The following is a 144,179-nucleotide window of genomic DNA, read 5'->3' on the forward strand; positions in this document are numbered from 1 at the left end:
CCAATTGTCAGGAATTTGGAGTGAGACTTGCGACCGCTGTGTTTAGCGCTTAGTGACGCACATATCCATCGCAAAGACCGAAGTGGGAAAATTTATTAGGGGTTGGATTTCAATTAGGCACAGTCTGGCAGTTTCTTTTTATTTTACGTTTATTTCTTCATAACTCAGCGTCATCTCATCAGTGTGCTTTCATACTTGGCTAGAAAATAGCCAAAGGAGAATCCAAACGGCTTACTTACGCCTACAATAGCGTTATATATATTTTATTTCTGGTTGATCTGCTGGTGGCTGTCCTTGCTGCAGTGCATATACTAGCCAATTGTCAGGAATTTGGAGTGAGACTTGCGACCGCTGTGTTCAGCGCTTAGTGACGCACATATCCATCGCAAACACTGAAGTGGGAAAATTTATTAGGGGTTGCATTTCAATTAGGCACAGTCTGGCAGTTTCTTTTTATTTTACGTTTATTTTTTCATAACTCAGCGTCATCTCATCAGTGTGCTTTCATACTTGGCTAGAAAATAGCCGAAGGAGAATCCAAACGGCTTACTTACGCCTACAATAGCGTTATATATTTTATTTCTGGTTGATCTGCTGGTGGCTGTCCTTGCTGCAGTGCATCTACTAGCCAATTGTCAGGAATTTGGAGTGAGACTTGCGACCGCTGTGTTTAGCTCTTAGTGACACACATATCCACCTCAAACACCAAAGTGGGAAAATTTATTAGGGGTTGGATTTCAATTAGGCACAGTCTGGCAGTTTCTTTTTATTTTACGTTTATTTTTTCATAACTCAGCGTCATCTCATCAGTGTGCTTTCATACTTGGCTAGAAAATAGCCAAAGGAGAATCCAAACGGCTTACTTACGCCTACAATAGCGTTATATATATTTTATTTCTGGTTGATCTGCTGGTGGCTGTCCTTGCTGCAGTGCATATACTAGCCAATTGTCAGGAATTTGGAGTGAGACTTGCGACCGCTGTGTTTAGCGCTTAGTGACGCACATATCCATCGCAAAGACTGAAGTGGGAAAATTTATTAGGGGTTGGATTTCAATTAGGCACAGTCTGGCAGTTTCTTTTTATTTAACGTTTATTTTTTCATAACTCAGCGTCATCTCATCAGTGTGCTTTCATACTTGGCTAGAAAATAGCCAAAGGAGAATCCAAACGGCTTACTTACGCCTACAATAGCGTTATATATATTTTATTTCTGGTTGATCTGCTGGTTGCTGTCCTTGCTGCAATGCATATACTAGCCAATTGTCAGGAATTTGGAGTGAGACTTGCGACCGCTGTGTTTAGCGCTTAGTGACGCACATATCCATCGCAAAGACTGAAGTGGGAAAATTTATTAGGGGTTGGATTTCAATTAGGCACAGTCTGGCAGTTTCTTTTTATTTTACGTTTATTTTTTCATAACTCAGCGTCATCTCATCAGTGTGCTTTCATACTTGGCTAGAAAATAGCCAAGGGAGAATCCAAACGGCTTACTTACGCCTACAATAGCGTTATATATATTTTATTTCTGGTTGATCTGCTGGTGGCTGTCCTTGCTGCAGTGCATCTACTAGCCAATTGTCAGAAATTTGGAGTGAGACTTGCGATCGCTGTGTTTAGCGCTTAGTGACGCACATATCCATCGCAAAGACCGAAGTGGGAAAATTTATTAGGGGTTGGATTTCAATTAGGCACAGTCTGGCAGTTTCTTTTTATTTTACGTTTATTTTTTCATAACTCAGCGTCATCTCATCAGTGTGCTTTCATACTTGGCTAGAAAATAGCCAAAGGAGAATCCAAACGGCTTACTTACGCCTACAATAGCGTTATATATATTTTATTTCTGGTTGATCTGCTGGTGGCTGTCCTTGCTGCAGTGCATATACTAGCCAATTGTCAGGAATTTGGAGTGAGACTTGCGACCGCTGTGTTTAGCGCTTAGTGACGCACATATCCATCGCAAAGACTGAAGTGGGAAAATTTATTAGGGGTTGGATTTCAATTAGGCACAGTCTGGCAGTTTCTTTTTATTTTACGTTTATTTTTTCATAACTCAGCGTCATCTCATCAGTGTGCTTTCATACTTGGCTAGAAAATAGCCAAGGGAGAATCCAAACGGCTTACTTACGCCTACAATAGCGTTATATATATTTTATTTCTGGTTGATCTGCTGGTTGCTGTCCTTGCTGCAATGCATATACTAGCCAATTGTCAGGAATTTGGAGTGAGACTTGCGACCGCTGTGTTTAGCGCTTAGTGACGCACATATCCATCGCAAAGACTGAAGTGGGAAAATTTATTAGGGGTTGGATTTCAATTAGGCACAGTCTGGCAGTTTCTTTTTATTTTACGTTTATTTTTTCATAACTCAGCGTCATCTCATCAGTGTGCTTTCATACTTGGCTAGAAAATAGCCAAGGGAGAATCCAAACGGCTTACTTACGCCTACAATAGCGTTATATATATTTTATTTCTGGTTGATCTGCTGGTGGCTGTCCTTGCTGCAGTGCATCTACTAGCCAATTGTCAGAAATTTGGAGTGAGACTTGCGATCGCTGTGTTTAGCGCTTAGTGACGCACATATCCATCGCAAAGACCGAAGTGGGAAAATTTATTAGGGGTTGGATTTCAATTAGGCACAGTCTGGCAGTTTCTTTTTATTTTACGTTTATTTTTTCATAACTCAGCGTCATCTCATCAGTGTGCTTTCATACTTGGCTAGAAAATAGCCAAAGGAGAATCCAAACGGCTTACTTACGCCTACAATAGCGTTATATATATTTTATTTCTGGTTGATCTGCTGGTGGCTGTCCTTGCTGCAGTGCATATACTAGCCAATTGTCAGGAATTTGGAGTGAGACTTGCGACCGCTGTGTTTAGCGCTTAGTGACGCACATATCCATCGCAAAGACTGAAGTGGGAAAATTTATTAGGGGTTGGATTTCAATTAGGCACAGTCTGGCAGTTTCTTTTTATTTTACGTTTATTTTTTCATAACTCAGCGTCATCTCATCAGTGTGCTTTCATACTTGGCTAGAAAATAGCCAAGGGAGAATCCAAACGGCTTACTTACGCCTACAATAGCGTTATATATATTTTATTTCTGGTTGATCTGCTGGTGGCTGTCCTTGCTGCAGTGCATCTACTAGCCAATTGTCAGAAATTTGGAGTGAGACTTGCGACCGCTGTGTTTAGCGCTTAGTGACGCACATATCCATCGCAAAGACCGAAGTGGGAAAATTTATTAGGGGTTGGATTTCAATTAGGCACAGTCTGGCAGTTTCTTTTTATTTTACGTTTATTTTTTCATAACTCAGCGTCATCTCATCAGTGTACTTTCATACTTGGCTAGAAAATAGCCAAAGGAGAATCCAAACGGCTTACTTACGCCTACAATAGCGTTATATATATTTTATTTCTGGTTGATCTGCTGGTGGCTGTCCTTGCTGCAGTGCATATACTAGCCAATTGTCAGGAATTTGGAGTGAGACTTGCGACCGCTGTGTTTAGCGCTTAGTGACGCACATATCCATCGCAAAGACCAAAGTGGGAAAATTTATTAGGGGTTGGATTTCAATTAGGCACAGTCTGCCATTTCCTTTTTATTTTACGTTTATTTTTTCATAACTCAGCGTCATCTCATCTGGCATAGCAGTGTGCTTTCATACTTGGCTAGAAAATAGCCATAGCAATAGGATAGCATTGTTTGGTTTTAAAAACTAAAAAACACAAAAAAAAACTAAAAAACACAAAAAAACACAAAAAAAAGTTAAAAAAAAATTAAAGTTATAACTTTTATTTTCAAAATGTTAACCCGAGGGCTAGGGGTAGAGGACGAGGGCGGGCACATGGGTGTCCAACTACTGCAGGGGTCAGAGGCCGTGGTCCTTAGCGGGGTGAGACACCACCTGCTGATGAGGGAGCAGGGGAACGCCACAGAGCTACACTCCCTAGGTTCATGTCTCAAGTTACTGGGACTCGTGGTAGAGCACAGTTGAGGCCAGAACAGTGCAAACAGGTGATGTCGTGGATTGCCGACAATGCTTCGAGCAATTTGTCCACCAGTCAGTCTTCCACGCAGTCCACCCATGTCACCGAAATCGGCACTCCTCCAGCTCCTGCACCTCAGCCTCCTCCCCCCCAGTCTGCCCCCTCCCAGGAAAATTTGGCATTTGAACTGGCATACTCTGAGGAACTGTTTTCTGGACCCTTCCCACAGTCACAAACCACTTGTCCGGTTGCTGCTGAGCAATTTTCCGATGCCCAGGTTTTCCACCAGTCGCAGTCTGTGGGTGATGATGACCTTCTTGACGTAGTGGAAGAAGTGTGTAAAGAGGTGTCCGACGATGAGGAGACACGGTTGTCAGACAGTGGTGAAGTTGTTGTCAGGGCAGGAAGTCCGAGGGGGGTGAGGGATCGGAGGATGATGAGGTGACAGACCCAAGCTGGGTTGAGAGGCCGGGTGAACACAGTGCTTCTGAGACGGAGGAGAGTCCTCGACCAGAACAGGTTGGAAGAGGCAGTGGTGGGGCCAGACGGAGAGGCAGGGCCAGAGAAGGTGCATCAGCGCCAAATGTGTCACGTAGTGAAGCTCCCGTGGCGAGGGCTCCCCCGTGAGGGCTAGATTTTCAGAAGTCTGGAGGTTCTTTAAGGAAACACCGGATGACCGACGGACTGTGGTGTGCAACCTTTGCCAAACCAGGATCAGCAGGGGTTCCACCACTACTAGCTTAACTACCACCAGTATGCGCAGGCATATGAATGCTAAACACCCCACTCAGTGGCACCAAGCCCGTTCACCTCCGGCCGTGCACACCACTGCTCCTTCCCCTGTGTCAGCTGATAGTCAGCCCCCTGCCCAGGACCCTGGCACAAAAACCCCATCGTCGCCTCCACGATCCTCCACAGCATCCACCAGCGTTCAGCTCTCCATACCCCAGACGCTGGAGCGGAAACGGAAATATAGTGCAACCCACCCGCACGCCCAAGCCCTTAATGTCCACATCTCCAGATTGCTTAGCCTGGAGATGCTGCCCTATAGGCTAGTAGAGACCGAGGCCTTTCGCAACCTCATGGCGGCGGCCGCCCCTCGGTATTCAGTCCCCAGCCGCCACTACTTTTCCCGATGTGCCGTCCCAGCCCTGCACCAGCACGTGTCAGACAACATCATCCGTGCCCTGACCAACGCCGTTTCTGACAAGGTCCACCTGACCACGGACACGTGGACGAGTGCTGCCAGGCAGGGCCACTATATATCTCTGACGGCACATTGGGTTAACTTGGTGGAGGCTGGGACCGAGTCTGACCCTGCGGCTGGTCATATACTGCCGACGCCGAGGATTGCGGGGCCTACCTCGGTCCAGGTCTTTCAGGCCTACTATGCCTCCTCCTCCTCTTACCCCTCCTCCACCTCCTCCTCCGAACTACCATCCGTGGGCATGCCGCCATCAGTCGGTAGCTCTAGGCACAGCAGCAGTGCCGTCGCTAAGCGACAGCAGGCGGTGCTCAAACTGCTGAGCCTAGGCGATAAAAGGCACACCGCCCAAGAGCTATTACAGGGCATCACGGCGCAGACTGATCTGTGGCTGGCACCGCTGAACCTGAAGCCAGGCATGGTTGTGTGTGACAACGGCCGTAACCTGGTGGCGGCTCTGCAACTCGGCAGACTGACACATGTGCCATGCCTGGCCCATGTGTTAAATCTGATAGTTCAGCGTTTCCTCAAGACATACCCCAATCTGTCTGATTTGCTCACGAAGGTGCGCCGCATCTGTGCGCATTTCAGGAAGTCCAGCACAGATGCTGCCACTCTCAGGGCAGCGCAGCGCCGCCTCCAACTGCCCGCTCACCGACTGTTGTGCGACGTGCCCACAAGGTGGAATTCAACATTAACCATGTTATCCAGAGTTTACCAGCAGCGCAGAGCGATTGTAGACTGCCAGATGTCAACTTCCACCAGAACTGGTAGTCAGGTCAGTCAGCTTCCTCAAGTCTACAATGAGGAGTGGACGTGGATGTCTGATATCTGTCAGGTGCTGAGTAACTTTGAGGAGTCAACACAGATGGTCAGTGGCGATGCCGCCATCATCAGCCTCACCATCCCGCTGCTTGGCCTGTTGAAAAACTCTCTGATCAGCATGAAGTCGGAAGCTTTGCGCTCGTCACAAGAGACGGGGGAAGAAGATTCCCTTGTTGATAGCCAAAGCACCCTTAGGTCTGTTTCTCAACGCATATCGGAGGAGGTGGAGGTGGAGGAGGATGAGGAGGAAGAGGAGGAGAATGTTGGTGAGACACAAGAGGGGACCATTGTTGAGTCCTTCACTGTTCAGCGTGTATGGGCAGAAGAAGAGGAGTTGGAGGAGGAGGAAATGGACAGTCAGGCCAGTGAGGGGAGTGAATTCTTACGTGTTGGTACTCTGGCGCATATGGCAGATTTCATGCTAGGCTGCCTATCCCGTGACCCTCGCGTTCAAAGAATTTATTCCAGCACCGATTACTGGGTATTCACTCTCCTGGACCCACGGTACAAGCAAAATCTTTCCACTCTCATCCCTGGAGAGGAAAGGAGTGTGAGAATGCATGAATACCAGCAGGCCCTGGTGCACAAGCTGAAACACTATTTCCCTTCTGACAGCGCTAGCGGCAGAGTGCGTAGTTCTGCGGAACAAGTAGCGAGGGAGAGTAGGCGAGCAGGCAGCTTGTCCAGCACTGGCAAGGGTACGCTTTACAAGGCTTTTGCCAGCTTTATGTCACCCCAGCAAGACACTGTCACCTGTCCCCAGTCTCGGCAGAGTAGGGCTGATCTTTACAGAAAGATGGTGAGGGAATACGTAGCTGACCATACCATCGTCCTAAATGATCACACAGCTCCCTACAACTACTGGGTTTCAAAGCTGGACATGTGGCACGAACTGGCGCTGTACGCCTTGGAGGTTCTTGCCTGCCCTGCCGCTAGCGTGTTGTCCGAGCGGGTTTTCAGTGCAGCTGGTGGCATCATCACCGATAAGCGTACACGCCTGTCGACTGACAGCGCTGACAGGCTGACGCTTATTAAGATGAATAAAGCCTGGATTTCTCATAATTTCCAATCTCCACCAGGTGAAGGAAGCTCAACCTGAATAATTTATGCACTCCTCCTCCTCCTCATTTTCCTCCTTCTCCTCCTCTTTGTACACTAAAGCAGAGGAAACTGGCTATTTTTTGACAGGGCCCACTGGCTCTAGCTATAGTACTTTATGCATTTAATTTTTCTGGAGGGCCACCTACCCGGTCCTCTGTTTTAAACAATTTTTGGGAGTGCCACATACAGGCACTCAATCTATTCCATTTTTCTGGAGGGCCACCTACCTGCTCCTCTGGTTTGAAAACTTTTTTGGACTGCCACATACAGGCACTCAATCTATTCCATTTTACTGGAGGGCCACCTACCTGCTCCTCTGGTTTGAAAACTTTTTTGGACTGCCACATACAGGCACTCAATCTATTCAATTTTTCTGGAGGGCCACCTACCTGCTCCTCTGGTTTGAAAACTTTTTTGGACTGCCACATACAGGCACTCAATCTATTCAATTTTTCTGGAGGGCCACCTACCTGCTCCTCTGGTTTGAAAACTTTTTTGGACTGCCACATACAGGCACTCAATCTATTTCATTTTTCTGGAGGGCCACCTACCTGCTCCTCTGGTTTGAAAACTTTTTTGGACTGCCACATACAGGCACTCAATCTATTTCATTTTTCTGGAGGGCCACCTACCTGCTCCTCTGGTTTGAAAACTTTTTTGGACTGCCACATACAGGCACTATCCAAATTAAATTGTCTCCATAGCAGCCTCCACACGTTGTCTCCATTGCTACCTCCAAAAGTCGTCCATATAGCTGCCTCCATACATCGTCCCCTTATCAAACGAGGTGTGTCAGGCAGAAATTTGGGTTGTTTTCATGGATTCCACATCAAAGTAGTTAACTTTGTCGCCACCCTGCTGTGTTATCCACAAAATATACTGGCAAACTTTTATCATTTACCAATATTATTTCAGCGCTTCTTGCGCATCTGTTTACATTCCCCTCACCCGCCATATCCTAAACTTATCAGAACGCTACTACACTTGATCTTATACAAAAGGTTCTTAGAAGTGCTGTTTGGGGAGTAGCCTAGAGACAGGGGCTTGGATTGGCGAAAGCTCGCCTGGCAGCGCAGCGCCAGCTCCATGCGCATCATGCGCTTCTTGCGCATCTGTTTACATTCCCCTCACCCGCCATATCCCAAACTTATAAGAACGCTACTACACTTAACTTGGTGCAGGCTGGGACCGAGTCTGACCCTGGGGCTGGTCATATACTGCCGACGCAGAGAATTGCGGGGCCTACCTCGGTCCAGGTCTCAAAGGCCTAGTATACCTCCTCCTCCCACCCCTCCTCCACCTCCTCCTCCGAATTACCATCCGTGGCCATGGCGCCATCAGTCGGTAGCTCTAGGCACAGCAGCAGTGCCGTCGCTAAGCGACAGCAGGCGGTGCTCAAACTGCTGAGCCTAGGCGATAAAAGGCACACCGCCCAAGAGCTATTACAGGGCATTCCACATCAAACTTGTTAACTTTGTCGCCACCCTGCTGTGTAATCCACAAAATATACTGGCAAACTTTTATCATTTACCGATATTATTTCAGCGCTTCTTGCGCATCTGTTTACATTCCCCTCACCCGCCATATCCCAAACTTATAAGAACGCTACTACACTTGATCTTATACAAAAGGTTCTTAGAAGTGCTGTTTGGGGAGTAGCCTAGAGACAGGGGCTTGGATTGGCGAAAGCTCGCCTGGCAGCGGAGCGCCAGCTCCATGCCAAGATCCAACTAACATAGTTTTAACTGCAGCACCTTTAATCTACTACTAGTTCACTGCCTCCATACATGGTCCCCTTATCAAACGAGCTGTGTCAGGCAGAATTTTGGGTTGTTTTCATGGCTTCCATGTTAACTTTGTCGCCACCCTGCTGTGTAATCCACAAAATATACTGGCAAACTTTTATCATGTACCGATATTATTTGAGCGCTTCTTGCTCACCTCCTTTGGTTCCTCTCTGCCACCCATTGGTTTGAAGCCTGAGTCCATTTAGGGTATGTCGCCATGCCACTCTCTAGCCTGCCGCTGCTGCCGCTGCCTCTGCATGCCGTCCCCTATAGTGTCAGGGTCAATTATTGGATGTTTTAGATGCTATCTAGCTTCATTCTGTCACTCTGTCATGGCCATGCTGTTGCCCATAATTTTGGCATAATGGTGCGATTAAGCAGCCTCAGAGGCATCCATGCATGCTGCCCCTGCTGTTTCCTGTCCATTTCCATGGTGTTTCCATCCTTTTCTGAGGTTCCCAGGTGTTTGGTCAAGCTTCCCTGTGCAGAGCCTTGGTCCCCTTGAAAAATGCTCGAGTCTCCCATTGACTTCAATGGGGCTCGTTATTCGAGACGAGCACTCGAGCATCGGGAAAAGTTCGTCTCGAATAACGAGTACCCGAGCATTTTAGTGCTCGCTCATCTCTAATTCTCTATGAACTATTCCCACCATGGGATTTGCCAACAGAAGCCTCCAGAGAATACAACTATATGTACTTATAGTAGCAAAGGTTCCTGTATATCTCCTGTATAGGTTGTTTAATGGTTGCTTCTTTATGGAACAGATAAATGAAGTCTGTCCAATATGTAATGTCCTCCAGGGCGTCCATCATGTGACAGATCTGGAAGAGCCATTATTGTCATACCTGAAAGAACAGAAACATTGAAACGTCATTGTAAACCAAGCGGAAATTGTATCCATAATGCCATAGAGCAGCCCCTGCTACATCTGTCATATGACGTTTAATAACTGTGTGTTGCCTAATGCTTATTTTGGAATAATTCTATGGTATAAAACTATCAGTTATAGATGGAATAAGAAAGACAGAGATGGGAAATAATCCTTGGTTCAGCAGACAGTCCAGCGTAATATATGGATGGTTGTGACTGCAGATAACGCTCACTGCCAGATAACGGGTCTGTGATCCTCTGGGTGTGCCATGAGGATAAAGTAACATGACAGCTTCCTATCTGCTTACTATTATCATAGCCAGAGCAAGTAAATACAAGATATATGTGAAACACACAAACATTCCTGCTCTGGTCGAAAATATCAAGTCACATAATCAGTATACTTGTCCCAGTGCACCCATTGTTCTTATATTGGTAACTGGTTGATATATGGATGTGCACTGAATATTTGATACTGTGAGAATTTTCCATGAAATAAGTGTGACTTTCCTTTAAACAGTGACTTTAGGGTTTATCAGAAATAACAAGACCTATCCTTGTTTCTACCAAGGAATCAATTATCATCAGCTTTAACTAAATGTAGTGTATACGGGTCACACGTCACGCATTAACCGGAGAAATGATTAGAATAAAGGCAGTGTACTGTAGAAGATCGGCTAAGCATAGACGCCATGCAAGATCAGAGTCAGCTGATACAGAGCCCATCTATATACACTATACACATGTTAACTTTTTATCCTATTCTTTGTTCTTTTTGTACACAAAGGACACAGCAATAAGTTATGTGTGGCTCTTAACATAAGAAATTAACCCTGATGGCAAGTGAATGGCTCCTGTAAGAAGTTGCTGAGTGTTTGGTTATGTTGGGGCAGAATTAGGTTGCTATTACCTAGTGATCTGAAGCAGTGAAATAGTTGTGATGACTCGATAATTGATTCTAATAATAGTTTGCTGGATTTTTTTCTGTTTTTCTTCATGAATTGCTGACTGTGTAATATTCTAGTAATTTATGGTTCACAATGTGAATACGCTTACTATCATTAGTTGTATTACGCCGTTGTGCGGCCAGAAATTGCTGTGAAGTCCTTGTGTAACCAGTCTCAGTGGCCCACATTAATTAAAGCTTTTGCACCAGTTTTCTGTCTGACTGACTTTGCACTGAACATGGAAACTGTTTGTACATGTATGCACTGTGTCTGCTGTGACACAAAATTCGGGGCGTCCTGGTGCAGAGTTGGACTGTGCGCCACATTTATTACTTCGATTCAACAGAATTGTGTTGCAAAAGTGCAGGGAACACAAGATTCATGAAGAATGTGTGCTTGATAAATCTGGGTCAAAGGCCACATTTATCAGAACTAGTGCAGTCTGTACTATGTGAAGTTTGCCTGTGGAGTCTACAGGGGGCGCCAGATTCATCAAAACTGGTACACGGTCTTCATGAATCCGGTGCCCCTGCACTGGTCTGGAAGTGTTCACCATTTGTGTTTTGGTGCATTTTGTTCATGCTGCAGAATTATGGGGCAAGTCAGTAATAAATGAGGCGCAAACCACGACTAAGCAGTAACAGCCCCTTTAGGTGCATATTTTTTCTGTCTTGTCGGACACAGTGCAGCCGCGACACAAAACTGGCCAAAACTACAAACTACACCAAAAGAGTGGACAAATGTTTGACTTGGTCCATATGTCAACAATTTATTTACAAGAAAGGTCTATTTGACCTCACTGAGACCCAATGGTCCAAAACTGGCGCAGACACTTCATAAATACATGTACAAACAGTTTGCACGTTATGTTCAGTGCAAGGTCAGACAGAAAACTGGAGCAAACACTTTCATAAATGTGGACCAAAGTGTCCACATTCTACAACAAATTCTTGTAATGTGTAGCATTTACGGGGAATGGGTGCATGTATATAATAAGATTTAGTTAGACTTTAATGTGGAGGGTTCACACTTTACTAAATACAGTTGACACACCATGTGATACAGTCATGTCACCATGTGATTCAGTCACATTCTATAGCCGAGCCCCAAAACAATATTGTTCCAAATGATTGATGAGTAATGATTTAAAAAAAAAACAGGTCATATCAGACCTCCTTGTCTTTAACAGAGCCCCTCCATGCTGCAGATTCACAGGCTGTTACAGTGTGCTGAGACTTCTTCTGCTGCACTGAGATTACATCAGGCAGAGGGAGGGGGAAGTGCTGAGGGAACAGAAGGGGAGAGGGAAACAGTGAAACAACCAGTTAAACTGCAGCACAGAGGGGCTCTGGGAACCGCGCTAGGAGACCTTCTGGCTCATTAGAACAGGTGTTAACACTTAGCAAGGCAAGGTTTTTTTCATCTGTAATAAAGGAGCAATGTCATTTGGACCACACAATGAAAGTCGTAAAAATAAAATGTTAAAGGACATCTACCATCAGGATCAAAGATTGTAAACCAAGCACACTGACATACTGTTGCACCTCTGGCAGGATCTGCTTTTTCTTTTAGCTTCTTATGTCATGGTTTAAAATAAAAAGAGTCACAGCAAAGTTATGCAAATGAGCCTGAGGGGCTCTGAGCCACATAGGTGTTAATAGAGCCTGGAGCCTCTTTGGCTCATTTGCATACTTTTTAATGCCGCTTCTTCGAAACCTCTGATAACGCTAGCAGACACTGCTGCGCTGTACACTAGAAACACAGGACCAATCTCAAAGCCCCCCTTTAGTAAGCAGCTCCTAGTACCGTTTTTCAGGGTGACAGGTCCTCTTTGAAGATGATCAGTTCCTGCCATAGGGGACACACACCAGTATGTCAGTGTGTTTGGTTTACAATCCTTCATCCTGGTGGGAGATGTTAAAGTGTAAAAATAAACAGTTTTACTCCTTTTTTCCACTTTCCTAGTAAATGACACAGAATATTAAATTGGGACATTAGAAAGTATAATTTGTCTTGCTGATAACAACCTCTCATACATCTTTGTAAACAGAAAAATCGTAAGAATATGGCTTGTGGAAGGAGCAGGGGGGCAAATGGAGGTGCAAAAACCTGAAAAAGCCTGGTCCTGAAGGGGTTAGTGAGATGCTATATCATGTATGATGCCAGTAGCAGTCAGAGCTGTGTGGACTCCTGTCACCCCTGTCTTGGAGCCTGCAGCAGAGCACCACTTCCACTTTCAGCCAGCTGGTGGGCTCCTTTCATTGTGCGCTGCGATGCCTGGAGAAGAGGAGGCAGAGTATGGGCGTCTCCATCTGCTCCTCATTCCCCCGCCATTGGATTAGTGAGTTGTAAGTGATGAGATCAGCAGGGATCAGCTTTCAGGATGGGGCATTGCTTCAGCAGCAGCAACAGCAGCAGCAGCAGGCTCTTCCCATCTGGGCTGTCTCCCTCCTATGCAGGGGGTGGGGGTAACAAAGGTAATCTTTAAACACAAAGCAAAACTGCCCCCATAGGGAAAAAAACAGGGATCTGCAGAGGGAAACGGCTTCTATGACTGATGGCTGGACTGGTGCTGCCCTGTGATATGCCAGGGAGAACAGGGGTGCCAGTCAGCTGTGCCTTCAACTACATGTGTGGATCCAAAAGGGGTGCAGCTGTGCCCTGTGCCTAATATGGGAGTATCATTCCTGCAGTAACTTTACCAGGATACCCAGTCTGCTGGCAGGCACCTCACCCTGTGCCATTACGCATTGCACATCTGGAGACTGGGAGCATTGAGGAATTGTAACGTTTTCCAAGGATCCTTTGTACAATTTTTGTCCTTCCTTCTGGTTTATGCTGGGTCTTAGGGCTTTAAATGACAAGTAGTGGATCTATCTGCTCGGTGTAAGGTAAGTGCTTTGTGTCTCCTCCAAGTATGAATGTTCTGGTACAGCACAGCTCCACCTTTATTTGATCTTTTCTGTATAAAATAGTATTTACAACTACCGTATACTGTGCCCACCCTGTGCAAGATGTCTTCTGTGCCACCCTGGTTCATTGTGTTAATATTAAACCTGTGGACCTTTGTTGTAGGCTTTTACCATCTTGCGAATTCTATTTCTTGTGGATACAATGTTTACAAATAAACTTTGCAACATTGTAACGTTGTACATAATGTGGAGGTCTGTGCCTGGCATATTATGTGTCATGGGCAGCTGCTGCCATGTTTAGGATTACGCTTGTAAGTTTGCTTTGTGTTTTTATGTGTTTGGATGATAATGTTCCTGTTTTTGCACATGGTCTGCTGTGTGCTCCTCATATCTCAGGACCCACCTAGGAACATGTAGGGAGTTTCTAGAGGCTGTTATATCCATTGTTGTTAATGCTTGCCCTCACTTGAATGATGTATTGTTACCCTATTGATGTGAGGGCACACAGTAGGTGGCATATTAACAGTTCTTTCAGGCAATTCGGAATTGGGCCCAGAGCAATACATGTGGCAATTGTGTGCTGCCTATTGAGGTAGAATGTGCAATTATCTATGATGACTACAACCTAGCAGGGTGTTGTTATACATGGACCTGCATAATGTGGTTTGTGGAGGGTAGCCTGGATTATGTAGCTGTCTCTTCCTGGGTTTGAAGCAGCAAGAGGTCATGCAGCTAGACAAGTTTCCTTGAGGTCTAGGCCAGGGGGACTATGGCTGCGGATTATATTTAGAGTGGATATTGTGCAATGTTGACAGTTCTATGTTTGGACTATGGCAATAATAAGGTCAGAAACTACTACTACCCAGTGAAGGGATTACTTATTACTGTAAGTATGGAAGGGTTGTATGCAGCAGTTGTGGGAAACAATACGGGAAACTTTTCTGCTGTTAAAACATATACTAGCATGTATGCATTCGTGTATTTCCATTGACGGCAAGGCTTTCCTGCTGTCTGAATCTGTGGAATATCAAAGGGTCAACTCCCATAGGTTATAATGTAGGGGATATTTAGATGACATGTCATAAAAATGTAGCATTGGAAGAATAATAGGTGAAGGAAACTATAACATTGTTATATGGAGTTGGCACATCATGCATCAGCACTGTTATACAAATAGGTAAAGGTTTAAAAATATGTGATCTTGACCCATAAACCATCAGTGATATAAAGTGAGACTCTTAGATTCGACATAAAAACTGGATGAGACTTGAAGATGTTCTATAGCAGATCACTGGAGTTGGAGCCTAAGTTAGTTTTTTAATATTTTCTTCCTTTTCTAAGTGTCATTTATTGTCATTTTGCTTTTTTCACTTACTATAATGTATCAGGTTAAGTCTCTCTTAACTAATAGGTTTAGCAGGTCCTCCCTCTTAGAATTGGTATTGTCTATGTAGATGGAATTTATTTCATATAGTTTAGATATTTTATCAGTCTTACTTGTGTTAGAAGTGTTTAAATTTAACAGTGTCATAGTGCCCCCATAGTCAGTGCTGTTGTACCTCCACAAACATTTCTGTGTAAGATTGCCTTAACTAGGCCAGAGAACCTCCATACAAAATGTGAGAGGGCCTGCACAAGCAGTACCAGAGGGCCTCCATAAGAAGTGCCTATACAATCAGTGGCAGAGTACCTCCATAGGCATTGCCTATACAAGCAGTGGCAGAGTGCCTCCATAGGGATTGCCTATACAAGCAGTGGCAGAGTACCTCCATAGCAGTTCCTATACAAGCTGTGCCAGAGTACCTCCATAAGCAGTGCCTATACAAGCAGTGGTAGAGTACCTCCATAAGCAGTGCCTATACAAGCTGTGCCAGAGTACCTCCACAACAGTGCCTATTCAAGCTGTGCCAGAGTGCCTCCATAAGCAGTGCCTATACAAGCTGTGCCAGAGTGCCTCCATAAGCAGTGCCTATACAAGCTGTGCCAGAGTACCTCCGTAAACAGTGGCTATACAAGCAGTGGTAGAGTACCTCCATAAGCGGTGCATATACAAGCAGTGGTAGAGTACCTCCATAACAGTGCCTATACAAGCTGTGCCAGAGTACCTCCACAACAGTGCCTATACAAGCTGTGCCAGAGTACCTCCACAACAGTGCCTATACAAGCTGTGCCAGAGTACCTCCATAAGCAGTGCCTATACAAGCTGTGCCAGAGTACCTCCAAAGCAGTTCCTATACAAGCTGTGCCAGAGTACCTCCATAAGCAGTGCCTATACAAGCAGTGGTAGAGTACTTCCATAAGCAGTGCCTATACAAGCAGTGGTAGAGTACCTCCATAAGCAGTGCCTATACAAGCAGTGGCAGAGTACCTCCACAACAGTGCCTATACAAGCTGTGCCAGAGTACCTCCATAAGCAGTGCCTATACAAGCTGTGCCAGAGTACCTCCAAAGCAGTTCCTATACAAGCTGTGCCAGAGTACCTCCATAAGCAGTGCCTATACAAGCAGTGGTAGAGTACTTCCATAAGCAGTGCCTATACAAGCAGTGGTAGAGTACCTCCATAAGCAGTGCCTATACAAGCAGTGGCAGAGTACCTCCATAGCAGTTCCTATACAAGCGGTCCCAGAGTACCTCCACAGGCAGTGCCTATACAAGCAGTGCCAGTGTATCTCTGGTACCTCTGCTGGTCTACCTCCATAAGCAGTGCCTCCACAACCAGGGCTAGAAAGCTTTTTTAACAGTGTCAATCTACACAGTTAATAAAAAAGAAACCCCCTTCCTGCCTGCTGTACCTTATGTCCTCTATCTCATGTCTTTATGTTCTAGTAGGGAGGAACACCCCATCTCCGGCTTTATAGAAAGTCTTGAAGCGCTCCCCCATTTTTAGGAAAACTTCTGTTGGACTAGGGTGTAACTTTACATTGTACACATTATATAAACCACCACAACATCTCTGCAGAGAGACCTGTAGCTTCCACATTTGGTTGCGGCAGGGGCACGTACTTGCACGTTCCGGGCCTCAAGATGTAATTCTCATCAGTGTAATGGATATTGAAGCTGGAGAGTAAGTCAGCTGCATTAATCGCATAGAGAGAATCCTCCGTGGTAAGATTGAATTTGTGATAGCGTTTTCTTCTTGAAGAACACATGCAGCACTCTTTTTGCCTTGCAATATAATGTAGCACTGTGCTCTTGTTGACAAAGCAGAGCCTCTTCTAAATTGTCAATTCACTTAGACTTGGCAGCATTGTTAATGCCTCTGCTGCTTGCCAGGGCGGTTACAGTGTATTGCAGGGTTTTCCGATAGCAGTGGCCATGGCTGAATGGAGACAATACAATAGGTTCTGTAGATGCATGGTTGTCACCGCAAATGACCTCAACGGTTTTCGGGAACTGAGATATACAGTATGTCCCCACATTACTCCATCACATTATACATGGGCCTACCTGGAAACGCACAAAGTGTTACTCATTGTACATATTATCACCCAGGAAATGAAACCTTCTGCCATGTGAGTAGTATACAGATCAGATCTATGGTTGAACCTCATAAATTGTTACTTGTAGGTAGTTTGGTTTGTAATGGTAATGATAAATCATCTTAATGTGCAATGCTTTCTTGATAATCTTGTTCTTGGTTTGTGCACGCAGTACTGCAGTGTAAAGTATGGTGGATAGACAAATAGGGTGTCTATACTACGATTTATTCAAAATGTAGCCGCTGTATACGAACAGAATATATATTGTTGTATGTATGAAGATATTGGTGCAGATTTACTTACCCGGTCCTGTCGCGATCCCGTGGTGCATTGTCCGACAAGGATTTGGGTCTGCCGCGATTCACTAAGATCGTGCGCCCGATATCCTACATCTGTCGCTTCAGCGCTGAGGTCCGCCGGAGTTCACCTTCTTCTTCCTGGTGCATGTAAGTGCTTGATGTTGCATCACAATTCCTTTTAAATTCCACGGTTTGTCCGAATCCGTTGGGTTGTCCGACGGCCACGCCCCCCGCCCCATTTCTGTCACGTGCAAGCTGGCACAATGCACCAAAATCTGATCGGTTGTGCCAAAATCCCGGGGCAATTTGGCGCAAAACGGAAATCGTCGGGTACATCCCTATGATGTACATAACAAAGCCGAAAGATGGCTATGTGGGAGTTTTAGTAATAGCACCCAAACAGAAGAAATTAAAAAAAAAAATAACTAATTAACCATAAATCACCCAATAAATCTTCTGCCAGTGGAGCACCACTTCTCAGTTGATGATTTACTTGTCTTGAATTGATGATGTCATGTCCATCCATGTGATCGCTGCAGCCAATCACTAACAGCGTGCTATCACTACTGGGCACAGTCATTGGCTTGCAGTGGTCACATGGATGTACAGCATGTCATTGATGCAGGACAATAGCACAAGACTGGCAGCGCCACAAGTGTGGGGATCCGGAATGGAGGGGGATATAAAAGGTGAGTTACGGTTAATAATAATTTCTTTATTTATATAGCAGTGCTGCACATAACAATCAGTCCGTGTCCCCATGGGGCGCACAATCTTAACCTACCAATAGACAGAATCTACAAACTCTTTGCAGATGGTGACCTGGATGCGAGTTGAAACCAGGACCCCAGCGCTGTAAGGCTGTAGTGCTAACCACTGATCACACTGAGTGCTGTTATTTTAAGCATCTTTTTAAGGAGGTTAGCTTTCTTTTAGAAACAAAATTGTATGTGCTATATTAGGGCAATTCCAGCAAGTAAAGGGGGATCCCCAGGTCCTGCTTTCCCTTACCTGCACATTAATGTGTTTGGCTGCTGCAAACAACAGATCAATGGAATTTATGTGGTCCATATGTTATTGCTTTGTAATCCATTGCCAAGCCACATGTGCTCAAAAACGGTTGTCTGTATGTCAGCCTGTTTTTGGAAGGGTGGCACATGATGTCACTAGCTAAGCCGAACCTCTTGAAGGGTCACATGATCATGTTACTTACAAATTGATCTGCAAAAAATGGATGGCACAAAGACGACACTGGCATGGTTTCTGTAATTTTTAATTTCCCGTACAATTCTATGCCTGCAAATATAGGCTGGAATTAATAATAATAATTCTTTTATTTACGCAGCGCTACACAGAGCTTGCCAGTTCAGCCCTGTCCCCATGGGGCTCACAATCTAATCAACCTATCAGTATGTTTTGGAGGAAACCCACACAAACACAGAGAGAACTTACAAACTAATTGCATTTGTTGCCTGGGGGGCAACTTGAACCCAGGATCCTAGCACTGCAAGGTTGTAATGTTAACCACTGAGCCACCATGCTGGACCTGCTCTATGTTTTCTACAGCTTCCACTTGAAAATGTTCATGCACATGGGTCCATTGAAACGAATGTGTCAGTGTGAATGGATAGCACTAGGTGAACACAACATTAGTGTGCGTGTAGCCTTACTCAGCCTAAAGCTGCTCCCAGCTGTGCACTTTTCCATGAACAGACGCTATCGCTGCTCCTCAGAAAAGCTTTCAACAACAGAACCATTACAAAAAGAAAAACCTGTAACAGTAATACTCTTTTGCATTTTAGCCGGTGTCCCTTCCATTGTGTGGAGACATCCTCTCTCAGCAGTCAGTTGTCACGCGAGGGTTTAGGAAGTGCCTTTGTATTTGCAAATGTAGGTAAATAATTAACGTGTCAATGGCAGATGCAATCTGTTGTGTAAGGATTTGGCCAGCTCTAAGAATTCTGAGATGAGTATTTTGTTACTTTAGCATCATACTGGTTACATTCTGACATTGTAGTCCCACAATAAGCAGGTATGTGTATTATCTATATTCTATAGCAGCATATTCATTCACATTGATAAATGTATACAACATACAGATGCTCTATAGCTATGAATTACACATTGGATGTTTATTGACCTAATATGCCAATTTTGATGGGTTTGGGCAACAAGCTGATGTGTATGGGGTGTGTATGGGGGCCTTCCAGCACTTCCCCAAAGTCGATTTCAGCTGCTTGATCCTTTTGTTCTGTAGAAGATAAGCCACCACTAGACTTCCTCCCCTCACCCATGTACTACATATGACCTGCTTGGCCGAGCATGTATGTATATTGGCCAAGACAGCTGGTATGGCTTACAGCTATCTGAAATGTATGGCCAGCTTAAAGGGGCACGGCCAGGACTATGTGGGACATTAAATCACCCACAGATCTATATAGATCAGAGGTTTAGTGTCCCAAATAGTCTTATATCAAGCAAATGTTTATTACTCACATCCTCTACTGCTAAGTCACTGATCCACAAAGACCTATGGCTTGTTCAGTGTCCCAAATAGCCATGACAATTTCCCCTTAAGACTCTGATCAGGGGTATAACTTGATGGGGTGCAGGGGTTGCTGCTGCAACCGTGCCCAAGATCAAAAACACTTTGGCAGTGTATGCTATGCACTGTGGGGACTGGAGGAGTGCTAAAATGGGTCTCCTGGTGACGGGTTCCCTTTAAATATGCATTAGTCAGGTCCTTCTAAGCGTAACTGTAAAGTTACTGACAAAAAACAGGTTTTAGCACAGCTGGAGAGAGACTTTGATAACAATTCCATTGATACCTGTATCATGCTGCTGATACATCTGGTATATATAACATTGTGACATCACTGAAGGTCCTTTACATCACACTAAGTATTTCAAATGATGCAGGACATCTTGTTTGTAAATAGTCGACCTGAAGCATGTGATGCGTCACATGTTTGTGACATCACTACAACCCATACAGCCCCTCTCAACAAGCCTCCTGTCGTCTTTAGCTGAACTATACGGTTTCCCAAAGCAACCAGAAAGCATGGCAAATAGAGCTGAAGATAGCTAATTATCATAAAATAGAGAATTGCTTATTTTTGCTTAGTGCAGAGTTAGGCAAAAGTTTTTAGACTTTACAGTTGTACTTTAATATTTCTGAAGACAAGTATAGTGTACTTGTACCTCTATTACCTTCCGAAATATCATATCCCATCTTAGCCAACTGGATCTCTTTAGATTGTTTAGGGACTGTACAAATCATTGGATCAAAATGAATGAGCAGAAGGAGAGCGGCACCAGAACTGGAGTAGCACTTTTATACCAGTGGCTAAGCCCCTTTAAATGGACAACCCCTTTAAGCAAGTAGACTTAAGGGCTGCTTAAATACAGATGAGCAGCAGTTTTATCTGTCTCCGTAGTTTCATCATTGACATTATTACATCATTACTTTATTGGATCCATATTCTTATTCCTTTTTATTTTAAACATAATTGGAAATTCTCAACCAGATTAGCGTCTTCCTGTTTGGCAAAAAAAGAGTATTGGCTCGTCTTTATTAGAGACCCGTGGAGCTTGTGAGGAAGCGACAGTAGTGTAAGCAGTCATGCTGAATGGGGTCAGTGCAGGAGGAAGGTTTAGTCTCATCAGGATGAGATGGAGCCAGTTTGTCAGCGCTGTCTTAGGGCCAGCTTTCGTTGAATTGCTCGGTATGTGTTAATTGCTGTACTGGCAGAAATGCCGCGTTATGATGGCGAGTAAAATAGAAGTGGGCGTCACTAAACCATAATTAACTGCTCATATGAATCATGTTTTAGACTTTTTTTGGTTTCCTGTAATAATTGATGAGATCATGAAAAGGAATCGGCCTTGCGTTTGTGGTATGTTAATAAATGAGTGTGCTGTCAGCTGCTCATCATGGTGTAGAGGCCCAGGCATTGCATCATGGGGCACAAGCCAACTATGTAATGGGCACATGCATAGCGTCATATTTATTTAGGGCAATGGATGTGTCCTATAAGTAATAATAATTTATAAGCATTAAATAATATCAAGCACCGATATCTTCATAGAACAATGGGTTATCGCTCCTATTGTTATTCTCTGCCTATGTACATATTGTTTTTTTGTACGGAGCATTGTAGCCTTCAGGATGATGACTGCACTGTTTAAAGCTCTGTTCACACTTGCGTCATGACTTGCATTGTGTTAAGAAATCTAATATATATGACAATAAAATAAAGGTAAATGCTGTTTGTGTCATTGGAATCATGGTGAGAGAGCTAAAAGGATATGAACACTTATTGTCTATCTAAAGGATTGGTGAAAATACCCACACACAGTACCTGCTTAACCAATGCTTTCTCAACTATCACATCCACCAAAAGGGGCACCTACATTCTAATGATTAGTGGGGGACACAGTGCTGGGACACTTATCACCTATATAGGCAAAGTCTATGGGATTGATGGAAATAGTCATGCAAAGTACTCGCTCAACCACTGCTTTCTAAACATTTATATCCACCAAATAATGCACCTACATTCTTATGATTAGTGGGGGTCACAGTGGTGGGGGTTCCACTAACCAAATACTAATCACCTATATACACAAAGTCTATGGGATTGATTGAAAAAGCCATTGAAAGTACTTAATGAGCAACCACATCCACCAAATGATGGACCTTCTTTCTCTTGACTACTAGGGTGACAGTGGTGGGACCCTCATTAACCAGACACTTAATACTATCTGCAGCATAAGTGTTAAGTGTCTGGTGCACTGATCGTAGGACTTCGGTATGGGATAATCGAACAGTGCAGTCTGTACTATGTGCAGTTTGTCTGTGTAGTGTGCAGGGGACGCCAGATTCAGGATTCTCCATGAATCTCTCGCCCACTGCACTGCCCCGCCCCGATAGAGTGCTCCAACTTTTTGCTGCACATTTAAAGGGAAATTGTCACCAGGAGACCCATTTTAGCACTCCCCCAGTGCCCACAAAGCATAGTACATATACTGCCAAAGAGTTTTTGTATAAAAAATAGGTTCCCCCTTGGGAAACCGCTCCTCCATGTGTCCTTTTCAAATATATGAAAACGCCCATCACTTGTCCTAGCAACGCCCCCTGCTCCTCTACAGCCAATCCCGAGTAATGGGAGTTTCATTCATTTCATTTATTTGAAAAGGAGGAGGAGTGGTTTTCCAAGGGTGGGGAGGTGGGGTGGAACTGCTCCTCTATAGCCACTCCCAGGTGACACAGCACATGGCATTGAAAGGTACTATATAACATATCTTTTTTTCTGTAAACCTATTTTTTATACAAAAACTCTTTGACGGTGTATGTACTATGCTCTGTGGGGACTGGGGGAGAGCTAAAAATGGGTCTCCTGGTGACAGGTTCCTTTTTTTACCATAACGCCCCCTTCAGTGCATATATTTGTGTAACATTAAGCATAATGCAGTTGTGCTACAAAACGGTTGCACGCAACACATTTGCGGTGCGGACACTTCTTAAATACCTGTGCAAGCAGTTTGCACTAGAAAGAACATGCAAAGTCCGCCAGAAAACTGGTGAATGGACCTCAGTGGGCACATTTACTTACCCGATCCCGCAGAGTTCACGAAAGTGCATTGTCCGACGAACATGTACTGTGCTGCGATTCACTAAAATCGTGCACCCGATATGCTGCATGTGTCGCTTCCCCGCTCAGGTCCGACAGAGTTCATCTTCTTCTTCCTGGTGCATGTATGTGCTTGATCTTGCAACAATTTGAAAGTTGAAATCGAATCAGTCAGATCGTCCAACGGGACGCCCCCAGATTTCTGTCGCATGAAAGCTGGCGCAGCTGCACCAAAATCCAATCGTGTGCAACACAATCCCCAGTTAAATACCTGCCCCAACCGTGCAAAACCCGAAAACGTCAGAAAATCCAAAGAAAGTGCGGCCGCGGACTCTCAGTAAATAAGCCCCAATGTGTCAATTCTGGGAAAATACCCATAAATTCTTAAATTCTAAGTTTTCTGTTATTAATGAATATAATGGAAACCAAATACTGATGGTATACGGGAAAGATTCTGTTTCCATTAGTTCACATAGACTCTTATAGAAAGGAGGGTCCCTTCCGTAATACTTGGGGTGTTTTGTGCATGCAAGTCTTTGATAACTGATAAAACCCATCAATTTTTAGTTTCTTTTATTCTCTACCAGGATAAGAGTAAAACAGAATCCCAAAATGGAAGTGTGAACTGGGCCTAAGACCGTACTATGTAAATAAATGTAGAATTTGTCAGTAAATTCTTTATATATTGAATATTTCTAATTTTATGCATTATTTTCCAGATAGTAAGAACATGTATTTTTGTAGAAATGTTCCGCTGTTTGCTCGCTAGCCGACATGAGTTCATGGCTGGTCAGAGCATGGTCTTTGTTGTTAGATCTCAAGCACCAGACTTTTTTAATTAACAGAGTGCAAACAACTGAGAGAATACCTTTCAGTAGTTTCTGAACACACCAATGACTTGTGTCTATAGGCCCTTTTACTCCACGTCATCCCCAATAAGCGAAGGCACAGCGGAGCTATTGTTCTGCCGAATGTGCACAATTCTGTTTACATTGAACAAGCCGCACACGCATGCATAGGAAATTGTTCACATATTTATGTATAGACGGCCAATTCCAGCAGTGATGTATTATGTTTTCATTGTTCAGTGCTGCTCATTTGTTAAAGCAGAGTTGGGCTTACACAGACTGAATATTGCAGGATTACCAAGACCCGACTTTAATGTATCCCTATAGGGAAAAAGTCACAAGCAGTCGTAAAATTTTGCCTATGTCAACAAGGAGATCTGGCCTAAAGTGGTTATAAGTGGAAAGATTTCACATTCAGAAAGATTTTCTGGTCAATAAGGAATAAAAGCATTTGCATATTGATGAATTAATGTCCTTCCACTCCCATTACTCCTGAAGGATTTTGATTTATTTTCTGACTTTATATGCGGAAAATGTACCTAAAAATACATCCAGTAATTTATATCCTTCTTTAATTTGGTCTTCAATTACAATTAACATTAAAATGTACATACATAACTTGGTGATGTCTCCGATTCCTCCTGTTCATGGCTTTCTATCTGAATGTAAGACAACTGGATGGAGCAGGATTCTTTCTGAAGCTCCACCCACTATGCTAAGCCCTGCCCCATCTAGCCAAACATTAGCAAGAAACAGGGGAGATCACCAGAAGATAAACCTCTGTGTCCTCTTCAGAATTTCATTTTGTTAAGGATTTTAGCTTCCCCAGATTTATGCCATACTACACTTTTATATAGGGCTATAGACCCTAGACCCAATAATTGTGTGTAAGGTTGTCCAACCATCCATCTTGTATGGACTTTACCCTCCTACAGCAGATATTACAGGAAGGATCTGAACATATTCCAAATGGAGAGCTACTGGGCAGTAATGTAATCCTATCATTCCCGTCAAATACTCGACCCGAGAGGTATCGCTTAGACTACATTGCTAATCTACTGCTATAAAATGCAGTACTGTCTCTTAAAATAGTCATAAAACAACCCCATCAAGATATCTAGAATTGCTGGAGAAATCCTGGCAACAAATCTTCCCCATATATGCATAATCTTGATGACTACTATTTGGTTCCGTTTCATCCTTTATCGTGTGACTTGTAGTAGACCGTATATAATGAGTCATCATTTCCCACTCGTCTTTCATATCATCCCACTGCCGGTTGATATCTTAATTGGTAAAGTCAGATAACCAAGAAAGATACATATTAATAATGTAATAATACTAGTGTAATAATAGACTCTTTCAGAGGGCTGTAAAGAAATTCTGTACATTATTATAAAAGCCTAAGTAACAATAAAGCAGTAAAAACAATGACTTCTGGGAATGTATGTGACCCGGTAGACATGTGCAGGTTTAACCCTTCTCTCTTGGGGCCGGCTAGATGGGTTAATGAGCTCTGGGATGAGCCTGTTTGATGCTGCTGTGACACAAATTGCATGCCAATTTCTCATGCCAACTCCAGGCAAATGAGACAGATGCAGTGAGGAATAGTAATGGTTTCAGGGCTGGGGAAAGTCTCCTTTTGCATTATGTAAGCCAAGAAATAAACCTTGACGTGTGCCCACTGAGGCGCAAAGAACTCAATCTCTGCAAAAGACACTTTTGATTCATTTGCAGAGCTAATTTATTTCCATTGTCTTGAGAACACAAAGGCAAGTTATTGGAAAGGAGGATCGGCACTTCACAAATTGTCTTTATTTTTCAGTGCATGACTGCACCGGGGGCCTTTATAACACTGATAACGGCACCTTATAAGGTAGATAGCTGCATTCTTCTATGTAAATGAGCTAGTAAGTCACTGAGCTAGTAAGCCTTCTTTAGAAAATTATTTGCTAACAAAAAAATTTGCAGAATTTGGCTGTAGAATATAAGAACCACTAGTAACCCATCTCGATAAGCCTTTGTCTGTGTAGCATTGTGACTGAAAGGCAAACTTTTGCTATGTTGAAAAAGGGCTATTAATAACCTAAAACATTCTGAAATAAGAGATCATAATAACTCGCCAAAGAGTTCAAATGTACTGTATATGAATGAAAGATTTAGGGCATCACAATATCCATAGCCAATGAGTGGTTCCTTAGACTATGAGACGTCACTTCCAATTACGATTGGAAGTCGCTTCCTTTATTGTCCACAGGTCTGAGGATGCCACTTATTGGCTACCGTGGGCCCTGTGACCCCTTTAGAAATTTGGGTTGGGCACAGGAGCGTTGTATGACACGGGAGCCAGAACAAACCACCCCCTCAGCCCTCAAGGGTTTTCCAGATTTTTTCTGGAAAAACTCCCTTTAAATGTTTTTTTTTCAGATTTTGTGTCTTGAAGTCCTATCCAATGCATATGTTATCAATTATAAATGGCTCAGGATCTGAAACTTTGGACCCACATCAAATAAGTTAGCTGCAGCACCAAAAACAATCCCAAAAATATGGACAGCTTTGTCCCTTCTTCCAGTTGCTATAGTGGGTCACCAATGCTGCCATTTATTGCCTATTCTTAGACACTTCCTATTAAACATAAGTGCTGACCTTGGCATTGCAGAACTGGAGCTGTGTGTATTGGTTAGCGGTGGCTATCTTTATTAGAGATCTGTGTTAAGCTGCTTGAAAAATATTTATTTTCTTGTAGCCCCTTAATTGTTGAGTAAGAAAGATTAATGCAAATTTCTAATTTGCTGTGTTCTGCAGTCTCTATTCCCCATTCTCAAGGTGTTAGTTAATGTTTGGGAACTGAGATTCTTGAAAACACATGGATACTATAAATGCTCTGGTCGTGTCCAGAAGACACAGATGTATGGATTATTATCATTTATTCATGTTGCTTATATAGCACCAACATGTTCTGCAGTGGTGTGCAGACATTGCACCAACATCAGCCACTATCTCTGATGTGACATAAAATGTGATCAGTTACATAGGAGCCGTCATAGGAGTATATTTAGGTTTTAAGTTTAGGATTAAACCAGAGAACATACAAAACCAATGCAGGTCTTGCCCAGAATCAAATATGAAAGCCAGCACCGCAATGCTAAGACAAAACAATGACAACCGCCATTATTGTCATACTAGGACTACATGGTTACTTGTGACTGCACCACCTTACTACTCACAATAGTGAATGTGAACTTCAGAAACTAGAGAAGAGATAAATTTCTGTCTAACTGGGCACAGTTGCAACTACCGAATTGTTGCCATGAGACTAAATCTCTTACTATAAGTCACATTCTAGTTGCTGTGTGCACCAGGCATATGTCATTACTCAGTAAGATGGGAAAATGGTTTTCATGTAGTTAATAATTAGGGTGAGGCCTTTTGGCTGGAGCTTGAGGTGACCATACACATGACATTTAACATTTATGAAAATGGATGATGCCAACCATAACAACCATATATGTCTGGTGATTGAAAAACCAATTGGCACAACCTACGACCCACTGTCAATGTCTAGAAAGAAGGTGGCCATGTTTGTAATTTTCATCTAAAAGTTGTACTAAATATTTGTTTCATCTGTTAATGATCTGAAAATTCCCTGAACATGGATCACTTGCCCTTCAGTGGTGCGAGTAAAAATGTATCGGCCACTATGGACTAAGGTTTTCATGGCGGCATCTACACAATAATTGTTCACCAGACAGTCATTTATTATACGGTAGCTTAGCCTTCAGCCTATTTCATTCTAATGTGTTTGTATCTTTAGACAAGGGCTTTAGGGTGTCTCAAATGAGTCATGGTAAAAAGAAAATTGCTTTACTAAAATGATATTTGCTACTATACTACAACATTGAACTTTGCCTAACCCTGGCACACCATTATACACAACTATTAGCTCTGAGTCTCTAGTGTCTTTTCACTATGTTCAAGTGTTTGTCTGAAATTGTTGCTCTTAGATAAGGTCCTTAGACTACTTCCTGAACAAGCCTATACATAGCTGTGAGATCTTATGTAGCACAAGTGACACTTTATGGACACTTCTTCCTTTGATCCTCGGCCTGTAGAGAATAATTACTATGTACGTTTTAGAAGAAACTTAAAGTTAAATTGTATTGTTAGTAAGCGGAATTGTTTTTTATTCTAATATTTTATAGATTTTTTTTTTTTTTACAGGGCTATACACTTTATATAACATAAGCATTTTACAGCCAACCTTTCAGGGCTTTAAGTACAGAGATCCACATAAATAATTCATGTCCAATAGCTGAAGATGCCTTAGTCCTAATGTTCACGCTTAAAGGGGCTTTCCAACAGAACAAAGATTTTATACGGTACAAGGCACCGGGGGATATTTATCTTCGAATTTTCTCCTTTATTTCTTTTATTTTTGCGACTTTTTTGGGAACATTTGATATATTTGCGCCTAAATTTGCAACTTTTCCACTCGCCTGGCAAAAACAGAAGATTTTTTCATTGGTGCGCCTGATTTATCTTTAAAATCCAGATGATAACGTTTGAAAAAGTTGCAATTTTGGCTCAGCAAGGTTAAAAAGTTGCAAATAGACCCCAGTTCGGGGAATGCGTAGGAAGCTCTTTAAAAGAAGCTGAAGAAGAGTCAGAAACTTTTGTGCGACAAAACCCTGTGGACACAGCTGCCTGGTATATCAACCTCTAAGATAAATAAAACAAGTCCAAAAGTCACAAAAAAAAACCAAGAAAAGACATACACAAATGTCCCGATTAAATATAAATGACCCCCACAAAGTTTCAAAGATGAAAGCAATTATTTTCCGTAATATAGGTTCATAATATTGGTGGCTCTGTGGCTCCTAATACAGCCTAATTATATTACTTTCCATGTAACCGGCTGGTATGGATATATCCGACTATACTGAATATATCATTCCACACCAGACGCTCACTACCGTTCTGCAATGGTTTTTATTGGAATACTGCATGATGGGCTGTATAAGCTGGGGTAAGGGTTAGGTGAGCTAAGCAGCAGCCTCGGGCTCTGTTAATATAAGTCACACTTGTATCATGGCTTATGATAATTATTCGCTGCCTGAAGGCAGCTTTTATGGTGGCTGCTTCTGTGCGGCAGAGACAGTTACCGTGATCTTTGTGAAGAACTGATAAGTGTGGTACATGGGGTGTGGGTTAGAAAATTGATCTTTAAATACCCTACTTTGAAATTCAAGATGAGGTTCTTCACAAATTCAAGAATTCAGTTCAAAGACGAGATATTACACCCAGAGTCCCAATCTATTAACTGGAACGCAGACGTGCCTTCTACAACATCTCTTACTCAGGAGGACCAGCATATTTGGCCATTGCAAAGACAACAGCTCATTGATTTCATTAGGCTTCGTTCAATATTCCATTTCTCTTGAGATGACGCTGAAGCTAAATTAAAGCGGTTCTCCACTTCACATTAAAAATACGTGGGACCCTCCTTCTTTAATGTTATGTTCTGGTTACCGCACTTTCCAGATCCTTCTTCATTTTTTGGTAAATGTCCACCAGCTTCTTGGACTACTCCATGCACACAGGGCGTTGTTAGTCTAAGAACCTCCCTATACTCTTATATGGTCCAGCTGAGAGTAGGGGCAAATGCATCATACTACTGTGTAGTAGTAAGGAGAGGACTGGGGAATCAAGAAGCAATGTCAGAATGATCGAAAGAGGAGTATTTAAACCATACATTCTGTTTCCGAATTTTTTGTGATTTTGTATATATTGTAAACTGAAAGATAACTTGAAGGCTTGTCCCACCCAAAATTTTGTGACCAGGTGAAAAGAATGATAGCATGCAGCCTTTATAGAAGTAGTCATTTTAAAGGATGATTTTAGAAGCATGGAGCAGATAATTGTAATCATTGTATCCACAATTGGCTGTGGGGGCATAAGATTTTCATGGACCCGGGTCTAAATTTTTTGATGGGATGATATTTTGCCTAAACACAATACCAAGCTTCTTCGAAAGGAGATTATTTTTTCTCTTGTCTATCAGTTCTGCAGTTTAAGGATCTTTAGAGGACCTTCAAAGGTCCTGAAAGGCCTCTTGTATACAAGTGTGTCAAGATCTATCACACTTGTATCATAATTTGTATCAGGGATGGGGGTCCTGCTCAAACTTGGTGGGTAGTCATAGGACTCCTAGATGCTTCCCAATCCATCCATATTATAATCCTCTTCTGTCCATTATGTATCTTCCCAAAGATGTTAGATATATGTGTACAGTAATTTATTATGTGGCCATTACCTTGTGTGGTTTCATAAGTTCTTCATTGTACAAATGTCAGGAACAGGATGCAGATGGTACATTTAAAAGATCCGTTCATGCTAGATTTCAACACTGCTTAATTGAAGAGAAGCAGATCAGCAAGATCCCAAGAGCTGTTATAATGTTAGGAGGCCATTTGTACTTTATCTACAAACCTATGTACAATCTTAAATAATGTTAATTATAAGTATTTACATCAGTCGTGGTCAATCACTAAAGCAGTTCTAAGCAATTATGAATCCGACACACTAATGTGCATTTCTTATAGTTTCATAATCTATGTACTGTGTATGTGTTAAAGGGAACCTATGAACCAAGGTCTCTGTAATTCGTTATATTGGTTTTATGCTGATATGACCTCTTCAGTATTGTCATGCTCTTTTACGTTGATGTTTTCCATGTCTATATATCTGTGCTGTGGTGAAAGCAATTTCCTATTTGTGGGATTATTAAAGTTTTATCGTATTGTATCCTCACCAGATTATACCCCATTATGGTACTAGTCCCCTTTGGTAGGGTATGTAATGTCCCTTGCAGAATTCCCTCTTTTGTGTGAAATCTCACCCCTATACAAAATCTCCTCCAAAGTCATGTGAAAATGAGCAGAGAAGAGTCATATATGTTTGAGATGAGTCAAGTTTAGATACCCCAATGTTTGGTGTCTCTTTTGGTGTCACATTAAAGATAAGAATATGCAAATATGATAATAACAGAAGACTTTAATCGTCATTATTATCTTTCTAGTGAAAACTGAAAATGAAACAATTCTTTAAAAATCGATGAGGACCTTTTTACCCTGTGTTCTGGGGGAGGAGTGGGAGGTTATGTACCAATTTCCAGGACAATTCTAACAGCATCAGTTATTACCAATTCGTATCTTACAGAAATGTCTGAGAAGCTTGAATAATTTGCTAATCTTTAAATTGTACCACCCATTTCTGCTGACTTCGTTTACTTTCGCTCAGCTCGTCACATGCTTAGATGGCATATCATTACAACAATCAATCATGATATTACAAGATATTACAACAATCAATCATGATATAAGTGTACACTTATCCCTATATCAGCTGAGAAAGAGGCACGATTAGCCTCAAAACACAAAGCTAAAGGATTTCTTATTTTACTTGATTTTATTATTGTACTTATTGTACAAATGTTATCAAATAAAACAAAAATAGCTTTCCAAGATTTCAGATTGCTGACTCTTAAAGGAAATCTAACACCAGGATGAAGAATTGTAAACCAAGCACAGTGACATACTGGTGTGTGCCTCCTCTGGCAGGATCTGCTCTTCTTTTAGCTTCTCATGCCCCCATTTTTAAGAAATAAATGGATGAAAAAGTATGCAAATGAGCCTGAGGGGCTCCATTAACACCTATGAAGCTGGAGCCCCTCAGGCTCATTTTGCATGATTTTTAAAGCTTTTTTTTCCTTAAGGGAAAGGGCATAAGAATCTAAAAGAAGAGCAGATCCTGCCAGAGGCGGCACACACAAGTATGTCAGTGTGTTTGGTTTACAATCCTTGATGTCCTTTAAGATCCTTCAAGATGAGGGGCGCTCAAATCTCCACTTTTTTCTACAGTCACCTTATACAAAATGGGCCTGATTGAGGATCCAAGGTTAACTTTCCCTTTTACATACCTACAAAGTAGTTATTCGCTCAGCACAACTACACCATGTGATCGGTTACACATTGAATTCATAGCTGCTTTTCTCTCTTTTATCTTTAGCTAATCTATGTACCATCAAATCACATGGCTGCCTTAACCTCTCAATGGGATAAATGACATCATTGTGGAGGCCAGTGATTGGCTACATTGGTCAATTGTCTGCTAAATATGTGACCAGTTTCTTGAACATAGATAGTGATTGGGCAGTCTGTAATGGAACAGCTCTACAGGCGGTCCCCTACTTAAGAACACCCGACTTACAGACGACCCCTAGTTACAACGGACCTCTGAATGTTGATAATGTACTGTGCTTTAGCCCTAGGCTACAATAAACAGCTGTAACAGTTATCACAGGTGTCTGCAATTCTTTTGACAATCCAGCATTTATAAAATCCAGTTGTCACAGTGACCAAAAAATTTGGCTGGGTTTACAATTGTAAAATATACAGTTTCAACTTTCATACAAATTCAACTTAAGAACAAACCTACGGAACCTATCTTGTACGTAACCCGGGGACTGCCTGAATTTCACAGCTGAAGAGAGCGATTGGTCACCATCATCATATGACATCTAACTATATAGAAAAAGGGTATTGGCTAACTTTTTCAGTTTTTATTCAATAACATTCTCTAAATTTTTATGTGAATGTTTCATCAATAAGCATTTTATGGGCTTTATGTAGCAGAATTAGGAAACCCATATAAGAGATTAAAGGAAACCTACCACTTGTAGTGGCAGGTTTCTGAAGGAAATATCGGGCACCAGCGCAGGGTGAGGTCAGGGTGAGCTGGTGCCGGAGCTTATTTTGGTTAGTGTTTTAAACCGCGGTATCGCGGTTTAAAACACTTTTTAAACTTTATAGCCGGAGCAGGCAGGTACGCGTTCGGCGCTTACCGTGCGCGCGGCTACATAGGAAGTGAATGAGAGCCGCGCGCATGGTAAGCGCCGACCGCGTATCTGCCTGCGCCGGCTATAAAGTTTAAAAAGTGTTTTAAACCGCGATACCGCGGTTTAAAACACTAACGAAAATAAGCTCCGGCACCAGCTCACCCTGAGCTGGTGCCCGGTATTTCCATCAGAAACCTGCCACTACAAGTGGTAGGTTTCCTTTAAGGGCTTATTGTACTTTGGTATATCCCACGTTTCACAATGAGGTTTTTCACATGCCACTCTCTCCATTAAAGGTGTTGTACACTTTTCAATAATTCTGTTCCATTAGACATGTCTCTGCATGTATATGTACCTTCCCCTTTGCCTCCTTTGAGAACTTCAGCCTTTCCCTGTTCTCACCATGATTCTCCCTGCATATATACACAACTTCTTGTCCTTTAGTTCACATTCCTTTAGTCCGTCCCACTGGTGTCACCCAATGTGTGTCTTTCTCCTACAGTCCATCTCAGTGACAGGGAGGGGGGAGCAGGATAATCTCCTTCTACAGGTCCCTCCTTTTTATCAGCACAGACATGTAAACAAAGATCCAGGGAGAGCTTGCAGACAGCAATTAAGTAAATATCAGGAATGCTGATTCACTTAATGAACATTCATATTAAGGCAGTAAGCGCACACGGGCAACTTGTGCCCAACCCCTTTAAGGAGTCTTCAAAGTACAGCACTCAAAGGATGAAGTGGGATTCTCCTGTGTATTAGTATCATCATATATTTGGCTCAATATGGTATAGCATTAATGGAAGATTTGTGTAACAATAATTACCTGAAGGTGGTCATACAGCAGTACTGGGATGTGGGTCACACCCATGTAATCTGCAGATCATCTCTATGGAATGTGGACTGTTATTTCGCTATAATTTCAAATTAAAACACAGCAGAGATGGAATTTCAGTGGAAGCGATCCCCTCCCCGGTATACAGCCGTACTACAAGGGTTCCCACTCATTACGTCTGAACAGCTGTATTTTATTAACTGACGTACTGTGTAATTATAACTATGCAGCTTGCACATTTTGCATGACACAACTAAGAATTATGATTTGTTAGTTCTGGCAACTGATAAGCATGAAGAATTCCCCTAAAATTGCCTGTTGACAAGTCTCTATTAAAGGTATAATATGTAATGGATGCTTTTGTGTTTTATACTTGTCAGAGCAAAGGAAGACAATTTAATGACACTGATGGAATCAGTTTGTCGTCACTTAGACCCCATTTATAGGACTCACTTCTCATTCTCAATGATCTTCTCTGAATTTTTCCTACTTTGAAACGTAATTTTGGATTAAAATATTGAGGATCCATATAGAATAGGTCCTGAGTATTCGATTGGTTGGGGTCCCACTTGTGTTATCTATAAAAGTAGCAGCATCACTTCCATTTCCTAGGCCTGTCATGTCATGGCCATCGCAATTCAAAGTCACTAGGGTTTAGCTGTAATACCAAACAAAGCTTCCATACAATTGACAGTGCTTGGTAAGCAACGTGGAGATGGCAACACTCGTCTCAATGTTGACCGGTAGGTTTTCTAGTGGTTGGACCCTCACTGTTTTGATATGGAGGACCTTTCCTAAATGTAAGCCCTAAATCACCAACATTGACCCACCAACCAAATGTGTAGGACTATCTAGCAAATAGTGGTACAACAGGTTAAATGGGTGTATGTTCAAAAATTGTTGTTCAAATTATGTTCAAATTTTATCCAGCAAACAACGCCACAAGGTGGGTTAAATATCTCTTCTATGAAGATATGCAAGCCATCATACAAATAGTAGACAAGTAAAAAGTTATTAGATGAGGATTTGCCATTCAAACTATATGTGCAATATAAACCTGTTCACACACTGAATCACCTGACCCATGTTTCGCTATGGCGCTACTTCTAGGGCAGTGATGGCGAACTTATGGCACGGGTGCCAGAGGTGGCACTCGGAGCCCTCTCTATGGGCACCTGTGCCATTACCTCAACGCAGAGTTTGCCTGACAGGACTTAAGGCCTTTTGCAGCCCCAGGTAGCCCAGAACCCTAGAAGGAAGCTACAATGATAATCCGAAACTTCTTCTCCTTATTTCTACTGTATTGGTGTCTATACAGGTGTCTATACAGTTTAAACATGTAACAGAGTAGGGAGTAATAAGTTACTGTTTAAATAGTTGAATTGGCACTTTGCAAAAAATATTTGGGTTTCGTTCGTAGTTTGGGCACTCGGCATCTAAAAGGTTTGCCATCACTGTTCTAGGGGAAGTATTATAGGGGGGAGTATTATAGAAACAAAAAGTTGCTGCAACTTTACACTTTACATTAACTTACTGTACGTTTGCATACATCTGTGTTTACTGAACGTCCTTACTCTGTTCTTGTGTGAGGTTTTCCCCTGCCGGGATGCTGGTGACACTGTGTGTACTAAACTGGCAGGTCTTCCTAGCGGAGTCATGTCACCTGCTGGGATACTGGTGACATTAGTCGTATTACCGTTCTGTGATCCTGCAGACATCTCCATTACATCCTGCTGTTTGACGGAAGCAAACTCTAGTGTTAAAGTCAATGTCGGGAATGTAAAGCTGAACTTCAGAAGACAATGCTGTGTCATCCATCCAGGAAATGGGCTGAAATATATTTCATAAATAAAATAAAAATCTGAAAAGCCAGAGCTGACGTCATTAATAACAGGCCAGGCCCAAGTAAAGTATTAGTCATTGAGTTGTTATTCGAACAAATTGTTAAAAATTCTGCACACAAGTCCAGAATGTCAGATCTATCTGACCAAATATGGTAGGCAAACTTACACCCCTTCAAAAAGACAAAAAATGTCACATGCCGTAAGTCAATGTCCAAGCTATAAGAGAGTCATAATAGATGATCAGCCAAACCAGACACCCATCTGTGCACCATAAGAACGGAATGGAGGTGCGCATTTGTGACCATAGCTTTAAGGGATTTCAATTTTCAAGACACTGTCCCGCAGAGCTTACACTCTGATGACGGATATACTTGGATAAGTTCACATAAGGTTACAATGATCTCTTCAGCAAATTCCTAATAGAATGGGTAAATATTTGTACATATAAATTTGTTGTTTTGTCACATACCACATTGATTTAATCATATTTAATGTGTGCCAGTTCATGTGTTTTCCATCTCTATAAAATTAGAAGTCAAATTGTTTGGTTCCACAGTGCATTGAAATATTTGGTTGTCGTCTTCTGGAAACTTGTTCACTCATTAAGAAAACCACATATGAACAGTGTCTATGTATTCACTGTATAGTGTGAGCTCACGGCTGGGGGGGAGAAAATCTACAATGCTGGATAGTATATTGTGCCTCCACTAGCCTTCAAGCCTAGCTAGCCTTTCAAAAATCTTTGCATATTACTTGACTAATATTATATAACGTTTAGGCTTCATGCACTTGAACATGATTCCATCACATCCCCATAAAGTTATAAACTTGCCTGGTATTTAGAGATCTATAGAGCGAGTCGAGGGGCATGGCTCTAATGTCATGTGACCAGGGTGATATCATCACAGGTCCTTTAGCCTTTTAACATTAGCAATCCGTACCCCATGTACATATCTGACCACATACATAACAACATAACTCACTTCTACTCTTCTCCATGCAGGTTGCTGTGATTTCATGTGATATGATATGCTGTGATTTAATGAGATATATGCCTGTTGTATAGTTTGCATATATTAGAAGGCTAAAGGACCTGGTCACACGACATTACTGCTGCATGCAGAGAAAGGATTGCAAACGTCCACCTTGACTCGCTATACATATCTTTGGATACTAGGTAAAATTATAAAGTTGAATATATGGGAATTTGAGGGAAACAATTTTTAGCTAAAAGAAGGGTGTCGTTTAGTAATAAGGGCTCTATGGGAATCTGCCACTAGCTGTATTTGTGAAAAATGTGGCGATAGGTTCCCTTTTATGGAGTATAAAGAAAGAAAGAACTTGCAATCCTATAGAGTAGTAAATTAATCAGAAAAATATGAAAATGACCCTAGGTGTCCCGGTTCCCAAAGAGTTGGATGTTACCTGGTGCAGGCTAGAGAATAGGCCTGTAATGGTAATGGCTGCACACGGCCCAGTTACCCAAATATTGATACCCAGTGGAGCTTCATAGGATACAAAAAAAGGACTCTTAGGAGTTGAAAGGAGCAAGTAGACTTGTTTTTTTTTATCAGTTTGATTATATGGCAAAAAAAGTGTTGAAAAACTAGAAGAACAGGAAAGTGTTGGGATTCAGGGGGGACCGATAAAAAAAGTGTCGGACTGCAAACAGATATCAAATCCTCATTTTTTGTGGACACGTCCATCTGAATGAACCCTTAAAGTGATAAAAATGTAATATATTTTTCTCCATTAATCCTTAGGCTATTTGCACCTAGCATTTTGTGAAAATATTGATACTACACTTATCCCATTATTCTGGGATTTACAAGACTAATGCTACATTCACATTGCGTACATGTCAGGAAAGTTCCGGCATATACACTGAGCATATCCATAGGCAAATACTGGTAGACGTCACATACTGTGAGTTACATGGGATGGAAAGACACAGCAAACTGTGTGTTTCTATCCTGCTTCCTCCTATTCAGCTATATATATGCTCAGCAGAGGCTTATGGCCTCCTCTGAGGGTACACTTTGGCCTCCACTGAGGGTACACTATGGCCTCCTCTGAGGGTACACTATGGCCTCCTCTGATGGTACATTATGGCCTCCTCTGAGGGTACACTTTGGCCTCCACTGAGGGTACACTGTGGCCTTCTCTGAGGGTAAACTGTGGCCTTCTCTGAGGGTACACTATGGCCTTCTCTGAGGGTACACTATGACCTCCTCTGAGGCTACTCTATGACCTCCTCTGAGGCTACACTATGGCCTCCTCTGAGGGTACACTATGGCCTTCTCTGAGGGTACACTATGGCCTTCACTGAGGGTACACTATGACCTCCTCTGAGGCTACGATATGGCCTCCTCTGAGGGTACACTATGGCCTCCTCTGAGGGTACACTATGGCCTCCTCTGAGGGTACACTTTGGCCTCCACTGAGGGTACACTATGGCCTCCTCTGAGGGTACACTATGGCCTCCTCTGAGGTTACACTATGGCCTCCTCTGAGGGTACACTATGGCCTCCATTGAGGGTCTGTTAAGGGAGGTCCCTAGAGATGTAACTGTCCATATAAGGACAACCACATCACTGGGGAAACACCCTGAACACCAGGACGATGTATCCCACTGTACGTGCTGTGGAATACGTCCTAACCCTTCAATGTAAAGATACGCCTCAAATCTTCCCAACGTATCCTTAAAACGGAGGGAAATATAAGTGATGTGAACCAAGCATGAAGACAAATGACGTGTATCTCAGCATTGGGTCAATAAGTATGAAGCTTTTAATAAATTAGTTGAATGCTAAAAAAATAGACTTCAAAGAAGTAAAGACAGAATTCGTAGGCGCATATAAATCACCAAATCCAGAAACAAAAACAGCAATGTAGTGTAAATTGAAGATGTCACATTGATATGCTGAAATGATTCCTCTGCAGATCACATGAGATTTGTTCTAGAGAAGCGCAACTGTTACCTTTGTGTTTGTTGCAAACAGAACATATGCTGATGTGGGCATTGGAATTAGAGCTGTTATTATCAGAGGAATTATCAAAAAAACTGTAATGTAAATAGAAACATAAAAATGTTCATTATTACATTGTATTCTCTAAACCAGTGATGGCAAAACTTTTAGACACCGAGTGCCAATGCGACAATTTAAGCAGAAACTTATTACTCCCTGCTCTGTCACAGGTTTAAATTGTATAGGCACCTGAGGACACCAATACGGTAGAAAGGAGGAGAAGAAGTTTGGATTATCACTGTAGCTTCCTTCTAGGGTTCTGGGCTGCCTGGGACTGCAAGAGGCCTTAAGTCTTGTCTGGCGAATTCTGCCAGATGGCGCAGGTGCCCATAGAGAGGGCTGTTTTTAGCTACAACAAAATAGAATGGGTTAACAAAAAATATTTTATATGTATCTATAGACTGTCTCAGACTGTCTCTTTCAGTGACTATCTGCTTGTCGGTGGCAGTCTCTTTGAGTGACTGTCTCCCTGTCGGTGGCACTCTCTTTCAGTGACTGTCTGTCTGTCGGCGGCAGTCTCTTTCAGTGACTTTCTGCCTGTCTCTTTGGGTGACTGTCTGCTGTCGGCGGCAGTCTCTTTCAGTGACTGTCTGTCTGTGGGCGGCAGTCTCTTTCAGTGACTGTCTGCCTGTCGGCGGCAGTTTCTTTCAGTGACTGTCCCAGAGCTTAAGTTTCATTTTTGCACAGCTGTGTAAAAAATTACAGCTGATCTCTGCTTGGTTTCTATTGGCAATTGGAACAGGTTTACCTCAGACATTTCTGATATATCTCCCCCTATCTCTTTATCCTCTATCCAGCTTACCTCACTTAAAAGTGTCTTATACTCAATGCCCATAGTAACCAATCAGAGCTCAGAACTCATATTAATGACCTGTGGTAGAACAGCAACCAATCACGGCTCAGCTTACAACTGCCGCAGGAGCAGTCAATGGTAATAAGTGGATTTTGGAAAGCGTGGGGTGAAAATTTCATCTCAAAACCTTGCACAACAACTGTGCAAAATTTGGTGATTGTAAATGCGACGGTGTAGATCCCTTTAGCGGACATACACACACATATATACACACACACATACATATATACACACACACATACATACATAGACACACACATACATCCAGCTTTATATATTAGATAATTGTGGCTGTCTCATACATAAATTTGACTAGCAACTATTTAGCATATACTTAGTTCTGGAGATTCTTGTCATATAACTTCATTGTTACTGTCTTGCTCCTGGTGGTGGAACAATTTTTTTTATTCTTTATATTACATCCTGTTCTCATATTCCCTAAAAGCTCAGTATGTTATAGATTGATTCCCAAGCAAAAGGTCAAAGTTCAAAGATCAAAAGAAACAGCCTCATCCAGCTCATCGATAGGGGTCTCACAGTCAAGAAAATTGGCAAGGTGCATCATGTGAGAGCCATGACATTTGTTAGAAAATGAAATTCAGTCCATCCATCCTATACCCTAGAGGTGGACGTCCAGGCAATATTGGCGTCAGCTCTTCACATGGTGTATCAGTTATAGTGAGGCAAACACGGCACTGGAGAAACTCGTTTGTTTCATAATAGTGAGACCATGAAAGAGCCGTGTGATGTGGAAGCCTAGAATGGTCGTCCAGAAAAAGGTGAGGAAGCCTCAACTTCAATATATGTACATCAAGCTTCAGGCTGAGTTTCTACAAAGTATGAAACATGGACAGAAGATTGAGAACAGATGATTGGAGCGATGAGATGAAAGACACTAATTTGGGCTTTAATGGATACAAATTGGTTTGGAAAGATGAAGGGAGAAGGGGGGTAATGGATTGAGAAATTTAAGCAATCGTCAAGTTTAGTGTAAGATGTCGGATAATATGGGATTGTTTCACAAGCAAAAGTGTCGGATAATTGACCAGAAACAATGGTGGTCTCAAAGTCTTCTATATCTGAGTATCCCACAAGATGAAGTACTATAGGTATCAAAGGAGGGCACAGTGTTCCAGTAGGACAACAATCTTAATCATAGATTGCCCAACAATGGAATGGGTGTTAAAAACCAAAGTAAATAAAATTTTGATTTTTAGGACAAAAACAGTAACACTGCAGCCTAAAATAATAATCTGTATAATTAAACATATGCAAAATAGTTGCAGGTCAAATTTATATATGAAATGTATATTTATTATTGTCTGTAAAATGATAGTAGTCTCACATTTAGGTTTCTTACACATGAACCTGGTACTTGCCCAGGTGTAGCACATGTTTGGCTGGAGAGGTAATGCAGCTGGGACAAGCTCTATCTTTTTTCTGGTACCGGACAGTGGACAATACAGTCATTCAAATTGATGGCCGTATTGCCCATTGAATTGAATGAGCTTGTGTGCTACCTGTACTAAAACGGTATGCTACAAGCAGCACACAGCTGGAAATTTGTGTGCATGAGACCTTAAAGCTGTAATAGATGATGAGACATGGAGCTTCAAAGTCGAAAGTGGAAAACATTGTTACCATTTTGCTTATCAAAATACAGTGGGGGAGATTCATTATGCCTTCACCATTTTTTGGGCGCATAACGCACATACATCTCCTTCTCCCTGCCACTTTGGGCATGTTTCGGCACAGACTAGTGCAGACGGTGGTGGGCAGGGGCATGAACACCTGGCTCACTGGATTTACTATAGTCTCTGCCAGAAAACCGGTGTAGAATATAACACAAAACTGCCAAGTCAGACCTGATCTAAACAGGTCCAGAACCTCTTAGGCTGGAGCCTCTTAGTAGATACTGACACTAAAATTCCCTCCACTGTATCTAAATGCTTAATCTTTTGCCATGGTCACTTGCTCCCTGTCAGTGTTTGTTTTCTCAACTGCAGTGGTGACATCTGATCCACAACATGTCACACGTGTAGCCTGTCACTGGCCTCAGTGGTGTTCAGTTGAGGCCAGTGATTCGCAATAGCCTCACATACAGTAGGCTGAACATCGTCATTGCAGTCAAGAAAAAGTGGGTTCCATTACATGAATATAAGCTGGTAAATCCATCCATACCCAACTCCTGGACACCTGGTGCACGGAGAGTGATCCATCCATAGCCATCTGGTAATAATACCAAATAAGGTAGGGACCGGCACAACATGAAGGAGATCCACGGATAGTCTATGCCAAAACTTTATTGTATAAGATGCATCATCCAACACGAGGAGACAAATGGGTTAACGTGTTCCGACACCAAGTGCTTTACTCATAACCATTTGTTATTTTATTCCATCTCCCTATTAGGAGAAACTGACAACCCTTTAATCAATGTGGCGCTTTCTGGCACATTTTAATTAGTATATCTCCCATTATGCCCATATAACGCTACCACTTGATACTCAACTATTGTTGTCTCCATATAGGATGTATAGAGTGCCCACATAACTGTGTCTCCTGAATCTGTCTGTGATACAGATGCTGGAGTACTGAAGGTACGGCCCTGACCGCAGTGGGTGGTTAATGAAGAACCTGGCTGCATTCATTTTTCTTCATCACACAGCGAATATGAATTTGCATGAGATAATGTTAAACGCTTTTGAAAGTGTTCAAGATGTTCTGTAAAAACTATTAATGACTTTTAAATAGCAGCGGTTAATATAATAAATTGTGCATTATATGCGCCTGTTTTCTTCTCGCTGTGTATTACAGGGATAGTGAACTCAGCTTGCTGCTTCCACTCCTCTACACATTAGTTCAGGTTTACATCGCCTGAGGCTGTTGTTAAATTCAAAGTCCCAGCATGCATCACTATTCATGGCAGGAATCTGCGTCTAGAATATATATTCTGGAGACTTTGTGGCTAAGTATGGAATTTCGTATTTGCTTGGTGCCCTTGTTTTGTATGGTCATGTGTCTGCAGCTATAAACTATATGAAGATTTAGCAGATTGTGTTCTCTGCAGCTATTTACCTTCTCTGTGCTGGGGGTCTGGAGGGTCATGGGGTCTCGGCACTAATTTATCTTGTTTTTTATCATGGAAGTTCTTGACCTTTTCAAGCTTGAGCAACATATTTATAACAATAAGGTTAAAGGTGCAAATGTGATGAGGCGCAGACTCAGGACTCAGGAGATGAAAGACCCTATTCACAGTGTCTACATTTACTAGTAAAGTTCTGTGGGCCATAGATCTAACTGTGTATCAGCTGAACCCACCAATCAACCCTCTGATATGTATGGGCCCACCCAACAAGATGACAAAGAATTGGGCGACATTCATTAGAAGATAAACTGTTACTAAAGGTTCTTGTCCTTTATGTCTCCACATGCCTTACAAGGTAGCCAAGAGACAAAGTTTTCATTATCCCATCCTGGAAAACTTATTTGAATATTTATTTCCCAAAATCTTCCAGTTGATCATTAATGGTTGTAAGTCTCCACATGCCTCAAGAATTGTAGAAGTACCGTGTTAATATTTACATCAGATTTTTGATCATGCCTCCAGAGGTAGCCTAAATGGAAAAGCCTCTATAAGGAATCTGAATCCCCTGACCTAGTATACAGCCTTTCAGTTACCCAATTCAGTTCCCTACACTGTACTGATGAGATGCAATCACATTGAAACAGTGCTCTGGATATACTGATTGGACTATTATCCCGCATCATGTCATTAGGCTTCCTAAAAGTCATGCTTGACGTGAGGCTGCACAAAAGTAGTGCACTAGTTGCGGTTTGCCTGTGGGGCATGCAGATTAATCAAAAGTGGTGCATAGTCTTTATTAATATGGTGCAATCTGCACTGCACTGGAAGTCTGCACCAACTTTTTTTTTTGGTGTAGCCCTTTTTTTGGTGTGCGACACAATTCTGTTGAGTCGCAATAATAAATGTGGCGCAGGGTCCCGCTCTACAGTTTACCCCTTTATTTATAGAATTTTGTTTCACAAAACTGGCGAAAACACTTCATAAAATCAAGTGTAAGCAGTTTGTACATTCTTAACAGTGCAAAGAATTATGCAAACAAGGGCCAAGGTTTTTATTATCCCATTCTTGAAAATGTATTTGCATATTCTCTTCCCAAAAACACATGCACACACAGTTGTGCTGTGAGAAATATCTGCTTGACCAAAAAATAGCCTACTAATTTAAAAATGAGGCTATGCAGTCTATATCATCACTATATATTATATATATTATATAGCAGCATATATAGACACCTTGTAGCAGCACAAGTATATGTGGTACCTGCATTTCCAGATTCGTAATGTTATAAATCTGAATAATAATTCTTTATTTATATAGCGCCTACAGATTATGCAGTGCTGCACAAAGCATGACAAATGGGGCTCACAATCTAAACAACCTAAAAGTATATTTTGGAGTGTGGGAGGAAACCGGAGGACCCGGAGGAAACCCACGCAAACATGGAGAGAACATACAAACTCTTTGAGGATGTTGACCCTGGGTGGGATTAGAACTCAGGACACCAGCGCTGCAAGGCAGAAGTGCTACCCACTCAGACCGAATAACGAACCCCTTGAATATTATTAAACTTTCCCCCCAAAAAAGATGCAAAAACTGACATGTTACAAGCTAAGCAGTGAACACATTAACAAGGCTATTAATAAGAATATTATTTTAACCAGGCGGGTGGGAACACAGAGCCCATGTAGACGAGATATGGTGACATGGTGTCTAGACAGAGTTTTGCTTTAGTACATGGGAGCTCAGTGCGTTAAACTCACAAAGGAACTTTTAATATTTTGCTTCTAGCGACCAAAACACTAATTTGTGTTCATTGTAGAGGTAATGGGCACAGCGATCTGTGAATAACTGGCTTTTAGTGTAAATGAAGCTTGTTTTATAATACAGTACAGCAGATTATAATGATAGCCTGCTTATTTTATTAGCATATTTACTCATGTCATTCGTCTCTTTTATTAATCATTTTCTCCTTTCCCAGTGTAATTATGGGTGGAAGCTTAATATTAAATTATTTGCAAAGCATTCAGACTGAATAATTAGTATTGCTCCCCTGTGAAATGTTCTTCCAAAATAACAAAGTGTTGCTGCAAGCGCATTACAGTTTCTGAATATCACATACATAGAATACGATCACTCTGCATTGCTAAAATTCATGCCATGCACTTTTAGACACGGCTGTCTACAAATTCCCCCTGTTTATCAGTGGCTCAATTACACTATTCATTTTTTTTTACAAAATGTATGCAAAACTTTTGCATACATTGGCAAGCTTTAAAGGAAATCTACCATTTGATTTCATGCATTATGAACCAAATATACCTGGAACATGCTGTAGCTACACTAATGCAGGCACATATCTTGTTTAATCCCTGAGCTGAGTGGTTCTGCTGAAAAAACAATTATAACATTCAGGACCTTGGAAAAGCTGTGTTGCGTTCATAAACACATTACACAGAGCTTCCTGAACTGTCCAGACAGGACTAAAAAACCTGAGCTGGATGACTCATACACAGCAGCTGGGGGATGGTGCAACGATTGATTACTTCTGCCTGTCAGGCACAAAACAGTAATAAAATCATTCTCTAAAGCAGCTCATACTTAATGTAAGAGGAGAAGCACTAGATTAAACAAGGTATGTTCCTGCATTAGTGTAGCTACAGCATTCTCAAGGTATGTTTGCTTCATAATGCATAACATAAAATGATAGATTTCCTTTTAGCCACACTTTAAGCCTTTTTATTTTCAAACCCTTTTTTGTTAAGCTGCACCCAGTTTTTTTTTAAAGCCATTTTTACTCTAAAAACCATAAAAACTCTTTTTGCAATGTGCATTCTATTCTCTATGGGGATATGAGGGAGACAGAAAAGGGGCTCCTGATGACAGGTTCCCTTTAATAAATGTTGTCCAATATATTTTGAGACACAGAACTTATCCATTGTTTTCCCAAACTCTTCTGAAATAAACATCGGAGGACACACAACAATTAATGGTTTCAGTCTGTGGAGCCGCTATAGGAAATTACATACATAATTTGAGAGCAGAACATTTTCTATCAGGTGAAGTGAGTCATCTCAGAGGATGAGTGCACAAACATCTGTTCTTATTAAACAGCTCTGTTCTCATTGAGAAGTCAGCTATGGGGCTGGATTGCACTCGCTGCTTGGCGAGTATTATATTTTAATAATTCAGTCTCCAAATCCTCTCGCTACTCTGGGTACAACAGGCACAAACTGTCTGGAGCTTGAAGATAGTTTTAGAACATTGCATTGAAGTGAATATATTCATGAAAATATTGGGAGGTAATGGTCCCACTGATGGGCCCCTCAACATAGTACAGTATGTGCTGTATATACATGAGGTCTTAGTATTGATATAGACAAATAGATCTATAGATTCAAACAGAAGCTACTGCTGCATGGAGGAAGGACATGTGCTGTGTTCAGGGAAATGATCTCACAGACCAGTGCACCCAATCCAGCTACAACAATATTAATTAATTTTTCACCAACACTCACAATGGAATTGTTACACAGCCCTCCAGGGCCAATGCTACAGCCAACACTGGATGAAAACATGGCAACAGATGCCTTAGTAGAATAAAGCATCATATTTTTGATTTGGGCCATTCAAGGGGTAAAAAAACGCAGATTATTATTGTAACTTTCCTCCAGGGAACCCTAAACAGGAAGAATTGCAGGGCCAGGAGCAGGCGCTCCTATGAACATTCATCATATCATCCGCTCCAGCTCAGGATGCTTTGCTGTAAAATGTCAGCGATCACGTCCTGGGTGGTTTAGGATTGCAGGAGGAAGCCTTGACTCCTGCTTGGTAAACTCTGTGCTGGGGTAGCGGCCTTGGTGCCCTCGACGAGGGCTCTGAGTGACACCTCTGACACCCGTGCCATAGGTTCAGCACCACTGGGATGGGTGTAAACAGTTTTGGGATCTAAACACAATTAAAGAACCCTATCTAGGGCTAAACACATGCAGAACAACCCGTATAATGAAGAAGAAGCATGTGTCATATAGCCAAAAAAAACACAATTTAATTTTATTTAAGTAGCCAACAAATACATAGAACAAAAACATCCAAAGAGCAAGAAATAAAAGCAATTAAAAAGGATGCCCACAAATGCACCCATAGGTGAAAAATCACCTGGAGCCTGACACCTGGTAATGTAAGGTTCTCCAGACCCGAGCCCCCCACAATAACATCCCACAAACACACTGGCTAGAGTGGATGTGTGCACGGTGGCTTGATGTGTCTATGTGTGAACTGCAGTGGGATATCCACAAGCAGCAGGCTCAGCAGAGAATGAAAATGAACTATGCACGGAAAGTGCAAGAATCCTGCTGAAATAAAATGAAAAAGTTACCCAAAAGTCACGTGCCACTCAAAATGAACCGATGTCAAAATACTACCAGAGAGTGTGGGATGAGAGTGACGGCTCGGGAGAAGTCGCCCCACGCGTTCTGCCGCTACCGCAGCTTCCTCAGGGTTTCCCCTTAGGATTGCAGGAGGAAGCCTTGACTCCTGCTTGGTAAACTCTGTGCTGGGGTAGCGGCCTTGGTGCCCTCGACGAGGGCTCTGAGTGACACCTCTGACACCCGTGCCATAGGTTCAGCACCACTGGGATGGGACATAACTAGTGGTTTAATGGATGGGAACCTCAGTGATCACATGAACAGGGTACTGTCAGTGCCCCTAATGGCCTATGCTAAACTAGCGCTCCATTCTCTATGGGTCTTGTAAGACATCCCCTGCAGTCTGATAGGGGTGAATAGCACAAGCTCAGCACACGCACCAGTGTTCATAGGGAAATAAATCCAGAACCAAGTGTCTAGTTGCCAATGGTCTGACTTCTGAATGCTCATGAGAACATGAAAGTGGAGTAGTAATGGGCATGTGCGCCAACAGCTCTATTTACCCCTATGTCTGTTGTCAGTAAGCAGCGGCCATACATGTATACTGCAACTCTATTCACATAGACAATATGAGGAATCCCATTCTTATGATCAAGGAGGGTCCCAGTGGGATCCCTAGCGATCAAACACACATGTCAGATTCTGTGGTTTCATTTGTAAGAACATCACTCTGAGCCTGAGGGCAACCAAGATAATTGGGTGTCAAGAACAGACTTTATCATTCCCAGGTAGCTGTAAAATATAAGTATTCCACCGTATTGGTAATGTATCTTAGAGCTTCATCTCCGCTCTAATGTACTGTGCATATGAGGTAATTATCTGTCCTCGAGAGCTTCCTTACCAAATCATTGCTTCACATTTCACTAACTACGAGTGAAGATGTGAAAATCTTCTACCAATGCAATATATGTGAATACCGTATGTAGTGTCCGAGGTCTGTCATTGATATGTGCCATTCTCTTGAAATCAATGTGTAAAACACATTGCATGGATTAACATTATTCTCCTTTTGAAGTCTCCAGCAGACCCAGAGGAAACCAAGGAGCCATTCCAGACGTAGTGACTAGTAACTGTTTAGAGACACGTCCTAAAATGAACTTTAAAGTCAATTCTTCTCTCCTTTAGATGAACAACTTCCTTTGATTTTTCACAGAGATGTATAAAAAAGGGAGGAGGCTGTTTGTAATAGTTTCCATTTGTCTATGTTACACAGAAAGAAAATGTGTGCCCACCCCGGCCGTACCTCATACTTTCTGACTGTTCTCCAAGCATGTGACATAACAGGAAAGTCCTTATTACACGGAGATTTACAGTATTTCTAGGAATTTGTGTAGAACAGTACACGTGTACTCCCCACACATTCCCAAAATAATATGTCCCTGGCCAACGTCATGACTGCTCAATGCCACAATGTGCACAAATAGAAAACACTGGCCAGTCCCAGGAGCATAATGTTCTGATGTTACAATGAGCTCATTCCATATCCTACATGTCCCTAGTAAAATAGGAAAACCTGGCTGTACATTCCACACACGAAGAGTAAATATAAGAATAATGTCACCACATTGATACCACCTTGTTTAGTCACCTTATGGCGGTGCTCACTCTTTTGGAATATGTTTCTTGGCAAGGATCTTTCAGGTTTATTTTTGTGAATGAGTCAAACATGATGGATTTGTGTATGGAGATGGTATTAACCATTAGAAGCTATACAAAATTACAACTTATATAAATTACTGAAATATAGCAGTGCATTTCCACTATTTACTAGAATCTCTATAGCAGTGATGGCGAACCTTTTAGAGACTGAATGCCCAAACTACGACCAAAATCCACTTATTTACTGTGAAGTGCCAACGTGGCATTTTAAGCAGTAACTTATTACTACGTGTTCTTCCACATCTTTCAATCGTATCAGCCCCTAAGGCAATCAATACAGTTGAAAAAAAGAGGGTCTCTCTGTAGAGGAAGATTGATGGGTCCAGCAGGATGACCTCCAAAGATGACGCAGTTCTGTCAACACCACCTCACTTTTCCTGCCGTTCCAAATAGCCAATAAAGTGTCGCTTTAAAATAGCGCTGAGAGCATCATATTATAAGTTGCCTGGGACTGCAGGAAGATTTGGTCCGGTTTGGTGAACTCTGTCTTGTGGTGATGGCCTGAGTGCCCACAGAAAGGGCTCTGAGTGCCACCTCTGGCACCCGTGCCATAGGTTCAACACCACTGCTCTAGAGCAAAGGTTTAGATGGGAAGAATAAATCTAAATTAGATATTATGTTATACAATAAGGATATGGCCTCATCATCAACATCCCCACATGGATGAGTACTTGGTGGCCTGTCCCATGACATTTGTCATATCTATCAAATTCTTTTGCTATTTTGGGAGTAAGACTGTCCAGGAAATGAAAACTTCTGGCCAGGATGATGTCATTAGATATCTCACTCGGAGCTCATAATTGCTGCTTAATATTTATCTCTCACATTTACCATCTATGTCATGAATCATTGGGAAACAGTGGATAGGATAAACACTGACAACTTTGTTATATTACAAAAATAGTATTTTTCCATTATGGGATCACTTTTCTATACTTGGAGATATTAGGCGGATGAGTTTCCTACTCCCTCCTCTTGGATTTTTACTTCAGTGTCTTTTACTTACTGAGGCTAAGATTAGGACAATATTCAGTCCGAGAAACAGGAGCCCTAACCTGGACGCATTTCTAGGACTGACCATTGTCTTGTGAACTAACTTATAAAGAGTCATGTGAGCAGTGATCTCCCACACAACAGCTGTGAGATTGGTACAATCCTGCATCGGTTGTTCATGACTCACTATAATACAGTGAGTTCAGGTTACACAGCCGTGGTCAGACTTGGAAATACAGCAAGAACACAGACCCAATAAGGCCTAATTGGCCTAATAGTGGAAACCGCTGTCATACAAGTAAAGCTTTCTCCTGCTTCTAATACAAGTAATGGCTGCCCAATACCCTAGTTCCTGAAAGTTGAGTATTCTAATTAGATCATGAATATCTATCATTGGAATATCCTTAAATGGGATGTCCAGGCCCTGGATAAAGGATAACTTGTCTAATCGGTGGGGGAACAAGTAGAGGGACCCCTACGGATCACAAGTATGGCAGTCGGTTGTACGGCAGTTTGCCTCACTATCATTCTCAGTGCCATAGAGATAGAAGAGTTGCAGACACATGTGACCAGCCGCTCTGTTCATTCGGGTCGAGGGGGCAATGGACCTCTGTTCTCGGGATATGTGGTGGTCCTACACTAGAACCTCCACAATCAGCAAATTATTCCCTATCTGAACAACCCCTTTAAGGTGCAACCTACAGCAAATTTCATACCCATCTACACTGCAATACCTAACTATGAATAATAACAAATCTTGTTACAACATACATGTACAAATAGAATAAGATGTTTGTTACAGAGCAATAAAAAGTCATCAGTTGAACCCATAGAAATGAGGGCCCTGCCCATCAGGTGCTTACAATATATGAACCACTTAAAAGGATTAAAAAATGAAACATTTTCAAAAAGGATTTTGGGAGAAATGTATTTAATACATGGTTATGGTGAGTCTTCTCTACTTTATAATGCATGGAATGTATAGTAGCCGCGTTTACTTCTCATTCCGCAAAGGGTTACTTTGATCTTTGTCAGTGACACTCCGCATAGCTGGGATGTACACAGTCTGATGGTCAGACCCATAGGCAGTAAGTTTTAGTTTTCCAGTATGCTTATGTCATCTGCAGCTAAAATTAGTCTGGTGCAATTGACAGGAAACATAGGAATCTGATATTCGGAGATGGATGGAATATCCCATGGGTTTTTTGCTTATTTGTCTTGCCTGTCTGGTCATAACACGGCAGCCTCGCTGCAGAGGATGGAACGTGCAATTAGCAACAGGCATCCAGACCACAATCTGCCAGATTAGTAACTGTGATCAGATTAGCCTCAGCACCTCATAGTGTATCATCTAACCCTTTTAATGTTTTCCATTGTATAATGAAATATACATTCTTCACCATCAGGAATATTCTTTTTCCGTGGAATGTTTTCTAAATTTAGCAAAATATATTCGTCATTGATATTGATTCTAATTTAAGATAATGGAACTAAGTTATTAAATTCCATGGGCCACCGTGTCTGGATAAAAGAAAAAGCAGATAAACCAGCATCATGTATATAGTCAAAAAAATATGAAGTTAAAGGGGTTGTCCACTTTCAGCAAATAACTGATATTGTTTGTGTAAGGAAAAGTTATACAATTTTCCAATATACTTTATGTAGCAATTCCTCATGGTTTTTAGATCTCTGCTTGCTGTCCTGCTATAGAAAGCTTCTTGTTTTACTTCAAGTAGTTAGAAACCTGTCCATGGTCTGGTGATGGACACGCAGGTGCTCGAGCCGTTACATCGCAGAGAGTAGTCAGAGTCGTGTTATACTAATGGCTCGTGCACTTGCATGTCCATCACATCACCATGGACAGATTTCTATCCAGAAAAATAGAAGCTTCCTGTAGAAGGACAACAGGCAGAGATCTAGAAAATTTTGAGGAATTGATGTAGAAAGTTAATTGGGAAATTGTTCAACTTTTCCTTACACAAATCATATCAAATATTTGCTGAAAGTAGACAACCCCTTTAAGCCATCAGTTGTAGAAAAATGCACTTGCATATGTCTTGCATATGGGATATTAAAAGGGTTGTATAGATTGAACATAAATTTATGTTTTAAAATAAAAAAGTTTTGGGTGATGTGTTGGGTTTTGAGAAATTTTGATGTGATATAATAAAGAAGATGTATCTTGCTATCAGCTTGTACATATGTTGTATTCAATGGAAAAAAATCTCCTTTTCAGTAACATTTGCAGCTTACCCTTTACAGGGGTTGTCCGATTGTTTCTAAAATTCTAGAGGCGGGCTGTGCCCCTGTGGCCATGCCCACCCGTCCCCATATCTCAGAGCATGATACAGCCCTGGAAATAGTGAAGGATGGACATGGCCAACCACCATAGTCAGCCGGTAGCTGACTTCAGCGCAGCTTCCGTGCCCCTGTAGACAAACAAGAGATGGTGGTGCAGAACAATGGCAGCCTGCCTCCAGAATTTTAAAAACAATCAGACAACCCCTTTAAAAACCTGATCCTTAAAGGGGACCTGTCAGGGCAATTTGGGGCACTAAACCACCCACAGGACCTTATTAACTGGTGTTTTAGTGTCCCAAATCGCCCTTTAGGCAGTCCCTCTGTGCCCACTTATAAAATAAAAAACCTTTATACTTACCTTGTTCTGATGGTCCCGCGCCTGTGCAGTCCCACAGTGAAGCCAGCATACTACACCAGCTTGTGTGTTAAAGGTGTACAGTGTACCATAGACCTAGATTTGTCCAAGCCAAGTTTGTTTGAGCCGAGAGCCAAGAGAGGAATCATGGGCCTCATTTTTCAGGGAACTTATTCCAATCAAAATCTTACCAAGTTCTATTACATCTGGGATTGATGGAAAATCCTTCAAGTTGAGTAATGTCCCTTCTAACATGTGACATTGTGTGGACCTTTGGTGATACATGTATACAAAAAAAAATTGATGGTATCAATTTTTGAATGATAGACTAGCTCCTTTTTTTACTCTTTAGTATATTCTTTAGCTTTAGATATGACTTTGCCTGTTTGCAGCTGGAGATGAATCAGAATATTGTACAGCTGTATCTCCGTTTCCGTCTATTATATGATTAGTAAGAAAAGTACTTTTGTGGTTAACCAATGCACATACCTCCAACTCTCTATTATACTTTATGAGCAATTGTTTTGCACCCCTGGACTTGCTCCAACCTGCAGACTGCATTGAAGTCTTTTCCTGAATTAATAGCAATGATGGATGTGCAAGCTATAATAGCGTGCAATGAAAAATGACCGAGCCTATAATTAATGCTGTATTCTCATATCTCCTAATGCACCATGCAATAACTATAGAACAATATTTCTCAAGATACTTCTAACACTTTTGTCTGTACTGTAAATCTATGGACCGCTTGAAAAAAATATTTTTAGAAAATATGGGGAGAAAATATTTTTTACCACCTTAAAGGGAACCTGTCACCAGATTTTACCCTATTAAACTACTATCCCTCTCAGGAAGGGTATGAAATGTCCTTTCAAGAATTCCCTTTTTAATGTGAAATCTTGCCTGTTTACCCATTAAAAGATATTGTACAAAGTCATTTTAAAATCAAGTGAGAATAGTCAGATTTTGCCTGAGATAAATCAAGTTTAGAGGCTACAGGAGGACATCCTTATCTTGTGTTCTATAGTACCTGGAAAAGTGCTGTCATATTAAAGATACGTTTCTAATCTTCCAAATTACACCATAATTATGTAATCTACAGAACCGGAGACACATCTAGGTGAAGGCAATTAGAAATTGTAAGCTGCTGATAAAAATCAGGTTCTCCAGTTCTGTTTGCTCATAAAACAACAAATCTGATGTGATTAGAAAGATGAAATTCTAATCTTTAATGTGAATTCAACACGGTTCTAGGTAATATAGAACCAAAGATAGGGGGGTCTGAAGTGGCACTTCTTGTCCAGACTCTAAACTTGACTCATCTCAGGCAAATGACTCTTTGTTGCTCATTTTCACATGACTTTGGAGTAGTATAGGTAAAAGGGTAGGGTTTCACATAAAAGAATGAAAGGATATTTCATACCCTAACTGATGGGGCATGTAGTTTAACAGCATATATTATTAAATAAATATATATTATTATATATATTATTAAAGGGAACCTACCACCACAAATCTACTTCTAAAGGTAGATTGGGTGGTAGGTGGATCAATGGGACGTGAGGATAGCCCTTTTAAGGGCTAATCCTCACGTCCCTGCACTTTTTTGATAACTTTTATTAGATATATATTCAAATTTAATTATGCGGCTACTGGGGCGTGGAGTAGCCGCATCTGAGATTACACGAGATTAAAAGGGCTATCCTCACGTCCCATTGATCCACCTACCACCCAATCTACCTTTATAGGTAGATTTGTGGTGGTAGGTGCCCTTTAAATCAATCTGTTACAACTCTCCTTGTTTTAAGCTCTTCAAATTTTTGACCTTCACATTATTTTAAACCAATCAAGGCCTCTCACAGTCATTCTAACAATCAGAAGTGGAAAGAGTTACCTACAAAGACTAAGGGAAATACTAACCTACTAGTTTAGTACTACACAAGTTACCAAAACCTAAAATGTGGAGGACCTCATTAATTTAGTAAAAAAATCAAATCTCCACATAAAGCCTTCAGCCTTAGACCATGAATAAGAACTAAATATCTACGTTCGAAACGCGTAGGTCCTATGGGATATGCAATGTAATCTTCTCTTTTTATTGGATACGTAATAAAGGATGCATTTTTTAGCAAGTTTGAGTGCCGGTCATATTCTACTTTTTCTTTGGATTTCAGCTTTATCTCCCTTGTTTGGAGGCTCCATAATGAGTCAATTATATTTACTACATACTATATGGATTATGGTGTTGTTCCAGAGAAATCTCCCTAGCGTTTCCTAGCGTCATGGTTAGGAGATGTTGAGTTGCAGGGTGTCAAACCCCCTCCAATCTGATATTGATCACTTATCCTAAGAATGGGTTTTTATGCAAAATTTTGGAAAAATTAAGTGAATCTTTAACAATTATGGGTAGGTTTTAGAACATGCAATTCTGATCTACCAAAGATATTCAGAGAAGGATAATGTAGACTGTCCACCCTTCAGAGTTGTATCAGTTGAGGAGGGGGCCCGCAGATCGTTGACCATGGTGATAGTACAAATGGAATCCGACAAGTAGTAAAAGGACTGCAGCACAGCACAAGATGAAGTGAAACTCCATGTTTTATTCACCACACAGCAACGTTTCGACTACAAAGTAGCCTTTGTCAAGCACAAAAATATTCACTACTTTTAGATCTCTCATTCACATAAGTGAGTCCTTGGAAACACTGGGCAGGAACAAAGTAGAAAACAAGGAACTAGATATATGAGATGTGAGACAATATGACAATGCACATACGGATGCACTTCAGACATCCATACACACACATTAGAACAAATTGTTGTATATGCATTGTAGAAGTGGCTAAATGCAACTGATGATTTCATTCCTTCAACAACAGCAACACCAAAAAATTGCATGCTTTCTGCATATGTAAAATTATTCAAACTAGTCTGAACAGGCCCTCAATAATTGTTAATCAACCAAGATCTTACAAACTGATTTGAGTTTGTCGTCCTCACGGATAACCACATAATGTTCTAAGTGTTGAGTTGGATATTGGACAGTGTCTCTGTTTTGTCAGCACAGTCCGCTCACTGTGGAAAATATTCTTTTTTTTGGCAGATAAAAATGTTTTGCAAGGTTCTTGAGCCATGGATCCAGGCCTGTTTTTGAAGACCAACCAATGTTGCTCCAATTGGCCTGTAAATTTGTATGAAACCTTCTCTAGTCCTCAAAAACACAAAAAAATAGTGTTATGGTTAAAGGGGTATTCCCATCTGGGCATTAACATTCAGTATGATTAATCTGCCATTTATATACATTTCTTCTATTAGATGTTATTAAAAAACTTACCTGGGTAAAGATAATTTATCCTAAATGTAGCCATATGGTCCATTAGAAACAAGACTGTGTCCTTGGATACGGCCACCTCTGCTGGAGAGAGTGCACAAAGAAACAAAAGTTTTCTGTATATGAAATGTCCGGGAGTTACTACATGTCCTACAGCCATACTGTAGTAATGATCACTGATTCCAGGAGGTCAGGCAGTACTGAATACTACATGTCTGGCCACTGCTGCCAGAGTGTGGGGTGGTTGTATCCAAGGAAGCTATCTGTTTTCTAAGGGACAACATGGCTACATTTTTTTTATAACATCCAATTGAAGAAATGTTTACATGTGGCAAATGATTGAAATTAAATGTGAATTCCCAGATGGGAACACCCCTTTAACATCCCAACGATGACCCTCACACTTGCCATAATGGTGACCGTAATGAAAAATTTGTAGAAAATAAAAAAAAACAACATAGGTTATATAAAAATTTTCTGGATCTGGAGCTAAATCAGTTCGGCCGAAGTAAAACAGAATTGGGATTCAATGTCGTATTGGAAAATCAGCAGATTTGTATCAAATCGACAAATGGATTTGTTCATCTCTTATTGAAAGGGTTTGTTATACTTTCAGCTATCCTTACACTGTATGTAGCATATACTATAATTGTGAGGTTACCCTGTCTACATACAAGGACTGCTTTGAGTTTTACTATAATTAATGAACGTTACACCATGTTATAAACACTTTTATTGCATAACCTGCCAATAGTAATTAAAGACGTGCTGCGAAAAAGAAAAATAGGTCCCTCTGTTTTTCATTAGGTGACATGCCAGAAACCCTTTTATCATGTGCCCTGTGAGAGTATGGCGTCACTGGTCGTAAATCTGTGTGACAGAGCCCCGGCTTTGATGCCTAAAACTACTACAACTGTTACATAACATTCCACAGCTACACAAAGTTTAGGCAGATTATTGTCAGAAGACGTGGTTGTTACAAGTACGTCCAACAGATGACGTGACGTAGAAGAATATCGGGAGCACAGTGTGTACAGTCTGTTTTCTCACTCATGACAAACAGAATAATTAACCTTGGTCGTGTTGAAATGACACGATGTGTCTGAGGCTAGCGTCTCCTTATGATGCACAGGAGTAATTGTTACTTATGTCTTGTCCTTGTGTGAAATCCTCAGCTCAATGTTTCTTTTTTTAGGATGACTCACTCCTTCCCCGTTTACTGTAATCACCAGTAATAGGAGTCGGCTGAGATGTCACACATCACATGCTTCATATCTACCCTCCTTGTCTTGTTTTAGGATATAGGTGGAAATATTGATGATCATAGTTGGTATGATCAGTGGACAATTGATTGAATACAGGGGTTTAACTACAGTGGTAGCAGCCATAGCAGCTGCTGTTGGGCCCATAGTTTCAGGGGGCCCCAGCATCGAGGATATTTGGTGTCTATATGCTTTATGTCTGTATATGGTATGGCATGTATATGTGTATTGTTTATTGCTATATGTATGCATGTATATATGGTGTGTACATACTGTATGCGATTGTAACTCACATGTGTACATATATGACTATATAAATTTTTTAAGGGGGAAGGGGAACCCAATTCAGAAGTCTGCTCTGGGGCCCCCCTTTTTTAGTTATACCCCTGATTGAATGTAATTGTAAAATTCAGCAATTTAGTCAATTTTATCTTAGACTGATGACTCAGAGTTTTATTTTGTGGTACCAAGATAATGAAAATGGAAATACCTCAATAGACATAGCTGCAGGGCAGTTTTCTTCATCAGCCATTCCTGAACACACTCATTCACCACACCTGCATAAATGCAATAATAGTGTCCATTAAAGGGGGCTGTGAACAAGGGAGTAAGAGACTTCGGGAGGCCATATTGTGCCTCTTCAACATTTGAGGAGACCACAACTATAAATAATTTTTTCTCTGCAGTTCAACATAAGCAATGCAAAAGGCTCACTGGACCTACTATGCAGTGTTAAAAAAATTTTCAACACCTACAATAAAGGAACTAAACGTAATGAAGGAAGGAGGTCAACCAGTTTTTTGTCTTCAAAATGTTGCACAAAAGTCATATCTTCTGAGTTGACAATTTTTGCGACTTTCCTTGCAGATTTTTGCAAACACACTCCACTTTACACTCCAGATAACTTACTCCAGATTTCTGATGTGACAGACAGATTTATGAATATTTTTTTTAAAAGGTGCAAATTTATGCACAAATTCACTCCGGGTTCTCAGTGGCATAGGAAGAACATAGAAACTAATTGCACTTAAATTGTGCAAATTTTCAACTAAAGTCGTATATCCTTTTCAGATGTTAACACTTTGTGTGCCACATTTATCAAGCTGTCTAAGCCTTTGTATTAAATCTGATACGCAAAAGATATCTATTGGCACAAGATCCCGCTTTATAATAACTGATGTAGAACATACTCATTGGTGGGAATTAGGAATCATTAGAAATGCTGGAATTGATTTTAATTTCAAATTCCCCCTTTCCCCTTTGGTTCCGATGGGGAGCCTCTTGATAAATTTAGCGGTTGGCCAGACACGGCGGTGAATTGGGCTATAATCAGTTACTGGCATAGGCTAAAGGTAGAGGGCATGCATTGGGGAAGGAATACTCCAGGAAGGCCCCACTGTATGGTCTGCTTCATTCCCCCATTTGGCGTGGAGAGGTGTAAGTGGGGAAATAGTGGCATTTCCTGCTCATGATCAAGGAATTGCGGCTTTTCCAAGGCTTGTTTGCCAGTACAAACCTTGATAAATTACCATTTTGTTCAAGGAATATCCCATCTATATGTTTCATCACTGTCGCATATATTGATCTGCCCATACGTACAGATGTTAGCCTTTCTTTAGAGTTTTGATTGCAACTGAATAAATGATTGGGTACATTGAGTGATTGCTGAATCGAAAAATCCAAAATATCCCTTACAGGGGTATTCTTTGTCAAACATTTTATGCACATTTTCTTTGGAAAAAAGAAATCCGCCCATGTCCTGACTTACAAGATAACTGACATGGAGTCAGAGGGATGTGCCTTCTGATCTCCTGTGCAGAACCGTTAGTTAAAAGAATGTGAATAATGTTCTTACATCCAAAGGCGAGGCTTTGGCTAGACTTATGTGGAGGGGTGGAGGGAAGGAAAGCGGTGTGTGTCTGTATCCCATTATGAATCAGAGGAAGTTATTGTCTGTGGAGCACACTGTGAGCTCTGTACATTCTCAGGCACATTTTGTTTTTAGTTAGTCAGAGTCTGTGTAGGGTGTCTAAACCTGTCAGCTGCCACTGATGCCTTGGAAATATATGGAGTTATGTCTAAAGAAGAGGTCTCTGAAGTCTTAACAATTTGTGTAGAATTTCAAGCTTGGGAGTTAGAAGGTATCACAGGCTCTTGCTGAGCCAAACCCCTTCTTTTCTTTTCTTTTTTGTTGCTTTTGCGGTAGATTTTTGGCACACAATTGATCCTGTACATATTTAAAGTCTAGTCATTACATCTCATGCTTTAACATGGTGTGTGAGATGCTTTCATTCTGTTGAGTTCTTCTATGTGTTCCTCCACTTCTCAGTTTTTCGACTTGTTCTCTTGAGGTTTCCCGGATAAAGCATGGAATCAGAGTTTAATGTAACAACTGTGAAAGGAGGAATTATTAATTAGCTACACGTTATACGCATATCAGATAAACTGTGTTTAGGAACATAAGGTCCAAGGCTGAGAAACACGAATTCAAATTTTCTGTACAACCCCATTTATGTCATTCATCCAAGACTAATATAATGTTCTCTTTTCTTCCAGGAAACACTCTCCAGAAGATTGCTGATCCTCCGAGGGTCTTCATAGGCTGCTTGTGGTGCACAAGTATCTGGCTTCAATATACATATTTTTTAATGAGGTAACAGAAGGAAACAAAGGAACATCTTCCCTTTCCCCTTACCCTAACCCCTTTCTATCAACCCACAGACAAGAAATGGGTCAAAAGATCTCAGGGAGTATAAAGTCTGTGGATGTCCGGGACCCTCCCTATAGACCTGTCAAAAGAGAACTAAGGGGCCCTGACTTTTGCAAGCCTGCTAGACTAGATATGCTGCTGGATATGCCCATGGCTACTTTGGAAGTTCAGCACAAACATGCCTGGAACAATGAGGACCGGTCTCTGAATATTTTTGTGAAGGAGGACGACCGGCTGACGTTTCACCGGCACCCGGTTGCACAAAGTACAGACTGCATCAGAGGAAAAGTTGGCTACACAAGAGGCCTTCATGTTTGGCAAATCCATTGGCCTACAAGACAAAGAGGAACCCATGCTGTTGTGGGGGTGTCAACTGCAGATGCCCCTTTACATTCAGTTGGATATACTTCATTGGTAGGAAGCAATAGTGAGTCTTGGGGCTGGGACCTAGGACGAAACAAACTTTATTACAACTGTAAAAATCAACCTGGTGTTACGTATCCAGCTTTTCTGGAACCTGATGAGTCATTTGTACTCCCAGACTCTTTGATGGTAGTTTTAGACATGGATGAGGGAACTCTTAGCTTCATAGTTGATGGACAATATTTAGGAGTTGCCTTCAGAGGACTAAAAGGGAAAAAACTTTACCCTATTGTCAGCGCTGTATGGGGTCACTGTGAAATTACAATGCGATACATCAATGGACTTGATCGTAAGTACTTTTTATTATGATGATATAGTAGTAGTATTGTCTATATAGGCAAGTTAATACAATATATTGCTGGTGTTAGTGATGACTGTATGTATGACATTCAAAATTGTTAATGATGGTGACCTATTGATGATCATTCTGCAAACATGGCCTAATGAACGTATTGATTTATAGGTAATCCAAAAACGAATCACAGTCACAATTGCATTTTGTTGCTACTGTAACATGTTGGCAATAACAAGCACCAAGTTACTGCAAACTCTATACAAATCCACAGGACACTGTACACACTGGGAATAATAGAGGACTACAAAATATCAATCAGCCTGTTCTTAGAAAGCCCTTTAGTCCCACACACGCACAGCGCACAATTTTTGCCAGGTATCTACAATGGCACGCTGTGGCTACACAAAAAGCTTCATGGAGAGGTAGGTACATTAAGCAAGTCAGCATAACTCTGTTATCTGTTCCTCTAGTTCCCCAGAATTAACCCCCACACAGGTTGCACAACGTTGTGGAGGCAGTGACCACAATCATCTTGGCTTTTCAAGGTCCTACTTTTTTTTTTTTTTTTTCTTATTCCTTTTTTTGGCTTTTACTTAAATTTTCTATGCCAGTAAACAAAATTCCTGAATGTTGCCGCTCTGTGGAAAGTTACGATTATTTTGCAGTTACTTTATTCTTGAGGATTGTGCTACTTTACAAACGCCAGGTTTCTTTCTGCTCTTGAACAAAATGTATTTCCATGTGAGTTTCTAGAAGGATTAGTGTTTAGCGGATATTACAATGCTTTCCAATTGTTACTGGTTAAGGTGCCAGGCTTTCTCGTAAGAAATGTTGTTCAAGAATTACTAAAGTCACATATTATTATTCAGGTAATTCAAACAAAGACAAAGCCGATGTGTATAGGCTGAAGCAAGTATAAATTTTATTAAATAATACACACCAATAAGAGGATGTCACACCTCAAATCTTAAAAACATTTAAAAACGTGTACAAATACACAAAAACATGTGGATCCATATGGGTAAAAAGGATCCACACCAGGCCACAGGTCAAACACAATGCAAACACTGACCCCTATGTAAGAAGTCAATTCATGATACAATATGTATGCCAAATCCCTATACCAATACCCATGTAATCCTGTATAAGTCCCCAGAAGGGGAAAACGTCCTAAAAGATGAAAAAATATGAGCAAGGCAAAGTCAGGCAGCTACAGAGGTATCAGGTGGAAAAAGGTATCTGATGGGACAGTGTTGTCCGGAACCTGAGGCCAGAGGCACCCCACGCGTTACGTCGCAATCATGCGACTTCCTCAGGGGTCGGTCCCTGAGGAAGTCGCATGATTGCGACGTAACGCGTGGGGTGCCTCTGGCCTCAGGTTCCGGACAACACTGTCCCATCAGATACCTTTTTCCACCTGATACCTCTGTAGCTGCCTGACTTTGCCTTGCTCATATTTTTTCATCTTTTAGGACGTTTTCCCCTTCTGGGGACTTATACAGGATTACATGGGTATTGGTATAGGGATTTGGCATACATATTGTATCATGAATTGACTTCTTACATAGGGGATCAGTGTTTGCATTGTGTTTGACCTGTGGCCTGGTGTGGATCCTTTTTACCCATATGGATCCACATGTTTTTGTGTATTTGTACACGTTTTTAAATGTTTTTAAGATTTGAGGTGTGACATCCTCTTATTGGTGTGTATTATTTAATAAAATTTATACTTGCTTCAGCCTATACACATCGGCTTTGTCTTTGTTTGAATTATATGGTTCTTTTGGATGTGTTGGCTATCTAATATTGTAACCTTTACAACATACCCTTTTCCACATCTTATGTTTTGTAATATTATTATTCAGGTCTGATAACATAGTGACATTAGCCAGAAGACATAACTAGCTAATAATGGGGTTGAACGTAGTAAATAGTTAATATTTAATGAACTGAATGCAGGCTGAACTGAATCCTCCCTGTCAATGTACGTGAACTCCGGCAGGACATTGTACAATTCAGATTTATCATGTGCATATACTGTACATAGGCTATGGTTTTATATTGTATATACACATATGGCATTTGACTAGATGCTTTATGAAGAGAAAGCAATTTAAGTCTCCGGTTGCTTATCTTCCAGTTTCCATTCAGGATGCTGTAAAAGATACACCCGGCTTTGTTGCTGTAGATCTATTATTAATGTTGGAGGCTGGAAATAACCTGCCCTGTACCTGAATTATATCCCTGGGCCGAAAGGTTGATTGATTTAACAAGTGAATAATTTCATGTTTATTTATGCTTCATTTTCTGTAAGGCTGATTGCTAAAGTAGTTTATATTTGTGATGCCTGGAAGGCTATCATCAGGACTGCATCATCTAAGGGGTTTACATTAGTAATGTAAAGATCTGCCTTTATGTAATAGCAATGGGATGTATAGAAGTATTGCAGATACAATGCACATGACAGAGGATTTAAAGGGGTTGTCCAGTTTCCACAAATGAATGTCATTTTTGTATAATGAAAACTTATATAGTTTTGAAATATACCTTCTGTATCAATTTGTCATGGTTTTCTAGATCTATGCTTGCTGTGTTTCTATAGGAAGCTTCATTGTTTACTTCCTTTGGATAAATTCGGTCCCTGGTCATGTGATGTCACACAGGTGCAAGGCTCTGATTATTCTCTGTGACACCAGCGAGACATCAGATGACCAGGGATATAATGAGCCATGCACCTGTGTAACTTCACATGACCAGGGATATAATGAGCTATGCACCTGTGTTACTTCACATGAACAGGGATATAATGAGCCGTGCACCTGTGTGACTTCACATGAACAGGGATATAACAAGCCGTGCACCTGTGTGACTTCACATGAACAGGGATATAATGAGCCGTGCACCTGTGTGACTTCACATGACCAGGGATATAACGAGCCGTGTACCTGTGTGACTTCACATGAACAGGGATATAATGAGCCGGGCACCTATGTGACTTCACATGAACAGGGATATAACAAGCCGTGCACCTGTGTGACTTCACATGACCAGGGATATAACGAGCCGTGCACCTGTGTGACTTCACATGAACAGGGATATAATGAGCCGTGCACCTGTGTGACTTCACATGACCAGGGATATAACGAGCCGTGCACCTGTGTGATTCACAAGAACAGGGATATAATGAGCCGTGCACCTGTGTGACTTCACATGAACAGGGATATAACGAGCCGTGCACCTGTGTGACTTCACATGACCAGGGATATAATGAGCCGTGCACCTATGTGACTTCACATGAACAGGGATATAACGAACCGTGCACCTGTGTGACTTCACATGACCAGGGATATAATGAGCTATACACCTGTGTGACTTCACATGAACAGGGATATAATGAGCCGTGCACCTATTTGACTTCACATGAACAAGGATATAATGAGCCGTGCACCTGTGTGACTTCACATGACCAGGGATATAACGAGCCGCGCACCTGTGTGACTTCACATGACCAGGGATATAACGAGCCGTGCACCTGTGTGACTTCACATGACCAGGTATATAACGAGCCGTGCACCTGTGTGACTTCACATGACCTGGTATATAACGAGCCGTACTCCTGTGTGACTTCACATGACCAGGGATATAACGAGCTGTACACCTGTATGACACCACATGACCAAGGATATAACGAGCTGTGGACCTGTGACATCACATAACCAACAATATAACGAGCCGTTCTACCTGTGTGACATCACATGACCAGGGATATAGCGAGCTGTGTATCTGTATAACAGCACTTGACCATGGACAGATTTCTATCCAAAGGAAGTAAATAATGGAACTTCCTTAATAATGACAGCAAGCAGAGATCTAGAAAACCAATAGAAAATATATTGAAAAATTGTCTTTATCATATAAACAATAACATTTATTTGCTGAAATGAAACAACTCCTTCAAGCACCTTGAACATTCTATGGGCCCATGAGAAACAAGTCTAAGTCATGTTAGTTGTTATGTCTCACATAGGCTTGGATAGGTTATAAAGAAGACTACAGCCACTGGATCGTAATGCCTGGAATAATAAAGTCTAATTGTAAAAAGGGTGGCAAGGGGCACAGGAAGTCTTGATGATGGTAGCAATATTGTCAGATTGTTAGTTGCCCATTTCTGACCATAGCCTAGATCCATACTGCTAGCTCCAATTGATGAGGGTCTAGTAAGAGAGGCAGCCTTTATCATTTCAACCACACCCCCTTCTACTGAGGACACACTCCCTTTTCAGAGGGCCCGAAAACAGTCTAAAAATGGTCTAAAAACTTCAGTAAATGTGGCACAGGTAATTTCAGATGTAAACTACTCCAGTTTTCTGGCGGTAACAGATTGATTCATCTCCCCCATTGTTTCGATGTCTAGCATTTATTTTTATACACATTGCCATGGTTTTCACTGCTCCGTGTATGAGCCGACTGCCCGAAACACAGGAGGCCCCACAGCAGGTCCTATTCCTGCCCATGTTTTTAGCTCATGCAGTCATTAATGCTGTGCCCACACAGGTTCTCACACGCCAAGGGGGAGAGATTTATCAGAGGTGTCTGAGGTAAAACTCTTTAAGTTGCTCATGGAAACCAATCAGAGCTCAGATATAATTTTGTAAACAGCTGTTGGAAAATGAAAGCCGAGCTCTGATTGGTTGCAATGAGTAACTAGAACAGTTTTTCTCTCAGACACTCATGATAAATCTCCCCAACGGATCAGTTATTTGTGGCCATTGTAAAGCACACATTCATGTGCAGATAGGGTTAAAGTTCAAATGTCTAGGGTCATAGTCTAGGGTCATAATAATTTGCACGTTATCTATATTTCTCTTCATTTTGAGGTAAAAAACAAGCTCTTTCCAGATCATTTGCTTGTCCCTTCCTCACATCATGTAGACATGGCTTTCTCCAGCGTCTGTTTAATCCATCTCCTCAATATAACATGTCGAGCTGCCAACGTTCTAAAATAGATTCCACCTACCACGGAGGAGGTGACTGGCGCTGCCATCAGTCGCTCCATTTGATGATTGTGTTGCACAACATTTCCATTCACATATTTATAGACATACCGTAATTATAATGTGCTGTCATTAGATATACAAGTGCCTCACAAATGCTGTAGAAATAGTTGGTGATTTAGATGTCTCTCCACTACCAAATCTCTATTTTCTTTCAGACAATTTTATAATCTCTCCCCTTTCTAAAGTAGAATCATAGATCCATGAAAACTATGTTAAAGAAAAACGGTATTTATGGCCCATAGCGAGGAATTACAGAAAACTGTACGTTTGTATTAGAAAATTAGAAAATTGGTTGTTATAGGCAACAAAGATGTTCTTTTGACAGTTTCATATATTTTCTACAGAGTATAATAACTAATATTAAAGAATTTATGGTTAGTAAGAGGGAGCACACTACCTCCCTTAAAGGGGTATTCTCATCTGGACATTTACAGTTAATTTAATTCATTTGCCATTTGCATGCATTCCTTCAATTTGATGTAATTAAAAACAATTAAAAACTTAGAAAATGACCCATGTGAAAATAATATCCAGTGAATGTATTCATGTGGTCCTTTAGGAATGGAGGACAGCTGTTCTTGGATACGACCAATACAGTAGGAGTGATGGAACATAGAAACAAATAGTTTGTGTATATGGAATGGGCAGTAGTTGCAGTCCCACTGCCGTTCTGTGGTAATAAAGGCTGAATCCAGGTGGTTGGGTGTCTCAATAACACATGTGTGGCCACTGCTACCAGGGTGCTGGTTGGTCGTATCTAAGGACAGCTATCTCATTTCTAAGGCACAACATGGAGATTTTTATAGTTAATTACTTTCACATAGGTACACTTTTTTTTTAAATTATGCAATTAAGGAATTGTATATTTCTGGCAGATAAGTTAAATTAATTTTGAATTCACATTTGAGAATACCCCATTAAGCTTATAATTCGACATCTGTAGCAACACTAAGGGTTACAAATAAAAAATATATCTCAAAGACATAGATGTAGTGTTAGGTTGCAATAATGTGATCTTCATTACATGCACTGCTTATACCTCTACCTCTAAACCATTGCACCTGTACTATAGACTGCAGTACATACCATGATTTCTCTGGTTAGCCCTTAAACTGTTTGTAGTAGAGCGAATAAACCACTAGACCCAAGTCCCTCATGAACATTTTATTTTTAGCTCAGTGATCTGATGCAGCCCCTGGAGTATTAGCACAGAGATACAGTTTCTACATTCAGGCTTTAATGGAGTAATCAAGCTTCATGCCAGAATATGCAGGGATGACATAGTCAGGAGGGAGTCTCTACAACAGCTCTGTCTATGTGGATGGGAATCTTGTGAGGTCTGGTTTGTATTATGTTAGCATTAAGGTATTGCAGTTTGCAAAAAAAAACAAGCAACATTACAGCTTTTTGCATAATGAGACACTGTATAGCATATTTTATATCTTATAGTCTACATTATTACCTTTAACTATTTCATTAGTTCTTCCTGTGGCATTTCTTGATAATACTAAAGGAAATCTACCATCAAAACCCAGCATGATAAACCAGGGGCACTTACTCATTGATACAGGCCCCGGATATTTGTTATCCGTGGCCTCTTTCCTATAAAATCTACTTTTAAAATGATGCTTGTAAGGCTACCCTTGCCCCTCTGTGATCTGCCTTAACAGACTGTTACACTGTCTCATTAGCATCATTTTAAAAGTTGATTGTAGAAGGAAGGAGGCCATGGATAACAAATCTAAGAAGATTAATACACTAATACATTTTACCCCTGGTTTATCTTGCTTGATTTTGATTATAGATTTCCTTAAAGGGAACCTACCACCACGATTCTACCTATAAAGGTAGAACAGGTGGTAGGTGGATGTATGGGATGTGAGGATAGCCCTTTTTAGAGCTAATGCTCACGTCCCCACTATTTAAAAAAAATCTTTAATACCCTAATTTGTAAATTTTCTAAAGCGGGTACTGGGGCGTGGAGTAGCCGGATATGAGGCTACACATCACGGCTACAGTAGCCTCTTTTCTCCTCCTACCCTGACATCTTCGGCACGCAGTTCCTCGTAGCCTTGCGTCCTCATCCGAGAAGCCGGAGTTCTGCGCAGTAGCTCCGGCTTCGGAGCAGTGGCCGCGCAGCAGTGTGCCACGTTTTGCGGACGAGGGCGTGCGATAAAGGAATTAAACGTATTTCCATATTATGGATTAAGATTAAAAGAGAAAAACTATGTCGTTTATGAGAACAAATTAAGCTTTTATAACTTGCCAAAAACATATGCAGCAGCTATTGCTGAACCTCTGGTGCACTGCACCCAAAGTGCTTACAAAGTGCAAAAAATCTTGCTGTAAGAGTTTAAAGCTGGAGAAGAAAATATTTGCAGTGGAAATAAACCTCCACATCCTATGTAAACTCTAGAGTACAGTGACAGACTGAGCAGGATATGCATTAAGAGCCATATTATATACATGTCGTTCTCCCATAGCTGCTAGATCAGCGAGAATGTCAGGGGCCAAGTATCTCTGAAAGCCCCCTCCATCTCAGCTGTCAGTGTTATGTGACCCACAGCTGCATTGCAGTAGTGGAGACGGCAGCTTGTACAGGAAAGGTGGGTTTACAATCATTTTTTTTTTCCGGTTAAATAAGAAAATTGAGATGGATTTTATTACATTTTATGCAGATTTTTTATGCACCATTTGTAGTGAAATGGATACAAAATCTCCAGATTTACTGATATAGTAAAGTGTTCGCAGAACAGCTTAAAATCCACAATAACTTGAAGGTGTAGATGAAACTTAAAGGGGTCGTCTGGGGGCTGCAAAACATGGCTGTTTTCTTCCAAAAATCGACCACTCCTAACCTTGTGTAGGGCCTGGTATAGCAGGTCAGCTCTAGGAGCAGCTGGGTCCAGCAGCAGACTTCTGAATGGGGGGCCCCTCTCCCTTCACCAGGCAGTCTTCTTATCCCAGGGAAGTTGAGGGCACATATCTTTCCCAGTAACTGCAGACCACATGGGGGAAGTAGACGACACATTCAACATTCTTTAGTGTGTCAGGTCAGATGCTGGGGCCCCCTGACACTGTGGGCCCCATAGCAGCTGCTACAGCTACTACCGCTGTAGTTACGCCCCTAGCTCAGCTCTATTTATCTATACCATGGTAATGTGTGGCATTGCCATGTTTATTATCCTTGAGATAGCCCCTTTAAGAATCCCATATAAAAAACAGCGATTCCACAAGGTGCAGACTAAGCATCAGCTTAATGGGTGGTAGGTGCTATCAGCAGAATATGAACACTGGGTATTACAGTACTCTGAGAATGAAGAGGAGAGATATGAAGATATTGATGTGCAATGTAACTTTCATATGTTGTATCATTACATTTTTGTCCTGGATCTGAAATGATCTTACATGAAAAATGAAAGTACTCTGGAAAATGATTCATATGGTAACAATTTGACGTTCACCGATCAAATAATCACCATAGAGACTGTGGTGTTAAACAAGGCTGCGCATTCCTCTGCAGGGTTACGCAGAAGGGTTTGTTAGGTACTTGCAGTGCGGTCAGTTGTTCTTGAGAAGCAGCCAAGTATTAACATCTAGAATCCAGTGATTCACAATTTATTTTCTTCTCTCTGTTGTGACTCATAAATGTCCTAACGGGCAGAAACGTTGTGGATGTTATGAGTAACTTCCTCAAGTGCCGCAGTGAACACTTCTGTGACATGTCTGAATTTCAAAACTATATATTTGAAGGTGTCCACGAGTGTCCGACAGAATTGTGTCGCACGTCCCATGTTAAAGGCAAACTGAAAAAAAAGTTGGTGCACTTTGTCGGAACAGAGCAGAGGGCACCAAATTCATGAAGAACGTGCCGACAATTCATGAATCTGGCGTCCTCTCAAGACTTCACAGACAAACTACACCTATGTTTTTGATAGATGTGGGCCATTGGCCGTAAAAATGTATAATGAACAGGATAAGGTTTTTTTGGCATTGGCCAAACATCTGAGAAAGAGCACGCTTCCAATATAAATGTCCAAGGGAGGTCAATAAGAGAGTCATCACTATTTGGTAAATGGTAAATGTTCATTAAATACATTTGGAGCTTTTCTGCGGCATATGATATGTTTATCGGGAGCACAGTGTGGACATGCCCTTGTATACCAACCTATCTACGTTGATCAAGAGGGAAACAAACATCATTTGGCAACCCATAAAACATTTGACTGTAACTTCAATCCTAACACCAAAGCTGAAATGTGAATTTGGCCACAGGGCTAGTCTACAAAATGGTATCACAACTTGTATTGTTATACCATTCTCATTGTATTACTAGGAGCCCCTCCTTGGTCACCAGAGCCCTACTAAATATCCTCTCTATGCTCAAAGTATAGGAATATTACACAGCGCCTGCAGTGGAAAAAGCTCACATTTTCAGTCTTTTAATAGCCCTCCCTAAGGACAACAAAAGCAACACTGATCCCTAACCCTTTGCCTCAGTAGGTTTACATTATATGCTATGGGAGGAACGTACAAAGTCAACAATGGTTGATTGCGAATTGCTTAGGGGAGACCTGAGGTGAGACTAATTTCCAAGAATAACTCGGTTATGTCTACAGCTGTCCATAAATATATGTGGATATTCACATTACATCAGCGTCATGTAGTCAAGTCAATTCAGTGTTTTCTCACATTTACGTTTTCCATCTTTGTGTCTCTAAGTGAAAGTGGACGACCCCTCTGATAACAGTAATAGCCACTCAGTTCAGTGATACTTTCTTCATTTTCTGCTGGTGCTCCCTCCAGACACAAATGTCTGTGGATTGTCTGTAATGTCAGCATAACTGTGTTTTCCCTGAACTGCACGGCCTGAAATTGGAAGAAAAGCAGTGATATTATAGAAAATGACCCTGTACACAATGATCTAGTGTCAGCTGAGTACTAAACAGCAGGGCAATAAGCAGTTACCACCGCATATTATTTTAATGTGCTTTTTGTATCTCCATCTCCATAACAACATCATTTCTAGTATCAAACCTACCATGAAGCAGTGACCCTGGAATGTGCTCCATAAAAATAGCTTATTCATTGCCGCCTTAACAGGTGAAGGTTTAATATGATGAAATGATAATGGGGTCATTTAGGCGGATTTCATGGCATTCTAAGAGCATTGTCATTGATAAAACTTGACATCAGTTTCCATCGCCGGGGCTATGCTCATGATACTTATTGCCAGTGAGCTGATATGAATATGACAAATATGAATATGAAAATTCATTATATTATATCTTGTAATAATTTTTATTATTTTATAATTTTGAAGAACTGGCTTACAAAGGACATTCATTTCGGTGTTTACATAAAGCAATAACATAAAGAAACTATATTTTACGTTCCTTATAAAAACCTGTTTATTTTAATTCAAAGCTGTATTTACAAGTCTAAAAGTGGCTGAGCTCACATTTCCCAGCATGTCCTACTTGTTCAGTGTCTTTACATAGCTTGATCTTGTTACTGGTATCCAGTGAAGCAAATGGCAGTGTAGGATAGCCAAGCCCAGAATGCAGCAACACAAACTGCATGGCCTCGTTGGAGAGCAGCCAACTAGTAAGTGTTGTGTCTTTTCACAGACTGTCAACTGATGCTAAAAGCAGGCAAACTAAATAAAATGAGACTGTAGTCTGATGGTCGTAAACAGCTGATGCGTCAAGTTCTGTGCCTTTTTTTTTTACAAGTATGATGGCCGTGTCTGCACTTTAATATGCTGGTCATCAGGAGCTGTAAGATTAACGCTTATCACAGTATTAGGCTACATGCACATGAATATTTTTTGGACTTGTGCTAGCCATTGTTTTAGTGGTTATCACAGGTGCCCCTTTTACTTCTGTTACTTCCATGGCTCCGAGTATGGACCGGCTGCCGGAGCCACAAATTATAAGGGCGGATCTATTTCTATCTGAGTTGGGGTATAGGCAGTCTTTTTCTACAGTCACCAGCGTGTGAGTGGACCTCATTCACTGATCTCACGGTCTACAAACAAGTGTCAGCACTGGGCATGCCTGGGCAAGTGCCGGGGCCCAGGGCTGCTGGGGGAGCCCATATGAGGCTGTACATTAGGAATTCATAGGGATGAGGGGGGCTGTATCTAATAAATCCATAGGGGATGAGAGGACTTCATATAATGTAACCATGAGGGGGCTGTTTTGTATGATACTAGGGAATATACTAGGGAACAGGAGACTGAAGTTAGTTACTGAATTTTTAATGCCGCCTTGTGAGTTCAAATAGGCCCACTGAGGATCTGTCACCCAGGGGCCTACTGAAACCTGGAGTCAACCCTGTGTGTGCAGGAGGCTTTAAAAAATGGAGTTCATACATACATTGCATATACACAGTAAAAATACTCCACAACTCATGTTTTCAAGATTCCTTGAGAAGACCTTAAAAGGCCACTTTTCACCCCAGATGTTTTAATTGGCTGTTGAATTTTTATCATTGCAGTTCATAGATAATATCTTACCCCCAGGTGCTAATAATAAGAGACATTTTTCATATGCACTCCTCCAAGTTTTCTACACATGTACATGGGGCAGCTAATGATATATATTAATTGCACTAAATTACCTGGAAAGGCTAAGATCTTTTACAAACGAGATGTGCGTGACCTGTGATTATATTAGTCTTGTTCCGAGTAAAGATTTACAGATCTAATGAAGGAAGGGCACTGGAGCATTTCTTCTAAATTTTCTGAAATGACTTCCATTGTGCACCAGCTGTCAGTTCATTTGCACTTCAAACCAGTCAAGTGTGGTCCGTGACAGCATTTACCATTGCTTCCATTTCCCTTGGAATATTACATACCGGGATCCAGGGAATATTGTATTGAGTCTGCATAGTAAGTCATTAAGGTTATTTTAGATGTTTGCAAATGTGTATTATAAATAAAGCTTAGTTTTAGATATTTTGTTAAAAGTTCTTTTAAATTTATTTTACTGGTCCGTATCCAAATTGTGATATTTGGGCTTATTTTTGTCATTACGGGGATGCCCATTTAAGGAGTACCTCTTTTATGAAATGGTGTAAACATTCAGCACCTCTACATACTGCATTGCATCAGGCAATTTCAACATTTTCCAGCAAAATAACCTGTTTTGGTTTTCAGGGACTGATCAGCATGGTATATCAGGAAACCCTGGTCCAAATGTCCTATTAAAGTATATGGACCTCATAGAAAGCAGCTTCTGCTTGGACCAATCAATGCAATAATCTTAAAGACTAAGCATGACCATGCACTACAATGTTGCATATAATCCACACGTAATTTAAGTAGAACCTGTCAGCCGTAATTGACCGGCTAAAGTACTGCACACTGCAGATCATTTTTCTTTCATGACCTAGTATGGTGGCACTATCCAGAAAATCAGCTTTGAAGTGAAAAATAAATTAGTTGTATACGGTCGCGGAGGTGGAGACCTCAGCAGTGGAGTCAAGCTCTCTCTGCTTTTGAACACCCCCGTGCTGTGATTGACATCATAAGGATGACTTGCTCAGAGACAGCCGCTGATAGCTCGGTACTTAGAGATTACAATTATAGCACGTTAAGCATTGAGTCAGGGAAAGCTTGACTTCAGCACTGAGCTCTCCGCCTCCATGACTTTATACAACCATCTCATATCAAACTTGACTTTATGGATGATGCCACCACACTGGGACATGAATGAAACATGATCTGAAGGGTGTTAAGTTTCTTTACAACATACTGATAGTAATTTATTAGATACATTTCTGGTTTCCTTTAAGTCCTGAGTAGATTAGCTGTCAGTAGGAGCTGTCTACACTGCTTGTCCAGGCACTTCCAAATGGCTCCCAGATCCTGTTATTATGCTGTTGTAATGGAGGCTGTTTTCCAAGGGATGATATTATTCCAGAGAAATCATAGGATTTGCAATAAAATACAATTACTTCTTTCAATAAAGTATCAGTTATTTGAAATATGGATGAAGAGTTGCTCTGCTACACATATCAGTATGGTGTTATCTATGGAGGTTACATTACAATTTACAGATTGCTTCCTGGAAATCTAATCTAACACATGACTCCAGAAATCTGATATTGAGACACTGATGGATTGAAATAAACTTTTCACTTGTACAAGACCAAAGGTAACCTACACCTTAGATTAGTCTCGACCAAAGACTTATCCAACAGATATTCCTCTAGGGAATCCCATGCAAATTCTAGTGTTATCAGGGAGAAGGAGGAAAAACCCACTACCTGATATCTCTTTAAAACCAACAAGTCTGAGCTGTTCTCTATCAACTGCTATGGGAAAGTCAGATTCCTCTATAATGTTGTAGCTTTAAGTGTTTGACCAAACATACAACCCCTGTCCCCTTCATTAAAACATTGGCCTGAACCTCTAGGCTATTTATTAATATCATGTAATTTTACAAATTAGAAGCAATGGAATAGCAATATTACTATTACCAGTTTAGTATCAGTTGTTAAGGATTGGTACAGAGTACACCCTTTTCATTTGCAAATACTATATTGAAATAGGCAATTGAGTTGTTTTGCTGGTTCTGGAAAGGACTATTGAAGTTCTAAATGTGGGTGGCAGAGCTTTGTATTTGCAGGAAGGTTAATCGTATTCCATGCTTCATGGCCTTGCTAATCACATAAGGATCACTTGGTTTCAAAGGCTATTATCCATCCATTCTCTCCCCCGGAAATCGTGCTTCAAATATCTGAAAAGTTTGTGTGATTTAGTCTCTCAGCCTCAACTTTGGTTACATGAACTGGGTTACAGGAAGAAGTTCACTTTTTATTGTGGTAGTAAATAATTTTCCAGCTTTGCTTTTAAACTTCCAGGCTCCAGGTCATATATATTTTTTAACATATGGGAAACACAAAAAGAATTGTCTTCAGATTCTCTTTATATTTTCTTTATACAATTTTTATAGTTCACCAGATGGAGCAGATTCCTGCAGGCAACCAGTCTTGAGCTTTTCTCCTATATGGGATATGTTCAAAGGAGGGGGTTCTTAAAATATTGATGACTTATCCTCGGGAAACAATGGGCAGGGGGTTGGAAAACAAGAAAAGTGTGTAATGGATGAATAAAGGGTGCTGCTATTTTTTGTCATCCATGTTTCAAACACTACCTCTCAACTAATTGCCCTGCCTGCTCAGAAGAGAAGCATCCTTGTCTGGATTGTATATATGATGGACTTGACACAAAACTTCAGGTCTGGTCATTTCTTAAAGATGAAGTAAGCTAAGCTTAGCTAAGGTTCAAGGTGTAATGTTTACAAATTGGGCCACCCACCCCTGAGAAAGCGCAAACCAGTCTACTTATGTTCTAGCGACATTATAGAGAACATCTTGGTAACCCTTATTACTGTACAGTCGTCTATGTACTTCCAATATCTGCAGAACGCTCGCAATCTTATTAATAATCATGGGTATAACTAGCATCTAGGAAACCAATTTGCTTCAACAAAGTTTTCAAAGATTCTTTGTCTCAAATGTTTATAGCCAAGAAAGAAAAAAACATATATCCTAAGGTATACAATAAATGTTACATGCATCTTAAGTGTTTCTACATCTCGAATAAATACCACAAGTCATAATGTCAAATTTCAGTTTGGTGAAAATTGTTCTCCTATCTATAAACATTTGAGCAATTTTTTCAAATGTCTACTCTGTCACAGCTGCCATGTTAAAGAGCTGTTTGACAAACACCATTTTGCTGCAGGTATTGATCTGTGACTGCTGTCTGCCTTGTCCCTCTAATACAGATTAAGGAGTATGTGCCTGGCCTAGAATTCTCATCATTTTATGCCTGCAATGCAAAAGTTTGTGCACATCACCTAAAACATGTATAAAATCCACAAAATATATTTCAGTGTTTAAAATAAAATCTATTTAACTTTCTTTTATGTCCGTTTATCCTGGAATGATCATGTGTTTGCATCATAGGAAAATTCTACTTGTGAAAATAGGGGAATTGGGGTTCCTAAAGGGGGCTTTCCGGCAATTATTTTTTGTGAGTTGGATCAAGATACAAATGAAAATTTAACCGTACTCACCGTAGTCTCACATTGTTCCAGTTCTTAATTACCCAGGTCCTCATTGGTCTTTACTTACTAGCAATCACTGGCAATGGTGTATCATCTCTAGTTATTTCCTGTGAAACTCCAAGAAGTAGAGACCAGTAAGGAACTCGGAATGATGGTAGTGTCCTTTCTTTATCTTCCTTTGCTTCTTGATACACAAAAACTGGATGGAAACTTTCATTGGGTAAGTTCACACAACAGGATTTGTAATGTTTCACATTAGTGTTACTATACATTGCAGTACTTCTAAACACTTGTTTTTGAGTATTGCTCATGTGTAAGTTGAATGCATTCCATTGGTTGTGTGATGTTTTTCTCCCTCAATGATAAAGCATACAGAAATAATGTGGGACTGTAGTTTTTTTTGTCCCACCAGATAAAATGATTATGAGGGTTCATTTTCTATCAACCCTTTGGAAACTGGCCAATTTATTTTATCCAACCCTCTGGGTTACAGTATTAGGTTAGAGTCTGGGCTAACCATAGGATACTTGGGTGTCCTGTTGGCCCAATTCAAAGAATGTATAGATGGGTAAGTGACTTTCTTTGAAATTGTATGTTTGATTGAGATAAGGATTGCAGATTTTGTGCCCTATTGGAGGCAGGAGATGTGTAATGACTAGGGTTGAGAGAACACAAACTACAGGTTTGTACCAAACATTGCAAACGTTGCAGTCTCCCGGACCTGACCATTAAGTTCGGGCCAAGGTCTGGATTCAGCTCAACCCCCAGTTGTTAACCTATTTGGAAGAATTCTTACAGGTACGCTCATCACTAGTAGTGCCAATCTTTGTACATCGCCACCGAATATGTAGGCATTTTGTAAGCAACCATAAATAGACAAAATTGGATGTATCAGGAGTCAGGAAGAAAAATAAAAATATGGTAAGTATAGTTTTCAAAATTTTTTTTTTTTTTTTACAAAATTGCAGGGTTTTTTTTTTTTTTAAGATAAGGCTGCAGGTGTTTCCAGGAAACCCAATAATGTTTAATGACCAGCGCTGCAGACGTTCAGTCAGCATATTTCTTGGTTGCCACTGGTGATGTGGATGATGGAGTAAGGTTTGACCTTTGTCTGATGCCTTATAAACACACTAGGGAAGAAAGTTCACAAGATGTCAGAGAAGAGCAAATATAACAAGGAACAGACCACGGCCTGTTAGGTAAACTGATATTTCCTTACACAGCAGCATAGGGTCTGCCTATTCTGTCTGCAAACATCTGGAATGAGAGGACCTGGCGGCTTGTAGTACTTATACTTATATCCATGGATGTTAAGATGTTAAGATGGGATCAGGCAAGAATAAAATGTATATACTGGTATATTATAAGTAATTTCAATTTGGAATGACATTGGCTTGCTGGTATCATTGAGGTTTCTCCTTCCATCTGGCCAGGCTGAAAGCTCTAGAGACCTTATTAAAGAGAGCAAAATGCTTAAAGTTACTAAAAGGCGCAGCCAGGGAAGTCTGTCCTCCTCTATAACCCGCTGCCTGCGGATCAGTCACTAGGTTTAACATCATAGGGTTCTCTTTAAAAAGCATTTATGGGTCCCCATATCGGCTCTTACCATTTCCTAAAATATATTCTGAAATAAAAGTACCGGATAAAGTTCAAAGCATAGAGACTATAGTGAAAGAATAGCCCCTTTTTACTTTTGCTATGGAGTTCCCTTCATTATATAACCATCCACCTCAATAATATATTTCGTTTTGGAAAATTATCTTTATTCAACTTATTTTTTAATGTAATCAATCATCTATCATAATTGTATTAGAACAGTTAAAAAGAACAGACTAAGGCTACATTCACCTCCTGTTATATGTATATGCTCAGCGTATATAAGCTCCCGACATAGGGAGAGATTTATCATTAGTCCTATGTAGAGGTTGGGTAGGCCAGGGAAGGGCATTCCAGAGAATTGGTGCAGCTCGGAAGAAGTCCTGGAGATGTGAGTGAGAGGTTTGGATTGAGGTAAAGATTAATTATTAATTAATGAGAGGAGAGATAGGGAAGTGCAGCATTATGCAGAGCTTTGTGGATGAGGGTGATTATTTTAAAATGTATTCGGATGGAGAGGGGCAATGTTCAGTCAAAAGGGAAACATGTGGCTGTTACTTTGAATTTCCTTTAAGTGTTTAATGCAGATCTGCTACAATCCAGAATGATATATGCTGCTCCAAAGACAGGAATGGGATTCTGGAGGCATCAAACACTGAAAACAAGCTAGGATTGGTTCTGTAGGTTTGTTCTTAAGTTGAATTTGTATGTAAGTCAGAGCAGGTATACCGTATATACTCGAGTATAGGCCGACACAAGTATAAGCCGAGGCCCCTAACTTTACCACAAAAACCTAGTAAAACCTATATATTTTTTACTCGACTATAAGGTGAGTTTGGGTTTTCAGAACTTTTTGGTGCTGAAAAACTAGGCTTATACTCGAGTATATATAAACTAGGCTTATACTCGAGTATGGTCAATATAAGCGTTTTCAAAGGTGTTTGCAATTAAACTTTAATGATAATCCTTGTTCCCATGACAGCCCGAAAATCCTATTGTCACAGAAACAAAAAAAAAACTTTATCTGGAATTACACTCACAAAATATACCAGTTTTGACTTAAATACCGGTACATATTCACCTTAAAAACAAACCTACAGAACCTATCTTAGCTTGTTTTCAGTGCATGATGCCTCCAGAATCCGATTCCTGACTATGGAGGGTGTCTTTGTAGCAGTATACTGTATATCATTGTGGATCGTAGCAGATCTGCATTAAACACTTATGAAAAATTCAAAGTAACAGCCAGATGTTTCCCTCTTGATGACTTCCTGTAGTATCATCAAAGCGCCTATTGCATTCCCTTTATAGTTTTCATCTCCAATTTATTTAGGTCCTGCTTCAGACTCTGCAATCGGCAGTAAATCACGGTTTGTTATTTATGACGGCAGATGCATATGTCTAAAATTTCGAGTTAAGCCTTTGTTGGGCTTCATTATTAACAAATCCTATGGTTTCCTCAATCTTGAGATCTTTTGTGCTCCGCTGCCAAACACAGCAGCAGCTGCTGGGAACAGCACGGAGCCTTAGCCTTGGTTCGCGAGCCTTCCTCTTCAGTATTTGAAAGACAATACACAAGTCCCTTTAGAGTAACATGCTCATACTTTTATGTCTTAGAACAAACTTATTAATTATTTAATTTGCTTTCATGCACAAAGCGGACATATTGTATGCAGCCATGTACGCAGTTTTTTTCTTCTTTGACTTTCCAAACACATTTTGAACACCAAGATGATTCACACTTACTTTACATGTTTCCAAAGCTTTCTTGTAGAGGAAGGTAATTCATTTGAAATGTTTGAAGGGAGCGTTAAAAAAATATCTAAATTATTCAGGACAACAATGCATGATGGTGGATGTGACAAGTAAGCTGAGTTAACAGAGTCAGCCATTTTGAAGGTTATGGAGTAAAGAACAGTATTTAGACATTGGATTGGCATATCCTACCCTACTTTCTACTGCCTTACTACCACACCATACAAATAAAAGGAGATAGAAGAGACAGGCATATCCAGAACATCCACATTATCACATTTTAAATACTTTATATAAGATTTGTGTTTACAAAAAATTTTTAAGCTTTGTAATCATTCTGCATCTCTGTTTTATTTTATATGCATGTTGTCTGATATTGGATCCAACACATAAAGAGATAATCTTACCATGAAGAAATCCAACCAAAACCCTTTAATAACGGCCTATAAATAATTACATCTGCCCTGCTATTACTACAGGGTTAACACCCCAGGAATATTCTCAACTGTGGCCAGAGACCTGGGGGTTCATTACTTTTTGCTTCAGACAATGATGGGCCAAATGATGTATCTCCACTACCTCTTCCAAACCTGGTATAGACACTCAATTTTACTCCATCCTGTATGTCTATGTCAGAATGTGAAGGTATAGAGAGCCCTAACATTAAACCCCCCAAACTGCCCCTGCATGCTTGATAACTGATATAAAAGGTGGCCCCCAACAGGACAACGTTCCTAGATCAAAATGACTAACCAAGAGATAACCAAATCCACCCTCGAAAGTCACAACTTCACAAGTTCAGGGACTAGTCAGGGAAAGGTGTAGGGTAGATCTTAATGTTTTAACCCCTGTTTGCTTCTCAGCCAAACACTGCCTACAGTGGACATGTGAGTATCCTGGTGCATGGCCTTAAAGGGGTATTCCCATAAAGACAAGATTTTTAAATATACTCAGGATAACAAAATAACAAATTCTCTAATTCACTGTTATTAACAAAAATACAGCATTTCACAGGCATAATTCCAACCTGTCTCTATCAGACCTGGTGAATTCAATTTTGGTTGCCCCAGTATATGACCATAAATCTGCTAACTATGGTCGGACTCTTGTCATGAATAGCTTCTCCTGTCTGCATACTGCAGTGCTCTTTGCCTCCACATTACAAGACCAGCTCAGACACATTCACTTCCAGCAAGCAACAGTGTGCAGAAACTTACTCTGCAAGGTACCGACAGATAAGAGGCTTTATCCGGGAGGGAGGAAAATGGCAGAGCTGACTCTGTGGGGCTCATTTACTAAGGGTCTGAATCACGCACTTTTGTCGGGTTTCCCGTCGATTTCCGATTTGCACCGAATTCCCCTGAGATTTTGGCGCACGCGATAGGATTTTGGCACATCGGCGCCGGTTTGTACACAACAGAAATTGTGGGCCTGGCCGCCGGGCAACCCGACGGATTCAGAAAAAACGCAGAATTTAAAAAAGAATTTGTGTCGCAAGATCAGCACTTACATGCACCGGGACGAAGAAGGTGAACTCCAGCGGACCTCGGCGCAGCAGGTGGATATTGGGCGCACGGACCTTAGTGAATCCCGGCAGACCCGAATCAGCCTCGGAGAACACGCCGCTGGATCGCGACTGGACCGGGTAAGTAAATGTGCCCCTGTTTGTGTTATAGTTGAGTTAGCAGAACTGAGAATGTCATTGGGGTACATTTACTAAGGGCTTTGCACCAGTTTTCTGACAGTCTTTGCACATTCTTTTAGGTGTAAACTGCTTGCAGAGGTATTTAAGAAGTGTCTGCACCACAAATGTGTCACAGGTGACCGTTTAAGAATGTTTCCCACATTCTTAGTAAATGTGCCCACTGTGTCTTATATCCATCTCATGGATCTCATCATCTCTCATCTCTCTCATCACTCTAGATACTAGTGGTAGGAGCTAATAGTTTTCTTGGGACCGATCAGTTATCTAATGTCCGTGGAAGACTCCCAATGTCTTCAGGATCCCGCATGTTGAGATATGCGTTCGTTTTCTGAAGAATGAAGCCTATGCTATATACTACTCTTCTTGAGGGTAACATTGTTGCAACTCTTTAACAAGATGATGTAATATAGCAACCTCAAGAATATCTGGATAGATGGTCTCAGCACATGGACCCGGACGGTTAGTCATTTGACTGTGAAAGCGTGACTGATAGCCTAGAGAATTGTAGTCCAGCTGAAGCGGGGAGGATGCATTTGGTACCGTAGCTCCTCCGGTGCCACTACAATTTAGTTGTTGTTCTATGACAGCTAGCAAAATGCCGAGGTCTCACTTTACACCGAGTATGCAGAGATAAAATCCATGATCTGTGTAATATCTGACTACGTTAATGTGTATTGATTGGAGATTGCTTAGCAGAATGCTGCGGTGCCTTATTTTTAACACTGATGGCATTCCTGATGCTTCCAAAACAGCTGAGTAATTTGTATATTTTATATTGTTAATGGAGCTTAAGTGACATCGCATCACGTCACCAGTAACTCAGAAAACTCTACCGCTTCTTCTAGTCCTTATCTATTATGCACACATGTCAATGTGATGAAGACGGAAGTGTTGTTAGAACGTGAAGGTCAGTGATGGTCTAATAACTACAGAAAACTTGTAGAAAAAAAGCTTTTATGGTTAGAAATGGGGGTCTCCGAAATGGCATCTATCCTTAGAATTTCTGGTAGTGTTTTATTTTTCTAAAAAATTTTTTGCAAATTTTATGGCTAACAGCCATATGGAACAATTCCTGGTTTGGGAAGATCACATCCCAAAAGCATCCATTGTGGTCTGTAACCATATCATTATTGCCAAGGTTTGAGAATACAGTAAACATACTGATGTCAAGAGGGGTTAATATTGTAGTCAGAGGATCATTTAGCCTTTGTCTGTGATGACAGTAATCTAAATGCAATGTTACATGTAACATTTTGGGTTTGGTGCAGTAGGCCAAGTGCTCCTAATCATTGACCCAGAAAGGGCAATTGCTTCCCTACATATTTTATTCTGTAGCAAAGAGAATCGCCAGATGGTAGTGCGCTGAACAACCACCATCATCAGCCACATGTATGTAATTACCATTTGTGACCACTAGGATCCATAACTTATTCATCAGGACTGACCATTACCTCATTAACTCGTGTTGTTGTTAACCGGTGCAATAGAATTTAATTTGATGGATTGCGTCTATCGTCAGAAACTCCAATATGGTTTTATAGAGAAGTCATTTCTCAGAGATAACCGTTACAGTCTGTAAACAGGTTATGTGGCCTACACAGTTCCCAACAAGTTTGTATTTTTCTTGATAAGGCCTGACACGTATTCAGGCTGAATGAAAAGGTAAAACAATATTATAGATGGATTATAGATAGTAGGACAAATTGGGGAAATATGATATGAAGAAATATGATAGATGGATTATAGATAGTAGGACAAATTGGGGCAAATCGGTCAATGGTCCACCAATGATTTTCATTTTCCCTGAGATTGCCGATCCAAATGACTGCCACACTTACCGGAACATCCAGTCTTTCATGCCTCATTCCCTTCCAGGTCCAGTTGAACCAACTGCGATTAAAAGACTTTAGATTGTCATGAAATGGCTTTGATCCGCTGAAGCAAAGCCTCAATGGAATTTTATTTTAAAGGAGACACAAAAGTGCCCTAGATCCATATTGAATGTTGAATTGTATCGCCCGTTTAAGCTATGGCTTTAAAGTGATTTGCAACAAATTCTCTGTAGGATCCAAGTACTGAGGGACAGATTATATAGGATATTAAATGGCCGCAGTGTAGAGACGACCATGTAATGAGCACCATATGGCTCCTGAGCTCTTCCTGTGACATATGCTGCAGAGTAACCTGGGAGGTGCGCGACCACCCGGAGCACAAAAGAAGGCCCTGGAAGTTTCGGTCTGTGAAGAGCTGAATAATACATGATCGGCTGACTCACAGCTGTTTTATTTCGGCAGACTTATATGATCTGAAGGATGGACTGAATAGTATCTTTTGCTTTGTTTAATGTCATCATTGGCATTGATGACTAAAGACTCCACTGAAGAGTCATATAGTGATACCAGGCTTTCTTCACGAAGGTTCCTCTTAGAGGTCATCTAATGGAATTATAGATATTGTGTGCCATATTCACATTAATAATGCACACCGAGCCACTCCATTCATTGATTATGTTATTTTTGTGTGTCTGTGGGAGGAAACCAGAAAGTAGCCTGTATATGCTCCCTGCCTCTAGAGATTTGGCTTTTTCTGCTAATCTACATCCTTCTTGTAACCTTGTGACAGCGTTGGAAGTCTTTTGGTTGTCTTTCTAAATGTAATATATGGGAAGGATGGATTCATAATTTCCTTGTTTTCTTCTTTCTAAGATTTCTATGTTGTAGGGCAAAACTTAATCATTAAATGAAAGGACACCTAACACCAGATTTACCTTCTGCAGTGCGGCTGCGCAAAGAAACCAGGCTGGTCACCAGCCAGCTGCACAAGGGAGGTGTTAGTGCGCATGCGCAAGACTTGCAGACAGACAGGTGACGTCACTGGCTGTCTTAAAGTCTTACGCATGCGCACTAATACTTCCCTTATGTAGTGCGGCTGTGCAAGTAAACCAGGCTGGTCTCCAGCCAGCTGCATAAGAGAGATGTTAGTGCGCATACACAAGACTTGCAGACAGCCAGGTGATGTCACCGGCTGTCTGCAGCGATAGCAGGAGGCCCAGAATATGAATTTTGATTATAGGGGGTGTGAATAATTGATCATTGATGATCATCCAGAGCCAGATGACAATCTCTGAGCGTGGCGCTCGGCAATTTCCATCGGCTCCATTGAGATGTATGGAGAAAAACGGTTATGCCGCGGCCGTCTGCTCCATTACTGTAGTTGAGCGACGAGGGGTCCGACCCCATCGCATGCCTGCTTTTTAGTGATCTGTGGGGGTCTCATCACTGAGACCTTGAATTCATGGGAAAACACCTTTAATAATAATAATAATAATCTTTATTTATATAGCGCCATCATATTCCGCAAATCATGGGGGACATATACAAATAAAATAAGACAATGCAGAGTAAAAACAGTCATATCTACTTACAGGAAGGTGTGGTTTTTTTCTGTTATTCCTCTTGTATATTTATGAATTAGTTCAACTTCTGTGTTTTCCTTTTTCTTTGCCAGTGTATGTAGTAAACAGAATTTATGGGATTAAAAATTGATGCAAACTAAGAAATTACGATCTAGTGCTTTCAGCTTGTTAACTTTATTTCAGCAAAAATGATGTCCATATAAAACATCTTGTGCCCTTACATACAGTGGCAAAATTCCAACACATTTTGAGTGTAATCGCACGCTCTTAGTCATGTCTTATAATTTCTATTGATAATGATTTTATACATATCATATATAAGATCATTACACACTGAGATTATCAGTGATAAACACTCGAAATGAACCAATAATGAAAGTGAAAGCATGTATTGCCTGTGGTAATGCACCAATGTGAGACATTGGGGCACATTTACTTACCCGGTCCCTCGGAGTTCCCGAAAGTGCAGTGTCCGACGACAATGCACTGTGCCGCAATTCACTAAGGTCGTGCGCCAATATCCTGTACCATCTTCTTTCCGGTGTCTGTAAGTGCATTGGATGCAACACAATTTGAATGTTAAATCTTGTGCTCAGTCCGAATTATTCCGACGGCTCGCCCCCCGATTGCTGTCGCATGAAAGCCGGCGCCAAAATCCGATAGCATGCAACACAATCCCCTTCTAAATACCTGTCACAGCGACGCAAATCCTAAAACGCCGCAAAGTCCGACTGAAATGCGATCCGCAGACACTTAGTAAATAAGCCCCATTGGATCAACCGTACAAAAAAAATTTATTTAGGAAATATTGGGAGATATATGGGAAGTATGGAAACAATAGGTGTATGGAGAAAATCCATTCATATTTTAAATTAGGTGGTCCCACTTTTTACAGATTGATGACCTGTACTAAGGATACACCATGAACTGGTACATTCCACAAAGGGGATCTCCACTACATTTCTGCTCAAATGACGTCAGTCATTGAATTGGCATTTGTGCCTAGGTCTTGATTGAGGGCAGGGGCCTCCATAACAGACCCTATTATGGGAACTGAAGGGTATAATTCATGAACCACAGAAACAAGACAGGATGTATGCAAACAATATGAAAACTTTATTAAGCCAAGAAATACATAAAAGCAATTAAAAAGCACTACATGTGCTATGGTCCAGCAACCATCCCTGAAGTCAGTGCAAAAAGTATAAGTATACTATATAATCCAGGATGTAAGGCCTGGTATGGCTCAAAACCACCAACAGTATGGTACTACCATATTCAAAGTACAAAATATAAAACACAATGTAGATTAAGTGTTTTGACCATAGAGATGACAGTAGATATAGTTACCTAAAGTGCATGGTGCAATCAGGGAAGAAGCTGGAGGAAGGAAGGGTATAATTCTGTATTCAAGCAACAATATGTTTGAGTTGGATAACCCCAGTGATGTCATCTCCTCAAGGTAGTTACACATAGCTTTATATCATATATATGGGATATTTTTGTATACTCTCATATGAAACATTCTCAGCCCAAAACTGCATCTTCGCAAAGTTTACTGATTGCAGATACATGTATTTTTATTTGAATGGGCCATGGTCTGGGCCCAGTTTTCTTTCATCCTTGGACCGCTATTATAAAACCCTGGTAGGCTGAAGGATATGGTGAAGTGGCGCTGGCAGGTTGGAAGAACCTTATACTCGCTGTGCAGGAGTGATGAAATCCAGGAGCCTACCAAAATTAGCTCTGAATAGAACATCCGCCTCATTTAGCAAGGACTGGAGAAATAATCAGCTTTAAGACAGTGTGATGGCTCCTTCATTCACTTTTGCTGTCTAATCTACAAACTAACTATCCGATTACATTTCTGTTGCTATATTTTACAGACCTGCTGCCATAAATAACCTGATTTTCCACATTTACAGGCATTGCAGGCATTAGGTAGGATCATTTGTTGTTAGATGGACTATGTTTTTGGAGACATTGGCTTTTTTCAAGGTTGGGTCCTGTCGGTCTGCTTCCTACTTCCTTCATTCATAATGAATGTTTAACCTGCGTAACTTCCAATAACAGCTGATTGTGGGATATTTATAGGACATTCCAATAATAGTATTTAATAAGACATGCGTGCAGGTGATTCTTTTCATAAGTTCTTTGCCCTCAGATATATATATATATATATATGTATGTGTGTATGTGCTCTCTGGTTGTGACCTATACGTATTGAATATTGCTATATAATAACTCCCCCGCTACACATACTTTACAGTTTCAGAGTTGACTGTTTCTGCTAAACATTGAGGCTCTGTTCACATCAGCGCTTGTCTCATTTTCATTAGGTTTCTATTTTCTAGTGATGGCAATGCCCTATACTGCACAAAATCCACAGAAATATTCATCTGACAGGATGGCTATGATTAGGCAGGGGTGTCGGATCCGCTCATCTCTCTTCACTAGGATGGTCAGAGGTTCCTTGGTCCCACCAAATAAACTATTTTGGGGGTCCGCCCTTTACCATCCTCCAGGAAACAGGCCCTATTACCATCTAAATTAGTTTGTATTCCTGGAGTACAGGTTTAGGATAAAGCCTAAGCCTACCAGAGGATTCTCATGCTCTGGTGGGAAAGTCTAATATTGCTCCGCGGTGTGGCTGGTCCATGAAATCTTGCCAGCACATGGTCCATGACTGACCATGTCCTTAAAACGTTAGGTTTTAGATAACCATGATATCCAGAGAATCTCTGGAAAAAATCATTGCCATTTGTACATTGGCACAATCCTTCCGGCTCGGATGGTCCCGTAACGTGAATACTACAAACATGTTATTGATTCATACACACATTACAGGACAATTATGGATATGTTCACTTAAGGACAGTCCATCACCTGAAATGCCATGAAACTTGCTGTGAGAAAGAAGATTTGGCCTTGGTCCCAGCCCTCTTAAAACCCAGCCAAGGTGATAAAATCACTTAGTAAAAGCACTAAGAGAATTAATCTCCTCCAAATTCCCAGTCACATCCACTCATGGTAATAGTTAAATTCACTCCTTACACACTGAGCTGCCTATACGTGACCTGACTGGAGAATGTCAGATACATCTCATACTAGGAATGGCGTTGTCATTGCCTTATATTCTCTGAAGGATCTGCCTGACCTATTAGTGAAGGTGGTGTTGACCTTACACTGGGTTTATACTGGCGCCATTGATACATACTTACATCCAGCTGGGATTTAAGGCCAAACCTTGAGATCTTAGCAGTGGGAAAATGGATTTTTCTCCAGTACCTCACATCTTTAATGTAAGATATATAGCCCTGATCTCTTTGAATGGGGAACAAAAATTTTATCGACTCCATAGGGACTCCTAGGCTTGGGGGCAACCACATCTCCCAGTCCTCTCATACTGCAGTAGATATAAATAGGCGATTTTGATGGCCTCCTGAAGCCCATGAACACCCAAATCAACCCTATGACATAAAATTGGTTCGGGTACTATATTTAGGTAGCACGGGTCAAACCATTTACAAAATGAGACTGGTGGGGGACTCACAATTTTCATATTGCCTGGAACCCATGCCTTAATCGCCCCTTTCCTTCAAGTTACGCCTTTCCTACATCCCCAGCTGCCTGTCAATACCTCTTGGTGCTTTAGCTATCTTTAATATCTCCCTGTATCCCTGAAATGTACACAGGACTGAGAAACATGCAGTGTTAGGAGTTAAATGTGAGAAAACAAATTCTATTGATCCAATTAAGAATCTTAGGCACAAGGTGATCAATGGTCTCAATTACATTAACAACACAATATTTCATGTAAATAGATAATTGAACAAGTAGGTAAACAACGACAAATCTGATAAGAAAATAGAGGGGAACGTTTTCTGCCAAAGAAACAAAAGTCTGACGGAGGAGAATGCATTTTTTATGAGCAGAAAAATGAAAGACACATCATTCCAGCGTTGCACGAATCTTTGACTTTATCCTTCCCTTCTGAAAGCGCAGGGAGGCGACAGGATGAATCAGCTCAGAGAGAGGACGGTGGTGCGTGTATCCTGTCTGGAGACTTCATTCCAGTAATCTCTGTAAAATAGCTGCCAGCCTCCAGAGAGGACGCAGCGCTCAGCAGTAGTTTGCAAACAAGCCACATGTTCTTTTCTATCCCCATCACTCAGGCACGGCTGGAAAGGGCATCATACCTTCCACTACAGTAGGTGCCTTCCTGAGACCTCACTGATATATCTACTGAAAACCAACAATGCATTTATTATTTCCTCTTAGTTGTGTAGCATATGCAATGGCTCAATGAAAGGCATCTCTATAGGAAAGGGTTCTTCACAGTTAGAGTACTTAAAGGGGATGTCTGGGATCAGAAGTTTTTAAATATAGGTCACAGGGGATATAAGAATAACAAAAGTGCTCTACTTTACTCTTTTCCTCCGCTTCAGGGTCGCATCACGCGTCACCGCCAGCCTCTGTTAGTATACATAGGCTCCGCGATGATGTCGTCCAGTAATTTTGTACACATCATTACATGTAGAAATTGCACTGCAGCCTGAAACTGTTTCTGTAGCCGGTGCACGGCCACTTCTGTTTACCCATTAAGGCCAGCATTTACTGGTGGCGCCAGAGGGTGGTAAGTATGGAACGCTTATTTTTTTTTTTTTTACCTCCATGGGGTCTATATTTAAGGGAAATTAAATATCCTTGCACAGTCTGCCTCTAACTGCTCTGATTGGTCAATATTAGATTGTGGTGGGACACACCCCAAATTGGTATCACCCAGGTGACAATTCACACTTCTCTAGGATCAATAACTAAGAGATGAGACTACATTGTTATTGGATAGGAAAAAATAAGTAATAAAGCAAACATGCCAGGGGTAGCAACAAGTCCACTTTAATTGGCAAAGGGAAATCAGACCTCACCAAAACCCTCACCCAAAAATATATAACAATTTATATTTATTTGATCACTTTGCTAAACAAAAATGTATTTGGGGAGTAGATACAGTTTGGCGTCATGGTTCTGGAGAAAGTCACGACTGTGCTATGTAACGACTTCAGCTCCGTGTATTACCTGGTCAGCTATCTGACGCACTGAGGAAACAGAGTTTCTTAGTTGGGAATTTCATAATCAGCCTACGCTGGAGCCAGACAAATACAGAGGCAGTGTAGTATTTCTGAAAAATGACTGTAGCTTCCTGCGCCCAAACTGTGATTACATTAGCTAAACAGCACTGGCAAAAGAAGAAAGGCCCATCGGCAGGTTTCCAGCATACAATTGCAAACCTTTGTAATAGGAGCAGTGTTTTGGCCCATGTTTCCTAAGCAGTGTTGCTCCACAAGACAGGTTCTGGCGCCAGGAGACATCTCTTTGTTTACTTTTGTGAATAGGATGTGAGGTGTTTTGCGCTTCTTGAAAAATAAATATCTTAGGTACAGTGCTCCTTTCTTATGCCAGTAAGCTACGGTGTGTGTCACAATGGCTCTAACACTTGAGCTTTTCCTACTTGTTCAATCATTTAATGGTGTGTTCTGTTATAGGCTGATGTAACCCTCTAAAGGGGCTCACAGTGCAGTCATGACGCTAGTTTGCATTCATGTTGTGGTTGGAAGTATATATCTTGTAGCTTCTTAATTACTGAACAGTTTTTTGCTTAAAAAAGACCTTACAGGTCCTCTTTAATTCTGTTGTTGGGCTGATACATTGCTTTTGTTTTCAGTTTATCATAATATTTCAGGTTCTAGATAATACATATCATTATAAAATCGTCAATATTGTGTCCTTTGCTATCTTGCGGGGACTAGATTCTGATCAAGTTTTCTAAAACTTAATTTGTTAGCTAATAAGAAAGGCAATGTTCTCTGCTAATGGAGTTTTTTCAAGGATCTGCGTGATAAGGTGTTGGTTATAGAACAGACAAGCCGACCTTTCCCTATCATCCTGGAAGCTGCTCGTTTCCCTCTCCTATTATCAGCCTATAACAGGCTCATATTCTGATCAGAGCTGTGATAAATGGCAGCTGCGAGTGGGAAACTATCATCACAGTCCTCTTTCCTGTCTCAACACATCAGCTTGTTCTTCACAGGAAAAGTCTGAGGCCAGTAATGGGTACATGCGCAAACGAGAGATCACTCAGCTTCAACCCTTTTAAAACAAGCTGGTCACAAGCCCAAGGGCAGCCTGTCAAAACGTTCAGAGTCGAGGGAAATTAGTGTGCCAAATTAATCTTGCCAGTACACAAAAAAAAGATTCTCAGAAGCATAATACCAAAGCGGTGAGACCTCCTACTGGTTCAATATTTAATGTGTAGATTGAGTGGAGAAGCCTGGTAGATGCCACCTGCAGGCAGAGATGGGCATTGCCACAGGTACATGCACCCTCTGCACCTGCTGTAAACAAGATCTGTATTCCTTGGGAAATGGAGTGAATTCCAATGAAGAGTATTTATCCTAAGATACGAAAAGAATAACAGGGGTCCCTCCCGTGTAATGTCTCATTATAGACATGGGTCACATTACATAAATAGCAGCTTCAGAAGGAACTATGGTGTTGTTAGTTAGGACAATCAGACCTAAGGTTGGTCTTGAACTTGTGGATCTGATATGCTTGTCTGAAACTGGGCTAACTGGAATTAATTATTTTGCAGTGTACCCCTTTCAATACAAGAGTGTTTTGTATTGGCCCAGAACTGTTTAATCACATTTTAGGACTGTAAGCAGTGCCAGGCTGAGATACTGAGGGTCCACCAGTAAAATTCAATCTTGGGGTCCATCATTGCATAGATACATGTACAGTTTATTACACAGTCTATCCATATAATTGTATGAATACCTGGTTGAGATGCTGAATATCTGTATGAAGTAAAGTAAGGATACTTTGTTCAGCACTACCAATGCAGAGTCTAGGGGCCCACTGGTGGATCCACCTGTTCACCTGAGGGGCAGTCTGTGCTTTGCTGTGAGTGTTTCATCCAGACTCACCACTCCTCCAAGACCTTGAGTCTGCTGTCTGAGTTGAACTACTCTACAGTCCCTCCCTTTTTCTTTTATTGACTACAATAATTTTCAAACAGGCGACTGCTACAGATCTTACTCTTAGCAGAGGGGAAAAACCATGGAGCAGCTCAATGCACAGAGGAGAAAGCTCTTCAGGCTGAAATACTGATTCCATTATTGGGATCTCTGTCCTCTCTTGGGGCATTCGTCTACAATGAGGATTATAAGTTTATATGTAGTCAGGTATATATACACACATATATATGACAACTTGAATTTTAGATACAGTTTAGGACCACAACTGCTCTAAAATTATTCCATTATTTTTTGGATGCGGAATATCACAGCTGGTAGATCAGAGATGCGTGTCTGTCATCAGCTGCATTATAGAAGCCATTTACTCATTTTACGATGTCTAGGGTGATTGGTTTCTATTTTATGGGCCCTGCATTTGGCGTGCCTCTGCATTGCTGTTATATAGTTTATGACTCTCCCAGCACATTAGGGGCATGGTGCTAACATAGGAGAGCTATCAATATGACCATCCTTGTGTCTGGATACTATTAACCATTTCACTCGTTACTGGTACAAGCACAGAATGATGTATCAGTTCTGTGTAGCCGAAATAGAGCAACCAGATGCAAGGGAAGAAATTCATCCACAAAATGTCTTGTTTGTTGAGTTCTGTTTCTAGTCGAACCAAGAGGAAAAGGAAAAAAATTATCAATCACTCATGTCCATTATATTGGAAATCTATTGTCCAGGGAATAACTCTATTACAGTGTTCTGCAGGAGGCTGTCTCATCTATTGTGCTGATGATATTAGATGTAAAATTCTTGTAAAATTAGATTATCAGTAAAGATTTAATCAAGCTCGTTTGGTTTAACAAAAGTTTAATCAAAAAGCAAAATGAAAGTGGCAGCTCTTATTAGATGAATATTGGTGCACTGTACTTGCTGAGTGTTTGAGGGAAGCAGTGTCAGCTGAATACTCTTAGGGTGGCAAGACACTGGGACTGTCCGTCCATTGTATATGGGGATCTCCTGACTTTAAGACTTAAGACAGATCCATCACCAGATAACACTTGCACACTAGGTCATGCTAAGAGTGCATGTCTATGGGAGGTGAGAAGAAGAGTGAATTGATCAGGTGATACCTTTTTAAGGTTAACTGATCATATTTAATGGTGATCATATTTAAACATGAGGTAAGGCTGGGTTCACATCACATTATAAGCTGTGTTTTTTCATCTTGCTTACTGCAGGAGAGCAAAGTATTTTCTCAGCGGACGCCTTAATAGTTTATGTGGGACGGATGCAACTGTATTGCATCCATCCCCGGCCACCACTGAGGGTACCCTGTTATAGTTTCCCTAGTGATGTAACTGTCCATAAAAGGACCGACAAGTAGACATTGGCAGCAGCAAAGCACTGATGTTCACTTCCCCTGCCGCTTTCATGGCAGAGGACAGGTGTACATTGTAACCCTCCTTTGTAAGGGTACATTGGTAATCCTCACGATGTATCCTTACAACAGATGGCTGAAAATGTGAAGTGAATCTAGCCTTAGAATGTTGTCAACTTCCTGGCTTCTAGGTTCTAACCAGCTATATCATTATTTATAAAGTTTTATATGAGAGAACCTTGGTCTATTTGCTCTGTGGACCTATAAGAAATATAGAGAGAAGTTGAAGCATTATTGGGCAGATCACGTCTCCTCCATGTTTGCATATGGAAATATCGCATCTCAACAGGCTATAATGAGATGCCATTAAAAAGAGAGCTTCCTATTTCTCAGTGAGCTGAATCTGCAATGATCTCTAGCTGAGAAAATAGTCTTATATACTTGGACTGAAAACATTTAAGGATGTACATTTATCTTAAAATAAGACAGACTGGAATGTCCAATACCTTGCATGAAAATCACAATGTATACACACAGTAAGGTCAGAAGAGTATCTTGAAGCTTTTGAGTTTTAATGCTAAATTTGTAATATGGCCCTCCGGTGTAACGCACCACATACAGGGGCACAATCACTTACCCGTCCGGAGGAGTTCACAGAAAGTGCATTGTCCCACTCCCATGCTCTGTGCCCGATATCCTGCATGTGTCGCTTCCCCGCTCAGGTCCGCCGGAGTTCACCTTCTTCTTCCTGGTGCATGTAAGTGCTTGATCTTGCAACACAATTTGAAAGTTAAATCCTGCGCTCAGTCCGAATCTGTCGGATTATCCGACGGCCCGTCCCCTGATTTCTGTCGCATGAAAGCCAGAGCAACTGCGGCAAAATCCGATCACGTGCGACACAATCCCCTGTGAAATATTTGTTGCAGCCGCAAAACCTGAAAACGTTGGAAAGTCCAACGAAAGTGCGTCCACGTACCCTTAGTAAATAATCCCCACAGTTTATTAATAGATTCCTTGTATGGGGCAGATAGGCCGTCTCAGGATGTGTTCACATTTGAATTATGTTTAAAAGCGCAATTTAAGTACACTAGGGAGCAGGGGTGTAACTAGGAGAAGCAGGGCCACATAGCAGACTTCTGAATGGGGCCTCCCTTCCCAATTAAAAATATACATATTACACTCATATTTACAAACACATTTGTCTGCCTATATACACAAACATACAAAGTTCTTTACTCACATTTAGACACTTTTAGACACACACATATATTTTTTATACATATAATGCTGTACAATGTAAATAATGGTGCTTTTCCTCCATTCTTTAGTGTCAGGTCGCATGATGGTGCCCCCTGACACTGTGGGCCACATAGCAGTTGCTATGGCTGCTACCACTATAGTTACGCCCCTGGTAGGGAGGAGCTTCTCCCAATCACAGATGCATTTAGACGTTAAGGCTTATGATCGGGAATGAGCAACGCAGGTTTTCATCATGAGAAGCTCCTCTCTTCTGTGTTGGAATTATGTTTAAAAGTGCAATTCAAATGCAGCAACTGAATGCAGACTCAGTCTGGGCGTGAGCTTAGCCTCTCCAAACTTTTCAGTTATATCGAAAGAAGATCATGTTTTTACATGGAAAATAACAATCTGGGGTGTCAACGAACACTTACATCTACTTTCATGTTTGGCAGTTTAAGGATCTTAAATCATTTTCCATACACTAACATTTATGACCGTCATTTCCCCAGTTGATGGATCATTAACTATTTATTGCCAAAAGTAGCATAAGGTTACTTTGTACTTTAGTTAAGTATAAAAGGCTGTGAAGACAAAAGAGGGGCTACAGTCTCTTAGTGCATGTCTGTATGGAAAAGACTGCTGAAAAATACAGGAGATTGTGCTTTATTCCCAGAAAATTATAATAAATGTACAAAGAAAGGAAATCCAGTAACCCCAATCAGTCATAAAATAAGAACCCGGAACTCCAAATGATTTCTTTAGTGAACGCATATAGCTCATTTATTGTACTCTAACACTTACCCAGTATACTGTAGAATTATAGACATCCCTGCAGACCATAGATGCTCAGATGTTTTGTGTATGGAAGCATTTTACTCTTTACAATCTCGGTGTAGACAAAGTTGGAGATTTATCAATCATTTATTGAGGGCTTTAAACCATTTTTAGGCAGTTAAAAAAACCCACAAATGGGTGTGGCCACAGGAAAAGGGGCATTGCCTAGGCAGGGGGCCAGAGAATTTAGTCTGAGCTCCAGAAAATTCTGACATAAACTAGATCATAGCGGGTCTAAAGTATGACTCCGCCATTCTAAACTACTCCAGATATATTAACCAGCATAATTTGGCGCAGAATAAGACTGTTGAGTTCACCGATACTTTTTATACATCTCCCCCAATGTGTTACTATAGTAACTGCAATAAGCCCTGTGTAGTCAGATCCTACAAATATTCTTTCTTTTATCTATCTTCTTACATACTGATAACATGCAGCCGTTAGTAAGAAGAAGAAGGATGATGGGAGAATCAGACTACACAGTTTGCTTATAGTTTGTAATCAAGGTGACACATAGGACTGCAAATTAACTGATCACACACAACGGTAGGTAAGGCTCATTAAATATGATTTTGGAATAGGAATCTTGAATGATATAAGAAAAAGTCAGACTTTTATGTTATGAGGACTTTGAAAAGATTCAAAGGTTCACATTGTCTGGAACCAGTGGCGTAACTAGGAGAAGCAGAGCCCAATATCAGACTTCTGAATGATACCTTACCCCTTAAAAAATATACATATGTATATGCTCACAAATGTGAGTTACAGTTGCACGGTATACACAGTACATATATAGAGCATAATGCAGTATATATACACATACATTGTGTAGACATACAGCTTATATACATCACAGATACAGCTTATATACATCACATATATGTCATACACATATTTTGTTGTACAATCTATATGTATAAATGGTGTCCATTCTTTTGTTAGGTAGGATGACGGGGCCCCCTGACACTGTGGGCCCCATAGCAGCTGCTATGGCTGCTACCACTGTAGTTACGCCCCTGTCTGGAACGTAACAACCACATTGGTCAGAACCTTCCAGCAGATAAGGGCATGGTGCACAGAATACTAATGGGGACACCGTGTTTTTTCCAATTTTTTTTTTTACAACCTATGTGCTATATAGCAGAAAATATAATTCACACATGCACGTCTGTCACTTTAAAGCCGCACTTGGTGAATAGCATCTCTTGTTTGCAGAGCCGGTTTTATGGTGGTTTCTTGATGGGACTGTAAATAACTCTGCTGGCCAAAGAGAGGTCATGTTCTGTAAATGATTCCCTTAGCTCGTCTCTTTCAGATAGAGGAGTTAAAACAAAATCTAGAATGGGGTAAAAAAAACATTTAATAACGTTAAAAACATTGTAATATTAATTCTAATACACAAAGTTCTGTGCCAGGGCATATTCAGATGTGTTTAATTCAACTAGACCACTGCTAAACCAAACATATAGCAAGCGGGATCAGAAGTTACATATGAATACAGTCTATTAAACCCAGATACCCATCTGAATGTGGTCATAAACTGTTATATAAGTTTCTCCCAAAACAGTGAAACATTTCATGGTTGTTAAATCTATTCATTAGCACTGAGCACTATGGGGATGCAAAGGAAACCCATAAAAACTCTTCTTGAATGCAAAGAGTTGCTTTTCCCACACTTTTTTATTAAAACAAAACTGTTCTGTTAAACGTTCACAAAACGTCATCTATGGAAAATCTTTGGAAACCAACATGTAAACACATGAAGTATTTGTAACTCCAATTGTGGTTCTTATTCATTTGCTTAAAGAAGAAGTATGCGTTCCTTATACTGCTTCATCCATCCAAGAGTGTCCTTTCAGGCTGCACTTACCCAACTTTTAATACTTTTTTTTAACTATAAGGCTGAATTTACACGAATGTATGCCCGCCGGGCCGTAGATGGGTAGGCATATGTCAGGCACGATGGAGAGGAGTGGTGACCCCTCCCCTCTCCATACAAATGCGCGGTGTACGGGCCGTGCACATGGGGAAAAATAGGACATGCCTTATCTTTTCCCCTTGTATGGAGCAGTACGGTGCCGCACGTGTGTGGAAACCGCATAGCTCCATGTGGCCACAAGTTTGTGTGAGTGGGGCCTAAAGGGAAGCAACCCTAAAACAAAAGTACACTGGTTGTTATAGGCAGTCCCGGGATACGTTCCTGATAGGTTCTTTAGGTTTGTTGTTAAGTTGAATTTGTATGTAATTGTAGCAAGTATATTTTATATTTTTTCTTAATTTTGTGCTGTAATGGGACCAAGGATTATCGATAAATCTTCATTACAGACACCTTACAACTGATTATTGCAGCCCGGGACTTAGGTAAACCATCCAGAGATCTTCACCAGAGGTCACAGTGGGCTTAGAGGTCATTTGTAACTATGGGTCATCTGTAAGACAGCTAAATAAAATGAGCTAGCTGCACTTACTTATGAAAGAACCTGCCTAGCCCCCTTCCAGTTATGGCACTGTGAAAATCCTAGCTACATCAGAACATACCACAAAGCTGTGCCGTACTGTGGCACGTAGCGGTCCGATCGACAGACCTGTCTTCCAGCGGTCTGTTGTATTCATGAGGAGGCCATCTAGGTACTCCCTTCTCTTCTGCTTCTCCCCCAGGCCACCACTCCTGCACCAGGTCCTGGGGTGACTGCCAGTCTTGATGCTGCAGTCACCGCCCCCTCAGACAGCCCCCCTCGTGAATATGCTGGAAGACAGGTCTGTCAATCAGACAGCTACGTGCCACAGTACAGCAGAGCTTTATGGCATGTTCCGAAAAAGCTAGGATTTTCACAGTGCTATAACTGGAAGAGGGCTAGGGAGATCCTTTCATTAGTAAGTGCAACTAGGTTTTTTTATTTAGCTGACAGGTGTCCTTTAAGTCGGGGACTGCCTGTATTTGTTAATAAGCGTCCAAGGCCAGAGAGTGTCTATAAAGGAACAAACTCCTAGAAAATTTTCACACCTTCAAAGATAAGACTGCCAGAAAAAAAGAAGCAGCTATCAGACCCTGGAGCAGCGCACTTTGCATACTGTTCAAACTCTGTAACAATACCCTTAGGAGCAACATTGAAAACAAGATATCCGAAAACAAAAGAACAAGATGGTTACTAAATATGCAACAGTAGTCTGAGGGCAAACGTAATGCAGAAAGTAGGTAGTTTTGTCTGGCAGTTTTATAACAAAGGCCTCATGAACTTTGATGGCACACATTGAGCTCCCAAAAACAGAATACGTCTGGATCAAAAATTAATTTTCCTTTGAGGAATCTCTCCATCGTTCCAGAAGGAAACCGATACACCCGCTTACCCACCCACAAGACAGAGTGGTATACAAGCATAAAATGTTGTATAAAGTTTTTTAACATCAGGGCAATGTCCTAGGTCAGATAGATTGTTCCCTTCTTAAATAAACTTGACCCCCTTCAAGCTAAAATAATTTTTCCCATAATGTAGATTGATTAATTTCCAGGTATTTTAATCTGTTATGCTTTTTTAATGAAGCAGATTTGGAGAATAAGGGGCATAATTGCGCTTCTTTCATGTAACTCAAAGGGAGCAGTAAATAATATATGCCTTTCCTTCGGCGTGTCTAAAAACCACTGACCTTTCTGCAGCCGTTGAAGTTGCTGTGGGTACATCTCATGAATAATTTAACCATTCCAGACTTCTGAATTGAGAGGCCTGTTGTTTCAGAAATCTAATACACAATCCATAGCGGCACCAGAAACCTGTGAAACAGCAGCAGTAGAACTGTCAGGACACATTGATCTCACCAGTCCAAGTTCATGTTGAAGTTGGAGAGGAGACAGTGATGCTGTCTGTCCAAAGACTGAGCAAAAGTATTCATCGAAATATCTATAGAAAGCTATGGAAATGCATTTTCCTGTATGAAGCTGGAACGAAAATACATAAATCCATAATATAACATTTTTAACAACTCCTTCTCCACCAATCCAGTCCACTACACCAGTGAAGCCAATGGCTGGCTGCACTAGTGACCCCAACTCATCAGTTCTTCCAACAAAGATCTGAGTGGTCATTACAAGTTGCAAACTTAGAAATTCCTATTTAAGGTCATACACAAGCTGTCAGCTAACCAGTTATACTCCTAGATCCAGGGACCGGGACTGTGGTAATCTTATTATATTTGGTACCCATGGCCTCCTTCTTTCTAAAAATGACAACAAATTATGCTAATGAGCCTGAAGTGCCCCTGGGGGGTGTCACCAAAATCACAGGCTGTTACAGTGTGCAAGAGGACGTCCACTTCCCACTGTGTGCTTAAACTTCCTCTGCTGTAAAATTAGGGGGAGGGGGAAGTGCTGAGGGAGGAGGGAGAGGGGAGACAGTGTAAAAGCCCATGAAGCTGAAGCACAGAGGGGATCTGTTAACACCCCCAGGAGCCCTTCAGGCTTATTAGCATAAATTTAAAAGTTAATATAGGAAGACGACAGCAGACACGGTGCCTGGATCTATTGGTAAGTGTTCCTGGTTTTTCATGCTTCATTTTAACGGTAGATTTGCTTTAAATTGTCAGTGAGGTGCGTTAGCACACAAGTTGTTGAAGCACAGACCTTCTTTCCCTCTTTCTTTTGAGTACATGTGTGCATGGGGAATTCAGATTGGATAACTATTTGGCTAACAGCTGAGATATATGGCTAGCTTTAGTGCTGCATGTTGCCTCCTCCTACAAGATCTTGGCATTTAATTCTTGTACAATAGTATAATAACCTAGCAAACACATACTGTATTCCACAACAAGATCCTGATCAGAGAGCCCTTTGAATGGGGAAAAAGACTTCTCAGATTTCTCAGATTCATTTTCTATGTTACAAAAAATAGGACATATATTGTTCCATTATGTCTTTCAGCTCGGTTTGACTGTGTAACAATCAGTCACTTTTACCTTACAACTTCCACTATAAAATTTATCTCACGCCATTCAAACTAAATGATATCTCGTAACTCTGATCACAGACAAATGTTCACAGAAGACCAATAACCTTCTCCCGGCAAAGGTCTTTTAAAAATAGATGATTTCAAGAACTTGTAGGAATCAATAAGCAATTACGTCTTCATTTCCTCTTTATGTGTCCGCGTAAACTGTAAACGCCAAAAGGCTGCACATGCTTTCAAGTTACACAGGCTAAAAATTCTGTGTTTAGCCTCCAAACACCATAAAATTGTAATATTCTTTTCTTTGTAATATCGCTTTAGAACGTAGATCAATCAAACTTAACAAGTGTAAAGTTTGCGAAAAAATGTCATTTTGTATTCTTGAAAAAATATTGTTACCCAGTGGGTTTCATCCTCTAGGGTTAGTTTATTTTGGTTGTACAGTTTGAGACAGTTTGATCAGCCTCTCTGGATAATGTAAAGCACAGAAGCCTCCCTGGGTAATGTAAAGCACAGAAGCCTCCCTCGGTAATGTAATGCACAGCAGCCTTCCCCTAGTAATGTAATGTCCAGAAGTCTTCCCCTAGTAATGTAATTTCCAGAAACCTTCCCCAGTAATGTAATGCCAGGCAGCCTGTCCCAGTAGTGAAATACCCAGCAGCCTCCCCGGGTAATGTAATGCCCAACAGCCCTCCCCCCAGTAATGATATAGCCAGCAGCCTCCCCGGGTAATGTAATGCCCAGCAACTTCCCCCCAGTAATGTAATGCCCAGAAGCCTCCTTAAGTATTGAAATAACCTTTGAAGCCCCCCCCCTGTAATGAAATACCCCATGCATTCCCCTGTAATGAAATACCCCATGCAACCCCCCTCATTATAAAATGCCCTGCAGCAGCCGCCCTAGAAATGAAATGATGTTGTGGTTTTCTCCTGCCAGACATTTAGGGTCGAGAATTAGCTTAGATTCTGGGCTTCAAAAAAGATTCTCTGGTACTCTTGTGGGCCAGTCGAACACTAGATGTGTAGATGAGCTGAAGATAATAAAATACTGTAACTTGGTAAAGCCGAAGGATTATTTGTAGGTGTTAGCCAGTGGTTAAATAGATGAAAGTTGAGAGTCCTCAGTTGTTGATACCTTTTATAAGCTAACTAAAAAGAATGATGTTAGTTACATTTTCTCAAGACTAATTAGGCCTCTTCATCAGACACAGTACCCTGCCTGATGAAGTAGTCTTGAAACCTTGCAACTAACATCTTCCTTTTTTAGTTAGCCAATAAAAGGTATCAACAACTGAGGAAAACCTTCATCTATGTAACTGGGTAAGAATCATAGCCAAAGAGTCTAAAATATCAATAAGTAGGAGGAAAATAGCTAAATTGGCATGAACTTTCTTTATAGAGGACAACTGCTTGGTATGGTGTCCCGCAGATGGAATAAGGTAAAGAAAATTTCCCCAGGGTCATCCATAGGAAAGGAAGGTCAAACAGCGCTGTCTGCAAAGACGAAAATGCCATTCTGTTCTATACTATTTCCCCTTCTGTTCAGTGACCCATAAACTGTTTAGTCTGTTTGAGAGTTGAGGCATGTAAAAGTCAACCTTTCACTACCGGAATTGATGAACATCACCACAAACTAGTAAACAGAGCGCTGCCTTAATGCAAAACTAAAATAATAAGAGCTATGCCATAAATTAATGGCTGTTTGTCAAATCGAACCGTTTCCTGTCAGCAAATCCATGCAGAAAGTGTCATAAGGAGAAATTTTTCCAAGGACTGACATGTTATTACAATTCAGGCAAAATAAAAGAAAATTCAAGTTGATATTTAAAAGGTGAAATCTAAAGGTCAGTCGAAGCCCGAGCTTCATTACCAAAAGCCTGAGACGCTAATATTCCTAACTCATTTGTGACAAAGGAAAGCAATTTAATCTACCAATACTTGGACAGATTCAATTATTGAGACTAGGACACAACAGATGAATACGTTATACATGTTTATGTGGGTGTCTGGTGGGTCACTGATGGAGCTAAATGTCTATATATCATAAGTATTATGCCGTAAATCATATCCCTACTAGACAATATAGAATCAGAAGGCCAAGTCTTAAGTAACACCTCTCATTACATGAGTGAATTTTTGAATCCTACGGTTTGGCTTTTTTGGATGTATGTCGATGTTAACATTTAGAATTAAAGGCAGTTGCCATGTTACGTACAAGATATGTTCTGTAGGTTTGTTCTTAAGTTGAATTTGTATTTAAGTAGGAACTGTATATTTTATAATTGTAACTCAAGCCACATTTTGGTCTCTGTGACAATTGGATTTTAAAAATTGTCATCAGAACCAGGATTAACACTAAAGCTTAATTGCAGACACCTTTGATAACTGTTATAGCTGTCTATTGTAGCTTGGGGCTAAAGTACAGTAAATTACCAACATCCGTTTGTAACTAGGGGATGTCTATAAGTCGGTGTTCTTAAGAAGTGGGGGACCGTCCGTACTGCCGGAAAGTATCAATTTCAGCACCACCTGGTGCTAACTAGTACTTAAAGGAAACCTACCACTTCATTTTGATTTACCTCTCCGAGGTAGCTTCGGCGCTGCGCGCGGCCATGCGCGCGTGACGCCTCCGGCACTCCGTATGGAGGTGCGCGCGCGCACGGCCGCGCGCAGCGCCGAAGCTACCTCGGAGAGGTAAATCAAAATGTGTTTAAACCGCGATATAGCGGTTTAAAACACTCGCTAAGGTAAGCTCCGGCACCAGCTCACCCTGAGCTGGTGCCCGGTGTTTACATCTCATACCTACCATCAGAAGTGGTAGGTTTCCTTTAAGGTGTTGTAGCAAGTTTTCCTCATAGGGGATAGCAAGCTGATTGGTGAAGGGCAAACTACTGGCACCCCAACCAGTCTTGACAATGGGACACCCAGCAATCCAGAGAACAGGGGTTTTTACGAAACAGAGGTACAGCAGGGCGAGCAGGCCGACTCCATTCAGTACTGTATTCAGTACTGAGTGTTAGAAATTGCAAAACACTGTACTCTGCTCTACACATATTGTCTGGATCATTGAGGGTCCTGTTCTTGTGATTGGTGGGGGTCCTAGCAGTCAGTCCCTCACTGTTCAGCTATCCAGTGGATAACTCTTGAAAGGAAAACTACCATCACATTCTTACTTATAGATACAGGCCCTGTGACTGTGGTAATCTTCTTATATGTTTTATCCATGCCCTCCTTCCTTTTATAATCAACTTTTAAAATTATACTAATGACCTTGATTGGCTTTGAGGAGCATTGCCAGAACCCCTCAGTGCTGCAGATTCACAGCCTTTGACATTGAGTAGATAATGTCTCACCCAACCCCCTGATATCTCTCTCCTTCCTCTGCTTGTGTAATTTAGAATCAGCGGCAAGTGATGGAGGAAAGGCCTTCTCTGCTCATTGTAACAGCCTGTGAAGCTGTAGCACCAGAGTCCTTCAGGCTCATTAGCTTACATTAAAAAGTTGATTAAAAATGGAAGGAGGCCTTGGATTATAAATATAAGAAGATTACCACAGTCACGGTGCCTGGATCTATGAGTACATGCCCCTGGTTCATAATGCTGGATTTTGATGGTAGATTTCCTTTTATATCGAGTACAACCACATTCGAGAGGACTTATCATCCAATTTATGCACATAACTGGTATAAAATATATGAAAGTTATAAGTTTTGGCACAAGTTTTTTCCCAAAAGTCCATGCAGCCGACAGTTATTGAAGTTATTTGGGCACCTTTCATTTCTCTACTTTAGAATTGGTCTCTGCCCACAGTAGGGGGTTCTCAGTTCCATGTTTTTGCCTCACAATTAACAACTCACGTCCATGTTGGACCAAAATCTTCACAAATATGGAAAGGACATACCAACAGTTTGCATGGATCGGCCTGGTTACAACATCAGTTTCTCACTAGATATGTAAATATAATTTTCGGTACTTAATAAAGTCGTATTTTTATGAATACATATTAATATGCAATGAATGTAAACATAATTAATATTAGCATATACATGCACGTAAGGATATATATGAACCCCGGGGGGAGATTCATGAATATTTTAGTTTCTGTATCTGAAGGATACATCAGAAAATTTACATCCGCTGTTAATTTAGTTCAGGCCATCGGCAGAGAGCAGGATAATCGTTGTAGTAGGAGCCCATATATTATACAAGGTCACATTGAATGGCACAGGTGATTGGTGGGTGATTTCTATCACTATTGAATAGACAAAAAATAGAGAAAAATCTCAACTGAACAAAGAAGCCTCATCCTATACTTCACTACATCACATTATATCCCATATGTATGATTCAGAACACATTGGATTGTCACAAAGGCTGACCTCTACATTGGTCATTTTATCACGCTATAATGAATATAGCCTTCGCCCCGTACAATCTTCCCACAGCAATTTTGATAAAAGCTTAGAAGCTGCAAGAATAGGATTCATTGTGATTTATCTTTGATATGAACAGACAGCGAGAAGGGCTTCTGCTGAAGACTTTATACAGAAGAGTGAGGCAAAGTCAAAGCCAATACAGCTTATTAGGAAGTATCATACCGTGACGGAGGAGTGCAGAATTACATGCAGCCTTGCAGATGGCAAGCAGGGGCCTCGTGGATGGATAGATAGACTGACGGATGCATAACTGGACAGACAGATACAAAAAGTAAAGTTTAAGTCCACACTGCTTTGTGGAACCCCTGAGGAGGGGGGGGGGTGCAAAGCCTGCCAAGGTCTGGCTTGGTCCTTACGCAGATACAAATCGGAAAAAGCGAGCAGCACTCCAAAGGTAGAATTCAAAAGTTGGTGATTTTTATTGAGGCAAGTGGCAACGTTTCGGTGTTGGACACCTTGCTTGAAAAAGGTGCCACTTGCCTCAATAAAAATCACCAACTTTTGAATTCTACCTTTGGAGTGCTGCTCGCTTTTTCCAATTTGGACAGACAGATAGATAGATAGATATTAAAATATATAAAAATATAAGATAGACATATTGCAGGTTTTTAATCATTAGACTGGACAGTTCTATGTCTATTGTTGGAGCCACACTGCCCATCAGATTCATTAAAGTAACTTTTTAGTAAATGTTCTTATAGTCTACTTTCTGTTTGCGATTTTTTTTTTTTTTTTTTCAAAAAGTTCCAAAAAAAAGTCTCAAAATGCATGAAAAGTCCCAACACATACAGCAGCAGGGGACTGGAGTAACTATAAGATATTTTATTTTTTGCAAAAATCTCAAGTCATGAATCTGGCTTTGCACTTGCAGTAGTTGTATGTTTACACCAGATTAATGAAGAGGTGTAAATATCCCTGTGAGACTTTTTAGCAGTGAAACGTCTCTAAAAACTTCAATGTGACTAGTTTGAGACTTTTTTATGCCAAAAAGCCCAGGAAAACCAATGATAAAGAACCATCATAGTTATTTAAAGAGAAGTCGTAAGCAGCACAGGATGACTGACTCTAATAAATCCATATGGGTGCAAAGCCACTTGAGTCAGGCAACAGGACCTTCAAAGTATTTTGCTTGAGAAAGGCTCAACACTTTGAGAACTGAAACAGCAGCACAATTTAGAATTGATTATTCTTTTGGGGTATGCTGCCTTTTATTGACACTTATGAAATGGATTGAGAAATAGATAAGTTGGGGTTATTTATAATTGTTTCTCCTGGGCTTTTTTTGGTGTAAATTGGTATAAAAAAAAGTTGCATTGAGGTCTTTGGGACGTTTCAATGCTAAAAGGTCTAATAGGGCTATTTACACCTCTTCATTAATCTGGCCTAAACATAGAACTACTGGTACAGCAACACAGTGCAACACCAGATTCATGACTTGCAACCTTTGCGAAAAGTCACATAAAATGCCCATTGCTGGTGTATGTGCAGGGACTTTTTATGTATTTTGAGACTTTTTGGGGACTCAGGGAAGAGAAGGGCTTCCAACATACGCCGGTGCACAAGCTTCAGCATACAAATCTCCCTTTCTGTTTAAGGACAAACTGAAGGTTGCCCGTAGACTTTAATTGACCTTATGTAAACTTCTGACATGCACCCCTTATTAAGAGTAGAAAAATGATGCAGACTGTTTTGCTATATTTTTTCAATATTAATAATGGAATGGACTCAGGTATAAATTTAACCTAATAAAATAATTAGCTGATCGGAGAACAGGGACATCCCAGTCCTTGTAGTGGATGCTCCCTGTTATTGAGTTAATTTTCCGTGACTGTAGTAGCGGTTATAATAGAAAGTGATCACTACATGATACAATTATCAGTGGATGTGATGAGAATGAAGTGACTTTACTCACCCTCAGGTTGCATTCAAGCACAGAAGAATTATGCAAATGTTTCAATCAAACATCAAATAAGACTGTTCTATTTAATTAATTTCATGATATTTTAATATAGCCAAAACCATATACTGCAAGTAGTACAAATTCTTTGGCACATCAGAATTGGGGAGTGAGAGGATTAGTTGGCATGAAAGAAAGTCAGATCCTTCACTGTCTGTGACTGAAAAGCGTTTTAACATTTAACAGCGAGATGACAAGATTAAGTGTTCAGACACCTCAGTTATCTTTCTATTATAACTGGAGGTACAGACGTGAGTGTACTGGAGATGGACGGATTTAGCTATATACACAGGAGCAAAAATCAATTATTCAAAAAACTTAGTTGTAATGTCTTTAATAAGTTCGGAACATAACATTTTTTGTCAAATTCTTCAACCAACAGTAGTAACATGGGCGAACCCCTTTCTTTTCCTGAATCTTAGTGCCTAGTAGAGGTTCAGGAATTTCACTCTAGCCGGAGCTCCCAAAATACTTCTTATTACTCTCCTGTAGTATTAGATATCCATGTGTCATTGTCCAACACCAAAACCACAGATCCTTCTGATGAGATTATGTCCAAGTTCAGACCAGCACCAACGCGTTATTCCCCATTCATCTTCATCTTGCTCTTATCACACAATATTGCTAAAAGGAATATGCAAGATGGTTTAGTATGCTCCAACAAGTTTAAAAATTTATTTAGTTCATCATACTCACAGAATAAAAGTTTAAATGCACATAAAAAATGGTAGCGGGACGCTAGCTCACAAGTCCACCCGACCCAGGGTTTCATCTCCAAGGCTTCTTCCGGGACGTTGTGAGGTGTTGTGTCATTTCCCAGCACTGTGTTCTATTATTGATGACTGGGAGTCTGGTGAGAATAGTACAGAGGTATCAATTGAACCTGGGTCCGGGTACTTGAGAGACTTAAAGGCCACATAACAAGGTACCAACATTATACGTGGTACCTGGGGACCCTGAGTAACCCCAGTCTCAAATTCTAAAATGTTATCAGTGAGGACCTGAATGCTGGGGCCCCCTGTGATGCAGAGATTGGATGTCCCATTCTCATTAATTGGTGGAATGGCAGTCAAGCATGTGTCCTGCTGTTCAATTTAATAGTATGGCAGTGTCCAAAATTACAGAACACAGAGCTCTCTGACAATCCTTTACTCCATCGAATGGAGCAGAAGAGTACCCGTTCTGCTGCAAAAAAACATTAGTGATTATCGGATTCCATTATTGGGGGTCCAGTTCTCATAATCAGGGGTAAGGCGTTCCTAGCCTTCGAATCCTCACCAATTTGATAGTTATGCTCTAACCTGTGGATAGGAGATAACTGTTGGTATAACCCATTTAAGTTCTTCCAGCACACTTCACCTGGACATGACACCTTTATTGGCTTCGTTGTTAGTCAACAAGTTTATGCTCCTAAGAGCAGACCAGAGAGATTCACCGAGCCTCAAATTGAATGAGAAATTGAATTGAATCAAGAAAAATTTTGCATCTTTAACTGTATCAGATCCTTTTTTGTTTGCAAATGAGACCAAAATTATATTAAAAAAATCCACAACATTATGTCAAAGAGTTTCATCTGCTTCCTTCTCCATGGAGGCTCATTGTGTGTATATGGGGCATTGTGGCGGCCACAGCTGGTAGCACTTACTGAGCTGTGATTCATTTGACTCATGGTAAGCCACACTTCTTGACTCAATTAGCATACAGATGTTCCGAGTGTCCTTGACAGCTTCTAGACTGACAAAATATTTCAATATGCTCCGTCTATTGTGTCTCCCTACGTCAATAGCAGGTATATTAGTGGTTGTGTTGCTTTTTTCACCTTTTTCGAGTGAACAGTTTATAGTCTTGGATGTAACAGACATAATCTTGTTGTCACAAAATATTCTGCATAACATCAGAACTTATAGGATCAATGTAAGATATGTGATGAAATTGGAAATACCTATGCTGTATATGAGGTTTGGTAGCCCCATGCAGCCAGGGTACTTGTGGTCACCGCTCTGGCAGTGACTCGGACAGAGAGTCAGTGTCACTATAGGAAATGTAACCTTCCATAATCACTGAGCATTGATTAAACATTTAGCTTGTCTTCAACATGAGGTCATAGGTTACAAAGCTGGCCATAAATATGTGATTGAGGAAAACAGAGACTGGACAGATTGGATTTCAGCCCAACTTATCCCGTCACACTGGTGTCTGACAACCACTTATCCCTTCTCCTACACTAGGAAAGACTATTTTAGCCAAACTTCTTCACTGTGAATACAGTGTAGACAGAGTAGACAGTATTAGAGAGGTGTTATATTCAGACTGTCATTTCTGTAGGTCTTGTAAAAATAATCAATAGACGATTGTAGGAGACTCTGTGAAAAACAAGAAGGCAGGAGAGTAATATGTTCCAATAAGACCTGCCAGCGCATATGACTTGTCTGTTTTAGTAATGACTTATATTCCCCATATAATAACAATTCTAAAGAAGGTTTTATTGGTTGTTGGTTCCTACACTATACCAGACCACTTAAAACTGTATGGAGCCCAATTAGCATATTCAGTTAATACTTAGAAGCAGGGAGGGCTAGAGAAAAAATTCTAACTAATATGGAGTGGAGTTACACTAAGGTGCAAAAAAGTTTTTGTTGGTGAAGGTGGGCGTTACTGAAGAAGACTTCCAGAGCCCATGTTCTTTCTGCAACTAGGCACTCAAAACACAAAATGCCCTGGCCAAATTTTTTTCCATGGTTCTTTAAGGTCCTTGGAAAAAGAACTTATCCCATACCTAACTCCAATCCGTACAATGCCCCCTTTCCTGCGGGTCCCATGAAGTTCCCTCTATGAATTCCCACCCTTCTTTCCTTTATGTTGTGAAAATTAAAACAAATCTAATACTCATCTTTTTTCCCATTCCCCCTCGGCAGTCTTCTCTGCTTTGTCTGTGTGCATTCCTCTGAAGTCGGCAGATGCAATGTGACAACATTATCGCGCCAGCCGGCTTAAGAGCTGTACGGGCCGAAGCCGCAGAGAAAATTACTGCTGCGGTGGAACGGGAATAGGTTAATATTTGATGGTGGTCCTCGACTGTTTGGTCACAGCCTAGGACGTTCCATGGTCGGCCTGGCAGGTGAAGACCCAAACTTTTATGTATTTAATTCATTTTTCATCTACTCTTATTTAGATAATATATAATATGTGCCATGTACTATAACCTATAACACTTCATATTATGTCCCTATAACCTGGTAATCCACAATGTTCCTTTACATGAACAGCTCTTAAAACAAGAGGGTAATTACTGGCTCCAGGCAGGAAACGTACCGCACAGAGAAGCAAAACATATGACTTAATAAAATAATCTTCCTTACACACTAGCAGCACCTAGAACTATTTCCCAGACCCAAACCTTTAATCTGCGAGAACGTAAGCTGCCGTCACTGCACTTTCCACTCCTGTCATGACCCAGAGATTGTTTAGTCTGCAGAGGATCTGAGCCATCCATGGGGAGCTCTGAAGATAAATGAACGCTGCCTAGTTGGCTGCAGTGGGGACAAGATGTTATTTTCATTTCCAATGTATAGGCTGTGAATACAGGCCGTGTCATCAGCGCCTACGTAAACCGTTACATAGTGCTCCCCTAAATCATTCCTGCCACAGATGATGTAAGTAAAGATTGCCAAATGAGCATATTAAAATAATAAAATAAAAGAGCCAGTGAAATTGCAGCCATTTATTCAGCATCACCGCAGCGGGAGACATTACGGAGGCTGTTTGTCATGTTTCGGCATTTACCTCAGTGTGAACGCAGCCTTTTGTTACCATGTAGAGCGACTGCTATGAGATCTCATTAATGTCTGCTGGTTTGACACAACTTCACGCTCTCCTGACACTAATAAATGAAATGCGTGTTGTATCATAAAGCAAACAGAAAATGGCCCCAGATTTCACGTACACGGATGTGTTTTCTGTTTACTACCACATCATTATTTTATTGTTACTTTTGCCCTTTGAGGAGTTAGCGCTTAACACAGTTAATGGGATTTTACTCCCACGATGCAAGGCAGCACTCATTGACATCGAGGTGATGTATCTATAAAGCAATGAACATAGGTGTACAGTTTTATAGTCTTGAAATAACAAAAAAAGCAATTGAAGGATGTTATTAGGCCAATACAATTAATGTTAAGGGTCAGAATAGAACAAAAGATGCAATATTAACCTGAAATATCCTCCATCGTTCATGATTCCTGTAGACATCCAGGAAATTACCATGTAGCCAGTCACTAGTTGTGGTTAGTCACAGCTATGACTGGATATTATCCAAGTAATCCAGGTGGAGGAAGACCAAGTTGGAGCTGGTAAGTCCTGGAAAATTAACTGATCGCTGAGGCGATTATCCGTTTTAAGCCAGTATGAGCAAAATGGTCTAACATCATCTTAAAGCTACCTGACACGTATTCCACATGACGTGTTGGTCAATTTGGACAAGATTTTTTTTGTTCCCCTGGGATAGCATGGAATAAGCTGCTCCCAAAGACGTTTAGCGGTGGCTTATATTCTATGAAAATTAAGGTTTTAGTAGGTTGAGATGCAACATGCCTGACCCTTCTGTACCAAAATAGGCAAGACAACTGTTTCCACCACAGTTGTCTACTAATTTGTATGGCTACATTCTTTTTTCTTTTTTCTCCTGACATATGGTACTTGTATACGTTTTAGTTTCATCAAAAAAAGAATCCACAATTCATTTTGGACTCTAATTCCCCTTTCCCATTACTGTCATAATTGTTCATTAGATAAAGTAGTGTGTGTGCCTTTAACTGTGCTGCTTGAATAGATATGGTTGCATTAACCGAGACTACTAAGATCATGCCTGGCACAGATGGCCACGACTCCATTTACAGATTAATAACTGCTTAGAGAAAAGATGAAAGAAATCCTCAACGAAGGAAGGGAAAAATAGAACCTTATAGATCTAAGAAACGTCTACCATCCGCTCTATACTGATCAAAGTCTCTCAACTGCAGTCTAATAGGAGATTTTACTTAATCTGTGCATAACTTATAAAGTTTATGGTAAAGACTGAGCATTACATTTATAGAACCTACATATTTCAGCATGGGCTCATGGGCAGATGGGCTCTGGAAACCACCCACAGCTCCTCAGATTCATTAGCATAATTGTAAAAGTGTATTTTAGAAGGAAGGAGGCCATAATCCATGATGGAATTTGATGGTAGATTTCCTTTAAGCCTGGAGTATTTTCTACTCTGTGCATTGAAAAGTTCCACAGATCCTCCCCTGAACTCTTCATAGCTGCTGTAGCATTTAACCAGAAACCTGCCCCACCCAGAGGTCAAAATAACTGCTGTAGTATATAACCAGAAGCCTGCCCCAACCAGAGGTTTAAATAACTGTTGTAGTATGTAACCAGAAGCAATTAAAATTAATTATTTTGCACAGTCCTGTATCTACTAACAACCTACACAATGGTATGATCAAACATCTCTCCACACCCTGTATGTTTGCATAGTACAATTAATAACAATTATTTTACACAGACCGAGGCAAGCATGTATGTTTAATGGTGAGAGGGGAACACTGCAATGCCAGACACTTCTCTGGGAATTTCCCACCTTTATACCAGAGGCTATTAGGGCTTATTTCAAGGTCATGCAACAAGTGTCCATCAAAAGAAAACCCAATTTGGAAGCTATTAGGAGCTATTTTAGGGGTTTATGAATGGTGGCAGAAACCCATACCATCCATTATCCATGAATGCAACCACCTCCACTAAGGTAACAGGAAACACTGAGTCCAGTAAACCCTTCACATCAATGGATGTGTTGTGGTGCACTCCTGGGCAATGTTTGATCAATTAATTCACTTTGTTCTCCAAAGGACAAAACCGTTCAATACAATTTCAGTATTAAGCTGCACATAACAGGTCCCCCCATAGAGTCGATAGTGTGTAGGACGATGGGGCTTGCTGCTCCGCGTAGCTTAGTGAAAATTTTATGTTACAGTATTGAACAGTGCGGCCCTCCAAAATATTGGGGCAGATTTACTTAACCGGTCCTGCCGCGATCCCCGCTGTGCGTTGTCCGGCGAGGATTCAGGTCTGCCGCGATTCACTAAGGTGGTGCGCCCAATTTCCTTCATGTGTTGCTTCCCCGCTAAGGTCCGCCGGGGTTCACCTTCCTCTTCCAGGTGCATGTAAGTGCTTGATCTTGCGACACAATTTCGTTTTTAAATTCCGCCGTTTGTCCGAATCAGTCGGGTTGTCCGATGGCCCGCCCCCCGATTTCTGACGCATGCAAGCCGGCGCCGATGCGCCACAATCCAATCACGTGCGCCAAAAACCCGGGGCAATTTGGTGCAAAAAGGAAATATTCGGGAAACCCAACCGAATTGCAGTCCGCGGACTCTTAGTAAATGTGCCCCATTGAGTTAATATTGAAAATTGGATGCATCATGCAATCCCAGTAAAACTTGCTGTAAATCTGTAGGCAACTATAGTTGGAAAATTTCTACGAATGAAAACCTTGTATCCTGATAGGTTCTAAGATAGCTACATTTACTAATGCAAACAAAATATAATTTGTCTCCCAGCAATAGATACAATGAAGGTCATGGTTACTTAACAGATGAGTTAATGAGGATAACTTCTAAATAATCTTATTATCCATTTCACTTATGCAGTAAATGGCAAGAACTACTTGATCATTCTTAATTGTATGTAACAGATGACAAGCGTAGACTGTCGTCTCTATGAATTCACACACGGCTTGTTGAACCTCGTAGCAGACCTTGGAGGAGGCTTGAGCTCCACACAGTGTGTTACTGTACAAATCTGCAGGACTAGTGTTTTCATAGCCTATAAGGAAACCTATGGTTTCCTGTGGAAAATAGAAATTCCACACCGCACTGCAGCGTCTGCGTTGTATTCAGCCCAACGCACAAAAGCCTTAAGGAGCCGAATCCAAATCCCTTAAAGCATTCTGCCACACTGACTTGGCAGAGATTTTTATAACATTATTAGGTTTGGAGATTTGACCTTTGCATAGCATCCCAGACTGGCACATCTCCTAATAAAATATGAAATGTATAGCTAAACTAGGCAAAGGTGGGAGGTGGAATGGAATGGAATTAAAAGGGACGAACAAGTGGCTGTCAGCCACCTAAAGGGTATGGGCTAGCTTTAAAAAGTAGATCCAAAAGCAAGATCTCTTAACCCTCATCTTAATGAACTATCCCCAGATTGCTCAAGAAAAAAGATCCAGCACAATGTCCTCTGTCCTCAATAAGGCAATCTTTATTAGTACATCAGCAATCAATACATCTGGTAAAATCACACACACAGGTGATTAACGGGTTTCGGCTTCAACCTTAGGCACATGAATGTTTGCTCACCCGGCCAGGTGCAGGAGAGAGGAGGGGTTAGCGCACCTAACCACTCCTTTCTCCAAGTGTACCTAGGACTTTATCTGCAGAACTATTTTTAACCACTCTTCTAATATGTTGACCAAATATCATTGGCTTCATACATACAATCAATGTAAATGTACAACCATTGGGCTATGCTCTATGATCTCTTGATGCTTAATATTATCATATAGGAAACAGCATGTCAACTAATCACATATATGCTTCAGAATATGTTGTAAACTTGACCAGAAATTTATATGTCTCTTGTTTCATTTCAGCTGAGCCGTTGCCTTTGATGGACTTGTGCCGGAGATCAGTTCGATTTGCTATTGGCAGAGAACGTTTGCACCAAATCGAATCTTTACCTTTGCCTCAGTCATTAAAGAACTATTTACAATACCAGTGACATCATCACTGCATCCCAAAACCTCAACCGGACAACAACACGGGAGAGAATGAAGAGAAGATATAATGCAACACGGCAGATATTGTTTACATGGAAGCAAAATTGCTTTACGATGGATATTTACACATTATTTAATTTTTAATATATATATATTGTGTTCTTTTATTTTTTTCTGGATGCATTGCCACAGAGCATTAATGGACTACTGGAAAATTCTTGTCTGATGTTCCATCCAGTACTGTCTTTTTCTAAAGGATTCCCAATTTCTGTCCAGCCATTTACTTTCACGTATAGTCTATATAAAAATGTAGCTGAATTATATCAATTCCAACATCTAAGACACATATATCTATGCCATTAAAAGAGAGTGAGGACTGATTAGCTAATAATTTCATATACAAAACAATTTGCATATTAATGTGTTGTAGTAATAAAATCTAGCACCATGTAGCTAATCTAATGAGGCTCCTTGTAGCCCAAATGTCCATACCTACCATAGATTCAGGCCCTGTTGTGGGTATTGGGCTCATGGAGAGGTGAGCGCTGATTAAAGTGGGGCTACCAGACTCGGCTTTAGATGACCAGGACTCCTACTCTCCACAGGTATCACATGTTTTCAAAAAAGTAAAGGAGAACATACTCAAGTGTTATGCATCCTTAACAGTAGGATTTAGAGGGAAACAAAAAATGAGTCCTTTATGTGCCAGTATTGGGGTGTAATAGCATCAACCAGCACCAGGAGGGAGGAGTATTAAGATTTTAGTATGTATCATCTCCTCTACTTACGGGCTTCCGAAATGTTAAATATACCAGTAGAATTGATATATACTACTGAGTTTTGACCCCTTATGTCCACAGCTACCATTTCTGTTACATGTGTAGAGAAAACATGGTTGGGGCATTTCAGGTGTAATTTTTTTTTAAAAGGCAATAACTACCTGAATCATCTGTCAATTTGTAGGTACTCAGTAAACAGGCTCTGCCCCCCCATGATTATTGTCCCACAACAGATTCCACAATGACATGGTGAAGAGCTTCACTTTCATCAAGCAAGGCTTGAATATCGACCTTATGTCTCACACTTACCAATCTTGCCCAAGTAGCCTTGTTTTTGAGGGATATCACAACATTTCTCTACTCAGAACACTCCCCTATTATGGCTATTGTTGGAACCGACCAAGTGATTCCTTGTCTGTATGAATGCATATCTTTTTGGTTTGTCATTTTTGGGAATTGTCTGGATTTGGGCAGTGATGCTTGAGATTTTTGAAGGGTTTGCTGAAAAAAAAGTATAAATAAAAAAGAGAATTACTTCTAATAAGTTGTTTTTTCTTTCTTGGTTGACTAGTTTATGAATATGAACCTCGTGACTTCTCATGATACGTTTTCTAGGTGATTCGTTGATGGAATTTTTTCAGTCATTGTAATTAGCCACAAAAAGATTTTGGAGGAATCCACTATGCCTTCTCCACCAGAGAAGGTATGTAACAAGCCCTAAAAAACAGTGGGGCAGATTTACTTACCCGGTCCATTCGCGATCCAGCGGCGCGTTCTCTGCGGTGGATTCGGGTCCGGCCGGGATTCATTAAGGCAGTTCCTCCGACGTCCACCAGGTGGCGCTGCTGCGCTGAAGAGCATCGGAACGCGCTCAAGTTCACCGGCCTTTTCCTAGTGAAGGTAAGTGCAAGCTCAGCGACACTTTTTTTGTTTTAAATGTGGCGGTTTTTCTGAATCCGTCTGGTTTTCGATCGGCCACGCCCCCCGATTTCCGTCGCTTGCATGCCAGCGCCGATGCACCACAATCCGATCACGTGCGCCAAAATCCCGGGGCAATTCAGGGGAAATCGGCACAAATCGGAAATATTCGGGTAACACGTCGGGAAAACGCGAATCGGGCCCTTAGTAAATGACCCCCTGTTTTTGTGTTTTACATGGACATGAAGGCCCCTGCTTGCTCTATTTGCTATAGTCTCCGCTGAAGAAAAGGGGAAGACATCTCTGCCTGGCCTGACCTTATACACTAAGAAAAAAAGAAGTGTGCTATCTTGGACCCAAAAATGATTTTGAAATATAACTCAATCTTTATTAAACAATACATGTAATACACAACTGCATGTCAATTAAAATCAATTAAAAATATCAAGAAAGACACAGGACAGAGTGGGTGCATAACCCTACTCCATCCACCACCCCTGACCAATGCCAAGATATGAAATACCTAAATAGCAATGGGTTTCTGTGGCTAGGGTAGGCAATAAGGTGCAGAAAAAATATATACATGAGAATAACATATATGCAACGGTATGAACCATATAATGCCACCTGCCAAAAAAAGATCAATATTTCCAATCATTTAAAGCATATCACATCAATATACATATATAAAGTGCAAGTGCTAAACCGGGTAAACCTGGGCCTGGCCAAACGCCCAGGTGTTCCCATCAACAATCCCAAGCCACAATACACACCATACACTGGACAATGGTAGGGGTTGGATTCTCCCCACGCCTATCGTCGCTGTTTTAGCGACAGGGGTATCGCTAAACCTGACCTGGCCTGACCTGGCGGAGATCCTGACGTTAGGTCTGGACGGAGATCCCGTCCAGATCTACTAAGAGGCCAGAACCTTTTGTAGATGCGGTGTGCTAGTGGGGGGAATATTAAGACCAGCGTTCAAAACGGCAGTCTTAATAGATTCCCCCTTTTGTATTAGACTGATCTAAACACAAACAATAAAAATGTAAAAAGGTTCTCCCCTATTTTCACAACAATCAATTATTAAGTTATTGAGGCTAACCTTTATCTGAGGACTAATGGATTCCATTATAGTCAATGGGAGCTTTTGGGCCCAGTTGGCACCTCTCATTTTAAACATTCTTCACTTTCATTATTCTCACTATTTTGCTTACATAATGGAGAGGAACAATCGAATAAAGGAGCAAATATATGTAAATAGTCGATGCTTCATTAGCTTTACTTCATTATTGCTTCTTTTGAAATATGAAGATTTTTCACAAAAAGTACAGTTTTTTTAATTAATGTGAATTGCAAGGGGCAGTTTCATTTTTAACATTTCAGGAAATATTAAAAATCATAGAATCATTTTTATATATTTTCCACTGTTGGCCAATAGAGAGAACTTCAGATGTGGACTGTGTCCATGGACACCCACAGTGGATTGCTAAAGTATTCATACCCTTTGCAATGTTCCTAATTTTGAAATAGTACACATAGAAATGAAATGTTTTAATTGATATTTTTTGTCAACACAAAGTATTTGTGCAGTGCTATGAAAATGTTGCATGATTTTACAATTTTTTTACACACAAAAACTGAACAGTTTGGCATGCATGTTTATTCAGCCAACCTGAGGCAATACGTTGTAGGGGGGTGCATTAAGCTACAATGCCAGTTGCAAGTCTGTTGGGGTAGGTCTCTACCAGACTTGCACATCTAGAGGCTGGAATCCCCCCCCCCTTATTTGTAAGCTCAATCAGGTTGGTTGGAGAACATAATTTTTTCAGAAAAGCCACAGATTCTCTATGTGATTTAGTCTTTGTTGGAACCATTCCATTGTACCTTTGGCTGTACAGTTGAAACCAGAAGTTTACATACACTATATAAAAAGACACATCATCATGTTTTTATCTGGCATTAAATCAGAATAAACTTTTCCTGTTTTAGGTCAATTATGATTACCAAAATTATTTATATTTGCCACATTCCAGAATAATGAGAGAGCGTGTAAAGGATTAAGGATAAGTAGTTGATCCGATGGATGTAAGCTCAACCAAAGTTGAAGGGAGGAAGAAAAAAAGTGCAGGATTCAAGTGCAGGTTAAATTTAAACGGATGTAACAGCTATCGAGATGCTCACCATGTTGGTGTCTTTGTATCAGGCATATAAAAAATTTGTAGAAAGAAGCAGCTGGTGAGTCGAGAGCACCAGAGCCTATAATCCTATAGAGCAGTACGCCGGAGGATACAGGGTGATCAAGGAAGTGCAAGGAGATTCCAACAATTCAGCATTTCTTCTTAAAATTGGTGGTCATTAACTAAAGGCCCGAATCGCTATTTTTCGTTGGGTTTCCCGAATATTACTGATTTGCTCCGTTTTTCCCTGAATAGCCCTGGGTTTTTGGCACATGCGATCGGATTGTGGCGCATCGGCGCTGGCATGCATGCAACGGAAATGGGGGGCGTGGCCGTTGGAAAACCCGCCGTATTCGGAAAAACTTCGGTGAACTTCAGCGGACTTCAGTGCACCAGCGACACCTGGTGGACATCGGGCACCAGGGCCGCATCTGCCATGAGGCGGGATGAAAATCCTGCCTCAGGCGGCAGATAGCTGAGCCCTTTAAAAGGCGGCACATAACCAATCGCCGCTCACCTCATGGTCATGGATCATGGCTAGGATCACAGCTGCTCGGTCCCGGACCGTGTCGCCAGAAACCCGCGGCAAGCTGAAAGCAGAGAAGAGGAGTCTCCACCCACAAGGCCCTTCCGTCGTTATATTCCTGCCCCTCTGCACAATGATTTGCGGCCCAGCCCCTCCACAACCGCCGCCCACGCCTCCGCCCCCACCGCGGTATCCGCTGTCGGAGAGGAGGAGGAGGTTTATTCAACTTAGGCTGTCCGGGCACATGGGCACTCCCACAACCCCAGAAAAGAGGACGGAGCATAGTCTGTTGCTGCGCAGGCCCCCTGTAATATTCTCCCTCATCCACTCTCTCTCCCGGACCCCCGCGCTCCTAGTTTGCCCGCCGTCTGGTCACATGACCTGACCTGCTTGGCAACATCTACAAGTGGAGCGTGGTGCAGACGAAGAGTACTAAGTCTGGTAAGTATATATATATATATATATATATATATATATATGTACAAGTATGTGTTAATGCTGTGTTAATGCTGTGTATATGCTGAATGTGTGTATACTATATATATTTGTGTATGATGTCTATTTACTGTATATATGTGTGAGTATGTTCTGTAAGTGCATGTATATAATGTATGTATGATGTCTATATACTGTACTTATGTGTATATATTCTATTTGTATGTAAATGCAAAATGTGTTTATTTGGTGTGTTTATACTGTATGTTTATTTGTATATATGGTCTGTATATACTGTATGTTTATGTATGTAATGTGTTTAGAATGTACATGTACTATATAGAATGTGTGTATATACGTATACATGGGGGAATTAATCATTGCTTCTACGCCAGTTTTCTGGTGTAGAAACAGTGAAATAATCACAAATTCTTGTGCACTGCTCCTGATGCAGTTGGATCGTCTTAGGCCTTTTGTTGTATCTGGCATGTGTCTCCGGCGCATCTTATTTTTATGCCGGGTTCTACCTGGCATAGAAATAAGCAAAACTAGAGACTATTCATGGGTGAAGTCACTTCCTGCAAGCAGGGTAGATTCTCGACCCCAATGCGGACCATTTGTGATTATTTCAGGGATTCTATGCCCTGTGCTCTGGCGCAGACGCCCTGATTAATAAGCCCACAGGAGTTTGTATAAAATGTATATAGTATATATAATGTATTAGTATATAAATGTTTGCGTATGTATATATTTTGTTGAGGTAGTATGGGGTCCCATGCTGAAATCTGTTATGGGACCCAGACTCACCTAGTTACGCCCCAGGCCAGCACTATCCTCTGGCTCCGACTCTGCACTCTGAGGCAACTTTCCTGCCCAGTCCTCCTCTCTCCTGAGGCTCCTTAAGCTGTCATCTCCAGGGTCCTGGCCCACCTCATCCCCTAGGTAAAATCTATAAGGGCGTTCTGCCTATGTGTGTACCCTTTTATGGGGATCCTGCCTTTATATAGTATCTATGAGGGAGTTCTGCCTGTATTTACTATCTAGAGGGGTGGATGTGCTGTTTGTATATGCTCCTAGCTGTATATACTATAGATGGTGGGGGGAGGGATTCCTCCTGTACATACTATCTATGGGAGGGAGTTTACTGCCTATATATACTTTCTATGGGGGAAAGGTCCTGCCTGTAAATACTATTTGTGGGGGATCTTGCCTGTATATACTAAGTACTATCTATATTTTAATTAGGCTATATATGGGATGTTGTATTTGAGTTGTCAGTTTTGTTGTTTGGAATACATATTATCCTGTTGACATTATACTGTTATTGAATGTGGTATATTTGGGTGCTCAGTGCGTAAATGTGCTGCACGAAGCTAAAGACAACTGTTGGTTAATTCAGCAGTGATAAACCATAGGAGGGAGAAATTATAATGAATTCCTCTGTATGATTGAATAGATCATATCCTGTAAAGGTACTAGACGCCACTGATCTGTGTCAATAAATTTGGTGCCCCGAATGTAGCAGGGATCAGGGGTTCGTTGCAGGGGAGGGGGCGCCATTTCCATTATCGCCTCAGGCAGCAGAAAGACTAGAATCGGCCCTGTCGGGCACACTACCTTAGTGAATCCCGGCCGGACCCGAATCAGCGTCAATGTTCAGCGTCAGCTGAACCCAAAATAATGATGGAGAGAGAAAACTGTACTTTATGTTTGGGGCCATTGTCCTTCTGAATCTTTACCCCTGTCTCAAGGCTTTTGAAACCTCTAACAGGTTTTCCTCCAGAATGCGCCTGTATTTAGCTTCTTTCATCTTCCCATCAACTCTGACCAGCTTCTCAGAACCTTCTGAAGTAAAGAGTCCCCCCAGCATGACGCGACCCCCCATCCTGATTTTCAGTCGGCGGTGTACTCAGGTTGATGTTTGAAGTTGGATTTTGTCCACACTTAGCATTTGGTATTTAGGCCAAGAAGTTCAATTTTGGATTTATCTGCAAAGATCTCCTCCTTCCATGTGATGATGTATCACCTAGATAGCTTTTTTACTTTCGAAAATGTCTTTCTTCTTGCCACTCTTCCATGAAGGGCATATTTGTGGAGTACACAACTAATATATGTAAAGTGTACAGATTCTCTCCCCTGGCTTAAGTGTGACCCTGGGCCTCTGCTTCACCTGGGCTGCCATTTTAGACAACTATGTCTTGGTAGGTTAGCAGTTGTGCCATACACCTTCCATTTACAGATGATGGATTTGTCCAAACTATGTGAGATTTGCAGGGCTTGATTTTTTAAAAATAAAACCTACCCCTGGAATACAGTTTGTCACAGCTTTATCCCTGAGCTGTCTGAGGTGTTCCTTGGTTTCATAATGCTGCTTGTTCACTAATGTTCTCTAGCAAACCTCAGAGATCTTCACAAAACAGCTTTATATACTGAAAATTGCCTACAGATGTACTATATTTACTAATTGGGTGACTTGTAAAGGACACACTGAACAATTTTCAGTTTTTTTACATTTTCAAACAATTGAAAAATATTTATACTTCATAAATCAAAAATAAAAAAAATACTTAAAATGAATAAAGGGGTATGAATACTTTTGCAACCCATTGAAACACAGCCCACAGGAGAGTAGAGTTGGGAGCCAGACTCATATCTTAGGCCTCCTTTCACACAACGTTGTGGGGACCTATATCTGGCCACACAATTTGCGGTCAGATATTGGTCCCCATAGACACCTATGGTGCACAGCTGTGGTACGGTGACCGCATAGAGCATGCTCATTCTTTTCTTTTATGTACGGCCAGGCACCATGTCTCACTATACCTCTCTCCAGCGTGTATGCTCACCTGGGCTATGGCCTGGGCAAGCACACCTTCATCCAGTAAAAATACCTGCAATGCTTATACCAAAAATATTATACATTCAGGAAGCATTTCTACAGTCGTTAAAGAGGTGAATGTGCTTTAAAGTGTCCAAACCAACCTTCCATGATGATGAGTGTTTTGGGCTTTCTTCTGAGCATGAATTTAGTTGGCAGCTCTGTTTTAGGCAGTGGTTGCCTGCTTTTGATGACCGTGCTCTTCTTTTTCTTAAAGAAGCAGTAAAGGAAAGCTTATACAAAAATAAATACCTGCAAAGAATGTAGAAAACACATAAATATAATTATCAATAAATATACCAAACACATAGATACCAATGACTAGGCCACACATATTAATATTTACCAGCAATAAATAAGCATCGCAGATAAAAAAAATTCCTGCAATTATAAATATATATCAGCATTAAAAGGGTATTCCAGGAATATGAATGTCTGACACAAAAACCCATGATGATATAAATAAATGAATACAACAATAATCAATGTCATTAGTCACAAAACTGAGCTTAAATAGTTTGATTTTATGATTCACAACATTTTATGTCCTCTCTAAAGTAGGTGGAGTTATCATCAAGATGGCCACCACTGGAAAATACAAGTCCCATGATCCTTTAGTTCTCAGTAACTCCTCCTACCTCTCAGGCTCTGCTCCCAGTGATGATGTAACAGACTGTCCTGCTCTGTTACCATAGTAATGATGTGTAACTGCCATCACCAAAACACTGGACCATACTGGACGCACTGCAACCAACCGACAACAGCCAAACATAGTGGTGATCACATGACCTGCCCAGGCAGGTGCAGGACATGTGATGTGGACATGTGACCAGCGGCCATCTTCTGTTCTGCGACGGACCGCGCGGAGGAAATTAACAGACTGATTAAAGGGCCGGTAGCATTTTAATTCTTCTTTACAGTCTATGTCATCAGCATTTTTCTGCTAAGGGGAGCAAAATTTTAAATAACAACTAATTACACATTAGCTTATATTTTAAGTGCCCATTTGTATATGAATTATGCCGATTCCTGGAATACCCCTTTAAATATACTGTACATCTGGGATGCACTATGGCACAGACATCACTGATAGGCTGCCGCTGTCTCCTTCTAAGTCTAAGTTGGCCTTGTCCTACCTGCTTTTCTTCTTTGTTTCTCACCATTGTTGTCAATCCTTCTCCATCAGGTAGAGAAGATCATGAAAACTTCTTCCAGCCATGACTTATCACTGCAGCATTTACCACCCGGGTGACTGTGGCCTCTGGAGAACATCTCCACACCCCTGCAATGACCCCTGCATATACATGTAATACGCTGCGACCCATCAATATACCATAATATATACTACTATATAGACAAATAAATTAATCCAAGCACTCCTTTTGGTTTTTTTGGATGCCAGAAAGTGATATTTATTTACACAAGAGTGATCAGTTGGTGACGTTTCGGCCTGTCACAGGCCTTTGTCAAACACGATCACAGTGAAGGTACATGAAGAGGCTGGCTGCTATGGCGGGCGTCTGGTGTGGACACTGTGTGTCTGTTGTGAAGGCACGCATTCCAACAGACACACAGTGTCCACACCAGGCGCCCGCCATGCTGTGGCATCAGCATTTTTCACAACTCCATAAATGTGTATGGGAAGGCACAGGATGCAAATACGGGTTGTAATCTCTGATACTCACCTGAGGAAAATAAAGGTATGAGCATGGCTACATAGAAATACATCAGGACGTTTGCTAGATGGGAAAATACGGCTAGCACATACTGTATTTTCTAAGTCATATGTGTGAGAGCTTATGGTGTAGACTACCCTTATTATGGAGCATACAAAGTCCTGCCCTGGATCATGCCAACAGACCAACCAATCACAACACAGATTGCATTTCTCAGACTACCTCAGCAGGCACCGGAGCAGGGCAAATCACAGAACACACTTCTACCCTAATGGAGTTGAGATATAAAACAGCCAAAAATCAAGCACCAACTTACATCTCCAAGTTTAAATGGACAATCACCCATAACGGTCATCATGTTACACTACATTTTGCATGTGAAATATCTGGTCAAAGTAAATATCTTTAGTAAGAGAATTCATACAAAATCACTGTCTAACTGGAATGTTCATTCATAAAGGGTTTCTCCAGGAGCATCCCTGGTGGAGGGGCGGCTGGCACAGGGGGTACACAAAAAATGTAAATATACTTACCATGCTCCCTCTCATTGTGTAATCTCCTGGCTGGACCAGAGGTGCCTGGCCATCCTAAGACCACATTGGTCCAACTAGTCACTGGAGCTAGAATAGTGAAATTCATCAGTAAGGTCACCAGGGGCTTCTCTGCAGGTAAGGGGGATGTACATTTTTCTTGATTATATCTTCTCTTTGGATAATATATGCTGTTAAGCTCAAGTGGGAGTTAGATAATTTGCCAAGTAGACTGGCAGTGAAATTGACTGCATTCAATTATGTGTTAACACAGAAAAATAGGATAAAAGCATTAAATCTTGACTGTTATATTGTTTCAAGAAAAGTCTTCTATTATTTCAAATTCTCAAGATTCAAGGTGAATTGGAAATAAAACCAAAGACGATTTTGTAAGAAGTCCCGGCACTACGTGGTGGCATCAAAGTTTGTTCTACATTTCCATCCAAAAGAGTAATAACATCCAAACAGACACATTTCGGCACGTCTGAGCCTTTTTCAACTGGACCAGTTAAAAAGGCTCAGATGAGCCGAAACGCGTCCATTTGGAAGTTTTAACTCTTTTGGATTGAAAGAGAGAACAAACTTTGATGCCACCTTGTGACGTCTTACAGGTTCATTACTACTCCATACTCCACGTGCACGAGGTGAGCACAACAAGGCTTCAGTGCCGTCCACATCGCACCTACAGAGACGATTTCTGTCAGACAATTTCAGTTTCAAAGAATATACTTAAGATGTAAAGACCTATTGCTGCAGCAGATGCATCACGTTTTTGGCTTAACCCCTTACCAACATTGGACGTAATACTATTACGTCTTGCTTCTGGCACTGGCTTCTAATTCCTCCAATCGTCGGTGTTAACTCAGGGTGTTAACTAGGGTGTTAACACTACATTAGATGGGACCCGTGGCTCCGATGGCAGTCCCGGGGTCTGCCAATGCCCTGGGGCTTTGTGGTCTTCTCCGGGAGCCTGCCTTACCTCATGGCAGGACTCTGCTATAACAAACTGAGCAGTGCAGCATTCTCAGTGTGTAACATAACACAGTGTAATACATCTGTATTACACTGTGTTAAGTGAATAACAGCTGGAACAAGCGATCAGTGCATCGCTTGTTCAAGCCAACCTGTAAAAGAAAGAAATAATAATTTGAAAACACTTAAATTCTTTTTAATAAAAATAATTCATTTAATAAAGTGAAAGTCTTCTAAACAACAACATTCCCTACACACATTTAATAAAGTACAGAAAACACAAAATCACAAAAACCCCCCCACATATTTGGTATTGCCGAATCTTTACATTAGTTAGAAACATTATTGGACGCACTTGGTAAACGCTGTAAAAGCAAAAGCCAAAACAACTTGTCAAAAATGTAAATTTTTCAAAAAATCATTTTACAAAAACAATCCAGAAAGTGACCAAAAAATGTATGTGCGCCAAAATAGTGCCTCTCAAAAGGGAAACTCTACATGTAAGCCCCAAACCAGCTCATTCAACCTAAGAATTTTAAAGTTATGTCTCTGAAAAGATGACGAAACTAAATAAATGGGATTTTCGCTATATTAGTCTTTTTTCAGTAAAATTGTAAAAATATAATTAAAAAACTATAAATGGGTTATCATCACAGTAATAGTAGTGATCTATAATAAAAGATAATGGGGCACATTTACTTGCCCGGTCCATTCGCGATCCAGCGGCACATTCTCTGCGGTGGATTCGGGTCTAGCCGGGATTCACTAAGGTAGTTCCTCCGACGTCCACCAAGTGGCGCTGCTGCGCTGAAGTCCGCCAAGCGAGTCCCGCGACAATTTTTTTTTTTTAAATGCGACGGTTTTTCCGAATCTGTCGGGTTTTCGTTCGGCCACGCCTCCCGATTTCCGTCGCGTGCATGCCAGCGCCAATGCGCCACAATCCGATCGCGTGCGCCAAAATACAGGGAAAATCGGCGCACATCGGAAATATTCGGGTAACACGTCGGGAAAACACGAATCGGGCCCTCAGTAAATGACCCCCATTATATTATTTTCATGGTACGGTATACGTCCTAAAAAAATTACTGTATATACTCATGTATAAGCCGAATTTTTCAGCACAAAAAATGTGCTTAAAAAAACGTCCCCTCGGCTTGTACACGAGTCAATACTTAAGTCAATGGCCTTAAAAAATAATAAACTTATATACTCACCCTCCGGTGGCCCCGATGTGCAGCGCTGCTCCCCCAATGTCCGCGTGGCTCGTCTTCTGGCTTCCCGGCTCCTCTCCTGTCTTCTGTAAGATCGTGCTCCGCGCCTAGTATGACGTCAGCAGCGTCGCATCATACTATGCGCCTGCCACCCGGGAGAGAACAAGGGCGGCGCCCAGCACGATGTGACAGAAGAGGAGCCGGGAAGCCAGAAGACGAGCAGCGTGGACATCGGGGGAGCAGCGCTGCACATCGGGGCCACCGGAGGGTGAGTATATACGTTTATTATTTTTTTTAATTCTGGGCAGGTTGTATACTACTGGGGGCACGCTGTATACTACTGGAGGCAAGCTGTATACTACTGGGGACTGGCTGTATACTACTGGGGACTGGCTGTATACTACCGGGGACAGGCTGTATACTACTGGGGGCAGGCTGTATACTACTGGGGGCAAGCTGTATACTACTGGGGACTGGCTGTATACTACTGGGGGCAAGCTGTATACTACTGGGGACTGGCTGTATACTACTGGGGACTGGCTGTATACTACTGGGGGCAAGCTGTATTTTACTGGGGGCTGGCTGTATACTACTGGGGGCAAGCTGTATACTACTGGGGGCAAGCTGTATACTACTGGGGGCAAACTGTATACTACTGTGGGCAGGCTGTATACTACTGGGGGCAGGCTGTATACTACTGGGGGCAAGCTGTATACTACTGGGGACTGGCTGTATACTACTGGGGGCAAGCTGTATACTACTGGGGGCAGGCTGTATACTACTGGGGACAGGCTGTATACTACTGGGGGCAAGCTGTATACTACTGGGGACTGCCTGTATACTACTGGGGACTGGCTGTATACTACTGGGGGCAAGCTGTATTTTACTGGGGGCTGGCTGTATACTACTGGGGGCAAGCTGTATACTACTGGCGGCAAACTGTATACTACTGGGGGCAGGCTGTATACTACTGGGGACTGGCTGTATACTACTGGGGGCATGCTGTATACTACTGGGGGCAAGCAGTATACTACTGGGGGCAGGCTGTATACTACTGGGGGCAGGCTGTATACTACTGGGGGCTGGCTGGCTATATACTGGGGGGGGGGGTCTGTGACCAATGCATTTCCCACCCTCGGCTTATACTCGAGTCAATAGGTTTTCCCAGTTTTTGGTGGTAAAATTAGGGGTCTCGGCTCATACTCGGGTCGGCTTATACTCAAGTATATATGGTACAAAAAGAAAGGAAACCATAATTGACGATTTTCTTTTCCTCCATACATTCAAGAGTTAATAAACTCTCATCAATAAGACCGGCTAAAATGAAGTATTTGTATAGTGCAGAAAATAAGCCCTTTATGTCCAAATTGCCAAAAATATTGTATAGCAATTATAAAGGGACAATGCAAATCTGCTCTGAATGGCGCAGCTTCCCTTCAATGCCCTGGTGTGTGCCCATACAGCAGGTTACCACCTTGTTATACTCGGGAGAGATTGGGTATTAAACTTTGTGGAGCTTTTTGGTATTTTATCCACTGAGAATGTGTAAATTTTTTGAAAAACACATTCATTTAGCCAAAAAAATTAAACATTTCAGAATTGCACACAATTTTGTTTTATCTTTGAAGTACAAAATGTCATGAGAAAACAATTTCAAAATCACTTGGATATGTTAAAGCGCTCACAATGGAATTCAGGGTTTGGAGAGTTATGATAATGCCCCAGAAGATGATGACATGTATTGTATTTGAATAAATGTTAATTTTTTTTTTGTTCAAGAATAAATTTGGATTTTTGTTCATGGAAAGATATAACATTCCCTATAAATAAGCCCTAAGCCAATTTTGGAGCAAAAAAAATCAACCTTTTCTTATTTTCGGAGAAACATGGGTAGTTTATTAGTATTTTTAAATGTGGTAATATATTTTTGTATATATTTTAGTTTTTCTGGATGTTATTGGGAAAAACCTTTAGAATTTAGCATTTAGAGTTGTAATATTAGTGTTCTAGTGTAACTAGGAGAGCTTGGGCCCCATAGCGGATTTATGAATGGGACCCCCTACAACTTATTTGTACATATACACGTTTATACAATCACACTCATATACACACACATATACACACATTTATACACTCATATGCACATGCACTTATATTATATACACACACATAAAGCTCCTTTCCTCTCCACGTCCCACTACCTGTATCAGTGACTCCAGCCCCTCACATCTCGTTCAGTCTCTCCCCCCAGCAGTTACTTCTTACCTCACTTAAATCTTCAACCTCTCTCTCTCTCTTCTGGTGTCATCCCCTCAAGCATGCAGTTGTTACCCCATGACTAAAAAAATCTTCCTCAGCCCTAGTAACTACCAACCAGTCTCTAATCTCCTGTTTATCTCCAAACTCCTGGAACGCTTGGTCTATTCTCGACTAACCCCCTATTTCTCAGCTAACTCCCTCCTTGACCCCCTACAATCTGCTTTCCGCTCTGTGTATTCCACTGAAACTGTTCTAAAGTTTCCAGTGATCTCCTCACTGCTAAATTCAAAGGTGAATATTCGCTCCTCATTTTTCTGGATCTCTCTGCAGTGTAAAATATGGTGGGCCACCATCTTCTCCTCAGGATGCTTTGCTCCATTGGCCGAAGGACATTGTACTGTCGTGGTTTTCCTCCTATCTCTCTTACCACACTTTCAGCGTCTCTTTTTCTGGATCTTTCTCTTCTCATCTTCCTCTCAGGGTCAGGGTTCCTCAGGGCTCAGTCCTAGGTCCTCTTCTCTTCTCCCTCTATACTGCCCTCATCGGACAAACCCTCATCAGATTTGTTTTCCAGTATCTTCTCCATGCTGATGACACCCAGCTATATACTTCTGCACATAACAACACCCCTGCCTTAATCCAGAACACTAGTGAATGTCTCTGTGCGGTCTCTAACATCATGTCCTCTCGTTTCTTTATACGTAATCTTTCTAAGAGTGAACGTCTTATCTTTCCACCATCTACTAACCGACCCAATCATGACTTCTTCATCTTGGTCTGTGACATCACTATAACACCAAGGCAGCAGGCCCGCTCTACTTTGCACCGTATATTCAATATCTTGCTCGGTCTTGCCACAAGCATCTCAGAAACATCTCCAGAATCCACCCATTTCTGATAATTGAAACCTCTAAAATGCTAATAGTTGCTCTGATGCAATAGCCAGGCTCGTCTTTCAGATCAAAGGCTACATGGATGCCTCCAGTTTGTGCAAATCACTGGCTGCGCGGATCCTTCAGAATTTAGTTTAAAATAATAACCCTCATCCACAAAGCTCTGAATAATGCTGCACCTCCCTATATCTCTTCTCTCATCTCAGTGTTTCACCCAACCAGTACTCTTCGATCTGCCAATGATATTAGATTAGAACCTCTCATGCACATCTCCAAGACTGCACCAACTCTCTGGAATGCCCTTCCCCGGACTATCAGACTAATACCCAACCTCCAAAGGTTCAAACTTGCTCTTAAAACCCATCTCTTTAGGCAAGCCTATCACACCCGCTAACTGCATGAAATGTCAACTCACCCTTTACTAATCCATCCTATGTCCTTGGTTGGTTTTCCAGCAAACACCAGCTATATACCAAGTTCCAAGCTTCTTTGCAGTCACTTTCACCTTGGACCCTGTATATAAGATGGCAGCTGATGGCTGGTTCCAGCAACAGGATTTTTATTTATTAAATTATTTTATACTGTTCCCTTATAAATAAAGGCTGGACCATTATACAATCTCTTATACCTCTTGTATCACCCACCCATCCTCATAAACTGTAAGCTCTTGTGTCACCCCCTCATCCTCAAAGACTGTAAGCTCTTGTGTCACCCCCTCATCCTCACAGACTGTAAGCTCTTGTGTCACCCACTCATCCTCATAGACAGTAAGCTCTTGTGTCACCCCCTCATCCTCATAAACTGTAAGCTCTTGTGTTGCCCCCTCATCCTCGTAGACTGTAAGCTCTTGTGTCACCCTCTCATCCTCATAGACTGTAAGCTCTTGTGTCATCCCCTCATCCTCATAGACTGTTACCTTGTGTGTCACCCCCTCATCCTCATAGACTGTAAGCTCTTGTGTCACCCTCTCATCCTCATAGACTGTAAGCTCTTGTGTCATCCCCTCATCCTCATAGACTGTTACCTTGTGTGTCACCCCCTCATCCTCATAGACTGTAAGCTCTTGTGTTACCCACTCATCCTCATAGACTGTAAGCTCTTGTGTCACCCCATCATCCTTTATAGACTGTAAGCTCTTGTGTCACCCTCTCATCCTCATAGACTGTAAGCTCTTATGAGCAGGACCCTCACTCCGATTGTTCCATTTGACTGTTTGTCCTCTGTAATGTAATATTATAGTTGTATATGTTCCCTATGATTTGTAAAGCGCTATGTAATTTGATGGCGCTATAAAATAAAGATTATTATTATTATTCTATACATAGGCTGCCTGGCAAGCCTGGGGAAGGATGGAGGGGGTTGGGGAGGATGTTCGGGGGGCTGTGTCATCCTCCGGCGGGGTGAGGTGTGGTAGGTTTGAGAGAGCGGATGGCTGTGCTGTTGGGGTCGCGCAAGGGGCAAGGGCCATCACTACGGCTGCTACTGCTTTTGTTACACCTCCGACCCCAATTAAACTTTTGTTTTTTTGTGACAATGGGGAGGCTGGTGCAATACTAGTGCCATAAGTAAATATTGTATATCCTTCATTTACACTGAGTTGTTTCTAAGGGGTTAGTTTAAATTTCTTTAATCCTTACCCTCAATATACACCCAAAAATAGCTGTTGTAGCTGCTGCTTGACATTGATTCCTGCGCCTGCACACTGCTATGCATTTACATGTTATGTGTAGAGAGCGGCGGAGTGGGTAGGCCTCCTTCAACACGTTCTTGCTGTATGCAAAACTTGTTTTCTGGAAATATAAAGGACAAAATTTTAAGCCAAAAAAGGGTGAAAGGGTTCTATGGGAAGCTGTCACCAGATGCAACAGTGTAAAATGTGATGACAGGTTCCCTTTAAATAAAACCTAGAAATTGAAAGAGGCACAAGCAGACTTGGTAAAGTTTTGACAAGAGCATTTACAGCTTTCCAACTCGATGCCTCGGATGTAGAAATGGCTATACACATATATACTCCAAAAGAGGAAGTAAACTCTAAGCATAACAATAGAAAACATTGTATGAGATAGGCAATTAAACCTTTGGTGGTATAAAATGCTCTGACAGTATAAAAGATAAGAAACCAGCAATGTGTCAGCTTTAATCATAACTGCAGCAAGGCTTATCCAACCTACATGGAATTCTTATCTCTGGAAAATAGAATATACAACATCAACTGATTTTATATTAGTGCTGAGAATAAAGGGAACAGAAACCGAGCCACGGCGCAGCGGATTCTACCGACGTGCAAATATTCACTGCTTTATTGTACTGTATCTGAAGGTGATAAGATTTCTGATAAAATGTAATACGGGAAAGGCAAAAACTTGGTTTTTAATGTTTAACGTATTACATTTATGCCTATATTTGCACCAACAAAGTTATCTCTTTGAGAAGAGAATAATTAGAAATTTGTCGAAACATAGATGTAGAATTAATAATAGAAGTGTTAAAATGTATTTTCTCAGTAGCAAAATTGATCCACACACATAATATTACTAAGAATTATCTTCAGTACAAAGAAGAATATGGGAGGGAATGTATAATTGTGGACACAGCAGATTTTTGCCATATAAATCTGTCATATCAGAAAATCCCCCGCAAGGATTTCTAGTAATAAATTGGTCCCAACAACAAATCCCTGATCTCAAAACCATCAGGTCTGGACACACAAGGATCTGAGTAAATCTACATTGACAGAAGATCTGTGGTTAGTCTTATTGCCCGCTCATTGTGGCATTACAAACCTAAACACTTTATCTGACCACTAACAAGCTAGTAGAGTGTGGCCAGCTCTATCGTACTAATTTAGGTAATGTTAGTTGTACTAGTATTTGCCATTTGTGCCGGCCGTAAGTTTCTATGTTCATAACCTCTGTCTACTTGTGTGATCCCTGGCTGTCGCTAACATCACAGGCCTCCCCTTCACCATCTTCCCTGGGATCCCTTCACCACACAAACACTGGGAGTGCCCCAGGGGGACCTTCTATTAAATTGTGGCCTTCCCCTCTTCTTGCATCCCCTTGCTTGCCCTGCTTGGCGTGGAAGAGGCCAGTTCACTTGGTTAAAGCTACCCATGACATGATTAGTGCTAGGCTCCGCATCAAGCCAGCCACCCAATTTCCAGGGGAATCCAGCTGCCTCAAAACCAAAGTCTATCTCTGCATCCCTTTAGGTGGCGAATTTTGTGGCGTTGCGGACGCAGTGCATTCGCAACAAAAAACTTTTCAAGCAAATGCTTCATGAATACATGTTTAAGCAGTGTGCAATGTGCAATTAATTTAAAGGAAATCTACCATCCAAATCCAGCATGACAAACCAGGGACACTTACTGATAGATCCAGGCACAGCGACTGTGGTAATCTTCTTATATTTGTTATCCATGGCCTGCTTCCTTCTAAAATGAACTTTTCTAAATATGCTAATGAGTCTGAAAGACTACTTTATCCCCTCTGTTTCACCCTCCACCTGCTCCCTCAGCACTTGTGCAGTGAGCTGGAGGTGCTCAGGGTTAGATAAAAAAAGAAAAGAGAAAAACAGTGCATTATGTGTAAAGTTCTTTGGTTGAGAAGAAATACAAAGTGGTGTCGTTACTCTCGCCTTTTTATAATTTATTCACTTCGTATTTGCATGTGCAACATCCCCCACCGGGGCCTAGCCCTTGAGGTGAGGCCTGGAGACAGCCGGGGCCCGCGGTACCGGAGTGGCTGGCGGTTGCGGCCTAAGCACGCTATTGTCACGGTGCTTGGTACGGGGGAACCGGAGGGCTGTCCTACAGCCTGGCAGGTCTCCAGCAGGGTGGTGTTGGCAAGAAAAGATGAGGGAGAGGCTGCTATAGCGGATCTCCCTGGGGCAACCCCTTAATGTCCCGAGTGTGAGTCTCTGGGTGATGGACAGGGTGCCGGTGATGAAGGCAGCCGTATTAGCAGGGACCAGACGGAGACAGAAGTTGAAGAAAACAACTTACAGTTCTTTATTTGAACCGCAGGAACCGCAGCAAATGTGCCTTTAACAAGATGGTGGAGTACTGGAGAGGTATTTGGAGGGAGCCACAGGATGTAGGTCACCAGCCTGGATGTAGAGGGCAGGCTGGGAGGCAGCTGTGTCCTTAGAGGATGCTTCAGCTCGGTCCTGGATCTCTTCAGGTATCACCCTTGAAGGTAGGGTGATACCCCTTTCCTCACTAAACTAACTCTAGTCTTATTCTCCACTTCAGGCAGGGGCTAGGCTCTTCCTGCACTGCTCCGGTGTGCTAGAGACTCTGAGCTGCTGCTCAGCTAACTACTCTCTGCCTGCGTCCTGCAGACCCAGAGGGCCTGACTAGGACCGGTCTCTTCTCCCTTCTGGGAGAGACTGCTCTCCTCTCTCTCCTGAGAGAGACTTCTCTCGGAGTGTTCTCTAGAACATTCCTGGCCAGGGGGTTTTATTACCTCCCTTTGGTCAGGTGGTGGCTGCTCCTCCAATTACCTCTCAGTTCACAGAGACAGGATGTAACACAGATCATTGGATACTGGACTTTTACATCATATACAGATTTAACTTCTGCCTTGCCAGGCAGGATTAACCACTGCAATTTCCCCTTAGTGATGTGGTGACATGTTATGGGGCTTAATAATAATAATAATAATTCTTTATTTATATAGCGCACACAGATTACGCAGCGCTGCACAAAGCATGTCAAATTGGTCCCTGTCCCCATGGGGCTCACAATCTAAACAACCTATCAGTATGTTTTGGAGTGTGGGAGGAAACCGGAGTACCCGGAGGAAACCGCAAGCCCCCACTCGCCATTGCATCGGCGAGGGTGTTGCATACCCCGGGGGCAATTGAAAGAGCCGCCCTCGGCTCGACTATAGATGTTTTGGGGCACAGAGGGGGCTAAAGGCACTTCTAGGAAGTGCAGGCTATGGGAGGTGTAGGGACAAACCGCCCATGGTCCTGGAGACAGGCACCTGGGTTGGTGTCGGACTAAGACAAAAATATGTAAGAGCTGTATGACAGTTGGTCGCTGACGCCATTAAACCGAACTGTACAGTAGGAAAGGTGTGGTGTCATGTCCTGTAATCCACTCCTTGCACCAAGGCCTGTATATTTGTTGTATCAACGCTTCTTCCCTGGCGGCAATTATATAAGGTGTCTATCTGCATTGCGTTAGCATATGCGACACAAGTACCTCCTGACTGGTATCCTTACCCATGTATGGGTGGCATCCAGGTGCTAACTCTGTAACACCCCCGGTCTCCTTAAGACCCGCAGTTTACGGACTACCCCCATGTGCAAACCTCAGTTTGAGGGATCAGGTAGCGGTCAGTGTTTTTTACAAAAAGACGGTCCGACACAGCCACACTACAACCTGAAAAGCCTATGAAAGGGTTAATGCAGACTACTGGCATATATGACAGTGTGCAAACAGGTGGTAAATTCACATTGGCTTAGGAGCCCAATGGGTACACATCTTGAACGTTACAAACGTTACAGAGGTAGATAGGCTACTCAGGGTAGCAGAATAAAATGTCTCTTTACCTGGAAAGGAAAAGGCATAGTAGTGCATGCAGAATGTCCATACCTAAAAAGGAAGGCATTAAGTGCAAAATAATAAGTCAATAGACATAGCAACTTTTCCCTGGTAGTATCTGGCAAAAGTCTCTCAGAAGGTCTCTAGTAACAAAGTCCATCTTCTGGGTACAGCCCTTGATGTGGGGGAAAAGTGCAGTAGAAGCAAAGGGTCTCCTCTATGTGTAGAGGGACAGAGTCCTTTGAAGAAATCTCTGCTGTGGCAGAGGAAGGGTGCTATCATAGCACATGACAGTGTATAATCTCTTAACTGAGATAAATAAGGGTAAGAGTCTCAGGAAAGTCTCTGGCTCTTTAGGGAAAGGACAGAAATATACATATGTACAAAGTACCTGAAGTGGGCTACAGCCCTTCAGGGGTTAGTCAGATGCACCTTCGCTGGGTTCAGCAGGGACAGGATCCAAAGTCAGTAGGGAATCCTGTGCATCCTCAGCGGGAGTAGGTGCCGGCTGGGGACACCCGGTGGCAGTAGTGGGTACTGCAGGTGCAGCAACATCCTCCGGACCTTCAGGGGGAGGAGCGCTGTCGCCCGGGGTGTCGGCTGTTCCAGCCGGGGGCTCAACTGAGCCAGGGACCACGGAGGGGTCCAAGAAGAAATAAACAGAGCCCGGCGGCCGAGCCGCGGCTCCTTCCAGCTCCGGTTCTTCCGGGGCCGGGTCATCACCCCATCGGTAACCGGCAAGGGGAGATGTGGGCCTAGATGGAACCTCCGGACAAGGTTCGCTAGCCGGGATGTCTTCTCCCACAGAAGAGCCGCGGGACCTGGCAATACTCCCGGCAGGGGAGACAGTGGGGGTGGCGCCCTGTATCATGCCCGGCCCATGAATGGCAATGGGACCCGTACTCACGATTACCGTGGATGGGGCATTCACGTGGGTCACCGCCCGGGGACTCGCAGCCGAGGAAGAAGAGGTGTTCGGAGATTCCGGCCACTCGTCGTCCTCATACCAGTCATCGTGCGGGTAGTAGCGGTCCTCATCGGAGTCGGGGATCCGGATCACACCAGCCGCCCAAGGTCCTCGGGGCCCCTCTTGCAGGGAGAATTCAATGCACTCGCCTGGCTTCAGGTTGTGCTGGCTCTCCGGCAGATCAGGCCTCTTGACTGACCGGCGGGGTATAAATACTTCCCGTCCGGTGTAGTCCTGGGTGGCGAAGCCATAGCCACGCTGCTTGTCGAAGAACCGGACCATGCCGGTGGTGCGGTTCTTCTCCACCCAGGCTCCAGCTGTAGACCGGCCGGCCATGTAGCGTTGGGCCTCCTTCTCGCGGCGTCGCTGCTCCGAGACAGCGTCCCGGAGTCGCTGGCGGGCGGCCTCACCTCGGCCTCGAGGCTGCAGAGGTGCCGGTGCTGGGGCTCGTGGCTCCGGTGCAGGCTCGGATCTCCGTGATGGTCGGGCAGGTGCCGGAACAGGAGCAGGAGCAGCCGGAGGATCAGGAACCGTCACAGCAGGGCTGGTAGGCCGAACAGCAGGGATGGTAGGCCTCGGAGCAGGTGGCACAGCCGCAGTAGGCCCAGGCGTTGGCTCGGCAGGAGTCGGGGCCTCCCCACGTGGCGCCTCCACGTGGGCCTGCGGTACCGGGATGGTAACCGGGATGGGTGTGAGGAACCGCCCGGGTGGGACTTGGTACTGCGTCACCGTTTGATAACACGTCCTGGTGACGAAGGCCCGAGTCAATCCTCGGTGCAGCCGATGTCCAGCGGAGGGTCTCCGGACCGGCTGCGCAGAGACCACCACCATAGTCTCTAGTACCTCATAGAATTCAGGACGCTCCACAGGAGGGAAGGGCGGAGGACCCCACATGATGCTGTCCTCACTGTCCAAAATCCACTCGAGTTCTGGCGTTTCTCTGAGGCGGGCTGGAAGTCCGCCTCGAGCCAGTGGGAGGAGTCCAAGTCCTTCCCGCCAAGAACTGTGGCGGGCTCTAATTTTTCCTGCGCCACAGGAGGCGGGGTTCGCGCCCTTCGCGCGTGGGTGGAGCTTGATGCGTCATCTGGCTTTCCCGCCAGTGAAGGGTTTGGCGGGCTTGAATTATTTGCTGCGCCACAGTTTCTGAGGTAAAAATCTTCAGGCGCGGCAGCGCCGGATGTAGCAGCGCTGGTACAGTTCTTGCCAGGATTAACCTCTGGAGTGCTGGAGCGGCGCTCGACAGCACGTGGCAGCAGTACAACACAGTTCATTCCAGAAGCACACAAATACTTGGGCCTAAACCCGGATGGCAGCAGGGTTAGGCAGCACAGTCTTTTCAATAAAGGAAAGTCTTTAATGCCGTAATAAGGCACAGAAGCATCAATCCTGTTCGTGACGCCACTTGCAACATCCCCCACCGGGGCCTAGCCCTTGAGGTGAGGCCTGGAGACAGCCGGGGCCCGCGGTACCGGAGTGGCTGGCGGTTGCGGCCTAAGCACGCTATTGTCACGGTGCTTGTTACGGGGGAACCGGAGGGCTGTCCTACAGCCTGGCAGGTCTCCAGCAGGGTGGTGTTGCTAAGAAAAGATGAGGGAGAGGCTGCTATAGCGGATCTCCCTGGGGCAACCCCTTAATGTCCCGAGTGTGAGTCTCTGGGTGATGGATAGGGTGCCGGTGATGAAGGCAGCCGTATTAGCAGGGACCAGACGGAGACAGAAGTTGAAGAAAACAACTTACAGTTCTTTATTTGAACCGCAGGAACCGCAGCAAACGTGCCTTTAACAAGATGGTGGAGTACTGGAGAGGTATTTGGAGGGAGCCACAGGATGTAGGTCACCAGCCTGGATGTAGAGGGCAGGCTGGGAGGCAGCTGTGTCCTTAGAGGATGCTTCAGCTCGGTCCTGGATCTCTTCAGGTATCACCCTTAAAGGTAGGATGATACCCCTTTCCTCACTAAACTAACTCTAGTCTTATTCTCCACTTCAGGCAGGGGCTAGGCTCTTCCTGCACTGCTCCGGTGTGCTAGAGACTCTGAGCTGCTGCTCAGCTAACTACTCTCTGCCTGCGTCCTGCAGACCCAGAGGGCCTGACTAGGACCGGTCTCTTCTCCCTTCTGGGAGAGACTGCTCTCCTCTCTCTCCTGAGAGAGACTTCTCTCGGAGTGTTCTCTAGAACATTCCTGGCCAGGGGGTTTTATTACCTCCCTTTGGTCAGGTGGTGGCTGCTCCTCCAATTACCTCTCAGTTCACAGAGACAGGATGTAACACAGATCATTGGATACTGGACTTTTACATCATATACAGATTTAACTTCTGCCTTGCCAGGCAGGATTAACCACTGCAATTTCCCCTTAGTGATGTGGTGACATGTTATGGGGCTTATTCGCAAGCACCCACTCGCCATTGCATCGGCGAGGGTGTTGCACATGTTTTACTAAACTGGAGTTCCTCTAGATTCCAGGAAACTGGAATTTGGTCATTAACAGAGAAGTCTTTGTATAGGTACAATCCAGCTGAAGACAAAACACTGTCGGTGTTTGATATAAAGTTTTTCTTTATTTGTTAAAATCAACTCAATGAATAAAAAAAAATATATAATTTTAAAGTCTAGTACAATGCAGGACGCATTTCAAGTCCGAATTGGACTCTACAAAACACATCTTGCAGTGTGCTACATCTTTTATTAATTGTGATTTGATTTTAACAAATGAAGAAAAAACTTTGTATCAAACAGTGTTTAGTGCCACATAGCAGGGGGATTGTATACAGAAGTGCTGAGGGGATAGTGTAACAGTCTGTAAAGCTAAATTTCAGAGGGGCTAGAGTAGCCCTTCAGGCTCATTAACATAATTATAAAAGTTGATTTTAGAAGGAAGGAAGCCATGGATAACAAATACAAGAAGATTACCACCGTCACGTTGTCTGGATCTACGAGTTACATTTATTCTTGCTTCACTGTATTTTGTCCATACCTGATGAAAAAAGTGTAATGGACCAGCTGAACCTCAGATGCTCTAACTTTATTGGCAATGCATTAAAATTTTCAGAGCAACATCCAGTAAACCAGCCATTTTGTCCATACGTGCCCATATCTTTTGCCCATTGCCAAATCTATAACACATATGTGATGACAGAAGAGAACAAGTGAATGACAGAATGGGGCACATTTACTAAGGTTCCGTCGGACGCATTTCCGTCGGGTTTTCTGAATTGCCCCGGGTTTTTGGCACACGCGAACGGATTGCGGCTTTCATGTGACACAAATTGGGGGCGTGGCCGTCAGACAACCCGACTGATTCGGACATACCGCAGAATTTAAAAATCAAATTTTGTCGCAGGTGAATTCCGGCGTACCTCAGCGCAGAAGCGACACATGCAGGATCTTGGGCGCACGATCTTAGTGAATCACGGCAGCTCCGAATCCTCGTCGGACATTCCGTATTGGCGGCGTTAATGGGACGGGTAAGTAAATGTGCCCCAGTGATCCAGTTATTTAATCTAAACTTTAGTTTCTTCGCTCTAAAGTGAAGAAAATGTCTCCTTTCTGACAAAGGGAATCCAGATGGAATTGTTAATGCAAAAACAGCAGTAGCTCTTTATAATGACCAAACAGAGCCAACAATTTCACTTCTGTGATTTAGAGATATTTGCTGAACAGCAACAAGATGCACAATTTCCTATAAAGAAAAAGGAAAATGCCAAAAGGTGTTTAGAAAGAGCTGGTTTTGACTCCACGATTAAAGAACCCCATGATGAGTTGGCTTAATGCAGTGTATTATTAAATGAGTGTGAAAAATCAGGGATCCAATTAAATGTTGGCTCAGAACTTGGCTACAATACCAGGACCAACGACTGCAGCCTGTCTGCACAATAGTCCAAAAGGATCAGCTATCACCTACTGCAGAAAATCCTCCAGAAATAAGAGATGCAACGCCAACCCCAACTCTCCCCTATAACCTATTTAAAGGTAACATATCTTCTTTCAAAATTATATTACGGTATATATTCAGGAATATTTCAGGCCATTTAGCTTATGTGTGTCTTACAACACATCTGCACCAATTGATGTATGGAGGACGGTTCAGCTTTTTAAAGAAGTTTTCCTGGAATTAGGATGCTTCCTACTTAATGCAAGGTCCACTCCAAAAATTCTGCTTTCACATTTCCTGCACCCTTGGACCTCAAGGTGTCTCATCAAGAACTCACCATTAGAGGGGTATACACATCTGGGCACTCACATTCAATTTAATTAATCTGCCATACATATACGTTTCTTCAATTAGATGTTATTAAAAAAAATACCTGTGTGAAGATAATTTCTCATAAATGTAGTCATATGGTCTCTTGGACCGTGTCTACGACTGTGTCCTTGGATACGGCCACCTCTGCTGGAGGGATTGCACAAAGAAACAAAAGGTTTTTGTATAGAAAATGTCCAGGAGTTACTGCATGTCCCACAGACGTCCTGTAGAAATGATTGCTGAAGCCAGGTGGTCAGGCAGGACTCAATAGTGCATGTCTGGCCACCACTGCCAAAATGTGAGGTGGTTGTATCCAAGGAAGTCATGTTTTTTCTGAAGGACAACATGGCTACATTTATGAAAAATTATCTTCACACATGAACGTTTTTTTAATACCATCCAATTGAAGAAAGGTTTACAGGTTTACATATGGAAAATGAATTAAATTAAATGTGAATGCCCATATGGGACTACACCTCTAAATCTACAGAAATTACATAATACATAGAACTTCTGGTATAATCCGCTCAGAGTTAAACCAGAGCCAGCAATGTTCTCACCGTGTGATATTTCCAAGTGCTATCTAGTTTAACTCTTCTTCTTAATATGCCTTGATCTTTAGAAGAAGTGAATTAAATCTCCAGCAGAAACATGTGATGTCAAGTTACTTTGCCTTTGAAAGACAGATATTGCAATGAACGACAACACAACTACATAATAGAGCAATAAAAAAACTAATTCTAATTCTAGCAAGTGGAATGTGCCGGATAGTGGAAATCCCAGAGAGTTATTATACTAGTGCTATTTGTCAATGGGGTAAATTTATGGTGTTCATTTACATGTGCATTCACAGTATGTCACAGGATGGAGATTAAAAGGTAGAGGGAGCAGCCATGAAATAATGCGAGGCATTCCCATCAGTCACTTTTTCTTCATTACAGAGTCATCCGGTGCCATTTATCAGACATCTTTCACAATGAGCACAACAGCACTGACTGCATCTTGCATACACAATAACGTTTCCACTTCACCGTCCTTATATTCGCTCCGTAATTGTAAAACTTGATATTAAAAACTGGCATTCCTGATTTTACTGAGCATTTATCATTACAGTCTACTGTATCTGGGTTATCAGCTAATATGGTAATATAAACCACGCATGTTTGGTAAAAATAACCAAAGAAAATGTGTCAGATTTCTGGATAAATTTGTGCCAAAAAGCAGCAAGTATTATGCCGAGAGTGTGGGCAGAAGAAGGTATGTGAGCTTCCATATCAGGACACTGGATTAGGATGCATTTGATTCTCACTTGATATAAATATATCAGATCATTTTGCCTGTAAAAATAGAATATTGTTTTTGAGGCTTTTGGGCTAAAATCCTTAATAACAGGTGAACATTGGGCTCAAATCCCAGAAAACACATATTCTCTAATAAATATTTACTGGCAAACACTGCTGAAAGGTCACTTTCCCCTAGCATTGTCACTAATACTAAGTACTTGCCTTAGTTTAGCCCATAAAATGCTCCAAAATATTGGTGGTTTTTGTGTGCAGTAGAAAATTACTCCTATTTTATATATAGCCTTACACTTTTCTTCTGACTCCATGCTCTATTTCCTGTGAATCCATGCCCTTCACCTGTGACACTAAACCCTTTTCTTCTGAATCCATGCACTTTTCTTGTGAAGCCATGCCCATATGCTATGAATACATACCCTTAACATACCCTCCTATGAAGCCATACCCTTACCCTATGAAACCATGCCCTTACCCTGTGAAGCCATGCCCTTACCCTATGAAACCATGACATTACCCTGTCAAGCCATGCCCTTACCCTGTCAAGCCATGACATTACCCTGTCAAGCCATGTCCTTACCCTGTGAAGCCATGACATTACCCTGTGAAGCCATGTCCTTACCCTGTGAAGCCATGCCTTTATCCTGTGAAGCCATGCCCTTACTATGTGAAACCATGACATTACCCTGTGAAGCCATGCCCTTACCCTGTGAAGCCATACCCTTACCCTGTGAAGCTATGACATTACCCTGTGAAGCCATGCCCTTACCCTGTGAAGTCATGCACTTACCCTGTGAAGCCATGACATTACCCTGTGAAGCCATGCCCTTACCCTGGGAAGCCATGACATTAACCTGGGAAGCCATGACATTAACCTATGAAACCATGCCCTTACCCTGTGAAACCATGACATTACACTGTGAAGCCATGCCCTTACCCTGTGAAGCCATGCCTTTATCCTGTGAAGCCATGCCTTTATCCTGTGAAGCCATGCCCTTACTATGTGAAACCATGACATTACCCTGTGAAGCCATGCCCTTACCCTGTGAAGCCATATCCTTACCCTGTGAAGCTATGACATTACCCTGTGAAGCCATGCCCTTACCCTGTGAAGTCATGCACTTACCCTGTGAAGTCATGCACTTACCCTGTGAAGCCATGCCCTTACCCTGGGAAGCCATGACATTAACCTGGGAAGCCATGACATTAACCTATGAAACCATGCCCTTACCCTGTGAAACCATGACATTACACTGTGAAGCCATGCCCTTACCCTGTGAAGCCATGCCTTTATCCTGTGAAGCCATGCCTTTATCCTGTGAAGCCATGCCCTTACTATGTGAAACCATGACATTACCCTGTGAAGCCATGCCCTTACCCTGTGAAGCCATACCCTTACCCTGTGAAGCTATGACATTACCCTGTGAAGCCATGCCCTTACCCTGTGAAGTCATGCACTTACCCTGTGAAGCCATGACATTACCCTGTGAAGCCATGCCCTTACCCTGTGAAGTCATGCACTTACCCTATGAAGCCATGACATTACCATGTGAAGCCATAACATCACCCTGTGAAGCCATGACATTAACCTGGGAAGCCATGACATTAACCTATGAAACCATGCCCTTACCCTGTGAAGCCATGACATTACCCTGTGAAGCCATGACATTACCCTGTGAAGCCATGCCCTTACCCTGTGAAGCCATGCCCTTACCCTATGACGCCATGCCATTACCCTGTGAAGCCATGCCCTTACCCTATGAAGCCATGCCATTACCCTGTGAAGCCATGCCATTACCCTGTGAAGCCATGCCCTTACCCTGTGAAGCCATGCCCTTACCCTATGACGCCATGCCATTACCCTGTGAAGCCATGCCATTACCCTGTGAAGCCATGCCATTACCCTGTGAAGCCATGACATTACACTGTGAAGCCATGTTCTATTCTTAGGCAGTCACACCCTTTTCCAGTGAAGCCAAACCCTTTACCTGTAAAAATCATGCCCATTTCTAGGGAAGCCTTGCCCTTTTCCAGGGTTTTTGTAGCTTTCATACATGCCATAAACATGTCTAAAAAGTATCTAAAACACTTGATGAATATGGCAAGTTAAACTGTTTTAAAGTAGCTGATGCATTTTGCTTTCTTTGTCTAAATGCAGTATGAATAAAGCTTTCCCATGGTGGAAGCCCTGGAAATTGAGCTAGCAGTTAGAGATGAGCAATCTAAGATTCAATTCCAGTCTGAATCGATGTTGCTTGTCCTGTAAATTGGAAAATAACACTCTCTAGTCCTCTAAAACACATATTTATTTTAAGGAAATGGCCCTATTTTGATACCATATATACCCGAGTATAATGCGCGGTACCATAAACATAAAACTAGGAAAACCTATTGACTTGATTATAAGCCGAGGGTGGGAAATGCATTGGTCACAGCCTCCCCTGTATATAGCCAGCAAGCACATGCCCCCCAGTATATAGCCAGCAGCCCCAGCCCCTAGTATATAACCAGTGACTGTCCCCTAGCATATAACCAGTGACTGACCCTAGTATATAGCCAGTAGTCCCCTGGCCCCACTATATAGCCAGCAGCCCCTGTCCCCCAGTATACAGCCAGCAGCTCCCTTGTCTATATCCAGTGCTTGCCCCTTTGTCTATAGACAGCAGTCCCCTTGTATATTGCGAGTGCCTGCCCCCTTGTATAAAGCCAGCAGCCCCCTGCCCCCAGTATATAGCCATCAGCCCCCTTGTACATACCCAGCAGCCCCCCCCCCCCCAGTATACAGCCAGTGCCTGCCCCCTTGTATATAGCCAGGGCCTGACCCCTTGTATAAAGTCAATGTCTGCACCCCATATATAGCCGGGGCCTGCCCTCCAGTATATAGCCAGTGCCTGCCCCCGAGTATATAGCCAGTGCCTGCTCTTCACTCCTGAAAATTCCCACTAAAATCAGGCATCCAAAAAGATCAACTAGCGCCAAAAATAATGAATGCCCCCTATTATGTATACTCATCCTGCCACTCCAACCATTAGTGAGAACCGGATCCCCATTCTGGAGATCGTGGGGGTCCGAGCAGTCAGACTCTCAGAGGATAGAGGATAATTTCATACATCCTTTAAGCTGCCATGGTCAGAATATTTCAAAGAATGTTGAACTCCATCCAAAAACATAGCGCAAGTATGACTTTGTGTTCAGAATAAAAAAAAAATACAGCTTGAGCTTCCATTTGCGTCACATTCTAATTAGAGCAGCAATATAACACAAATGTTTAACAATAGGAAGAAACATGAGAATAGACCTTATCTATGTAGCGCTTGTGGCTGGTATAATGGGGATCTATCACCACACAGAGGTTTAATGCAGGTCAGCAATCTACACCACTCATACTCACATAATATTCAATGGAAACATTCTCCGATTCCATGTTCCAGCTGCATCGGA

The 144,179-nt window shown here is 41.7% G+C and overlaps 1 protein-coding gene and 1 non-coding gene across 4 annotated transcripts; both read left to right on the forward strand.

Annotated features, from left to right (window-relative positions):
• The first annotated feature begins 13,057 nt into the window (after positions 1-13,057).
• SPSB4 (splA/ryanodine receptor domain and SOCS box containing 4) lies at positions 13,058-114,745 on the forward strand. 3 transcript variants are annotated; one of them, XM_072143118.1, is made up of 3 exons: positions 13,058-13,614; positions 59,318-60,183; positions 113,303-114,745. In XM_072143118.1, exons 2-3 carry the CDS (start codon positions 59,490-59,492, stop codon positions 113,428-113,430), a joined length of 822 nt encoding a protein of 273 aa, XP_071999219.1. In that variant the 5' UTR covers positions 13,058-13,614; positions 59,318-59,489; the 3' UTR covers positions 113,431-114,745. The 3 variants fall into 3 exon arrangements, with proteins under 3 accessions (XP_071999219.1, XP_071999221.1, XP_071999220.1); XM_072143120.1 differs by having other exon boundaries at positions 13,068-13,200; XM_072143119.1 differs by lacking the exon at positions 13,058-13,614 and adding an exon at positions 58,739-58,902.
• A 6,428-nt stretch (positions 114,746-121,173) lies between these two features.
• Positions 121,174-121,389, forward strand: LOC140123050 (small nucleolar RNA U3). Its single transcript, XR_011854389.1, has one exon. It is a non-coding gene; the product is annotated as a small nucleolar RNA U3 (small nucleolar RNA).
• Positions 121,390-144,179: the final 22,790 nt, after the last annotated feature.

This window comes from Engystomops pustulosus, chromosome 3 (genome assembly GCF_040894005.1).
Source record: "Engystomops pustulosus chromosome 3, aEngPut4.maternal, whole genome shotgun sequence".
NCBI classification, from domain to species: domain Eukaryota; kingdom Metazoa; phylum Chordata; class Amphibia; order Anura; family Leptodactylidae; genus Engystomops; species Engystomops pustulosus.

What these genes read in the sequence shown, in the direction of transcription:
- SPSB4 (XM_072143118.1), top strand. Translation starts at nt 59,490, where the DNA reads ATGGGTCAAAAGATCTCAGGGAGTATAAAGTCTGTGGATGTCCGGGAC. An exon ending in ATACATCAATGGACTTGATC is followed by an intron (nt 60,184 to 113,302) that starts GTAAGTACTTTT and finishes GTTTCATTTCAG; the next exon opens with CTGAGCCGTTGCCTTTGATG.